The 144,179-nt window shown below is 40.5% G+C and overlaps 2 protein-coding genes and 1 gene segment (V, D, J or C); all 3 read right to left on the reverse strand.

Annotated features, from left to right (window-relative positions):
• Positions 1–14,480: 14,480 nt before the first annotated feature.
• Positions 14,481–96,564, reverse strand: LOC135227689 (uncharacterized). The gene is made up of 4 exons (XM_064268305.1): positions 92,510–96,564; positions 47,283–47,590; positions 40,576–40,649; positions 14,481–14,922 (listed from the first exon to the last, which is right to left on the reverse strand). The coding sequence occupies exons 1-4, from the start codon at positions 92,742–92,744 to the stop codon at positions 14,481–14,483; spliced, it is 1,059 nt and encodes a 352-aa protein (XP_064124375.1). The 5' UTR covers positions 92,745–96,564.
• LOC135227827 (immunoglobulin lambda-1 light chain-like) lies at positions 59,896–92,514 on the reverse strand. Its single transcript, XM_064268941.1, is given in 4 exon segments — positions 59,896–62,770; positions 87,970–88,084; positions 89,399–89,480; positions 91,793–92,514. Coding segments are annotated over 4 exon segments (1,077 nt in total). The 5' UTR covers positions 92,294–92,514; the 3' UTR covers positions 59,896–62,391.
• Positions 96,565–96,604: 40 nt separating the features above from the next.
• Positions 96,605–97,018, reverse strand: LOC104847247 (immunoglobulin kappa variable 4-1-like). The segment is given in 1 exon segment: positions 96,605–97,018. A coding segment is annotated over 1 exon segment (414 nt).
• Between the last annotated feature and the right edge of the window lie 47,161 nt (positions 97,019–144,179).

The raw sequence follows: 144,179 nt of genomic DNA on the forward strand, positions 1-144,179 counted from the left end.
ATTTGATTTCTTTTCCTTAGTTTTTCTGTCATTGATTACTACTGTTATTGTCTTGTGGTCTGAGAAGATGCTTTGTAATATTTCGATGTTGTGGATTCTGCAAAGGTTTGTTTTATGACCTAATATGTGGTCTATTCTAGAGAATGTTCCATGTGCGCTAGAAAAAAAAGTATACTTTGCAGCAGTTGGGTGGAGAGTTCTGTGTAAGTCAATGAGGTCAAGTTGGTTGATTGTTGTAAGTAGGTCTTCCGTGTCTCTATTGAGCTGCTTACTGGATGTCCTGTCCTTCTCCGAAAGTGGTGTGTTGAAGTCTCCTACTATAATTGTGGAAGTGTCTATCTCACTTTTCAGTTCTGTTAAAATTTGATTTATGTATCTTGAAGCCCTGTCATTGGGAGCATAAATATTTAATATGGTTATGTCTTCCTGATCAATTGTCCCTTTTATCATTATATAGTGTCCTTCTTTATCCTTTGCGGTGGATTTAACTTTAAAGTCTATTTTGTCAGAAATTAATATTGCTACTCCTCTTCTTTTTTGCTTATTGTTTGCTTGATATATTTTTTTCCATCCTTTGAGTTTTAGTTTGTTTGTGTCTCTAAGTCTAAGGTGTGTCTCTTGTAGGCAGCATATAGACGGATCGTGTTTCTTTATCCAGTCCGAGACTCTCTGTCTCTTTATTGGTGCATTTAGTCCATTTACATTCAGCGTTATTATAGATAAATAAGTGTTTAGTGTTGTCTTTTTATGTGTGTTGTTGACAATTTCATTTTTCCACATACTTTTTTGTGCTGAGACGTTTTCTTAGTAAATTGTGAGGTCCTCATTTTCATAGTGTTTGACTTTATGTTTGTTGAGTTGTTACATTTTTCTTGGCTTTTATCTTGAGTTATGGAGTTGTTATACCTCTTTGTGGTTAGCTTAATATTTACCCCTATTTTTCTAAGTAAAAACCTAACTTGTATTGTTCTATATCGCCTTGTGTCACTCTCCATATGGCCGTTCTATGCCTCCTGTATTTAGTCCCTCTTTTTGATTATTGTGATCTTTTACATATTGACTTCAATGATTCCCTGTTATGAGCATTTTTTTTTAATTAATCTTAATTTGTTTTTGTGATTTCCCTATTTGAGTTGATATCAGGATGTTCTGTTTTGTGACCTCGTGTTGTGCTGGTATCTGATATTATTGGTTTTCTGACCAAACAATATCCTTTAGTATTTCTTGTAGCTTTGGTTTGGTTTTTGCAAATTCTCTAAACTTGTGTTTATCTGTAAATATCTTAATCTCCCCTTCATATTTCAGAGAGAGTTTTGCTGGGTATATGATCCTTGGCTGGCAGTTTTTCTCCTTCAGTGCTCTGTATATGTCATCCCATTCCCTTCTTGCCTGCATGGTTTCTGCTGAGTAGTCTGAACTTATTCTTATTGATTCTCCCTTGAAGTAGACCTTTCTTTTTTCCCTGGCTGCTTTTAAAATTTTCTCTTTATCTTTGGTTTTGGCAAGTTTGATGATAATATGTCTTGGTGTTTTTCTTTTTGGCTCAATCTTAAATGGGGTTCGATGAGCATCTTGGATAGATATCCTTTGGTCTTTTATGATGTCAGGGAAGTTTTCTGTCAGCAGATCTTCAACTATTCTCTCTGTGTTTTCTGTCCTCCCTCCCTGTTCTGGGACTCCAATCACACGCAAGTTATCCTTCTTGATAGAGTCCCACATGATTCTTAGGGTTTCTTCATTTTTTTTAATTCTTTTATCTGATTTTTTTTCAGCTATGTTGGTGTTAATTCCCTGGTCCTCCAGATTTCCCAGTCTGCACTCTAATTGCTCGAGTCCGCTCCTCTGATTTCCTATTGCGTTGTCTAATTCTGTAATTTTATTGTTAATCTTTTGGATTTCTACATGCTGTCTCTCTATGGATTCTTGCAACTTCTTAATTTTTCCACTATGTTCTTGAATAATCTTTTTGAGTTCTTCAACTGTTTTATCAGTGTGTTCCTTGGCTTTTTCTGCAGTTTGCCTTATTTCATTTCTGAGGTCATCCCTGATGTCTTGAAGCATTCTGTAAATTAGTTTTTTATATTCTGTATCTGATAATTCCAGGATTGTATCTTCATTTGGGAAACATTTTGATTCTTTTGTTTGGGGGGTTATAGAAGCTGTCATGGTCTGCTTCTTTATGTGGTTTGATATCAACTGCTGTCTCTGAGCCATCACTAAGATATAAAAAAAAAAAAAGTAGTGGTTTATTCTATAATTGCTCACTGAGTCTTATCTTGTTTTGTTTTCTTTCAACATATGTGCATGGGCTACTAGATTGTGCTGTCTTGTTTGTTGTAGCCCTTGACTTATTTATGACCTATTACCAGCTGGTTTGGGCTGTTGCCGGATATATATGCCTGAGTCCATTCACTATTCTTGAGTAGAATCTGATTATGGATCATCAAGTGTGTGCTGCACCCTAACACCTATCCACCTCGAGAAGTAGTGGTGATAGTTGTGTGCATCAGATTCTATTAGCATCTGGGCTTCACCCTCCAGGGGGGGCAGGATGCTGACTGGCTTCCCCCAAGTGTCAGTGAGGTAGGTGTGTCTCTATTCCTATAGCACTTTGGTGGGAGGGCACTGAGCTGTACCTTAGGGCCCCAATGCAAGTACCTCTACTGACTGGTAGTTGTCACCCTCCTTAGACCCCTAAGGCAAGAGGCTAGGTGGTCTGGGGGGAGCTTCAGCCCTCAGTTCCCTGTTGTCGGTCAGTTAGGGCTCTGTTGAATAAGCAGAGATATCAGACCTAGGAAACATGTTTTTCCAGTAAATCCGCTAAAAAAAAAATGCAGTCAGATCCCTATCAGAACTGCCTTTGGATTATAACCGCCACTTTGTTCCCTGTAAGGATGAAAGTCCGAGATTTGGATCATATATGCTTGGCTGTAGGTGGTTCTGTGTTTTTAGTCCAATTAGGGATGGATTTTTGGTCCCTGGGTTTTCTGTGGTTCCTTCTCTCAGGCTGGAAGAATGGGTTAGGAAAAGACCAAAAATAAATAAATAAATAAATAAGGGGAAAAGCAAAGCCGCCACGGAGCCGGAGCCGTTCTCCCTCTGGCTCAGGAAATTCCAATGTTAATGAAGCCGCCTGGGAAGGGTGGGGGAGGGTTCAGAGAGATAGGAGAGTAGCACCTCAGAATACAGCCAAAGTTGCTTGTCTTGCTTGGAATTACTATTTTATCTGAGATTCCCGAGGGGCGTGTCACCTATGTGTGCTGGCTGTGTGGAGATTGCCCCCAGGGATCTGGCCCGCTGAAGCCCGGTCAGATCCTCCCCTGCCAATCCAAAGCCCAGCGTCAAGGTTCCCCTGCTGGGACGCTGCACTCCCGACTCCAAAATCAGACGCTGCCTCCCGGGGACTTCTCATCCTGCCAGCCACGTCGCCGCGCCAACCCCGCCGACCGGCTGGGTCCCCTCCCGGGTTAGTTCAGGGGAGTAGGGTTGTGCCCCGTGCTTGCACCATGACAGCACCCAGTCAAAATCCCAGCGCCAAGGTTCCCCGGCTGGGACACTGCACTCCTGGCTCCAAAACCAGTCACTGCCTCCCGGGGACTTCTCCCACCATCCGCGTCTCCACGCCGCCTGCGCGGACTGACTGGGCCCCCTCCCGGGTTCAGTTCATGGGGGTAGGGCTGCGCCCCTTGTTTGCGCCGTCTCAAGATTTTTGAGTTCAGCTCCCCTGGGCCCAGAAGCCCGACGTCAAGGTTACCTGACTGGGACGCTGGCACCAGGCTCCGAAAACAGTCGCTGCTTCCCCGTATTTTTTCGTTTTCCGACTCTAAATCTGTGTTTGTTGTTCAGGGTTAGTAGATTGTTATATACGTGATCAATTCACTTGTTTTTCCGAGTCTTTGTTGCAAGAGGGATCCGAGGTAGCGTCTAACTATTCCGCCATCTTGGCCCCGCCTCCTTGGTGAGATTTTGAAATTACTATTTTCCCACTCTCCCAGCCTCTTGCTTCTCATTTTACCCCTTACCAGTCCTCCTGAATTAAGATAGTTGAAATATCATTCTGTATTAGCTGTTCTTAGGGGGTGTGTGGCTGAGAATAAGTTGTGAAGATGTTGCTTTTTGAGCCTCCAAATAGACTTTTGTAAATTTATATCAAACACAAGACCCGAAATCCACAAGTCTTTGAATTTAAAAAAAACAAACAAAAATAAACTGAAAGATGCAGAAAACAGAATTTATTCCATCAACTACTAGAAGGATCCAGAATGACAGAAATGTTTTTCTTTCTAAAGATAAGAATTTTAAGACTATGCCCATATTTAACCCTATTTCCATGAAAGGTAATCCAACTGAATGTGGAAATCATTGAACAATATTCATTCAAAAGTGGATACAGCAGTGTATTGGCAGGGAACTGCCAGAAATGCAAGCCAGATTCAGACAACAACATGGAAGAAGGGATATCATTGCTAATGTCAGATGGTCCTGGCTAAAAGCAGATAATACCAGAAAGATATTTACCTGTGTTTTATTGACTATGCAAAAGCATTCAACTGTGTGGTTTGTAACATATTATGGATAACAATTGGGAAGAATGGGAATTCCAGAACACCTAAATGTGAGCATGAGGACCTGTACATGGATCAACAGGCAGTCATTCAAAGAGAATAAGGAGATGCTGCATGGTTTAAAGTAAAAAAAAATGTGTGTGTCACAGTTTTATCCTTTCACCATACTTTTTCAGTCTCTATGCTGAGCAAATAACTTGACAAGATGGATTATATGAAGAAGAATGAGGAATTGAGATTGGAGGAAGACTCTTTAGTAATGTCATGATGCAGATGACACAAACTTGTTTGCTGAATGAAGAGGCCTTGAAGCATTTACTGATGAAGATCAAGGACCACCGCCTTCAGTATGGATTACACTTCAAGCTAAAGAAAACAAAAATCTTCACAACTAGGCCAGTAAGTAACATCATGATAAATGGACAAAACACTGAAATTGTCATGGATTTTACTGTCCTTGGATCCTTAATCAATGCCCATGGAAGCAACATTCAAGAAATCAAAGGATGCATGGCCCCGGGCAAATTGGCTGCAAAAGACCTCTCTAAAGTGTTAAAAAGCACAGATGTCACTTTAAAGACTAAGGTGCATCTGAACCAAGCCATGATGTTTTCAATCGCCTCCTATGCATGTGAAAGTTGGGCAATGCCTAAGGAAGACCAAAGAAGAATTGATGCCTTTGAATTATTGTGTTGGCAAAGAATATTGAAGATACCATGGACTTCCAGAAGGAACAAATTTGTATTGGAAGAAGTACAGCCAGAGTCATCTTTAGGAGGGAGGGTGTCGAAACTTCGTCTCACATATTTTGGATATGTTCTCAGGAGCGATGAGTCCCTGCAGAAGGACGTTATGCTTGGTAACGTAGAGGGTCAAAAAAACAGAGGAAGACCCTCAACAAGATGGATTGACTCAGTGGCTGCAACAATGGGCTCAAGCACAACAAGAATTATGAGGATGGCCTAGGAATGGACAGTGTTTCATTGTGTTGTTCATACTGTCACTAAGAGATGCAACTGACTGGACAGCACATAACAACAACAAAAATGAGCAATATACTAATGAGAGTTTTTTCAACTCCAAAAATCAGAAATGTAAAATGGTTAGTATAAACATTAATATTCAGGGTGAAAAACATTGATGAAGATCTACTACTGTCAAATATTGAAATATATTCTTATCAGTCAGGGCTTTTGATTGCAAACAAGAGAAACCAGCCAAGTCTAAACTAAGCAGAAAATGAAATGATTACTGGGTGACATCCAGATATGACTGAAAGTCTACAGAACATGGTGTAGAAAATGCACATGAAACGAGCTGGCAAAAGCACAGTTCACGATAAATCAGAGAAGGAAGTTGTATATGATCCCATCACCACCATCATAGATGAAATGGCTCCACCACCACAGACACTAGTGATGGAACGTTGGATATTGGAAGCCTCTGCTACCACTCTGTTTGCAAACATTTTTTAAAAATAGTTTTTATTTTCATTTAAGCGAAAGTTTACAAATCAAGTCAGTCTCTCACATATAATCTTATATACACCTTACTACATACTCCCACTTACTCACCCCCTAATGATTCAGCCTGCTCCCTCCTTCCAGACTCTCCTTTTGTGACCGTTTTGCCAGTTTCTAAGCCCCTCTACCCTCCTATCTCCCCTCCAGACAGGAGATGCCAACAGTCTCAAGTGTCCACCTGATGCAAAAAGCTCACTCCTTATTGGTATCTCCCTCCAACCCATTGTCCAGTCCAATCCATATCTCATGAGTTCGCTTTGGGAATGGTTCCTGTCCTGGGCCAACAGAAGGTTTGGGGACCATGACCGCTGGGATTCTTCTAGTCTTAGGCCATTAAGTCTGGTCTTTTTTTGAGAATTTGGGGTCTGCATCCCACTGTTCTCTTGCTCCCTCAGGGATTCTCTGTTGTGCTCCCTGTCAGGGTAGTCATCGGCTGTGGCCAGGCACCATGTAGTTCTTCTGGTCTCAGGATGATGTAGTCTCTGGTTCATGGAGGCATTTCTGTCTCTTGGGCTCATAATTACCTTGAGACTTTGGTGTTCTTCATTCTCCTTTGATCCAGGTGAGTTGAGACTCATTGATGCATATTAGATGGCCACTTGCTAGCTTTTAAGACCCCAGATGCCACACTTCAAAGTGGGATGCAGAATATTTCCTTAATAGAATTTTTTTAATTAACTTTTATTGAGCTTCAAGTGAACGTTTACAAATCAAGTCAGACTGTCACATATAAGTTTATATACACCTTACTCCGTACTCCCACTTGCTCTCCCCCTAATGAGTCAGCCCTTCCAGTCTCTCCTTTCGTGGCAATTTTGCCAGCTTCCAACTCTCTCTATCCTCCTATTCCCCCTCCAGACAGGAGATGCCAACACAGTCTCAAGTGACCACTTGATATAATTAGCTCACTCTTCATCAGCATCTCTCACCTACCCATTGTCCAGTCCCTTTCATGTTCCTTAATAGAATTATTTTGGCAATGACTTAGACGTCCCCTGAAGCCATAGTCCCCAAACCCATACCCCATGCTACGCTGACCTTCGAAGCATTCAGTTTATTCAGGAAGCTGCTTTTGGTCCAGTCCAGTTGTGCTGACCTCCCCTGTATTGAGTGTTCTCCTTCCCTTCACCTAAAGTAGTTCTTATCTACTATCTAATCAGTAAATAATCCTCTCCCACCCTCCCTCCCTCCTCCCTCTCGTAACCACAAAAGAATGGGTTCTTCTCAGTTTAAACTATTTCTCAAGATCTTATAAGAGTGGTCTTATACCAAATTTGTCCTTTTGCATCTGACTAATTTCACTCAGCATAACGCCTTCCAGGTTCCTCCATGTTATGAAATGTTTCACAGATTCATCACTGTTCTTTATCGATGCGTAGTATTCCATTGTGTGAATATACCACAATTTGTTTATCCATTTGTCCATTGAGGGACACCTTGGATGCTTCCATCTTTTTGCTATTGTAAACAGTGCTGCAATAAACATGGGTGTGCATAGATCTGTTTGTGTAAAGGCTCTTATTTCTCTAGGATATATTCTGAGGAGTGGGATTTCTGGGTTGTATGGTAGTTCTATTTCTAGGTTTTTAAGGAAACGCCAGATCACCTTCCAGAGTGGTTGTACCATTTGACATTCCCACCAACAGTGTATAAGTGTTCCAATCTTTCCACAGCCTCTCCAACATTTATTATTTTGTGTTTTTTGGTTTAATGCCAGCCTTGTTGGAGAGAGATGGAATTTCATTGTAGTTTTAATTTGCATTTCTCTAATGGCTAATGATCAAGAGTATTTCCTCATGTATCTGTTAAAATCTGTTAGCCCCCTGAAAATCTTCTTTAGTGAAATGCATGTTCATATTTTTTGCCCAATTTTTAATTGGGTAGTTTGTGTTTTTGTGGTTGAGTTTTAGCAGAATCATATAGATTTTAGAGATCAGGCGCTGGTCGGAGATGTCATAGCTGAAAATTTTTTCCCAGTCTGTAGGTGGTCTTTTGACTCTTTTGGTGAAGTCTTTAGATGAGTATAGGTGTTTGGTTTTTACAAGCTCCCAGTTATCTGGTTTCTCTTCGTCATTTTAAGTAATGTATTCTTTTATTATTATTATTGTATTCTGCTTATGCCTTGTATTAGGTCTCCTAACGTTGTCCCTATTTTTTGTTCCATGACCTTTATCATTTTAGACTTTAGGTCTTTGATCCATTTGGAGTTAGTTTTTGTGCATGGTGTGAGGTAGGGGTCCTGTTTCATTTTTTTGCAGATGGGTATCCAGTTATGCCAGCACCATTTTTTGAAAAGACTATCTTTTCCCCAATTAACTGACACTGGACCTTAGTCAAATATCAGCTGCTCCTATGTGGATGGATTTATATCTGGGTTCTCAATTCTATTCCACTGGTCTATGTGTCTGTTGTACAAATACCAGGCTGTTTTGACTACTGTGGCTGTATAATATGTTCTAAAATCAGGCAGAGTGAGACCTCCCACTTTGTTCTTCTTTTTCAGTAATGCTTTGCTTATCTGGGGCTTCTTTCCCTTACATATGAAGTTGGTGATTTGTTTCTCCATGACGTTAAAAAATGTCGTTGGATTTTGCCTAGGAAATTCATTGTATATATAGATGGCTTTTGGTAGAATATACATTTTTACTATGTTAAGTCTACCTATCCATGAGCAAGGTATGCTTTTCCACTTGTGTAGGTCCCTTTTCGTTTTTTGCAGTAGTACTTTGTAGTTTTCTTCATATAGGTCTTTTACATCTTTGGTAAGATTTATTCCTAAGTATTTTATCTTCTTGGGGACTACTGTGAATGCTATTGATTTGGTGGTTTCCTCTTTGGTGTTCTTTTTGTTGATGTAGAGGAATCCACCCCCAAGTGTCTCTCAGTTTGTCATACTGTGGGGGCTTATGTGTTGCTGTGATGCTGGAAGCTATGCCACCAGTATTCAGATACCAGCAGGGTCACCCATGGAGGACAGGTTTCAGCTGAGCTTCCAGACTAAGACAGACTAGGAAGAAGGACCCGGCAGTCTACTTCTGAAAAACATTAGCAAGTGAAAATGTTATGAATAGTAGTGGAAAATTGTCTGATATAGTGCTGGAAGATGAGCCCCCAAGTTGGAAGGCACTCAAAAGATGACTGGGGAAGAGATGCCTCCTCAAATTAGAGTTGATCTTAATGAAGTGGATGGAGCAAAGCTTTTGGGACCTTCATTTGCTAATGTGACATGACTCAAAATGAGAAGAAACAGCTGCAAACATCCATTAATAATCAGAACCTGGAATGTACAAAGTATGAATCTAGGAAAACTGGAAATCGTCAAAAATGAAATGAAACACACAAACATAGATATCCTAGGCATTAGTGAGCTGAAATGGACTGGTATTGGCCATTTTGAATGGGACAAACATATAGTCTACTATGCTGGCTATGACAACTCAGAGAGGAATGGTGTTGCATTCATAGTCAAAAAGAGCCTTTCAAGATCTATCCTGAAGTACAACGCTGTCAGTGATAGGATAATATCCATATGCCTACAAGGAAGATCAGTTAATACGACTGTTATTCAAATTTACGCACCAACCACTAGGGCCAAAGATGAAGAAATAGAAGATTTTTATCAGCTGCTACAGTCTGAAATTGATCAAACATGCAATCAAGATGCATTGATAATTACTGGCGATTGGAATGCAAAAGTTAGAAAGAAAGAAGATGGATCAGTAGTTGGAAAATATGGCCTTGGTGATAGAAACAATGCCGGAGATCAAATGATAGAATTTTGTAAGACCAATGACTTCTTCATTGCAAGTACCTTCTTTCACCAACATAAACAGCGACTATGCAGATGGACCTCGCCAGATGGAACACACAGAAATCAAATTGACTACATCTGTGGAAAGAGATGATGGAAAAGCTCAATTTCATCAGTCAGAACAAGGCCAGGGGCCGACTGTGGAACAGACCATCAATTGCTCATATGCAATTTCAATCTGAAACTGAAGAAAATCCGAGCAAGTCCACGAGAGCCAAAATATGACCTTGAGTATATTCCACCTGAATTTAGAGACCATCTCAAGAATAGATTTGACGCACTGAACACTAGTGACCGAAGACCAGAGGAGTTGTGGAATGACACCAAGGAGATCATACAGGAGGAAAGCAAGAGGTCACTGAAAAGACAGGAAAGAAAGAAAAGACCAAGATGGATGTCAGAGGAGACTCTGAAACTTGCTCTTGAGTGTGGAGCAGCTAAAGCAAAAAGAAAAATGGATGGAGTAAAAGACTGAACAGAAGATTTCAAAGGGCCTCTCGAGAAGACAAAGTAAAGTATTATAATGACATGTGCAAAGAGCTGGAGATGGGAAACCAAAAGGGAAGAACACATTCTGCGTTTCTCAAGCTGAAAGAACTGAAGAAAAAATTCAGGCCTCAAGTTGCAATAGTGAAGGATTCCATGGGGAAAGTATTAAACGATGCAGGAAGCATCAAAAGAAGATGGAAGGAATACACAGAGTCATTATACCAAAAAGAATTAGTCGATATTCAACCATTTCAAGAGATGGCATATGATCAGGAACTGATGGTCCTGAAGGAAGAAGTCCAAGCTGCTCTGAAGGCACTGGCAAAAAACAAGGTTCCAGGAATTGATGGAATATCAATTGAGACGTTTCAACAAACAGATTCAATGCTGGAGGTGCTCACTCGTCTATGCCAAGAAATCTGGAAGACAGCTTCCTGGCCAACTGACTGGAAGAGATCCACATTTATGCCTATTCCCAAGAAACGTGATCCAACTGAATGTGGAAAGTAGAGAACAACATCATTAATATCACACACAAGCAAAATTTTCTGGAAGATCATTCAAAAGCGACTGCAGCAATATGTTGACAGGGAACTGCCAGAAATTCAGGCTGGTTTCAGAAGAGGATGGGGAACCAGGGATATCATTGCTGATGTCAGATGGATCCTGGCTGAAAGCAGAGAATACCAGAAGGATGTTTACCTGTGTTTTATTGACTAGGCAAAGGCATTCGACTGTGTGGATCATAACAAACTATGGGTAACACTGCGAAGAATGGGAATTCCAGAACACTTAATTCTGCTCATGAGGAACCTTTACAAGGATCAAGAGGCAGTTATTCGGACAGAACAAGGGGATACTGATTGGTTCAAAGTCAGGAATGGTGTGAGTCAGGGTTGTATTCTTTCACCATACCTATTTAATCTGTATGCTGAACAAATAATCCGAGAAGATTGACTAAAAGAAGAACAGGACATCAGGATTGGAGGAAGACTCATTAACAACCTGCGTTATGCAGATGACGCAACCTTGCTTGTTGAAAGTGAAGAGGACTTGAAGCACTTACTAATGAAGATCAAAGACCACAGACTTCAGTATGGATCATGCCTCAACATAAAGGAAACAAAAATCCTCACAACTGGACCAATGAGCAACATCATGATAAACGGAGAAAAAATTGAAGTTGTCAAGGATTTCATTTTACTTGGATCCACAACTGACAACCACGGAAGCAGTAGTCAAGAAATCAAAAGACGCATTGCATCGGGCAAATCTGCTGGAAAGGACCTCTTCAAAGTGTTGATGAGCAAATATGTCACCCTGAAGACTAAGGAGCGCCACACCCAAGCCATGGTATTTTCAATCGCATCATATGCATGTGAAAGCTGGACAATGAATAAGGAAGACGGAAGAAGAGTTGATGCCTTTGAATTGTGGTGTTGGTGAAGAATATTGAATATACCACGGACTGCCAAAAGAACGAACAAATCTGTCTTGGAAGAAGTGCGGCCTGAATACTCCTTAGAGGTAAGCATGGCAAGATGGCACCTTACATATGTTGGACATGTTGTCAGGAGGAGAAGGACATCATGCTTGGCAGAGTACAGGGTCAGCAGAAAAGAGGAAGACCCTCAACGAGGTGGATTGACACAGTGGCTGCAGCAAAGAGCTCAAGCATAACAATGATTGTAAGGATGGCGCAGGACCGGGCACTGTTTCGTTCTGTTGTGCATAGGGTTGCTATGAGTCGGAACTGACCCGACCACACGTAAAAACAACAACAACAGAGGAATCCAACTGATTTTTGTATGTTTACCTTGTAGCCTGAAACTCTACAGAACTCTTCTATTAGTTGCAGTAGTTTTCTGGAGGATTCCTTACGGTTTTCTATATATAGGATCATGTCGTCTTTGCAAACATTTTTGACTCTGTGAATTGAGCATTATTACCATTTCCTCATGAACAGTTTCAATAAGTTCTCTTCAAGAATATATTTCCGTCCCCAGAAACTGTAATCAACCAAAATCAAACCCATTACCATTGGCTTGATTCTAATTCCCAGCAAGCACATGAGTTAGAGAGCAGCCCTGAGCTCCATAGACTTTTCTGTGCTGTAACCTTCATGGAAGGAGACCACTAAGCCTTTCTTCTGCGGCTCTACTGGGTGGGTCCTAACTGCCAAGCTTTAGGTTAGTAGCTGAGCACAAACTATTTGCACCACTCAGACACCCTCAGGAATGATGGCAGGAAAACTAAAATATAACTATGGTCATCAGAGAATCCAAAAAAACCATATTTGGCATATTCAAATAGTACTGCCCTATTCAAAAAGTAAGAAACATGAAGTTTAGAAGTTTTTGAACCACAATCCTTTGATCTAAGAATCTCACCATTACACTCCATGGTTCTTTGCATAAATGTTTGCTTGGCACACACCAACCTGAGCTCACACCTTCTGACCTGAGCCTCATAAAAAGCTACGAAGGATAGAAACTGTGGAATCAGTGTATGCTTTTTTGTGTATGTTGTTAACAGCAACAACAAAAAAACGCAACCCTTTCCCATCGAATAGATTCCAATACATACGAAAATATAGGACACACTAAAACTGCCCCAAGGTATAGCCAATAGATTCCAACTACTAACCTTTTCTTTAGCAGCCATAGGTCTTAACCACTGTACAACCAGGGTTCCCAAAACCAAATTGAAAAAAGAAAGAAAGAAAGAAAGAAAGCTATGAAATAGAGTTTCCTGGGGGATGAAATCTGAGCAACATCCTGCAAAGAGAAGCTGCAGGAGGGGCACCACACAGATGCTAGGCTCCTGCTCTACTATGTTTCAGGTGAGAGAAAACCTAGACATGGAGTTTTCTCTCCAGAGTGATCCTCCTATTCAAATAGATCTACAATTTGAAAAGAGATATGAAATAAATGTTACAAGCCACACAGGCCTGTCCACTTTTCCCAGTTAGAGACCATTTTGGTTCGATTTTCCTTCTATCTCGGATTACATAGTATCTCTGGATCATCCTCGGGTGCTTGTCATTTTAGGTCCCAGCGGGCAGATCCTGCTCACTAGGTGCCAGAATCTCTGCTGTCTCCCAGGAGAGAAAGTCTCCATTAGCTGCATGGCCAGTCGGAGTCTCCTCTACACTGACTAGAAACACTACTTAGGCTGGCAACTGCATAAACCTGAGGAGGGACCTACAGGCCTCCTTTACCTCACTTCCTCTATGCATGTTGTTGTGATGCTGAACAGGTTTCAGCAGCACTTTCAGACTAATACAGACTAGAGAGAAAGGCCTGGTGATCAACTTCTGAAAAATCAGCCAGTGAAAATCCTATGGATGACAACAGCCAGATCTTATTTTTCATTGGGTTGTCATGACTCAGGGGCTGACAAGATGGCAACTAACAACAGGAAAAAAACATGATTTCCTTCAGTCACATAATTTATCTTGGGTGCCAAAGGGATTAATTTAAAGAGGAAGTAATGAAAAAAGGACATGGAAAAGCTGGCCCCTGTTTCTAGAGTGATACAGGTAATGAGTGACAGACTGGCCTTTGAAAGAATGAGCGCCACTGAAAGACGTGGAGAGAGGAGAAAAGGACAGTAAAATGGGAGGTTAGAGCAGGAAAACACCTTCATTGATATTGCCCAGGAAGGCTTGGCTGGAAAACAGAATCCATGGAAGGAAAAAGTAAGAGTGGAAGATCACCTTTTGTGAGGGAAGATTTAAACACGAAGGGCTGAGATTTAATACTGGATTAGGTCCAGAGCTGTGAGGGGAATTGCAGAGAAAGGAAAGAGTCCACGAAAATAAGGAATTAAAATGAGAGTGTTCTAGAGTAAAGAAGGCACAACGAAGACAACTAACCTTAAAGGGTATAAAACTCACTGGGCCCTTCCCCAAATCAGTCATGTGATATATCCTTGTGAAACTAGCAGGTTCCTGTGATATGAAAGCTCCTGACAAAGCCTACAAGAGATTTTTAGGCATTCTTTTTTCTATGATTTACCACAAAAGGGGATCCAGAGGAATCCACATGACTTAACTTTCTCCTGGAACCTGCAAATACTCCAGGAAATTCGTCAAGAGATGTGGTCTTTGGGGTAGAGAGAGGAAGCGTGCAAGTTCAGGGCTAAGCAGAAAGGAACCTGCTGGTGAGGTGAAGACTCACTGGCCTGTAACCCTTGGGAGGAGGTTTGTGTTTGAGCCTGAAGCACTGTGGGAGGTGGGTTATTATGCTGCTGACAATAATAAACTGCTGCATCATCAGCCTGGAAGTTGCTGATGGTGAGAGTGAAGTCTGTCCCAGACCCACTGCCACTGAACCGGTCAGGGACCCCAGATCCCTGTTTTGATGCATAGTAGATGAGCAGCTTAGGAGCCTGTCCTGGTTTCTGCTGGTACCAGGCTAAGTTCTTGCTCACACTCTGGCTGGCCTTGTAGTTGATGGTGACTGTTTCTAATTGAGACTTAGCCAGAGAGGCTGGAGACTGGGTCAGCACAATGTCCCCACCGGCACGTGCACTCAGAGGAGACAATTACCATGCATACAGATATACACACACCTTTTCACACATACATCAAAATGTACCATTTATACCACAATATCTAGTGATATTACATATCAGCAAATAATTTGTTCCATTTTGCAAATAGCTGTCATTTCCTAATGTATGTTAAAACCATTTTTCAACTCTAGAAAGATACTACTCTAGAGAGATTGAAACACTTTCAATTTCTTGCCAGAGGCCCAGAGCAACAGGAACATGATGGCGAGAGTGTGTGGCACCATCTTGCTGCCCCTGCCTGCCTATGCAGATCAACTCCCATAGCAAAGGCCCTGTTTATAGTATCTGAGCAGCCAGCCTGGAGTTGGAGGGGCCTATGCAAAGCAGTCAGTGAATTGAAAGCAAATTACATGGGTGATAGGCTGTGAAACTAGCCAATGTACTTCAAGAGCCGAATACATCACATAAAGTATAATTTTATGACTCGAAAAGAAAAAGCAAGGTCATAGAAGCTCTAATATCTCTCCCAAAAAAAATAAAAATAAAAAAATTGCAGTCCAGCGGAATCCAAGTCATGACAACCCCAGGTGTTACACAGTAGAGCTGCTCCATAGGGTTTTCTTTCCTGTATTGTTTATAGAAGCAGACTGACAGGTTTTTCTTCCAGGGTACCACTGGGTGTGATCAAACTGCCAACCTTTAGGTTAGCAGCCCATCACAAGTGCTTGAAAGAACTATGATATACTCAATAGCTTCAATTTTAATTTAAAAACAATTTTAAATGGGTTCAGGTTCCATAAATTTTGGACTAGTTTCCTCAAACCAATGGTTTTGTGAAACAATAAAATGCAGGAGAAAAAGAAGAAGGAAAGGGACGAATCTGGGAACTTTTTGCCTCAATGCTTGATGAAAATTTATAACTAGAAAATGTCTGAGCTCTGAAGATACTCGTACCCTGGAGGATACCTAAAAGACATTGCAAGCACTTGAGATTGGATTCCAGGGCTATGGAAGCGCCAGAGAAATGGAAAACAGGCCCCGAATTTACTTGTGTTGAAAGTCATCAGGGAGCCTACATTGAGCTAGGGTCCAGGAGGGCTCAGATCACAAAGAAAATGTGAACCAAAGAGAAAGTGGAACCTCTCATGCCCACAGTGGGTAGGAGCTGATAAGAGGGCTCTAGAATCATTTGTGGAAATGGAGAGGAAAAAACAAGCACGATTTCCTTGTAAAGTTGTGATTGAATGCCAACTCTTCAAGGAGTTTCAGTCCAGTTATGGATGGCCTCGGTGTGCCTGGAACTCTTCAGCCTTGAAGTTGAGACTTCATCTCTCTTACTTTGGGTATATTATCAGGAGGGACCAGTCCCTGCAGGAGATCATGCGTCGTAAGGTAGATGGCCAGTGAAAAAGAGAAAGAGCCTCAAGGAAATGGAATGACACAGTGGCTGCAACATTGGGCTCAAACATAGCAAAGGCTGTGAGGACGGCTCAGGACCAGGGGGTGTTTCGGTTTGTTGTACACACAGAGGGTCACTATCAGTTGGACCCAATGTGATGATGCAGAACAACAACATGATATGAATACGAATGTGATGCAACAGAAATACCAGAGAACAGAAGGAGCTCTGTTCATACTTCACATTTGGGCATTCTACGAGTTTATTCAAAGAAACAAGTAAAAAACTTAACATTGTATGCAAGGTACAGAAAACCAAAATGACACTTTGGATCTGAAGAAGAATGAGTTAACTTTCTATAATTTAGAAATAGAGTTACCAAAATTTTAAAACTCAGTGGAAGACAGATTTCCACTTGTAGGCTAGATGAAATAACAAGGGCAAGATTTACCACCACACATGAAACAGTCAAAAAAATAATTAACTAATTAAAAATTATATTTAACTGTTAATGTACTCAGCTCCTAGTCCAAAAACAGTAGCCTCAAAACCAAATAACATAAAATAAAAAAAAAAAAAATATGTGGCTATCTACTTTTGAGAAATGTATCATTGAAAATCATATCATTGACACATGTGGGGTCACCATGAGTCAGAATCAAGTCAACAGCAAATGGCTTTTCATCTTACAGAAATGCGTCACTAGGCCTTTCTTCCAAGGCCCCACAGGTGGGTTCGAACAGCTAACCTTTCAGTAGTAGTCTAGCACAAATATTAGCTCCACATCACTAGTTAAGTATTCATCTGGGGAAGATAATCCAAGATCATAGGTGCCCCTCACTGCCATATTCAAAGAGTAAGTCAGAAAAGAGCAGCTACAAGATTTTCTCCCACAACCCTGTGCTCTGAGACTTTCACCATCAAACTCCCAGGCTCTTGCTGTAAATGTCCCTCCCCTCACCACCACCCCGCCCTGGGCTCAGCCCTGCTGACCTGAGCCTCATAAATGGAGCCTTTTCTGGAGGGCGGAACCTGAACATCACAGAAGAGAGAAGCTGCAGGATGGTGACACCATCCAGAACCTCAGGCTCCTGCTCTGCTCTGTTCCAGGGGAGAGGATATTTGCAAACCTAGAGATGGAGTTTTCTCTTCAGAGTAATCCTTCCACTCAGAGCTACAATTTTAAAATGAGACATGAAAAAATGCTACCAGCAACACAGGCCTGTCTGCCTATCGCAGATAGAGATTAGTTTGGTTTGGTTGTTTCTTGTATCCCTGATTGCACAGCATCTCTGCGTCATCCCATGTGCCTGTCATTGCAGGTTCCTGCCAGCAGATGGTGAAGACACAGTCTCCAGAACCCCGGCTATCTCCTTGGGAGAGAGCCTCCATCTGCTGAAAGGCCACAATTCACATGATTTGAACTCGTTGAATTTTATGGAGAGATGTTATAGGCCATAACATGGTCTATCTTAGCAAGTGTTTTAAAAGAAAAGTGTTTCCTGCTGTTGTTTGGAGAGTGTCCTTTAAGTGTCAGTTATGTCAGGATGGTTGATAGCCTTGTTCAGTCTCCTATATCCTATCTGGCCGCAGTGCATGCTGGACCTTCTACAGAGCCTTTACTACTCTGAGGCCCTCTCAATACTGGCCGAGCCCATGTACCTGGTGTCTGGGCCACACCAGTATACCTGGGGGTGGAATGAAGGTCCAGAACTCAAAGAGGCCTACTAGGTGCTTCCTTCCTTTAAGAAAAAAGGCACACAGTAAAGATGCTGAGGTGGAATGTATATTCCCCCTTACACCATGTCTATGGGGCACACAACATTTATCTTATAGTAGGGACAATAGTTCACACGAATTTGTGCCAGCTATAGAGAACACTTCTAAGAAATAAAAGCTTAACATCCCCTTCAACTAGGGGACATCAGCCACCAGACCTTGGCCAACATGTTGCTGGCAACCCAGGAAGAGCCTCCAGGTCATTCTCAGACCCCCTAGCTCATCTTGACATGATCCCTGTGTTTGTGCTCTACTTAACCAGTTAAAATGCTGTCAGCTGAGACTCATGGTGACCCCATGTTTCTAAGAGTAGACCTGTGCTACACAGGGTTTTCAGTGGCTGACTTTTCTGAAGCAGACCAACTTGCCTTTCTCCTGATAAGCCTCTTATAGACTCAAACTTCCAGCCTTTTGCTTAGCAGCCAAGTGTTTGAACTGCTTGCACCACCCAGGGCCTCCTGAGCTCTAGTTTAATAACCTGCAGCTGTTGAGTCAATTCCGAGTCATAGGAACCTTTTTGGACAGAGTAGAGCTGCCCCATAGGGTTTCTTTATGGAAGCAGGTGCTCTAGTTAACCCACTGCCCTTGAGTTGATTCTGACTCATAGCGGCCCTCTAGGACAGAGTTGAAGTGCTCTATAGAGTTTCCAAGGGTGTAAATCTTTAACGGAAAAGGACTGCCCCATCTTTCTCCTGCAGAGCAGATGGTGGGTTCAAACCACAGACCTTTGGTTACCATCCAAGCACTTTAACCATTGAAAACCAGGGCTCCTTGTTAGGAGGGCCCAAAATTGGTGAGTGTAGATTCTGTACTTCTTTTGTATTTAGGAAACCCTGGTGGCATATTGGTTAAATGTTCGTCTGCTAACCAAAAATTTGGCAGTTAGAATCCACCAGGCACTCCTTGGAAACCTTGTGGGGTGATTCGACTCTGTCCTGTAAGGTCACTATGAGCCCCACTCCACTCCACCACAAGTTTGGTTTTGGGTCCTAAGTCAAGAGCACACTAGAGGCACTCAGGTCAAATTCTTGACATGGTTCTCCTGTTTCAGTTTGCAGTCCAAAATGTTCTCTGTGTTTGCCTGACTCATTAAGGTATTACTGTTATAAAACCATAAAAAAAAAAAACCAAACTCATTGCCATTGAGTAAAATTCTTTCTATCTCTCTATCTCTCTTTTCCTCTCCCCCCCTCTCTGTTTGCAAGCAAATGTTAATCTCGGGCAACTTTCCTAAGAGGTTTTCCACTATCTTTTTCTGTACAAATTCTGAGGGTAGAAGAGCTACTGTTACTACCGATAGTAATTGTATAGTTTGAATCCAAGGTACATCAGCTTTAGTGAATCTTGTAACTTTAGTATCAAGCCAGAAACAAAAGTTATTGCTCTTTTGCTACTCAGAAATATTATTGACAAGCAAACATTTGCTATACTTTTTTTCATATAATCAACAAGTTTTCCCTTTTTAAAAACAATAATAATAATAATAAAAAAATACCAAACCCATTGTCTTCATGGTCCTTCCAAATAATGGTTACCCCATGTGTGTCACAGCAGAAGTGAGCTCCACAGGGTTTCCTTCCCTGTGATCTTTATGAAAACGGATTTCTTGGCCTTTCTTTGGTGGCACCGCTGGGGATGGGGTGGGGTTGAGTCATCAATGTTTGGATTAGTGGGTGAGTGCAAACTGTGCCACCCAGGGACTACTTGAATCTTTACTGTGCCTTAAATTAATACTGCTGGTGCATTCTGGGATGGACGATGAAGATTAATACTGATGATCAGTTTCAAATTTCACCCAGGGCTGCCAAGATATTCACCTATGAGAGAACCAAAGGAAGAGGTTCCTAATTTCCATGAAAAAAAATATGAAAGAAGAGCGAGATCTGCCCAAGCAAGTTTCTATCTAGTTCTTACAGCCTCTAAATTTTTGTTCAATTTTATGGTTTTATCCCCTGACTATTCTAGGGAGCTCAAATTTGTTTGATTTAGTTTCATTTTTATCTTAATGTCTTATTTCCTTCTATCCTATTTAATTCAATTTGATTTCATTGAAATTGATTTGATTATATTCGATTTATTACTGACCCTCCATTCTCCCCTTTGCAAGAGCTGTTGTAGAGGGGTCAACATACAAATTTCTAGAAGTGCTCTGAGTCATCTAGTGCTGCTATAACAGAAATACCACCAGTAGATGACTTTAACAAAGAGAAATTTATTCTCTCACAGTCTAGTAGGTTTCAAGTCCAAACTCAGGGTGTCGGCTCCAGGAGAAGGCTTTTTCTCTTTATTGGCTCTGAAGGAATAGTCCTTGTCATCAATCTTCCCCTGGTGTAGGAGTTTCTCAGGCTGACACACCCAAGGTCCAAAGGAAGCAGTCTTGCTCCTGGTGCTGCTTCCTTGGTGGTCTGAAGTCCCCAACTCTCTGCTTCCTACCCTTTCTTTTTCTTTCTTGAGAGATAAAAGGTGGTTCATGCCACACCCCAGGGAAACTCCCTTTACCTTAGATCAGGGGAGTGACCACAGTAACGGTGGTGTTACAAACCCATCTAATCCTCTCAACATAAAGTTACAATCAGAAAATGGAAGACAACCACACAAGACTGGGAATCATGGCCTAATCAACTTGATACACACATTTTTGGGGGACATAATTCAATCCATGGCATACTGAAGGATGACTAGTTTATGTTTCAAAGAGCAGTAGCTTTGGGTTATCCTTGGTTCCTGACAAGAAGTCCAACACAGGGCTGAAGTTTACTGCTGAGAGAATGCTTCTTTCTTAAAGCTGAAAGTCACTGTTGCCACTTGCTAATGAAGAGATTGTATCATTATTATAAGAGAAAGAATGGCTACTAAATAGTTCATTGAGCCCTTGACTCTTGCTTTCAGTTTTCAATGTTTGCTAATAGGCCATGAGACAAAGTGGTTAAGGCAGAATCAACTGACTTCAGAAATCATTTTAAGTAATTTAATTGGTTTTTTATTTTCCTAGATGGTCTTAAAATCTCCTTTTTATAATTCATATAAGCAGTTTTTGAAATGCTTGAAACTGTTTAATATGAAAGAAGAATCATGGAATTGGAGAACTCTCAGTTTATATTCTCCATTTTTCTGTAGGTAAACCATACTATCCAAGATAAAACTATTACAAAAATAACATTTTCTTTGTCATCTTGGTATATCCATACAAATCCTCATGCCAAAGGTAGTTTCAGCAACAATTTAAAAAGACTGGAATTCCCTTTTGGCACCCAAAGTTTTCTTGGGTTCTCCACTCTCCATCTCTAAGGTGAACCAGGCTTTCTTACAACGTCAGACAAACAGACAGACATCACCATCAAACTTCCAGGCAAGTTATGACTTCTAAGGAGGCCATGTTCTGAAGACAGAGGCCCCTTTCCTCAGGGGTGAGTCCTGAGAGGAGATGTCAGATGAGGTCACTTCCAAGGCAGAGAATGCCAAGATAGTCAATGGAATTAATGTCCCCTTTAAAATTTTTTTTTTTTTTTTGCAGTGAGGTGAAGATAGTCAATGGAATTAATGTCCCCTTTAAAAAAAAAAAATTTTTTTTTTTTTTTTTTTTTTGCAGTGAGGTGGGGATCAACTGAAGGAGTCAGCAAATGTTTCCCCCACCTATCTTAACACTCAGTTGTGTGTCACTACCGGATCTTTCCATGTATTCTAGGAAAAAAAGAAAGAAAAATAATTCAGACATTCGGAAACAGACTCAGATTAGGAAGATGGAGAATAGGGTCTTGAGCCTCCAGAAAAGTCAGGCATGTTAACATCCTTGTTTTTCACAGAGGTTAGAGAGAACATCTAAACTCAGAAGATAAACATATTCACACAGCTGTCCTGAGCTCCCTGCAATCAGAATATTTATCCATGAATGTATTCCCTAGTGGGTGACAATTTGCTGTTTGTAAATAGCAGCAAATTGTTATTTGTAATGCTTCACAGAGGAAAGGAATCCATTCAAGCCCACCTGCAGGTGGAAAGCTCCCTCTGCTGGGGGCTTAATCTCAATTCCTAGCAAAGGAAAAAAATCTCACCTTTTATCAGAAAGAACCTCCATTTGGGTCCAGGTGGGAAATGGACTTCTTGTATAAATCTGTGTGCTTTTGGGCTATTTGGGTAACAAAGTCTACAGAACAAAGTCTACAGAATCTGTGAGAATATCACACTCTCTGCCCCATAAATACTGACACAAGGGTAACAGACTCAAAGCTTTCCACCTCCACAGCTGTTTCCCAAGTCCTACAAATCACACTCTAGCTTCCATTTCAATGTACACCAAACTACAGTGGAGATAATCTACTACGTGACCAACTTCTATAAGTTTCAGCGTTCCTTTGAGTGTGATCAAGATGAGAGAATTAGTGAGATCTGCTGTTCCCCATAGGAACGAATGGAGGTTAATTGTTAACATTCTTTTACCAGCTCTTGTTATTTGTGTCTATTAGGGGGTGACCATCTTTGACTCTTAGTCAGTTTTGTTGTCCAAGCCAGAGTACGGTTTCATAAGATGCAGGACACAGTGATTCTTATAGAATGAGGAATATTATACTGCCTGTGTATAGGGAACATAAGAACATTTCGAAGCCATTTTCTAAGCAAGAATTATTTTTGACAAGATTTTTCATTTTCTGGATATTTTAGTTCAATATGTTAAGAAATCAAACAATCCTTCATAATGGAATTTCAGAACACTTAATTGTGCACATGAGAAAATTGTACATAGACCAAGAGGCAGTCATTGAAACAGAGCAAGGAGATACCGCATGGTTTAAAATCGGAAAGGGTATACATCAGGGTAGTATCTTTTCACCATACTTATTCAATCTGTATGCTGAGCAAATAGTTTGAAAAGCTGGACTATGTGAAGAAGAATACAGACTCAGGATTGGAGGAAGACTCATTAACAACCTACAATGTGCAGATGACACAACCATGCTTGTAGAAAGAAAAGACTTGAAGCCACTTACGGATGAAGATCAAAGACCATAGCCTTCAGTTTTGATTGCACTTCATCATAAAAAAGTTTTTTAAAAGGACAACAAAAATCCTCACAAATGGATCAATCATCATCATCATGATAAATGGAGAAAAGATTGACATTGTCAAGGATTTCATTTTACTTGAGTCCTCCAACAACGCTCATGGAAGGAGCAGTTAGGAAATCAAACAACTTATTTTATTGGGCAAATCTCCTGCAAAAGAGCTCTTTGAAGTTTTAAAAAACAAAGATGTCACTTTGAGAACTATAGTGCACCTCACCCAAACCATGGCATTTTCAATTGCCTCATTTTCATGCGAAATCTGGACAATCAATAAGGAAGACTGAAGAAAAAATTGATGCCTTTGAATTATGCTGTGGAAAAAGATATTCACTATGTCATGAGCTTCCAGAAGAACAAATAAATCTGTCTTGGAAGAATTAGAGCCAGAATGCTCCTTAGAAGCCAGAATGACAAGAATTCATCTCATGTACTTTGGATATATTATCAGGAAGGACCAGTCCCTGGAGAAGGACTTCATGCTTAGTAAAGTGAGGACCAGTGAAAAAGAGGAACAAGATGGCTTGACACAGTGGCTACAACAATGGGCTCAAACATAACAATGGTTCTAAGGCTGCTGCAGGACTGGGCACTGTCTTCTTGTGGTATACACAGGTTTGCCATAAGTCAGGACCGACTTCCAGCACCTAACAACAACAACTTTATATATAAATATACAGAAAGAGAAATAAGACAAAATATTCATCAAGTTGAACAAGTGGTTGCCAGCCATATCGTATTCACAACCTGAAACACAAACATTCTTGCCTCTTTGCCCCTTGCCTTAAACTGAGCTATGAGCTGTCTATGTATCAGAAGCAATTTTTTTTCTTCCCTATGAAGCTCTTTTCATTTGAAGTTAAATCGAAGTTAAATTTAAGTTGGCAGTTAAAATCCGCCAGGTGCTCCTTCAAAACTATCGGGCAGTTCTACTGTGTCCTATAGGGTCGCTATGAGTCAAAATCGCCTCGATGGCATTGGGGATGGTTTTTTTTTATTTGAAGCGAACTCATTACTGAGCTGAAAGCATGTTGGGGGCCATACTCTCTGGATTTCTCCAGTCTCTGTCAGGCCAGCAAGTCTAGTCTTTCTTTCTGAGCTAGAATTTTTTCTACATTTTTCTCCAGCTCTTTCTGGGACCCTCTATTGTGATCTCTGTCACAGCAGTCAGTGGTGGTAGCAGGACACTATCTCTTTGTACTGGACTCAGTCTGGTGGAATCTGTGGTAGATGTGGTCCATTAGTCCTTTGGACCAATCTTTCCCTTGTATCTTCAGTTTTCTTCTTTATTCCTTACTCCCAAAAGGGTGAGACAAGTGGAGTACCCTAGAAGACAGCTCACAGGCTTTTAAGACCCTAGACATGACCCACCAAATTACAATGTAGAACATAATCTTTATAAACTATGTTATGGCAATTGAGCTAGATATTCCCCTAGAAAACAGTCCCCTCAGCCCTCAGCCCAGCAATTCGGTCCCTTAGGGAGTCTGGATGCGTCTATGGAGCTACCATGACCTTGTCTTATACAGGTTGTGCTAGCTTCCACACTGTTGTGTACTGCCTTACCCTTCACCAAAGTTTCCACTTATCTATTGTATACCAGACAATCTTAAATGATCTCAAGTCCAACTCAGCATTTGCAGACACTCTGTGGATCAGCATGGTGGGTGTGGGAATAATTCCTTTTTTAGATTAGCTGAGAGAGAACCATGCAGGATGGCCCTAGACACCCATCTGTCCATCTTCAGGGTCTCTGATGTTTTCTTACAGTGTCAGAGCCATGTGCATTGTGCCCTGGACATGAATACAGCCTTTTACAATCCAAAGTGACCACTACTGCAGGCAGTACCAACTTTCTGTCTGTTGGTTTTCCTCCAAACACAGAAGACACTTTGTTATTTGCTCACAGGAGAGGTCCAATCTCCTCTTGGTTCTCTCCACACTGCTGCACCCACCAAGGGATTCGCATATTGTTCCCCAGGGAGGACCTTCCCTGGCCAAGTCTGAGATAAATGGTCAGCTCTAATCTGCCTTTCCTTATCAGGATTTATTCGTTCAACTTCTCAGAATGAGATTTCCTGCTCAGCTCCTGGGGCTGTTAATGCTCTGGATCCCTGGTGAGGACAGAGTGGGGAGGGGAAAGGAGAAGGAGGTGGGGAGAGTCAGCTCTGGGGGCACCATAGGTTCCTGTGTGTATTCTGTTCTCAAGTTAGATGCCTATGTCACAGCCACTAGCAGAGGAATGTGGTGTTTAGATTTGTGAAACAGAAGAGAACACAAGAGTAAGAGGACCTGCTCTCTGGTGAAGATTTTCACGAAGAAATAAGTTCTTTTATGCCTCGCATTCTCAGGGTATTTTTTTTTTTTTAATTGCCTCATTTGGGGTATGAATAAAAATTTCAAACACACGCACACACACTCACACACACACAATTAATTAGCCTGAAATAAAAAGCGAAAGGGAATCTTGAAAATCCTTCTTAATATTGGTATGTAACTTTTCACTTCTCTCTTATAATTTTAACTTCCAATGGGGATACTGTGGTGACTCACACTCCAGTCTCTCTGCCAGTCATGCTTAGAGAGCCAGCCACCATCTCCTACAAGTAGAGTCAGAGCCTCCTACACAGTGATGGTTACACCTATTTGAACTAGGACCAGAGAAATCTGGTCCATCTTCCACAGCTTCTAATCTATATGGCATCAAGCCTGTTCTCTCAGGTCCCAGAGGGTCAGGAACAGATTTCACTCTGAAAATCAGCAGGGTGGAGGCTGAGGATGTTCCAGTTTATTACTGCCAGCAAAGTATACAACTTCCTCCCTCAGTGGTCCAGCCCTGCACGCAAACCTCTCTGCTTGGGGTGGCCCAGCTGCCCAAATGTGTGGCCTGTGTGGGGAGCAGTCCCAGCAGATTCTCTGAGGCTGCTAAGAGGAAGACGTCGGAGACCGCAGGGGAATAGGTTGAAGCTGAGGACTCTGGACCATGAGTGCCTCTGCTACACCTCAGACACTGCCTGTTCGTGGCCGGTCAGCTGCATCAGACTTGACATGGCAGAGTCAGCAGGGATAACGGAGGAGGTCCAAATGCGTCTGAGCAACTAGACAAGATGTCAGGAGAGCTGACTGAGAGCTCATCCTAATCTTCCTATTGGTGTACATTTGTTAGTTAAATTTAGTCAGCATGGCAGGCAGACATTTGACAAAGACAGTGGCAACACAAGTTGAATACATGTGGAGGTTAAGTAGGCTTTTTGTATATTTCATCAGGATAATATTTGGTGATATTTAGCCATTAGTATTTTCTACTTTCCCAGCACTCTGCTTCTCATTTTACCACTTATGGTCCACCTTGAATTAAGATAGTTGAAATATCATTCTCTATTAGATGTCCTCAGGGGGAGTGTGGCTGAGAAGAATTTGTGAAGATGCTGGTTTTTGAGCCTGCAAAGACCATTTAGTAAATGTATAGCAGACACAAGATGCTAATTCTGTAACCGCTGAATTTCCCCAATTACTTTGTGTTGAGAAAAATGATTTCAAGGAATTTTATAAGTTGGGTTTTAAAAATAAAAAGCAAACAGAAAGATGTAGAACAATATTTACTCCATAAACTACTAGAAGTATACAGAATGACAGAAATGTTTTTCTTTCTAAAGGTAAGAATTTTAAGACTGTGCCCATATTTATGCCTATTCCCACGAAAGCTAATCCAACTGAATGTGGAAATCATTGAACAATATTCATTCAAAAGTGGCTACAGCAGTATATTGGCAAGGAACTGCTAGAAATGCAAGCCAGATTCAGACAGCAACCTGGAACAAGGGCTATCATTGCTAATGTCAGACAGATCTTGCTAAAAGCAGATAATACCAGAAATTTATTAACCTATGTTTTATTGACTATGCAAAGGCATTCAACTGTGTGGTTTGTAACACATTATGGATAACATTGCGAAGAATGGGAATTCCAGAACACCTAAAAGTGAGCATGAGGACCTGTACGTAGATCAACAGGCAGTCATTCAAAGAGAATAAGGAGATGCTGCATGGTTTAAAGTCATAAAATGTGTGTCTCACAGTTGTATCCTTTCACCATACTTATTCAGTCTATATGCTGAGCAAATAGTTTGAGAAGATGGATTATATGAAGAAGAATGAGGAATCAGGATTGGAGAAAGACTCTTTAGCAACCTTCATGATGCAGATGACACAAACTTGTTTGCTGAAAATGAAGAGGCCTTGAAGCATTTACTGATTAAGATCAAGGACCACTGCCTTCAGTGTGGATTACACTTCAAGATAAAGAAAACAAAAATGTTCACAACTGGGCCAAGAAGTAACATCCTGATAAATGGACAAAACACTGAAATTGTCATGGATTTCACTGTCCTTGGATCCATAATCAATGCCCATGGAAGCAACATTCAAGAAATCAAAGGATGCATTGCTCTGGCCAAAATGGCTGTAAAAATCCTCTCTAAAGTGTTAAAAAGCAAAGAGGTCACTTTACAGACTAAGATGAACCTGAACCAAGCCATGACGTCTTCAATCGCCTCTTATGCATGTGAAAGGTGGGCAAGGAATAAGGAAGACCAAAGAAGAATTGATGCCTTTGAATTATTGTGTTGGCAAAGAATATTGAAGATACCATGGACTTCCAGAAGGAACAAGTTTGTCTTGGAAGAAGTACAGCCAGAGTGATCTTTAGGAGAGAGGGTGGCAAAATTTCCGCTCACATACTTTGGATATGTTCTCAGGAGGGATCAGTCCCTGAAGAAGGACATTATCCTTGGTAAAGTAGAGGGTCAACAAAACAGAGGAAAACCCTCAACAAGATGGATTGACTCAGTGGCTGCAACAATGAGCTCAAGCATAACAAGAAGTATGAAGATGGCCTAGGACTGGGCAGTGTTTCATTGTGTTGTTCATACGGTCGCTTAGAGTTGGAACAGACTGGACTGCACCTCACAACACAACAACAAAAATGAGCAACAGACTGATGAGATTTTATTTTTTTGCAACTCCAAAAATCAGAAATGAAAAATGGTTAATATAAACATTAATATTCAAGGTGAAAAAACTGTGACGAAGATCTAATACTGTCAAATATTGAAATACATTCTTATCAGTCAGGGACTTTGATTCCAAACAAAAGAAACAAACTAAGTGTAAACTAAGCAGAAAATGAAATGATTACTGGGTGACATGGAGATTTGACTGAAAGTCTACAGAACATAGTGTAGAGAATGTACATGAAACCCACTGGCAAAAGCACAGTTCACGATAAATCATTGAGAGAAGTTGTTTTTATGTGATCCCACCACCACCACAGATGGACTGGCTCCACCACCACTGGACACCAGCAATGGAACATTGGGTATTGGAGGTCTCTGCTACCATTCTGTTTGCAAACATTGTTGACTCTGTGAATTGAGCATTAGTACCATTTCCTCAGGAACAGTTTCAATAAGTGCTCTTCAAGTATGTATTTATATTTCCAGAAAGTGTAACCAACCAAAATCAAACCCATTACCGTTGACTTGATTCCAATTCCTAGCAACCACATGAGTTACAGAGCAGCCCTGAGCTCCATAGACTTTTCTGTGCTGTAATCTTCATGGATGCAGACCACTAAGCCTTTCTTCTGCAGCTCTGCTGGGTGGGTCCCAAATGGAAGCAGACCACTAAGCCTTTCTTCTGCAGCTCTGCTGGGTGGGTCCCAACTGCCAAGCTTTAGGTTAGTAGCTGAGCACGAACTGTCTGCACTACTCAGGCACCTTCAGCAATTATGGTAGGAAAACTGAAATATAACTGTTGTCATCAGAGAATCCAAAAAAACTATATTTGCCATATTCAAATAGTACTGCCCTATTCAAAAAGTAAGAAACATGAAGTTTAGAAGTTTTTGAACCACAATCGTTTGATGTAAGAATTTCACCATTACACTCTGTGGTTCTTTGCATAAATGTTCGCTTGGCACACCCCAACCTGAGCTCACACCTGCTGACCTGAACCTCATAAAAAGCTACGAAGTATAGCAAGTGTTGAATCAGTGCGTGCTTTCTTGTGTACTTTCTCAACAGCAACAACAACAAGATGCAACCCTTTCCCATTGAGTTGATTCCAACACATAGTGACATATAGGACAGACTAAAACTGCTCCATAAAGTTTCCAAGGTGAGGCCCGTAGATTCGAACTGCTAACGTTTTCATTAGCAACCATAGCTCCTAAGCACTGTGCAACCGGAGTTACCACAGCCAGACTGAAAAGGAAAAAAAAGCTATGAAATAGATTTTCTTGGGGGATGGAATCGGAGCAACACCACACAAAGAGAAGCTGCACGACGGGCACCACCCAAATGCTAGGCTCCTGCTCTGCTGTGTTCCAGGTGAGACAAAACCTAGACATGGAGTTTTCTCTCCAGAGTGATCCTCCTCTTCAGATAGGTCTACGATTTGAAAAGAGATGTGAAATAAATGTTACAAGCTACACAGGCCTGTCCACTTTTCCCAGTTAGAGACCATTTTTGGTTTGATTTTCCTTCTATCCCTGATTGCGCAGTATCTCTGGATCATCCTCGGGTGTCTGTCTTTTTAGGTTCCAGCGGGCAGATCCTGCTCACTAGGGGCCAGAATCTCTGCTGTCTCCCAGGAGAGAAAGTCTCCATTAGCTGCAGGGCCAGTCAGAGTCTCCTCTACACTGACTGGAAACACTACTCAGGCTGGCAACTGCATAAACCTGAGGAGGGACCTACAGGCCTCATTCACCTCACTTCCTCTATGCGTGTTGTTGTGATGCTGAGCAGGTTTCAGCAGCACTTTCAGACTAATAGCGACTAGAGAGAAAGGCCTGGTGTTCTGAAAAATCAGCCAGTGAACACCCTACGGATGACAGTAGTCAGGGCTTATTTTCCGTTGGGTTGTCATGACTCAGGGGCTGACAAGATGACAACTAACAAGAAGAAAGAAACATGATTTCCTTCAGTCACAAAATTAATCTTGGGGGCCCAAGGGGTTAATTTAAAGAGGAAGTCATGAAAAAGAACATGTAAGAGCTGGCCCCTGTTTCTAGAGTGATAGGGTTAATGAGTTAGAGACTGGCCTTTGAGAGACTGTGTGCCACTGAGAGAAACGGAGAGAGGAGAAAAGGGCAGTAAAATGGGAGCTCAGAGCAGGAAAACAACTTCGTTTGTATTGCCCAGGAAGGCTTGGCTGGAAAACAGAATCCATGGAAGGAAAAAGAAAGAGAGGAAGATTACCTTCTGTGAGGGAAGCTTTAAACATGAAGGGCCCAGATTGAATACTGGGTTAGGTCCAGAGCTGTGAGGGGTAGTTGCACAGAAAGGAAAGAGTCCAGCAAAATCAGGAATTAAAATGAGAATGTTTTAGAGTAAAGAAAGCACAAGGAAGACAGAACTAATCTTTCAGGGTATAAAACTCACTGGGCCCTTCCCCAGATCAGTCATGTGATGTATCCTTGTGAAACTAGCAGGTTCCTGTGATATGAAAACTCCTGAGAAAGCCTACAAGAGGTTTTTAGAGCATTCTTTTCTCTATAATTTACCACAAAAGGGGATCCAGAGGAAGCCACATGCCTTAACTTTCTCCTGGAACCTGCAAATATTCCAGGAAATTCGTCAATAGATGTGGCCTTTTGGGCAGACAGAGGAAGCATGGATTTTCAAGGCTAAGCAGAAAGGAAGCAGCTGGTGCAGTGAAGACTCACTGGCCTGTAGCCCTCCAAGGGAGGTTTTTGTGGAAGGCTGAAGCCCTGTGAGAGGTACGTTATTATGCTGCTGACAATAATAAACTGCTGCATCAGCAGCCTGGAAGTTGCTGATGGTGAGAGTGAAGTCTGTCCCAGACCCACTGCCACTGAACCGGTCAGGAACCCCAGGTGCCTGGTTCGATGCATCGTAGATGAGCAGCTTAGGAACCTGTCCTGGTTTCTGCTGGTACCAGGAGAAGTCGTTGCTCACACTCTGGCTGGCCTAGCAGTTGATGGTGACCGTTTTCCTTGAGACTTAGCCAGAGAGGCTGGAGACTGGGTCAGCACAATATCCCCACTGGCACCTGCAATCAGAGTAGACAATTACCATGCATACATACATACACACACTTTTTCACACGTACCTTAAAATATGCCATTTATAGCACAACATCGAGTGATATTACATATCAGCAAATAATTGGTTCCATTTTGCAAATAACTGTCCTTTCCCACTCTAGGTTAAAATCATTTTTCAACTCTAGAAAGATACTACTCTAGAGAGATTGAAACAATTTTCATTTCTCACCAGAGGCCCAGAGCAACAGGGACATGAGGATCAGAGTGTGTGGCACCATCTTCCTGCCCCTGCCTGCCTGATGCAGATCAGCTCCCATAGCAAAGGCCCTGTTTATAGTATCTGAGCAGCCAGCCTGGTGTTGGAGGGGCCTATGCAAAGCAGTCAGTGAATTGAAAGCAAATTACATGGGTGATAAGTTGTAAAACTAGCCAACATACTTCAAGAGACAAATATATCACATAAAGTATAATTTTATGACTAGAAAAGACAAAGCAGGGTCATAGAAGCTCTAAAATCTCTCAAAGAATAAAAAGAAAGAAAGCTTGTAGTCCGGTGGATTCCAACTCATGACAACCACATGTGTTACACAGTAGAGCTGCTCCATGGGGTTTTCCTGACTGTATTCTTTACAGAAGCAGACTGACAGGATTTTCTTCCAGGATACCACTGGGTGTGTCCAAACTGCCAACCTTTAGGTTAGTAGCCCATCACAACTGCTTGAAACACCTAAAATCTAATGAAGAGCTTCAATTTTAATATAAAAACAATTTTAAATCAGTTCAGGTTACATAAATGTTGGACTAGTTTTCGTAAAACAATAAAAAAGATGGAAAAAACAGAAGGAAAGGGAAGAATACGGGAAATATTTGCCTCATTGTTTCATAAAAATGTATAGCTAGAAAATATCTGAGCTCTGAAGATACTTGTATCCTGAAGAATACCTAAAAGACACTGCAAGCACTTGAGATTGGATTCCGGGGCTATGGAGGGGTCAGAGAAATTGAAGACAGGCCCCGAATTTACTCGTGTTGAAAGTCTTCAGGGAGCGTATATTGAGCTAGCATCCAGGAGGGCTTACATCACAAAGGAAACATGAACCAAAGAGAAAGTGGAACCTTTCATGCCCACAGTAGATAGGACATAATAAGAGGGCTCTAGAATCATTTGTGGAAATGGAGAGGAAAAAACAAGCAGGATTTTCTTGTAAAGTTGTGATTGAATACCAAATATTCAGAGAGTTTCTTTCCAGGTATGGATGGCCTTGGTGTGCCTGGAACTCTTCAGCCTTGAAGGTGAGACTTCACCTCTCTTACTTTGTATATGTTATCAGGAGGGACCAGTCCCTGCCGGAGATCATGGGTCATAAGGTAGATGGTCAGTGAAAAAGAGAAAGATCCTCAAAGAAATGGGTTGACACAGTGGCTGCAACATTGGGCTCAAACATAGCAAAGGTTGTGAGGACGGCTCAGGACCAGGGGGTGTTTCGGTTTGTTGTACACAGAGGGTCACTATCAGTTGGACCCAATGTGATGATGCAGAACAACAACATGATATGAATACCAACGTGATGCAACAGAAATAACAGAGAACAAAAGGAGCTCTGTTCATGCTTCACATTTGGGCATTATACGAGTTTATTCAAAGAAACAAATGACAAACTTAACATTGTATGCAAGGTACAGAAAACAAAAATGGGGACACTTCACATCTGAAGAAGAACATGTTGAATTTCTGCAAATTAGAAATAGAGTTACCAAAATTTTAAAACTCAGCAGCAGACAGACTTCCACTTGTTGGCTAGATGGAATAAAAAGAGAAGATTTACCATCACGCATGAAACAGTCAAAAAATAATTAACTAATTAAAAATTATATTTACCAGTTAACGTACTCAGCTCCTAGTCCAAAAACAGTAACCTCAAAACAATAAAATAAAAAATAAAGCAAACAATAAACCAGGCAATCTACTTCTGAGAAATGAATCATTGAAAATGATACCATTGACGCACGTGGGGTCACCATGAGTTAGAATCAAGTCAACAGCAAATGCCTTTTCATCTTACAGAAGTGCATCACTAGGTCTTTCTTCCAAGGCCCCACAGGAGGATTCCAACTGCTAACCTTTCAGTAGTAGTCAGGCACAAAACATTAGCTCCACATCACTAGCTAAATTTTCAGTTGGGGAAGATAATCCAAGATCAAAGGTGCTCATCACTACCGTATTCCAAAAGTAAGTCAGAAAAGAGCACCTACAAGATTTTCAAAGGCATTGGGTTCTTTTTTTTTTTTTTTTTTTAGATATTTTACCACAACCCTGTGTCCTAAGACTTTCACCATCAAAGTACCTGGTGCTTGGCATAAATGTCCCCCCACCACCACCCCACCCTGGGCTCAGCCCTGCTGACCTGACCCTCATAAATGGAGCCTTTTCTGGAGGGTGGAACCTGAACAACATCACACGAGAGAGAAGCTGCAGGATGGTGACACCATCCAGAACCTCAGGCTCCTGCTCTGGTCTTTTCCAGGGGAAAAGATACTTGCAAACCTAGAGACGGAGATTTCTCCCCAGAGTAATCGTTCCATTCAGAGCTCAAATATTAAAATGAGGCATGAAATAAATTCTACAGCAACACAGGCCTGTCCACCTATGGTAGACAGAGTTCATTTTGGCTTCATTATTTGTTCTATCTCTTATTGCACAGAATCTCTTCATCATCCCGTGTGCACGTCATTGCAGGTTCCTGCCAGGAGATGTTGGTGACACAGGCCTCACAGATCTCTCTGGAAGAGCTTCCATCACCTGAAGGGCCAGTCAGAGTCTTCTCTAAACTGACCTGAGAGGCCACTTAACCTAGACAGACTCCTAAGGCCCTGATTGACTTCACTTCCACCCACGTTGATGGGGTGCCCACCCGCTTCAGTGGCAGTGGGTCTGAGGCTGACTTCGCTCTCACCATCCTCACTGTCAGATGAAAGATAGTATAACAAACAGCTGTGTTCCAAAATCAAGATATCCTCTCAAAATAATGTGACCCCAGATATAATCCTCTTACCAGGGCAGAGGTGGGGGAAGGGTCCCACTTACTAGACACTGTCACAGAGATTGCTGTGGCTTATTTGTTTTGATCATGAAAAAAAATTGGCACGAAGTAGTCAGAAAATCAACAGCTGGGCCTTCTCTGGCTCCAAAAGAGAGCAGGCCTCCTGCCCTTCCTGCTCACTTCCTTCAAATTTGCTTTCAGCCCTCACCCTGGGAGTCACTACATGGTCATTTGCAGTCCCATCCGACCCTCTCTAACCCGCATCAACCCTGACTCCCAAATGGCTTTACTGCTGCCCCAGAACAGCACCTCCTCTCTAGGGCAAAGGCTAGGGCCACTATCCCCTGGGCATTCCTGTCCTTGGGTCCCTGATCAAGTTTATGTCAGAGAGCACATCTCAGGGTTGAGAAAGTACTAGACCCCTGCTTAGTCTTGTGTAAAAGCAATGCAGGTTATGTTTCCCAAATACATTTTCACAACAACAAGAAATCCAAATATGAAACTGAGGAAGAAAAAATAAGTTCCTTCCATCAAAAAAAAAAAAAAAAGTTCTGTCTGCTCTTTCTTGTATTTTATGAGTCAGAATTTTACCTTCTTTTGAAAAGAGGTTTTTAAAAAATCTATTCTGGCTGTGTCTGCACCCCTCACATTCCCATTTCCCTACTTCTTGTTGTTAGCTGCTGTCCAGTCGATTTTATATTTAAAATTCCAAGCTTTTTCTTTGTAATAATGCCCTCAGCCAAACCAAGAGTGTCATGGCCCCTCTCTGATTTCATCACATTCATCTCGAAAAACCTAAACCCTGGACACTCCACCCTCCACATACCTGCCTCCATGGCCCTAATGTGGCTGGAGAAAAACACATGATTATTCTGATTCTCTCACCACAAATTTACGCACACTACCTGAGGACAGCCCTTAATCCTGCCTCACACTGGTACTTCATTTACCTGGTTGGTTCAGTCTCCAGCCTTTCTCTTTTCTTTTCTCTTCAAGTTGTCACACCTACTTCTCATCCTACCTTTCAGCAAATGACCTCATTTCCTGTGTCTTGGAAGAGCTTCCACTAGCTCCTCTCATGCTTCTTCTGATCCACAGTCGTCTACACACCCATGTGTTTCCTTCCTTCCTTAATTCCTTCCTTCCTTCCTTAATTCCTTCCTTCCTTCCTTCCTTAATTCCTTCCTTCTTTCCCTCCTTCCTCCCTCCCTCCCTCCCTCCCTCCCTCCCTCCCTCCCTCCCTCCCTCCCTCCCTCCCTCCCTCCCTCCCTCCTTCCTTCCTTCCTTCCTTCCTTCCTTCCTTCCTTCCTTCCTTCCTTCCTTCCTTCCTTCCTTCCTTCCTATTACTGTAGATGAGCAGACAGCCCTCCTTCCTGAGACCAGGCACTCTGCTCCTAAACCCCTGTCCCTTCCAAGGGTATCTCTTGGCACTCCTCACCTCTCTTTTCTAAACTATACATGTTCCCCTCACTTTAGCATCATTCCTATCAGCATGAAACAGTATTTTTTCAAAAAATTTTTTGATTTCACATCTCCCTCCAGTTATGTCCTCTTTCACTCTTCTCCTTTACCTTAAAGCTAATTGAAACACTTGTATGTAGTCACCAGACACAAACTGTCTCTTTCCATACTCCCTTGCGCTCCCTCCCCTGAAGTTGTTAGCCCCACCTTCTCATAGAAACTGCACTACTCAAAGCCACTGAAGACTTCAACACTGACCAATCCAGTGGCCACTTTTGATTCCTCTTACCAAATACCTCAGTGACTTTAAACACGTTGATGACGCCTTCCTCCTTCATACAACCTCCTCACTGAGCTCCCAGCCATCACACTTTTTGTTTTCCGTCCACATTGCTCCTCCTCAGACTCCTTTGCTGGTTCCTCCTTGTCTCCCTTGCCTGAAAGCTCAGACCCTGGGCATCTTTTGCCCTTCATCTATGCAACACTCATTTCATTACTTATCAGATTTAATTCTTCAGTCCATATCTCTCTGCTGAACTCCAAATTGAAGTCCAATTTTCTACCTGACAGTCACATGTGGAGGTCTAGTACACAATTCAAACCTAAAATTCCTGATTTTCCTAGCCAAATCCGCTCCTCCCAAGGTCTTTCCTATCTGAATAATTGTCAACTCTGTCCTTCTACTTACTCAGAGCAAAACCTTGAAGTGACCTCTTGACTTCTCATGCTCTTTGACAAAATCTTCAGGATACTGTAACTGACAGGGTTAAACTGTTCTCCCTGCTCCCATCATACCCGGGTCTGTGAGCTCCTGAGGAAGCATTCTGTATAACAGCCCAACGTCCTTCTTACTGGTCCTTTTCTCAAGGCCACTTCACCACCCACTGCCTCAAACCCTCCATTCAAACATGGACAATTAGCCACAAAGTTGTCCTCCCTGCTGCCATATTGCTCCCCAAATGCACTCTGATATATGGTGTCTAGTTCCTGAAATTGACAGCATATTCTCAGCAATTTCATGAGCTCTGCATAACCTTACAACTGTCCCAGAATCCCCAAGTTTAGGGTGTTTGATTTGAGATTTGGTCTCTGAACTCCTTGCTTGGCTGGCTTGCAGTAAAGTCTGGTTTATCTTTGTCAAAGACCTGGTGTCTCTCAACTGAATTGAAGAGTCACAGGGAGCAGGACTCACCCTCATGAGATTACAATATTGTATATTTATTTTCAAAATATGCCACTCCTCATCCCCTCCACTGCTACAACCATCACCAAAGCAATTGTCCTCTCTACCTGGATGATGGTAATGGCCAGCTAACTGGTACTTCTCCTGCCCTTGTCCTCCAAAGAGTTCCTGATAAGCTACAAATCAAATCATGTCCTCTTTTGAGAACTATTCCAGTCATTATCACATCCTTTAAAATGAAAAGAAAATCCTTAAAGTAGCGTACAAATCCTACAAAATGTGCCCCTTCATTATTTTTTTGTCCTTATTACCCACACTACCCTTCACAATGCTGCTTCACCAACACTGGCTTCCTTCCCTCTTTCCCAACAAGCTGGTTACATTTTTACCTCAGAAGTGTGTAATTTCGTCTAACTACAACACTTTTGCCTGGAGATATTCCTATGACTCATTTTCTCACCAACATTGAGACTTTGATCAGTTCATTCCTTCTTAGTGCAGCCTTCCATCACCATCTATTGTAGAGCAATTGTACAAACACCCCAATTCTTTATCCCTCTCTGTATCCATACTACTGGTGACATGAAATTGTAGCTGCTCCTAAATGTTATTTGCCCTCTCCTTCAATATGAATTGGCAGTGTGAATTGTGTTGATAGATAACATGCAGCAAAAGAGACACTGTGCCAATATTGAACCAAGACTTGAACAGTACTTATGTGCTTTTACTTACTCTCTTGGAATTCTGCCAATTGCTATCACAACAAACTAGTTTCAGTCTGGCAAGTGTTTAAAGAAATGTGGCCAAGTCACCTCAATAGCCGCATCTGATGGCCAGGCAACTACAGACATGTGAAAGTTACCTGAGTCTTTCTAGATGAGCTAGCACCCAGGTGACACACCAGAGAACTGTAAATGCATCAACTTTCCAGAAAAGATGACTCAAGACTGGTCCATATCAACAGAACTCTTTATTGGTCCAACTCACCAATAAACATGAAAGCAGTAAAAATGCTTATTGCTTTTAGCCACTGGGTTTTGTGGATGATTTATGTGGAGGGCAAGAGCTAACTGATGCATCACCCTTATTCAAATTGCTACTCCTCTGTTGTGGATTGAATTGTGTCCCACAAAAATGTATGTCAAATTGGCTAGGCCATAATTTCCAGTTCTGTCTAGTTGACCAAGGTTTTTTGATCTGATGTGGTTATCCTATGTGTTATCAATCCTACATCTATGATGTTAATGAGGCAGGATTAGAGGCAGTTACATTAAGGAGGCAGGGCTCAAACTACAGGGTTAGGATTATCTTGACTTGATCTCTTTTGAAATATAAAAGAGAGACTCAAGCAGAGAGTAGAGACTTCTACCACCAAGAGTGAAGAGCCCGGAGGGGAGCTCATTCTTTGGACTGGGTGTCCCTGTGCTGAGAAGCTCCTAGACCAGGGGAAGATTGATAACAAAGACCTTTCTCCAGAGCTGACAGAGAGAGAAAGCCTTCTACTAGAGATGGCATTCTTAATTGGGTCTTCTATCCTCCTAGACTGTGAGAGAATAAACTTCACTTCAGTAAACCCATCCCCTTGTGTTATTTCAGTTTTAGCGGCACTAGATAACTAAGACAACATTTTACACCAGCAAGCTCTTATTCCTTCCCCCTCTTTATTTTTCTTTGTTCCAGTTATAAAATTACTTTGAAAATTTTAACTTATCCATGGGTTTAATTTCCATCTTCCCCAACTAGGATGAAAGCAGTGTATCTGAGTATGACACATAGTAAGCTCTCGATTAATATACCTTGAGGGAATAAATGACATGGAAATTTCAACACCCATTCTTTGAAAATATTTCTAATTGTTAGAGAAAAGGTGCTGTTATGTACATCAGAATGTTCACAGCATACTGATCAAGTTTTTTTCAGATCACTCTGATTCCAAATTTTATCAATACATGTATTTCAGAAGGAGATACAGAAGTAACACTAGAATAGCTGGAGTTTTTGTATTATTACACTGAGATGAGAATGTTAATTAAATGTTGTCAGAAGGATTCAACTACAGTCGAACAAAGAAACTTGGGTGGCAGCAGTGGTTCAGTGGTAGAATTCTCGCCTCCATGCAGGAGTCCTGGGTTTGATGCCCAGCCAGTGCTCCTCAAACACAGGCACTACTCCTCTGTCAGTGGAGGCTTCCATATTGCTATGATGTTGAACAGATTTTAGGGAAACTTCCAGACTAAGACCAACTAGGAAGAAAGGCCTGGAGAACAACACAGAAAAATCAGCCAGTGACAACCCTATGAATCACCATGACCTGATCCCATTCTGCATGAAATCACTGTTGTTCTAGGAACCACAGCAGCTAACAACAAAAAAGAACCATGATTTCCTTCAATTAGCAAGTTAGACTGGGGTGCCCAGGGGGTAAACTTAAAGTTCTCAGCTAATGAAAAGAGATGTGGGAATAATATCACATTTTTATAGAGTGAGAGGTTTAATGAACTAGACACTTGCTTTTGAAAGAATGAAAACCACTGATAGAAATGGAGAGAAGAGAAAGGTCAATAAAAAAGGAGGTAGAACATAAAAAAAACCATCTGTGGCATTGACTAGAAAGGTCTGGCCAAAAAGGGGACCTGTTGAAGGAAAAAGCAAGAGAGGAATACTACCTTCTACGGGGGAGGTTCAGAATATGAAGGGTTAAAGATTTAATCTTGGTAAAGTCGAGAGTTAAGGAGTAATTACAGAGAAAGAAAAAAGCCAGGGAGACAAGGAATTAAATTGGGAATATTCCAGAGTCAAGATGGCACAAGGAAGAGAAAATTCATCTTTCAGAATGTAAAATTCACTGAATATTTCTCCAGATGAGTCTTGCGATCTAGCCATGTGAAGCATGCAGGTTTCTGTGCTATGAAAATTCCTGACATGACAAAGGCTATAATAAAGGTTTACAGCATTTTTCTACAGTAATGTCTCAGAAAAAGGAGTTTAGAAAAGTCTGTGGCTCTTACTTTCCTGAAGAGCCCAAGGAATTAGTCAGGAGATGAGGCTTCTGGGGCAGATAGAGGAAGTGCGCATGTTCAGGACTGTGCGGGAAGGAAGCAGCAGGTGCACTGAAGAGTCAAAGGCCTGCAGCCCTGGTGAGGAGGCTTGTGTTCTAGGCTGAAGCCCTGTGAGAGGGTAGCCATAATGTCGCTAACAGTAATAGTCTGCCACATCTTCAGCTTGGAGGATGCTGATGGTGAGAGTGAAATCTGTCCTAGATCTAATGCCACTAAACCCGTCAGGGATCTCAGATGCCCAGTTGGATGCCAAGGAGATGAGAAGCTTAGGAGGCTCTCCTGGTTTCTGCTGGTATGAGGCTAAGGCGGTGCTAACAATCTGGCTGGACTTGTTCTGTTGGTGACCGTTTCTCCGGGAGACACAGTCAGGAAGACAGGAGGCTGGGTTATCATAGTCTCCACTGACACCTGCAATCAGAGAAGACAATTACCATACGTACATGTATACACACACTTTTTCATAGGTACATTAAAATATACCATTTTAGACGTGCATTTTAGTGGGATACATTTCACACATAATTGAGTCAATTTTGGAAATGGCCATCATTTCCCACTATGCCTTAATATCATTGTTCAGCTCTACGAAGATACTTCTCTCAAGGGATTGAGGCACTTTTTACTTCTCGCCAGAGACCCAGAGCAACAGCGACATGAGTGCAGGAGTCTGTAACACCATCTTGCTGCCTCCACCTGCCTGATAAAAATCAGCACACCTTGCAAAGCCCCCATTTACATAATCTGAGCAGCCAGGCTGGGCCTGGAGGGTCTATACAAAGCCATCATTGAACGTGGAAGCAAACTACATGGACAGAAAAAATAAGCAGGATTTCCTTGGAAAGTTGCATCTGAAAGTCCATGTTCCAAGGAATTTAACTCCAAGTGTGTATGGTCTATGTGTGTCTGGATGTCTCCAACCTTGAAATTAGTTTAAGATAGCACAAGTGATAGAACCAAAAAATGAAAGCTGCTCTGTAAGAGGGCACACCCATTATAAATACACAGAACACTTCACAAATAATTTTTTAAAGACTGATACCACCAAGAATTCAGACATTCTTGATATCCAGGAAAATAAGATAACTAGGATATGAATATGAACATGATGAATGTGAAATAACAGAGAACAAAAGAAGTCCTCCTTACACTTTAGATTTGGGAGTTTTTATAAAGAAGTAAATGACAACCTTTACATTCCATGCAAGGAACAGAAAACTATAAGCAGGGGTAGTAGAGATATTAAAATTTTTTTTCTAGAAATTAGATATACAATACACTTCTGTCAGTTTGTCATACGGTAGTGACTTGCATGTTGCTCTGATGCTGGAAACTATGCTGCCAATATAATAGCACCAGCAGGGTCACCACAGTGGGCAGGTTTCAGCTGAGATTCCAGACTAAGACAGGCTAGAAAAAGGACCTGGTGGTCTGCTTCTTAAAGAATTAGCCAGTGAAATCTTATTAATAGCAACAGAACAATATCTGTTAAGTAGTGCCAGAAGATGAGTCCCTTAGGTTGAAAGACACTCAAAGGAGGGCTGGGGAAGAGCTGCTTCCTTGCAGTAGAGTTGACCTTAATGAAATAAATGGAGTCAAGTTCTTAGGACATTCATGTGCTGATGTGGCATGACTCAAAATGAGAAGAAACAGCTCAATACATCCATTAATAATCTAAATGTAGAATGTACAAAATATGAGTCTAGGAAAATGAACAGTGTCAAAAATGAAATAGGATGCATAAACATCAATATTTTCGTCATTGGTCCACTGAAATGGGCGGGCACTGGTCATTTTGAATCAGAAAGCCATATGGTCTAGTATGCAGGAAATGATAACTTGAAGAGGAATGGCATTGCATTCATCATCAAAAAAAACAAAACAAAACAAAGTACAATGCTGTCAATGATAGACTAACATCCAGTCATATAAAGGAAGACCAGTTAATACGACTATTACTCAAAGTTACCAACAAACTACTAAGGTCAAAAATGAAGAAATACAAGATTTTTACCAACTTCTGCAGTCTGAAATTGATCGAATATGCAATCAGGATGCACTGATAATTACTGGTGATTGGAATGCAAAAGTTGAAAAAAAAAAAAAAAGAAGGATCAGTGTTTGGAAAATACGGCCTTGGTGATAGAAATGTTGCCAGAGACTGCAGGATTGAATATTGCAAGACTAAAGACTTCTTCATTGCAAATACCTTTTTCCACCAATATAAATGGGGACTATACACATGGACCCCACAAGATAGAATACACAGAAATCAAATCAACTACATCTGTGAAAAGAGATGATGGAAAAGCTCAATATCATAAGTCAGAACAAGGTCAGGGGCTGAGTGTAAATCCGACCATCAGTTACTCATATGCAAGTTCAAGTAGAAACTGAAGAATATTAGAACAAGTACTTGAAAGCCAAAGTACGACCTTGAGTATATCCCACCTGAATTTAGAGACCATCTCGGGAACAGAGTTGACATGTTGAACACTAATGACCAAAAGCCAGCCGAGTTGTTGAATAACATCAAGGACATCATACATGAAGGAAACGAGAGGTCATGAAGAAGACAGGAGGGGAAGGAAAGACCTAAATGGATGTCAGAAGAGACTCTGAGAATTGCTCTTGAATGTCAAGGAGCTAAACCAAAAGGAAAAAATGATGAAGTAAAAGAGCTAAACAGAAGTTTTTGAAGGGCAGCTCGAGAAGACAAAGTAAAGTATTATGATGACGTGCAAAGATCTGGAGATAGAAAATCAAGAGGGAAGGACATGCTCAGCATTTCTCAGGCTGAAAGAAGTGAAGAAAAAACTCAAGTCTCAAGTTGCAATATTGAGGGATTCTATTTTTTTTTTTAATGAGGACAATACTAAAGAACACATGAAGCATCAAAGAAGATGGAAGGAATACACAGAGTAACTATACCAAAAAGAATAGGTCAACGTTCAAACATTTGAGGTGGTAACATATGATCAGGAACTGATAGCAATGAAGGAAGAAGTCCAAGCTGCACTGAAAGCATTGGGGAAAAAGAAGGCCTTCGGAATTGATCCAATACCAATTGAGGTGTTTCAACAAACAGGTGCAATGCTGGAAGTTCTCAGTCATCTATGCCATGGAACTTGGAAAACAGGTCCTTGGCCAACAGACCAGAAAATTTCCGTATTTATGCCTATTCCCATGAAAGGTAATCCAACCAGGTGTAGAAATTATTGAACAATATTCATTCAAAAGTGGCTACAGCAGTATATTGACAAGGAACTGTCAGAAATGCAAGCCAGATTCAGAAAACAATGTGGAAAAAGGGATATCATTGCTAATGTCAGATGGATCTTGGCTGAAAGCAGATAATATCAGACTATGCAAAGGCATTCAACTGTGTGGTTTGTAACAAATTATGGATAACAATTGGGAAGAATGGGAATTCTAGAACACCTAAATGTTGTTGGACCTGTGCATAGATCAAGAGGCAGTCATTCAAACAGAATAAAGAGATACTGCATGGTTTACAGAAAATGTGGTAGCTTAGTGGTTAAGTGCTACGGCTGCTAACCAAAGGATTGGCAGTTCGAATCCACCAGGCATTCCTTGGAAACTCTATGGGGCAGTTCTACCCTGTCGTATAGGGTCGCTATGAGGCAGAATCGACTGGAGGGTACTGGCTTTTTTTTTTTTTTTTTTTTTGGCATGATTTGCAGACAAAAAAATGTCTGTGTCATGGTTGTATCCTTTCACCATGCTTATTCAGTCTATATGCTGAGCAAATAATTTGAGAAGATGGATTATATGAAGAAGAATTAGGAATCAGGATTGGAGGAAGACTCATTAGCAACCTGCATGATGCAGATGAAAATGAAGGGGACTTGAAGCATTTACTGGTGAAGATCAAGGACCACAGCCTTCAGTACAGGTTTACATACACTTCAACATAAAGAAAACAAAAACCGTCACTACTGGGCCAATAAGTAACATCATGATAAATGGAGAAAATACTGAAATTGTCATGGATTTCTTTTTCCTTGGATCCACAGTCAATGCCCACAGAAACAGCATTCAAGAAATCAAAGGATGCATTGCACTGGGCAATTTGGCTGCAAAAGGCCTCTTTAAAGTGTTAAAAACTAAAGATGTCACTTTAAAGACTGATACGCATCGAACCAAGCCTTGATGTTTTCAGTCACTTCTTTTACATGTGAACGTTGGGCAAAGAATAAGGAAGACTCAAGAAGAATTGACATCTTTGAACTATTGTGTTGGCAAAGAATATTGAACCCACCGTGGACATCCAGAAGAAGGAACAAATTTGTCTTGGAAGAAGTACAGCCAGAGTGATCCTTAGGAGGCAGGATGGTGAAACTTCGTCTCACATACGTTGGATAAGTTATCAGGAGGGATCAGTCCCTGCAGAAGGACATTATGCTTAGTAAAGAAGAGGGTCAACAAAAAAAGAGAAAGACCCTCAACGAGATGGATTGACTCAGTGCTTGCAATGATGGGCTCAAATAACAAAAGTTGTGAGGATGGCCCGGGCCTGGGCAGTGTTTCATCATATTGTTCATAGGGTCACTAAGGGTCAGAAGTGACTGGACAGCACCTAACAATAACAGCAACAAAAATGAACAAGACACTATTGAAATTTCTTTTTTTGCAACTCCAAAAATTGGAAAGGTAAAATGATTAGTATAAAAATTAATATTCAAGGGGAAAAATTTCGATGAAGATCTAACACTGTCAAATATTCAAATATGTTCTTATCAGTCAGGGATTTTGATTGCAAACAAGAGAAACCAACCACGTCTAAACTAAGCAGAAAATGAATTGATTACTGGGTGACATGCAGATTTGACTGAAACTCTACAGAACATGGTGTACAAAATGTACTTGAAACCAGCTGGCAAAAACACAGTTAACGATAAAGTAGAGAAAGAAGTTGTATATGATCCCACCACCACCACATGTGGACTGGATCCACCACCACTGGACACCAGTGATGGTATACTGGATACTGGAAGCCTCTGCTACCATTCTGTTTGCAAACGTTTTTGACTCTGAATTGAGCATTAGTACCATTTCCTCATGAACAGTTTCAATAAGTGCTCTTCAAGAATATATTTCCATTCGCAGAAAGTGTAATCAACCAAAACCAAACCCATTACCACTGACTTGATTCCAATTCATAGCAACCACATGTGTTACAGAGCAGCCCTGAGCTGCAAAGGGTTTTCTGTGCTGTAACCTTCATGGAAACAGACCACTAAGCCTTTCTTCTGGGGCTCCACTGGGTGCGTTCCAAGTGTTTAGGTTAGTAGCTGAGCGCAAACTATTTGCACCACTCAGGGACCTACAGCAAGCGTAACAGGAAAACTAAAATATAACTATTTTCATCAGAGAATCCACAAAAAGAGTATATGTCATATTCAAGTAGTACTGCCCTATTCAAAAAGTAAGAAACATGCAGTACAAGTTTATTAATCACAATCCTGTGATCTAAGAAGTTCACGATTACACTCCAAGGGTCTTTGCGTAAATGTCCCCTTGCCACACCCCAACCTGACCTCACACCTGTTGACCTGAACCTCATAAAAAGCTATAAAGGATAGAAACTGTTGAACCAGTGTGTGTTTTCTTGGGCGTATTCTCAACAACAACAACAAAATGAAACCCTTTCCCACTGAGTCAATTCCAACTCATAGTGGCCTATAGGACAGGGTAGAACTGCCCCATAGAGTTTCCAAGGTGCAGCCAGTAGATTCGAACTGCTGACCTTTTGGTTAGCAAACATAGCTCTTAGCCATTGTGCAACCAGGGCTCCTACAACCAAATAAAAAATTGAAAAAAAATAAAGCTATGAAAGAGAATTTCTTGGGGGATGGAATCTGAGCAACATCATACAAAGAGAAGCTGCAGGACAGGCGCCACCCAGATGCTAGGCTCCTGCTCTACTATGTTCCAGGTGAGACAAAACCTAGACGTGGAGTTTTCTCTCCACAGTGATCCTCCTATTCAGATAGGTCTACGATTTGAAAAGAGTTATGAAATAAGTGTTACAAGCCACACAGTCCTGTCCAATTGTCTCAGTTAGAGACTATTTTGGTTTGATTTCCCTTCTATCCCTGGTTGCAGAGTATCTCTGGATCATCCTCGGGTGCCTGTCCTTTTAGGTCCCAGGGGGCAGATCCTGCTCACTAGGTGCCAGAATCTCTGCTGTCTCCCAGGAGAGAAAGTCTCCATTAGCTGCAGGGCCAGTCGGAGTCTCCTCTACACTGACTGGGAACACTACTTAGGCTGGCATCTGCATAAACCTGAGGAGGGACCTACAGGCCTCATTCACCTCACTTCCCTTATGCATGTTGTTGTGATGCTGAAGAGGTTCAGCAGCACTTTCAGACTAATAGAGACTAGAGAGAAAGGCCTGGTTATCTATTTCTGAAAAATCAGCCAGTGTTGACAGAAGTCAGACCTTATTTTTCCTTGGGCTGTCATGACTCGGGGGCTGATAAGATGGCAACTAACAACATGAAAGAACCATGATTTCCTTCAGTCACTAAATTAATCTTGGGCGCCCAAGGGATTAATTTAAAGAGGAACTGAGAACTAATGAAAATAGAACATGGGAAAGCTGTCACATGTTTCTAGGGTGATAGGGTTAATGAGTTAGAGACTAGCCCTTGAAAGAATGAGTGCCACTGAAAGACATGGAGAGGGGAGAAAAGGGCGGTGAAATAGGAGCTTAGAGCAGGAAAACACTTTCATTGACATTGGCCAGGATGGCTTGGCTGGAAAACAGGATCCACAGAAGGAAAAAAGTAAGAGAGGAAGATTACCTTCTGTGAGGGACATTTTAAATATGAAGGATCCAGGTATAATATTGGGTTAGAGTTGTGAGGGTTGATTGCAGAAAAAGTAAAAAGTCCCGAAAATAAGGAATTAAAATGAGAACTTTCTAGAGTCAAGAAGGCACAATGAAGAGAGAACTGATCTTTCAGGGTAGAAAACTCACTAGACCCTTTCCCAAATCAGTCATGTGACCTATCCATGTGAAACAAGGAGGTTCCTGTGATATGAAAACTGAAAAAGCCTAGAAGGGATTTTTACAGCATTCTTTTTGTATATTTTACCACAACAGGGGATCCAGAAGAAGCCACATCCCTTAATTTTCCCCTGTAAACCTGCAAATACTATGAGGAATTAGTTAGGAGATGCGGCCTTTGGGGCAGACAGAGTAAGCATGCATGTTCAGGGCTGAGCAGAAAGGAAGCAGCTGGTGCAGTGAAGACTCACTGGCCTGTAGCCCTCGGGAGGAGGTTTGTATTCGAGGCTGAAGCACTGTGGGAGCTTGATAATTATAACCTTGCTGACAGTAATAAACTGCGGCGTCTTCAGGCTGGAAGTTGCTGATGGTGAAAGTGAAGTCTGTCCCTGACCCACTGCCACTGAACCGGTCAGGGACCCCAGATGCCCGGCTGGATGCCCAGTAGATGAGCAGCTTAGGAGCCTGTCCTGGCTTCTGCTGGTACCAGTTTAAGTAGCTGCTGCTCACACTCTGGCTGGCCTTGCAGTTGATGGTGACCATTTCTCCTTGAGACTTAGCCAGAGAGGCTGGAGACTGGGTCAGCACAATGTCCCCACTGGCATCTACAATCAGAGCAGACAATTACCATGCACACATATGTACACACAAATTTTTTGGAAATACATTAAAATATACCATTTATACCACAACATCTAGTGATATTACGTATCAGCAAATAATTGGTTCCATTTTGCAAATAACTGTCATTTCCCACTCTAGGTTAAAATCATTTTTCAACTCTAGAAAGATACTACTCTAGAGAGATTGAAACACTTTTCATTTCTCACCAGAGGCCCAGAGCAACAGGGACATGAGGACCAGAGTGTGTGGCACCATCTTGCTGCCCCTGCCTGCCTGATGCAGATCAGCTCCCATAGCAAAGGCCCTGTTTATAGTATCTGAGCAGCCAGCCTGGAGTTGGAGGGGCCTATGCAAAGCAGTCAGGGAGTTGAAAGCAAATTACATGGGCCATAGGTTGTGAAACTAGCCAATGTACTTCAAGAGCCAAATATATCACATAAAGTATAATTTTATGACTAGAAAAGACAAAGCAGGGTCATAGAAGCTCTAATATCTAAGACAAAACAAAAGAAAACTTGCAGTCCAGCGGATTCCAACTCATGACAACCACATGTTTTACACAGTAGAGCTGCTCCATAGGGTTTTCTTGCCTGTGTTCTTTATAGAAGCAGACTGACAGGTTTTTTTTCCAGGGTACCACTCGGTGTGTTCAAACTGCCAACCTTCAGGTTAGCAGCCCATCACAACTGCTTGAAGCACCCAAGATCTAATGAAGAGCTTTAATTTTAACTTAAAAACAATTTTAAATGGGTTCAGGTTCCATAAATTTTGGACTAGTTTCCCCAAATCAACAGTTTCGTGAAACAATAAAAAATGCTGGGGGGGAAAAAAAAACAAGGAAAGGGAAGAATATGGGAAATTTTTGCCTCAATGTTTCATAAAACTTATAGGTAGAAAATGTCTGAGCTCCGATGATACTTGTATCCTGAAGGATACCTAAAAGACATTGCAAGCACTTGAGATTGGATTCCAGGGCAAGAGAAATGGAAGGCAGGCCTTGAATTACTCCTATTGAAAGTCCTCAGGGAGCCTATATCCAGCGAGGGCCCAGGACGGCTAGATCACAAAGGAAGTGTGAACCAAAGAGAAAGTGGGACCTATCATGCCCACAGGGGGTAGCGCCTGATAAGAGGGCTCTGGAATCATTTGTGGAAATGGAGAGATAAAAAACAAGCAGGATTTCCTTGTAAAGTTGTGATTGAATGCCAACTCTTCAAAGAGTTTCTTTCCAGTTATGGATGGCCTCGGTGGGCCAGGAACTCTTCAGCCTTGAAGGTGAGACTTCCTCTCTCTTACTTTGGATATATTATCAGCAGGGACCAGTCCCTGCAGGAGATCATGTGTCATAAAGCAGAGGGTCAGCAAAAAAGAGAAAGAGCCTAGAAAAAATGGATTGACATGAAATAAATGCTACAGCAACACAGGCCTGTCCACCTATCACAGTTAGACTATTTTGGCTTCATTGTTTCTTGTGTCCCTGATTGCACAGAATCTCTGCGTCCTCCTGTGTGACTGTCCTTGCAGGTTCCTGCCAGCACATGGCGGTGACACAGGCTTCTCAAGTTTCTCTGGAAGAGCTTCCATCAGCTGAAGGGCCAGTCAGAGTCTTCTCTACACTGACCTGAGAGGCCACTTAACCTGGACAGACCCCAAAGGCCCTCACTGACTTCACTTCCACCCACGTTGATGGGGTGCCTGCCCGCTTCAGTGGCAGTGGTCTGAGGCCAACTGCACTCTCACCTTCCTCACCATCAGATCAAAGATAGTACAACAAACTGCTGTTTTCCAAAATCAAGATAATCCTCTCATAATAATGTGACCCCAGATATAAACCCCTTACCAGGGCAGAGGTGGGGGAAGGTCCCACTTACTAGACACTGTCACAGAGACTACTGTCATTTATTTGTTTTGATCATGCAAAAAAGTTGGCATAAAATAGTCCAAAAATACACAGCTGGGCCTCCTCTGGCTCAGTAGACAGCAGGCCTCCTGCCCTTCCTGCTCACTTTCTTTACATCTGCTCTCAGCCCTCAATCTAGGCGTCACTATGTGGCCATTTGCAGTCCCATCTGACTCTCTCTAACCGAACCTCAACCCTGACTCCCAAATGCCTTTATTGCTGCCCCGGAACAGCAGCTCCTCTTTAGGCCAAAGGCTAGAGCCGCTATCCCCTGAGCATTCCTGTCCCTGTTTCTCTGCTGAAGTTTATGCCAGAGACAACATCTCAGGAATGAGAAAGTACTAGATCCTTGCTTGCCCTTACATAAAAACAATGCAGGTTATGTCTTCCCAAATACATTTTAACAACAACTAAAAAAATCCAAATATGAAACTGAGGAAGAGGAAATAAGTTCCTTCCATCGAGAAAAAAAAATGTAGTGTCTTCTCTTTCTTGTATTTTATGAGTCAGAATTTTACCTTTTTCTGAAAAGAAGTTTTTAAGACATCTATTTTGGCTGTCTCTGCACCCCTCACATTCCCATTTCCCTACTTCTTGTTGTTAGCTGCCATCCAGGTGATTTGAAATTCTAAGCTTCTCCTTAATAATTATGTCCTCACCCAAACCAAGAATGCCATGGCCCCTCCCTTATTTCATCACACTCATCTTGCAAAACCTAAACCCTAGGAAAAACTCCACCACCCACATAACAGCCTCCATGATCCTAATATGGCAGGAGAAAGACATAATTATTCTGATTCATCTCACCATAAATTTATGCACACTACTTCAGGACAGCCATTAATCCTGCCTCACAGTCCTACTTCATTGACCTGGTTCATTCAGTCTCCACTCTTTGTCTTTTCTTTTCTCTTCAAGTTTTAACACCTACTTCTCATCCTGCCTTTCATCAATTGACCTCATTTCCTGTTTCTTGGACGAGCTTCCACTAGCTCCTCTCAAGCATCTTCTGACCCACAGGCGTCTACACCCCCATGCGCTGCCTTCCTTCCTTCTTTCCTTCCTATTACTGTAGACCAGCAGGCAGCCCTCCTACCTGAGGCCAGGCCCTCTGCTCCTATACCCCTGTCCCTCCAAGGGCATCTTGGCATTTCTCACCTCTCTTTTCTGAGTTATCCATGTTCCCCTCACTTTGGCATCATTTCTGTCAGCATGAAACGTCATTTTTAAAAACTTGCTTTGTTTTGCGCCCCCCTCCAGTTATGTCCTGTTTCTCTCTTCTCCTTTACCTTAAAGCTCATTGAAAGACTTCTATGTAATCACCAACCCAAACCCTTTCTTTTCATACTCCCTAAATCATGTGCTCTCCTGCATCCTTTCTATCACCAAGGCCGTATTTTCCAAATACCGATCCTTCTTTTTTTCCCAAATTTCACATTCCAATCACCAGTAATAATCAGTGCATCTGATTGCCTGTTAGATCAACTTCATACTTCAGATTTAGGTTAAAATCTTGTATTTCTTCATCTTTGGCCTTAGCAGTTGGTGCGTAAATTTGAGTAATACTCGTGTGAACTCATCTTACTTGTAGGCCTGTAGAAGTTATTTATGTCACTGTCAGTGTTGTAGTTCAGGATAGATTTTGAAATACTCTTTTGGATGATAAATGCAACGCCATTCTTCTTCAAGTTATCATTCCCGGCATAGTAGACCGTATCATTTTCCAACTCAAAATGACCAATACCAGTCCATTTCAGCTGACTAATGCCTAGGATATTGATCTTTATGCATTCTATTTCATTTTTCACAATTTCTCATTTTCCTAGACTCATACTTTGGACATTCTACATTTCAGTTATTAATGGATGTTTTCAGCTGTTTCTTCTCATTTTGAATCATGCCACATCACCACATCCGTGTCCCAAAAGCTTGACTCCATGCATATCATTAAGGTCAACTCTAAGGAGGCAGCTCTTCCCCAGTCGTCTTTTGAGTGCCTTCCAGCCTGAGGGCCTCATCTTCTGGCACTGTAACAGACATTGTTCTGCTGCTATTAATAAGGTTTTCACTGGCTAATTCTTTCAGAAGCAGACCACCAAGTCCTTCTTCCTAGTCTGTCTTAGTCTGGAAGCTCAGCTGAAATCTGTCCACTGTGGTGACCCTGCTTGTATTTGTATATCGGCAGCATAGCTACCAGCATCACATCAATACGCAAGCCCCCACAGTATGACAAACTGACAGACGTGAATTCTGTATCTAATTTCTGGAAAATTTTTTTTTTTTTCGGATCTGTAGTACCCTGCTTTTAGTTTTCTGTGCCTTGTATGCAGTGTAAAGTTTATCATTTATTTCTTTAAATAAACTGACATAGCTCCCTAATCTAAAGGGTGAGAATGCCTTTTGTTCTCTGTTATTTCAGTCGCTTCAGATTTATATTCGTATCCTAGTTATCTTATTTTCTTGGATGTCAAGGATCTCTGACTTCTCAGTGGTATCAGTCTTTGAAAAATTATTTGTGAGGCGTCCTGAGGATTTATGATGGGTGTGCCCTCTTCCAGAGCAGCTTCAGCATGTTGGTTCCATCAGATGAGCGATCTTAAACTAATTTCATGTTTGGAGAGCTCCAGACACACCTAGGTCATAGACACCTGGAGTGAAACTCCTTGGAAGGTTGACTTTCAGACTCAACTTCCCAAGGAAATCTTGCTTATTTTTTCCTGTCCATTTCCACAATGCCCCTAGAGCCCTTTGATCGTTTTCTAGGAGCTGTGGGAAGGATAGGTTTGCTTTCTTTCCTTCACACTGACTTTGGGATTATAGTCCTTCTCCCTTGGCTCTAGCACAACATACGGTCCCTCAGGACTCCCCAGATGGGTAATTTCGGGGCCTGTCTTCTATTTCTCTGTATCTTACATACCCTAGAATTAAATTTTTAGTGTATGCAGTGACCTTAAACTGTCCTTCAGGATACAATGTGACTTTAGAGCTCAGACATTTTCTGGCCATAAATTTTTTTTTTTTTTTATAATAACTTTTATTAAGCTTCAAGTGAACGTTTACAAATCCAATCAGTCTGTCACATATAAGTTTACATACATCTCACTCCCTACTCCCACTTACTCTCCCCGTCTTGAGTCAGCCCTTTCAGTCTCTCCTTTCTTGACAATTTTGCCGGCTTCCCACTCTCTCTATCCTCCCATCCCCCCTCCAGACAAGAGTTGCCAACACAATCTCAAGTGTCCACCTGATATAATTAGCTCACTCTTCATCAGCATCTCTCTCCCACCCGCTGACCAGTCTCTTTCATTTCTGATGAGTTGTCTTCGGGGATGGTTCCTGTCCTGTGTCAACTGAAGGTCTGGGGAGCATGGCCGCCGGGATTCCTCCAGTCTCAGTCAGACCATTAAGTTTGGTCTTCTTATGAGAATTTGGGGTCTGCATCCCACTGATCTCCTGCTCCCTCAGGGGTCCTCTGCTGAGCTCCCTGTCAGGGCAGTCATCAATTGTGGCCGGGCACCAACTAGTTCTTCTGGTCTCAGGATGATGTAGGTCTCTGGTTCATGCGGCCCTTTCTGTCTCTTGGGCTCTTAGTTGTCATGTGGGCTTGGTGTTCTTCATTTTTCTTTGCTCCAGGTGGGTTGAGACCAATTGCTGCATCTTAGATGGCTGCTTGTTAGCATTTAAGACCCCAGACGCCACATTTCAAAGTGGGATGCAGAATGATTTCATAATAGAATTATTTTGCCAATTGACTTAGAAGTCCCCGCAAACCATGCTCCCCAGACCCCCGCGCTTGCTCCGCTGACCTTTGAAGCATTCAGTTTATCCCGGAAACTTCTTTGCTTTTGGTCCAGTCCAATTGAGCTGACCTTCCATGTATTGAGTGTTGTCTTTCCCTTCACCTAAAGCAGTTCTTATCTACTGATTAATCAATAAAAAAACCCTCTCTCACCCTCCCTCCCTCCCCCCCTCGTAACCACAAAAGTATGTGTTCTTCTCAGGTTTACTGTTTCTCAAGATCTTATAATAGTGGTCTTATACAATATTTGTCCTTTTGCCTCCGACTAATTTCGCTCAGCATAATGCCTTCCAGGCTCCTCCATGTTATGAAAAGTTTCAGAGACTCGTCACTGTTCTTTATCGATGCGTAGTATTCCATTGTGTGAATATACCACAATTTATTTAACCATTCATCCGTTGATGGACACCTTGGTTGCTTCCAACTTTTTGCTATTGTAAACAGAGCTGCAATAAACATGGGTGTGCATATATCTGTTTGTATGAAGGCTCTTGTATCTCTAGGGTATATTCCTAGGAGTGGGATTTCTGGCTTGTATGGTAGTTCTATTTCTAACTGTTTAAGATAACGCCAGATAGATTTCCAAAGTGGTTGTACCATTTTACATTCCCACCAGCAGTGTATGAGAGTTCCAATCTCTCCGCAGCCTCTCCAACATTTATTATTTTGTGTTTTTTGGATTAATGCCAGCCTTGCTGGTGTGAGATGGAATCTCATCGTAGTTTTAATTTGCATTTCTCTAATGGCTAATGATCGAGAGCATTTTCTCATGTATCTGTTGGCTGCCTGAATATCTTCTTTAGTGAAGTGTGTGTTCATATCCTTTGCCCACTTCTTGATTGGGTTGTTTGTCTTTTTGTGGTTGAGTTTTGACAGAATCATGTAGATTTTAGAGATCAGGCGCTGGTCGGAGATGTCATAGCTGAAAATTCTTTCCCAATCTGTAGGTGGTCTTTTTACTCTTTTGGTGAAGTCTTTAGATGAGCATAGGTGTTTGATTTTTAGGAGCTCCCAGTTATCGGGTTTCTCTTCATCATTTTTGGTAATGTTTTGTATTCTGTTTATACCTTGTATTAGGGCTCCTAGGGTTGTCCCAATTTTTTCTTCCATGATCTTTATCGTTTTAGTCTTTATGTTTAGGTCTTTGATCCACTTGGAGTTAGTTTTTGTGCATGGTGTGAGGTATGGGTCCTGTTTCATTTTTTTGCAAATGGATATCCAGTTATGCCAGCACCATTTGTTAAAAAGGCTGTCTTTTCCCCAGTTAATTGACACTGGTCCTTTGTCAAATATCAGCTGCTCATACGTGGATGGATCTATGTCTGGGTTCTCAATTCTGTTCCATTGGTCTATGTGTCTGTTGTTGTACCAATACCAGGCTGTTTTGACTACTGTGGCTGTATAGTAGGTTCTGAAGTCAGGTAAGGTGAGGCCTCCCACTTTCTTCTTCTTTTTCAGTAGTGCTTTGCTTATCCGGGGCTTCTTTCCCTTCCATATGAAATTGGTGATTTGTTTCTCTATCCCCTTAAAATATGACATTGGAATTTGGATCGGAAGTGCGTTAAATGTATAGATGGCTTTTGGTAGAATAGACATTTTTACTATGTTAAGTCTTCCTATCCATGAGCAAGGTATGTTTTTCCACTTAAGTATGTCCTTTTGAATTTCTTGTAGTAGAGCTTTGTAGTTTTCTTTGTATAGGTCTTTTACATCCTTGGTAAGATTTATTCCTAAGTATCTTATCTTCTTGGGGGCTACTGTGAATGGTATTGATTTGGTTATTTCCTCTTCGGTGTTCTTTTTGTTGATGTAGAGGAATCCAAGTGATTTTTGTATGTTTATTTTATAACCTGAGACTCTGCCAAACTCTTCTATTAGTTTCAGTAGTTTTCTGGAGGATTCCTTAGGGTTTTCTGTGTATATAATCATGTCATCTGCAAATAGTGATAACTTTACTTCTTCCTTGCCAATCTGGATACCTTTTATTTCTTTGTCTAGCCTGATTGCCCTGGCTAAGACTTCCAACACGATGTTGAATAAGAGCGGTGATAAAGGGCATCCTTGTCTGGTTCCCGCTCTCAAGGGAAATGCTTTCAGGTTCTCTCCATTTAGAGTGATATTGGCTGTTGGCTTTGCATAGATGCCCTTTATTATGTTGAGGAATTTTCCTTCAATTCCTATTTTGGTAAGAGTTTTTATCATAAATGGGTGTTGGACTTTGTCAAATGCCTTTTCTGCATCAATTGATAAGATCATGTGGTTTTTGTCTTTTTTTTTATTTATGTGATGGATTACATTAATGGTTTTTCTGATATTAAACCAGCCTTGCATACCTGGTATAAATCCCACTTGATCAGGGTGAATTATTTTTTTGATGTGTCGTTGGATTCTATTGGCTAGAATTTTGTTGAGGATTTTTGCATCAATGTTCATGAGGGATATAGGTCTATAATTTTCTTTTTTTGTAATGTCTTTACCTGGTTTTGGTATCAGGGAGATGGTGGCTTCATAGAATGAGTTGGGTAGTATTCCATCATTTTCTATGCTTTGGAATACCTTTAGTAGTAGTGGTGTTAACTCTTCTCTGAAAATTTGGTAGAACTCTGCAGTGAAGCTGTCCGGGCCAGGACTTTTTTTTGTTGGGAGTTTTTTGATTACCGTTTCAATCTCTTTTTTTGTTATGGGTCTATTTAGTTGTTCTACTTCTGAATGTGTTAGTTTAGGTAGGTAGTGTTTTTCCAGGAATTCATCCATTTCTTCTAGGTTTTCAAATTTGTTAGAGTACAATTTTTCATAATAAACTGATATGATTCTTTTAATTTCATTTGGTTCTGTTGTGATGAGGTCCTTCTCATTTCTTATTCGGGTTATTTGTTTCCTTTCCTGTATTTCTTTAGTCAGTCTAGCCAATGGTTTATCGATTTTGTTAATTTTTTCAAAGAACCAGCTTTTGGCTTTGTTAATTCTTTCGATTGTTTTTCTGTTCTCTAATTCATTTAGTTCAGCTCTAATTTTTATTATTTGTTTTCTTCTGGAGCCTGATGGATTCTTTTGTTGCTCACTTTCTATTTGTTCAAGTTGTAGGGACAGTTCTCTGATTTTGGCTCTTTCTTCTTTTTGTATGTGTGCATTTATTGATATAAATTGGCCTCTGAGCACTGCTTTTGCTGTGTCCCAGAGGTTTTGATAGGAAGTATTTTCATTCTCGTTGCTTTCTATGAATTTCCTTATTCCCTCCTTGATGTCTTCTATAACCCAGTCTTTTTTCAGGAGGGTATTGTTCATTTTCCAAGTATTTGATTTCTTTTCCCTCGTTTTTCTGTTATTGATCTCTAGTTTTATTGCCTTGTGGTCTGAGAAGATGCTTTGTAATATTTCGATGTTTTGGACTCTGCAAAGGTTTGTTTTATGACCTAATATGTGGTCTATTCTAGAGAATGTTCCATGTGCGCTGGAAAAAAAAGTGTACTTTGCAGCAGTTGGGTGGAGAGTTCTGTATAAGTCAATGAGGTCAAGTTGGTTGATTGTTGTAATTAGATCTTCCGTGTCTCTGTTTAGCTTCTTACTGGATGTCCTGTCCTTCTCCGAAAGTGGTGTGTTGAAGTCTCCTACTATAATTGTGGAGGTATCTATCTCGCTTTTCAGTTCTGTTAAAATTTGATTTATGTATCTTGCAGCCCTGTCATTGGGTGCGTAAATATTTAATATGGTTATGTCTTCCTGATCAATTGTCCCTTTTATCATTATATAGTGTCCTTCTTTATCCTTTGTGGTGGATTTAAGTCTAAAGTCTATTTTGTCAGAAATTAATATTGCTACTCCTCTTCTCTTTTGCTTATTGTTTGCTTGATATACTTTTTTCCATCCTTTGAGTTTTAGTTTGTTTGTGTCTCTAAGTCTAAGGTGTGTCTCTTGTAGGCAGCATATAGATGGATCTTGTTTCTTTATCCAGTCTGTGACTCTCTGTCTCTTTATTGGTGCATTTAGTCCATTTACATTCAGCGTAATTATAGATAAATAAGTTTTTAGTGCTGTCATTTTGATGCCTTTTTATGTGTGTTGTTGACAATTTCATTTTTCCACACACTTTTTTGTGCTGAGGCGTTTTTCTTAGTAAATTGTGAGATCCTCATTTTCATAGTGTTTGACTTTATGTTAGTTGAGTCGTTACGTTTTTCTTGGTTTTTGTCTTGAGTTATAGAGTTGTTATGCCTTTTTGTGGTTACCTCATTATATACCCCTATTTTTCTAAGTAAAAACCTAACTTGTATTGTTCTATATCGCCTTGTATCACTCTCCATATGGCAGTTCAATGCCTCCTGTATTTAGTCCCTCTTTTTGATTATTGTGATCTTTTACCTATTGACTTCCATAATTCCCTGTTATGTGTATTTTTTTTTTTTAATTAATCTTAATTTGTTTGTTTTTGTGATTTCCCTATTTGAGTTGATATCAGGACGTTCTGTTTTGTGACCTTGTGTTGTGCTGATATCCGATATTATTGGTTCTGTGACCAAACAATATCCTTTAGTATTTCTTGTAGCTTTGGTTTGGTTTTTGCAAATTCTCTAAACTTGTGTTTGTCTGTAAATATCTTAATTTCGCCTTCATATTTCAGAGAGAGTTTTGCTGGATATATGATCCTTGGTTGGCAGTTTTTCTCCTTCAGTGTTCTGTATATGTCGTCCCATTCCCTTCTTGCCTGCATGGTTTCTGCTGAGTAGTCAGAACATATTCTTATTGATTCTCCCTTGAAGGAAACCTTTCTTTTCTCCCTGGCTGCTTTTAAAATTTTCTGTTTATCTTTGGTTTTGGTGAGTTTGATGATAATATGTCTTGGTGTTTTTCTTTTTGTATCAATCTTAAATGGGGTTCGATGAGCATCTTGGATAGATATCCTTTCGTCTTTCATGATGTCAGGGAAGTTTTCTGTCAGAAGTTCTTCAACTATTTTCTCTGTGTTTTCTGTCCCCCCTCCCTGTTCTGGGACTCCAATCACCCGCAGGTTATCCTTCTTGATAGAGTCCCACATAATTCTTAGGGTTTCTTCATTTTTTTTAATTCTTTTATCTGATTTTTTTTCAGCTATGTTGAAGTTGATTCCCTGGTCCTCCAGATGTCCCAGTCTGCATTCTAATTGCTCGAGTCTGCTTCTCTGACTTCCTAGTGTGTTGTCTAATTCTGTTATTTTATTGTTAATCTTTTGGATTTCTACATGTTGTCTCTCTATGGATTCTTGCAACTTATTAATTTTTCCAGTATGTTCTTGAATAATCTTTTTGAGTTCTTCAACAGTTTTATCAGTGTGTTCCTTGGCTTTTTCTGCAGATATCCTAATTTCATTTGTGATATCATTAAGCATTCTGTAAATTAGTTTTTTATATTCTGTATCTGATAATTCCAAAATTGTATCTTCATTTGGGAAAGATTTTGAATCTTTTGTTTGGGGGGTTGGAGAAGCTGTCACGGTCTGCTTCTTTAAGTGGTTTGATATGGATTGTTGTCTCCGAGCCATCACTGGGAAACTAGTTTTTCCAGAAAATCCGCTAAAAAAAAACTGCAGTCAGATCCCTATCAGAGTTCTCCCTCTGGCTCAGGCTATTCAGATGTTAATGAAGCCGCCTGGGGAGGGTGGGGGAGGGAACAGAGAGATAGGAGAGTAGCACCTCAGAATATAGCCAGAGTTGCTTATCTTGCTTGGAATGACTGTTATATCTGAGATTCCCACGGGCGCGTCACCTATGTGTGCTGGCTGTGTGGAGATTGCCCCCAGGGGGTCTGGCCCGCTGGAGTCACGGTCAGATCCTCCGCTTCCAGCCCCACTCCCAGCGTCAAGGCTCCCCTACTGGGACGGTGCACTCTCAACTCCAAAATCAGTCGCTGCCTCCCGGGGACTTCTCGTCCCTCCAGCCGCGTGGCCGTGCCGCCCCCGTGAACCAGGTGGGCCCCCTCCCGGGGTTAGTTCAGATGGGTGGAGTAGCTCCCCGTGCTTGTGCCGCGACCAAGTGTCCCGGCTGGAACGCTGTTCTCCCCACTCCAATACCAGTCGCTGCCTCCCGGGGACTTCTCCTACCGGCTGGGTCCCACGCCGCCCGCGCGACCCGGCTGGTCCCCTTCCCGGGGTTAGTTCAGGGGGTGGAGCAACTCTCCGTGTTTATGGCGTACCTGCGTCCAGTCCAAATCCCTGCGGGACGGTTCCCCGGCTCGGATGCTGCTCTTTCTGCTCCAAGATCAGTCACTGCCTCCCGGGGACTTCTCCTACCGGCTGCGTCCCACGCCGCCCGTGGAACCGGCTGGTCCCCCTCCCGGGGTTAGTTCAGGGGGGTGGAGCAGGTCTCTGTGCTTGTGCCGTACCTGACTGGTACGCTGGCTCCAGGCTCTGGAAACTATCGCTGCTTCCCCGTATTAGTTCGTTCTCCGTCTCTAAATCCGTGTTTGTTGTTCAGGGTTCGTAGATTGTTATGTATGTGATCGATTCACTTGTTTTTCCGTGTCTTTGTTGTAAGAGGGATCCGAGGTAACGTCTGCCTAGTCCGCCATCTTGGCTCCGCCCCAGCCCGGCCATAAATTTTTATCAAAAAGTGAACCAAAAGTTCTCCATTGTCATCTCTTCTTTACTCTTCTTTCATATATTTCCATCATTTTGTATTATTTCACCAGGATTGTAGAAATCAGGGAACTAGCCCATCATTTATGGACCCTGAACCCATTTCATTTTTTTTTCCCTTATTTTAAATAGACGCTCTTCTGAAGAGAAGCTAATGTTTGTAGCTTTAGAGCTTCTTAGTTGATATTAGGGCTTCTAAGTTGACTACTTTGTCTTTTCTAGTCATTGGCTCTTGATTTACTTTGGTTACTTTCACAACCCACTACTGACGTACTTTGCCTCCACATTCAATGATGGCTTTGCATAGACCCTCCAGGCCCGGTCTGGCTGCTTAGATTTTATAAATGGGGACTTTGCAATGTGAGCTGATCTTTATCAGGCAGGTGGGCGCAGCAAGATGATGTTACAGGCTCCTGTCCTCATGTCCCTGTTGCTCTGGGTCTCTGGTGAGAAATAAAAAGTGGTTTAATCCCTTTAGAGAAGTATCTCGTAGAGCTGAAAAATGATTTTAGGATGCAGTGGTAAATAATGGGTCAATTATGTGTGACATCTATTCCACTAAAATGCACATTTAAAAAGATATGTTTTAATGTGCCTATGAAAAAGTGTGTGTATACATGTATGTATGGTAATTGTCTTTTCTGATTGCAGGTGTCAGTGGGGAAATCTTGATAACAGTCTTCTGTCTCCTTGACTGTGTGTCCATGAGGAAAGGTCACCATCAGTACAAGTCCAGCCAGACTGTGAGCAGTGGTACCGGCAGGAAGCAGTACAGGCTCCTAAGCTGCTTATCTCCTTTGCATCCCACTAGGCATCCGAGATCCCTGACCTGCATCGTGGCAGTGGGTCTGGGACAGACTTCACTCTCACCATCAGCAGCCTCTAGGCTGAGGATAAGGCAGATATTGCTGTTAGCAACATTATGGCTGCCCTCTCACAGTGCTTCAGCCTGGAACACAAGCCTCCTCCCAGGGCTGGAGGCCTGTGAGTCTTCACTGCACCAGCTGCTTCCTTCCTCCACAGTCCTGAACATGCATACTTCCTCTATCTGCCCCAGAAGTCTCATCTCCTAGGCATGGAGCTTTCTCTCCAGAGTGTTCCTCCTATTCAAATAGGTCTACATTTTGAAATGAAATATCAAATAAATGTTACAAGCCAACCAGGCCTGTTCACTTGTCCCAGTTAGAGACCACTGGTATGATTTCCCTTCTATCCCTGATGGCACATATTTCTGGATCATCCTCATGTGTCTGTCATTTTAGGTTCCAGTGGGCAGATCCTGCTGAGTAGGTGCCAGAATCTCTGCTGTCCCCCAGAAGAGAAAGTCTCCATTAGCTGCAGGGCCAGGGAGAGTCTCGTCTACACAGACTGGAAACACTACTTGAGATGTCATCAGCATAAACCTGAGGAGGGACCTACAGGCCTCATTTACCACATTTCATCTATGCATGTTCTTTGGATGCTAAACAGGTTTCAGTAGCACTTGCAGACTAATACAGACTAGAAAGAAAGGCCTGGTGATCTAGTTCTGAAAAATCAGCCAATGAAAACCCTATGAATCACAAGAGTCAGATCGTATTGTGATTTTGGGATGTCATGAGTCAGGGGCCCATAAGATGGCAATTAATAACAAGAAAGAACCATGATTTCCTTCAGTCACTCAATGAAACTTGAGTGCCCAAGGGATTAACGTAAAGAGGAATTGACAACTAATGAAAAAAGAACATGGGAAAGCTGTCACATATTTCTAGAGTAGTGGAGTTAATGAATTAGAGACTGGCCTTTGAAAGAATGAGTACCACTGAAAGACATGGAGAGAGGAGAAAAGGGCAGTAAATTTAGAGCTTAGCACCTGAAAACACCTTCACTGACATTGACCAGGAAGGCTTGGCTGGAAAACAGGATCCACGGAAGAAAAATGTAAGAGAGGAATACTACCTTCTGTGAGGGAAGTTTTAAACATGAAGGGACCAAGCTTAATATTGGGTTAGGTCCAGAGTTGTGAGTGGTGATGGCAGAGAAAGGAAAAAGTCCAGTAAAACAAGGAAATAAATTGGGAATATACCAGAGTCAAGAAGGCACAGGGAAGAGAGAACTGATCTTTCAGGGTGTAAAGCACTCTGGGCCCTTCCCCAAATCAGTCACGTGACCTCTTCATGTGAAACATACAGTTTCATGTGATACGAAAATTCCTGACAAAGTCTACAAGAGCTTTTTAGAGCATTATTTTTTCCCATAATTTACATCAAAAGGGAATCCAGAAGAAGCCACAACCCTTAAGTTTTTCCTGGAACCTACAAATACTCCAAGTAATTCGTCAGAAGATGTGTTCCGTGGAGTAGACAGAGCAAGCATGCATGTTCAGGGCTGAGCAGAAAGGAAGCAGCTGGTGCAGTGAAGACTCACTGGCCTGTAGCCGTCGGGAGGAGGTTTGTGCTCCAGGCTGAAGCACTGTGGGAGGGCAGCCATAATGTTGCTAACAGCAATAATCTGCCTTATTGCTGTTATCATACTGCTTATAGTAATAAACTGCGGCATCTTCAGCCTGGAAGTTGCTGATGGTGAGAGTGAACTCTGTCCCAAATCCACTGCCACTGAACCGGTCAGGGACCCCAGATGCCCAGTTAGATGCCAAGTAGATGAGCAGCTTAGGAACCTGTCCTGGTTTCTGCTGATACCAGGCTAAGTAGTCCTTCTGCTCCAGACCATAAAAAAGCCTCTTGTTGGACTTGCTGTTGATGATGACCGTTCCTCCTGGAGATGCAGCCAGGTTGGCTGGAGATTGGGTCATTACGATGTCCCTTTGGCACCTGTAATCAGAGTGCACAATTACCATGCATACATATATGAAGACACTTTTTCATAGGCATGTTAAAATATGCCACTGATATAAGAACATCTAGTGATATGACATATCACCACTTAGTTGGTTCCATTTTGCAAATAACCATCATTTCCCACTATATCTTAAAATTATTTCTCAGCTCTACAAAGATTCTACTCTACAGGGATCAAAGCACTTTTAATTTCTCACCAGAGGCCCAGGGCAACAGGGACATGAGGAACAGGGTCTGTGGCACCATCTTGCTGCCCCCGCCTGCTTGATGCAGATCAGCTCCCATGCCACAGGCCCCGTTTATAATATCTGAGCAGCCAGCCTGGGTGTGGAGGGGCCTATGCAAAGCAATCAGAGAATTGAAAGCAAATTACATGGACCATGGGTTGTAAAACTATCCAGTGTACATCAAGAGCCAAAAATATCACACAAAGTATAATTCTATGACTAGAAAAGACACAGCAATGTATTTAGAAGCTCTAGTATCAACTTAAAACCTCTCGCAGCCCAGTGGATTCCCACTCAGGGCAACCCCATGTGTTATACAGTAGAGATGCTCCATAGTGTTTTCTTGCCTGTTTTCTTATAGTAACAGACTAACAGGCTTTTATTCCAGGGTACCACTGGGTGTGCTCAAACTGCCAACCTTTAGGTTAACAGCCCATCACAACTGCTTGAAGCACCCTTGACTTAATAAATAGCTTCAGTTTTAACTTAAAAACAGTTAAATGTGTTCAGGTTCCATAAATGATGAACTAGTTTCCTCAAATCAACAGTTTTGGGAAGTAATAAAAAAAAATGCTGGAAAAAAATAACAAAGGAAAGGGGAGAATATGGGAAATTTTTGCCTCAATGTTTGATAAAAATTTATAGCTACAAAATGTCTGAGCTGTAAAGACACATGCACGCTGAAGGATACCTAAACGACACTGCAAGCACTTGAGATTAGGTTCCAGGATTATGCAAGGCCAGAGAAATGGAAGACAGGCCCACAATTCAGCCATGTGGAAAGTCCTCAGGGACCCTATATTGAAATAGGGCTCAGGAGGGCTCAGATCCCAAAGGAAGTGTGAACCAAAGAGAAAGTGGAACCTATCATGTCCACAAAGGCTAGGACCTGAGAAGAGGGCTCTAGATTCATTGTGAAAATAAACAGGAAAAAACAAACAGGATTTCCTTGTAAAGTTGTGATTGAATACCAACTCTTCAAGCAGGTTCATTCCAGGTATACATGACCTCGGTGTGCCCGGAGCAGCTCAGTCTTGAAGGAGAGACTCCATCTCTCTTACTTCGGATATGTTATCAGGAGGGACCAGTCCCTGGAGAAGGACATCATGCTTCACAAAGTACAGGATCAACAGAACAGGGAAAGAGCCTCAAAGAAATGGATTGACACAGTGGCTGCAACATTGGGCTCAAATATAGCAAAGGTTGTGAGGATGGCTCAGGACCACGGAGTGTTTCGTTCTATTGTATACAAGGCAGCTATCAGTTGGAACTGATTTGACGGCACATGATAACAACAATATGATATGAATACAAATATGATGCAACAGAAATAACAGAGAACAAAAGGAGTTCTGTTCATACTTCACATTTGGGCATTATTTATTTAAAGAAATAAATGACAGACTTGACATTGTATACAAGGTACAGAAAACTAAAATGGAGACATTTCAGATCTGAAGAAGAGCCAAGTGAATTTCTCAAAATTAGAAATTGAATTATCAAAATTTTAAAACTCAGTAGAAGAGAGACTTCCACTTGTAGGCTAGATGGACTAACAAAGACAAGATTTACACTCATGCATGAAAGAGCCTCAAACAAAACAAAACAAAACAAAAAAACCCTGGCAATCTACTTCTGAAAAAACAGTCATTGAAAACCATATTGATCACAGTTCTACTCATCGCAGACAGGGTCACCATAAGTCAGAATCAACTCAACAGTGAGCAGTTTTTAATCTTACAGAAGTAGATTGCCAGGCCTTTCTTCCAAGGCCCCACTAGTGGATTCTGACTAGTAACCTTTTGGTTAGTAGTCGAGCATAAAACATTTGCTCCACATCACTAGCTAAATCTTTGTTTTGGGCAGAAAATCCAAGATAATATGTGGCCAGTACTGCCATATTCAAAAAGTAAGTCAGAAAAGAGCACCCTACAAGATTTTCTGCCACAACACTGTGCTCTAAGACTTCAGCATCATACTCCCTGGCTCTTGGCATAAATGCCCCCTTGCCAAACCCCACCCTGGGCTTGGCCCTTCTTATCTGAGCCTCATAAATGGAGCCTTTTCTGGGGAGTGGAATCTGAGCAACATCACATGAGAGAGGAGCTGCAGGCAGGTGACACCATCCAAATCCTCAGGCTCCTGCTCTGCTCTGTTCCAGGTGAGAAGGTATTTGCAAACCTAGAGACAGAGTTCTCTCTGCAGAGTAATCCTTCCGTGCACAGCTACAATTCTAAAATGAGATGACATAAATGCTACAGCGACACAGGCCTGTCCACCTATCACAGGTAGACTATTTTGGCTTGATTGCTTCTTCTATCCCTGACTGCACAGCATCTCAGCCTCATCCCCATGTGCGCACAGTGCCGTGTTGAGTGGTCCATGGTAAGGTAGCCATCAGGATGGGCCACACTGCAGTCATCAAGGAAGAATGTGTTCTAAGTATGTGGATGGGACAGAGAACCAACAAGTGTCCTCGTACTCACACTACTGATAAACTAAGCAGTCAGGACAGCCTTTCCCCTGCAATGGCCCTCCTTTTATTGGCTGGAGAATTGTTGAGGATTTTTGCAACTATGTTCATGAGTGATATTGGTTTGTAATTTTTTTTTTTTTTGTGTGTGGTTTTTATGCCTGGCTTTGGTATCAGGGTATGCTGGCTTCGTGTAATGAGTTCGGGAGTATTCCTTCCTTTTATATGCTCTGAAATACCTTTAGTAGCGCTGGTGTAAACTCTTCTCTGAATGTTTGGTAAAATTCTCCCTGGAAGCCTTCTGGGTCAGGGTTTTTTTTTGTTTGTTTGATTTTTGTTACCTTTCTAATCTCTTTTTATGGGTTTATTTAGTTTTTCTACCAAAGTTTAGTGTTAGTTTAGGTAAGCAACATGTTTCTAAAAATTTGTTCATTTCCTCTAGGTTTTCAAATTTGTTGGAGTAGAATTTTTCATAGTATTCTGTTATGATCCTTTTTGTTTCAGTTGGGTCTGTTATGATATCACCCATCTCTTTCAGGTTATTTACTTCCCCACCTGTTTTTTGTTTGTTAGTTTGGTCAATGATTTGTTGCTTTTGTGGATCATTTCAAAGAACCGGGTTTTGCTTTTGTTGAATCTTTCATTTGTTTTTCTATTTCATTTATTTCTGCTCTAATCTTTATTATTTTCTTTCTTCTGGTGCCCGAGGGATCCTTTTGCTGCTCTCTATTTCTTCAAGTTGTAGGGTTAATGTTTTGATTTTGGCCCGTTCTTCTTTTTGGATGTGTGCATTTATTGCTATAAATTGACCTCTAAGCACTGCTTTTGCTATGTCCCAAAAGTTCTGGTAAGTTGTCTTTTCATTCTATGAATTTCCTTATTTGTCCTTGATTTCTTATATAAGCCAGTAGTTTGTTTCTTTGTTTTTTGATTTTTTAAAATAATACTTCAGATGAAGGTTTACAGAACAAACTAGTTTCTCATTAAACAGTACACATATTGTTTTATGATGTTGGTTAATAACCTCATGATGTCAACACTCTCCCTTCTCAAACTTGGGTTCCCTATTACCAGCTTTCCTGTTCTCTTTTGCCTTCTAGTCCTTGTTTCTGGGCTGGTGTGCCACTTTACTCTTGTTTTGTTTTATGGACCTGTCCAACTTTTGGCCGAAGTGTAAATCTCAGGAAAGACTTCATTATTGAGCTGAAGTGTATCTCGGGGCCATTCTTTCAGGGTTTCTCTAGCCTCTGTAAGGCCAGCAAGTCTAGTATGTCTTTTTGAGTTAGAATTTTGTTCTATATTTTTCTCCAGCTCCGTCCAGGACCCTCTATTGTGATCCCCGTCAGAGCAGTCATTGATGGTAGCTGGGTACCATCTAGTTGCATTGGACTCAGTCTGGTGGAGGCCGTGGTAGATGTGGTCCATTAGTCCTTTTGACTAATCTTTCCCATGTATCTTTCATTTTCTTCATTATTCCTTGTTCCCAAAAGGGTATGATCAGTGGAGTATCTTAGAGGGCCACTCACAGTCTTTTAAGACGCCAGACGCTATCCACCAAAGTAGAATGTACAACATTTTCTTTATAAATTGTGTTATGCCATTTGCACTAGATCTTTCCTGAGACCATGGTCCCCGCAACCCTCAGGCCACCAATTTGGTCCCTCAGGGAGTTTGGATGTGTCTTTGGAGCTTCTATGACCTTGCTTGTACAAGTTGTGCAGGCTTCCCCAGTATCGTGTACTGTCTAACCCATCACCAAAATTTCCACTAATCCATTGTCTATTTAGTGTTTTTCAATCCCTATCCCTCCCCTCCCTCATAGCCACCAAATATTGCTTCTTTTTGTGTGTAAACCTTTTCATGAGTTTTTACGGTAGTGGTCTCATATAATATTTGTCCTTTTGTGATTGACATATTTCACTCAGCATAATGCCCTACAGATTAATCCATGTTATGAGATGCTCCACAGATACATCGTTGTTCTTTATCATTGTGTAATACTCCATTGTGTGTATGTACCACAGTTTGCTTATCCATTCATCTGTTGATGGTCATCTAGGTCGTTTCCATCCTTTTGCTATTGTGAACAATACTGCAATGAACACGGGTGTGCATATGTCTATTCGTGTGACGACTCTTATTTCTCTAAGATATATCCCTAGGAGTGGGACTCGTGGATCATATGGTATTTCTATTTCTAGCTTTCTAAGGGAGCACCATATCAGCTTCCGAATTGATTTTGCATTCCCACCAGCAGTTCATGAGAGTTCCGATCTCCTTGCAGCCTCTCCAATATTTTTTTATTTCCTGATTTTTTATTGGTGCTAGTAATGCCTGGGTGAGATGATATCTCATTGTGGTTTTATTCACATGTCTCTAATGGCTAGTGATCGGGAGCATTTCCTCATATGTCTGTTAGCCACTTGAATGTCTTCTTTGGTGAAGTGTCTGTTCATTTCCTTTGCCCATTTTTTAATTGGATTATTTACCTTTTTGTTGTAGAGGTGTTGGATTTTCTTGTAGATTTTAGACATTAGACCTTTGTCTGATTTGTAATAGTCAATTTTTTTTTTCCCAGTCTGAAGGTCCCCTGTTTACTCTTTTGGTGAAGTCTTTGGATGAGCATAAGTGTTTAATTTTTAGAAGAACCCAGCTATCTAGCTTATCTTCTGGAGTTTGTGTGCTGTTGTTTGCGGTTTGTATCCTATTAATGCTGTGTATGACAGCTTCTAGTATTGACAGTATTTTTTCTTCTATGACCTTTATAATTTTGGCTTTGTATTTAGGTCTTTAATCCATTTTGAATTTGTTTTTGTATACAGCGTGAGATATGGGTCCTGTTTCCTTATTTTACAGATTGATGTCAGGTTTTTCTTGCACCATTTGTTAAAAAGAGTGCCTTCTCCCCATTTGATGGACTTTGGGCCCTTGTTGAAGATAAAGTGTCCATAGGTGGATGGACTTATATCTGGGTTCTCATTTCTGTTCCATTGGTCAATGTACCTGTCATTGTACCAGTAAAAGTATGTTCTAATTATTGTAATGTAGCTGTATAGTAGATACTGAGGCCGGGTAGTGTGAGTCCTGCTACTTTATTATTCTACTTCAATAGTGCTTTACTTTTCCAGGGCTTCTTCCTTTCTGTATGAAGTTAATGATAAGTTTTTCCATCTCTTTAAAGAATATTGCTGGTATTTGGATTGGGATTGCTTTTATTTGTAAATCACTTTGGGCAGAATTGTTTTTTTTCGCAGTGTGGAGCCTACCTATCCATGAGCATGTATGTTTTCCCATTTATGTAGATCTCTTTTGGTTTCTTTCAGTAGCGTTTTGTAGTTTCTTTTTATAGGTCCTTTACATCTCTGGTTAGACTTATTCCTAAGTATTTTATTTCTTTTAGGGGCTCTTATAAATGGTATTGTTTTCCTGATTTCCTTTTCATTGTTGTCTTTTTTGGTGTATAGAAATCCCACTGAGTTTTGTATTTTTATCTCATATCCTGGGAATGTGCTGAATCTTTCTAATAGTTGCAGTAGTTTTCTTGTGAAGTCTTTTGGGTTTTCTATGGAGACTATCATATCACCCACAAATAGGGAGAATTTAACTTCTTCATTACCAATATAGATACACTTTATTTCTTTTTCTTTTCTTATTGCTTTAGCTAGAACTTCCATTATAATGTTAAATAGGAGTCTTGTTCGTATTCTCAAAGGGCATGTCTTCAGCCTTTCTACATTAAAGATGATTTTGTCTTTTGGTATTGCGTAGATGCCCTTTACTATGTTGAGAAATTGCCCTTTTTATATTCATTTTATTGAGCGTTCTTATTAGTAATGGGTTTTGGACTTTGTCGAACGCCTTTTCTGCATCTATTCAGATGATCATGTGATTCTTTTCTTTCCTTTTATTAATGTGATGGATTACGTTGATTGATTTTCTAATGCTAAACCACCCTTGCATAGCTGGTATGAATCCTACTTGGTTGTGGTGTATTATTATTATTATTATTTGATATGATGCTGAATGCAATTGGCTAGAATTTTGTTGAGAATTTTTGCATCTTAATTCATGAGAGATATTGTTCTGTAATTTTTTTTTGTTTTTTTTTGTCTTTTCTTTTTTGTGTGTGTGTGGAGTCTTTGCCTGGTTTTGGTATCTTTGGTATCAGGGTTATGCTGGCTTCAAGGGATGAATTTGGAAGGAGCCCTTCCTTTTCTATGTTCTGAAATATGTTGAATAGTAATGGCATAGGCTCTTCTCTGAACGTTTGGTAGGATTCTCCAGAGAAGCCATCTGGGCCAGGGCTTTTATCTGTTGGAGGTTTTTCTTCTTTACCTTTTCTATCTTTTCCCTTGTTATGGGTTTGTTCAAAATTTCAACATTATTTTGTGTTAATTTGAATAGGTAGTGTGTCTCTAGGAATTTGTCCATTTCTCTAGTTTTTCAAATTTATTGAAGTATACTTTTTCATAATACTCTGTTATGACCCTTTTTATTTCAGTTGGGTCTGTTTTAATGACCCCCATTTCATTTCTTATTTGAGTTATTTGTATCCTGTCATGTTTTTCTTTTTGTCAGTTTAGCCAGTGGTTTGTCAATTTTGTTGACCTTTTCAAAGAACCAACTTTTGGTTTTGTTGATTCTTTCTCTTGTTTTTCTATCCTCTATTTCATTTATTTCTGCTCTGATCTTTATTGTTTCCTTTTTTCCGGTGGCTGTGGGCTTCTTTTGCTGTTTTCTTTCTATTCATTCAAGTTGTGTAGCTAATGTTCTAATTTTGTCATTTTCTTCTTTTTTGATGTGTACATAAATTGACCTCCTAAGACTGTCTTTGCTGTGTCCCAAAGGTTTTGGTATGATGTGTTTTCATTCTCTTCTAATTCTAGGAATGTTTTTTTCCATCTCTGATTTCTTCTATTACCCAGACGTTTTTAAGCAGGTTGTTGTTCAGTTTCCATGTAATTGGTTTTTTTCCCTTGGTCTTCCTGTTGTTAATTTCTACTTTTATGACATTGTGGTCAGAGAAGATACATTGTATTATCTCAACATTTTGGGTTTTTTTGAGGGTTGCTCTGTGGCCTAACATGTGCTTTTTCCTCGGGAAATTTCCATGAGCATTGGAAAAGAATATGCACGTTGCAACTGTTGGGTGGAGTGTTCTATATATGTCTATTAGGTCAAGTTGGCTGATTGTGCCCATTAACTCTTCTATTCTTTGTTGAGTTCCTTACTGGGTGTTCTGTTCTTTACTGCGAGTGGTGTGCTGACATCTTCTACTATTATTGTGGAACTGTCAATTTCTCTTTTCATTGCTGTTAGAGTTTGTTTTATGTATTTTGGAGCCCTGTCATTGAGTGCATAGAAGTTTTTTATGGTTAAGTCTCTATGATGGATCATCCCTTTAGTCATTATATACTGTCCTTCTTTATCTTTTATGGTGGATTTTGTTTTAAATCCATCTTATCCGAGTTGGTTATTTGTTTGATATATTTTTTCCATCCTTTGATTTTTAATAAGTTTACATCTTTATTTCTAAGATGTGTGTCTTGTAGACAGCACATTAATGGTTCCTGTTTTGTTTTGTTTTAATCCTTTCTGTCACTCTGTGTCTCTATGAGGCCATTTACATTCAGTTTAATTACTAACAGCTTTGAGTTTATTGTTGTCATTTTGCAGTGCTTTTTTTTTTCTTTTTTGGTGCTAACAATTTCTTTGTTCCTCTTAGTCTCCTGTGCTGAGTTCTTTTGTTTGTGGATCTCTATTTCGTTTCTTTTGTTTTTGTAGATTTTATTGAGACTTTATGTTTTTCTTCTTTATTCTGATGAATGGGTTTTTAGCTTTCTTTGGGTTATGTTGAAATTTACCCTTATCTTCCTAGTTTGAACCAGTCTAATATTATGTGGTATCACCTTGCATTCCTCTCCATTAAAAAGTTCCATACATACAATGTTTATTCCCTCTTTTATTGTTCTGACGTTGTTGTTATTTACAGATTAACCTCTCTGGATCCCTGTTGTAATTCTTTTGGTTATGGATAGTCCTTGAGAGTTCATTTCCTATGTTGGGATGTGGCTGGTAAAATCTTGCATCCTAGATTCAGGCTGTGGTCTGTTGTGTTTTGTTCTCAGACCAAAGGACTCCTTTTATTATTCTTGTAAGTTTGGTTTGGTCTTCACATATTGCCTTAATTTCTGTTAATCTGGAAATGTCCTAATTTCACCATCATATTTGAATGAGAGTTCTCAAGGATATATTTCCTTGGTTGGCAATTTTTTTTTCAAGGTTTTATATATGTCATCCGATTGACTTCTTGCCTGGGTGGTTTCTGCCAAATAATTAGAGGTTAGTCTCATGGTTTCTCCTCTGTATGTGGCTTTTTGTTTTCCTCGAGATGTGCTCAGGATTTTTTCTTTGTCTTTGGTTTTAGTGAGCGTGATTGTGATATGCAGGGTAGCTTTCTTTTGGGTTCTATCCCACATGGTGTTCATTGGGCTTCTTGGATGGTCAGGTTTTCATCTTTCGTGATATTAGGGAAGTTTTCGGTCAGCAATTCTTCAATGATCCTCTCTGTGTTTTCCATTTCTCTGCCTGTTCTGGAACTCTGATCACTTGTGAATTTTTGCTTTTGATTTTATCCCACATAATTCTCAGGGTTTCTTCATTTTTCTTCATTCTTTTTCTGATTTTTCCTCAAACAGAGTTGTAGCCAAGTTTTTTATTTTAATTTTGCTGATCCTATCTTCAGTCATTTCAAACCTGGTCCTCAGCCCTTCTATGGCACTGTCCATTTCTGAAATCTTGTTATTTACCTTTTGGATTTCTAATTGTTGTTTTCGTATGATTTCTAGTTGTGAACATATTTTGGCATTTTGTTCCTGTATTATTTTCCTGAATTCTTCCATTTTTATCTCTATTTTCCATGATTTTGTCTGGCTTTTCCATATATTTGTCTATTTTTTCTCCTCACTTTTGTCTTTTTGTTTCTACTCTTGGATAGCTCTGAATATTAGAAATTTGAATTCCCTGTCAAGTAGTTCTACTGCCTTTTCTTCTACTGCAAAGTGATCTGTTGCTTTATGTTGGAAGCCTACTGGAACCATCCTGTCCTTTTTTTTTTTTTAAATATATTTTGATATTTTCTACTATCTTCATGACATTCAGTAGTTATTTTCCTCCTTTGTTGATTGTAGCCCTTTTTAAAAAAATTTTTATTTGGTTATGTCTGGGTAGGTGGTTTGTGCATTCTGTGTTGTATGCTTCTCCATGGTCATGATACTTTTCACCTCCATATCCAATGGGTAAGGGCAGTCACTCAGCTATGGGGCAGCAGGGCAGTTCCAGCTGAAAGTGAGGGCCTGGGATGGGCTGTGTGTGGCACGTACTAGGACCAACAGCATGGGATATGAATAAAGGCTGGTCAGGTTCTGGTACTCTGTGCCTGTGCTGGTCAGTCACAGTGCATGTAGGCAGGACGGAGGGGGGAGTTTGTGACTTATGGAGCTAATATGGGTATGGGAAAGAGGAGAGAGAGGACAGAGAAAAAGGAGCCAGAAAAAAAAAAAAAAAAAAAAAACAGAAAAAGAGTGCTAAGGTAGCTTGCTGTTGGAGTGAAGAGATGGAAAGTGAGAAATGAAAAAAAAGAGAAAAAGAAACAAATTAACTGGATAAAAATTAAAAACGAATGAAAGAAAGAAAAGCCCCCAGGGTTTCCACTGGCATGGCTGCAAAGACTGGGGAAGTGGCTCCAAGGTTGCATAGTAGATCTGGCTAGAGGGGGTTAGATGTCACACAGCACCAGGTATTCAGAAGACAGGAAAAGGAAGTAAGTGTACAGAGACAGGAACTGAGAAATGAAGAAAGGCAGTGTCTTAGTCACGTCATTCTGCCATAACAGAAATACCACAAGTGGATGGCTTTAACAAAGTTAAATTTATTTCCTCACAGTCTAGTAAGTTACATGTCCAAATTCAGGGCGTCAACCCCAGGGAAAGGCTTTGTCTCTCTGTGGGCTCTGGATGAAGGCTTCCCCTGGTCGAGGAGCTTCTCAGGCACAGGGACCTAGTGTCCAAAGGAAGCACTCTGCTCTGTTGCTGCTTTCTTGGTAGTATGAGGCCCCCAACTCTCTGCTTGCTTCCCTTTCCTTTTTTCTCTTGAGAGATAAAAGGTGGTCCAGGCCACACCCCAGGGAAACTCCCTTTACCTTGGACCAGGGAGGTGACCTGGGTAAGGGTGGTATTATAATGCCATCTGCATACTCTTTAACAAAAAATTACAATCATAAAATGGAGGACTACCACAGAATACTGGGAATCATGGCCTAACCAAGTTGACACATATTTTTTTGGGGGGACACAATTCAATCCATGACAGACAGAAAGGAAAAAAAAAAAAAGAGAGAGAGAGAAAACAGAAAGAAAGAAAAGAGAAATACCCCCAGGGGCTGCAAAGACTGGGGACGTGTTTCCTAAGCCATGTAATGCATCCTGGCTAGAAGGGGATCCCATGCCTCAAAAAGTAATAGAAAACAAACAAAATGGAACAGAACAATGCAAAACAAAACAAAGCAAAAAAAAAAAAAAAAAAAAGCCCAGGGATCCCACAGCATGGTGTCGTGGGTCAGAGGAGCGGTTCCCCAGTTGAGCAGCTCTTCACAGCATTTCAAGAAGAAGCAAAGATTGCACACAGAGCTAGGTGTTCAAAAGAAAGGATAGGAAGGTGATAGGAGGCATGGGTGAAACCAAAAGAAACGGAAAAAAACAACATCCGCAACAGGCAAATATCACTCAGGGAGCTGATCTGTGTGGGTGGGGTGAATCCAAGGGGCCCGGGGCCAAAGCAGTTGCGTCCCTGCCAAGAGGCTGCCGATGGAAGAAAGCAGAGGAGGCAAAAGCGGGAGTGAAAGAAGGGTGAGGGTTAGGAAAACGTATATCGCTGGCTACCGGGTGCTCTGTCTTCTGTTGTGTACTTCCTGAAGCTGCTTTCCCATACTTCCTGTCCACTGATCTCCCACGTGGGTTGGGTGAATCCACATGCACGAATGCTGCATTTCCCGGCTGGCTGAGCCACTGCAACCTGCCAGGAAGGGCGGAAGTAGAGCAGTCAAGAGATGACAAAATGGGGTGGGAAAGCTGTGTATCACTGCTTATTGGGTGTTCTGTCTCCTGCTGGGGCTCTGAGAAGCTGCTTTCCTGTGCTGCCTGTCCGAGTATCTCTGACAGGAGTCCATGATGGTGCATCTGTACTGCACTAGGTGATAGGGGACCTCCACACATGTCTCTCCTCACTCTCTATTCTCTATCAGTTTCTTGTTGCATATGATGTTTGGATGAGTTCTTTATCTCTTCATTTCATATTTTGGGTTCCAGGAATGATGTTTGTGTCTGTTTCACTTAGTTTTTCGGGTCTTTGCTGAGGAAGGATGGCATAGTGCTTCTGTCTATGTTGCCATGTTGGCTGGAAGTCTAGTTCAATCTTAGTTTGGAGCACATAATACAAGATCATAGGTGCCCATCACTGCCATATTCAAAGAGTAAGTCAGAGAAGAGCACCTACAAGATTTTTTACCACAACCCTGTTCTCTAACACTTTTACCATCAAACTCCCCAGCTCTTGCCGTAAATGTCTCTCACCACCAGTCCACCTGGGCTCAGCCCTGCTGACCTGAGCCTAATAAATGGAGCCTTTTCTGGAGAGTGGAAACTGAGCAACATCACACAAGAGAGAAGTTTCAGGATGGTGACAGCACCCAGAACCTCAGGCTCCTGCTCTTCTCTGTTCCAGGGGAGAGGATATTTGCAAAATTAGAGAGTTTTCTATGCAGAATAATCTTTCCATTCAGAGTTACAATTTTAAAATGAGATGCAATAAATGGTACAAAGAACAAAAAACATATCCACCTATTCCCAAATAGCGGTTATTTTGGTTTGGTCGTTTCTTCTATCCCTGATTTCACAGCATCTCTGCATCATCCCATGTGCCTGTCATTGCAGGCTCCTGCCAGCAGATGGCGATGACACAGTCTCCAGGACCCTGGCTGTCTCCCTGGGAGAGACTTCCCAGCAGCTGAAGGGGAGTAATTCAAACGATTTGAGCTCATTGTATTTTATTGAGAGATGTTATAGGCCATAACATGACCTATCTTAGCAAGTGTTTTAAAAGAAAAGTGTTTCCTGCTGTTGTTTGGAGAGTGTTGTCCAAGTGTCAGTTATGTCAGGATGGTTGATGGCCTTGTTCAGTCTCCTACATCCTAACTGGCCGCACTGCATGCTGGACGTGCTACAGAGCCTTTACTACTCTAAGGATTTCTCAGTGCTGGCCGACTCCATGTACCCGGTGTATGGGCCACACCAGTATACCTGGCGCTGGAATGAAGGTCCAGAACTCAAAGGCCTACCAGGTGCTTCCTTCCTTTAAGGAAAAACGTGCATAGTAAAGATGCTGAGGTAGAATGTATATCCCCCTTACACCTTGTCTATGGGGCACACAACAGCTGTCTTATCAGTGAAGGACAATATTTCACGCCATTTTGGGTCAGCTATAGATTGCAGTTCCCAGAAATACAAGCTTCACATCACCTTCAGCTAGGGGACATCAGCCACCAGACCTCAGCCAACATGTTGCCTGGCAACCCAGAAAGAGCTCCCGGGTCATTTTCAGATCCCCTGGCTCATCTTGACACAGTCCCTGGATTTGTGCTCTACTTTGCCAGTTGCTGTTGTGTCAGCTGAGACTCCTGGTGACCCCATGTTTGTAAGAGTAGAACTGGGCTCCGTAGGGTTTTCAATGGCTGACTTTTCTGAAACAGGTCACCATGCCTTTCTCCTGACAAGCCTCTTGTAGACTTGAACTTCCAGCCTTTTGCTTAGCAGCCAAGTGTATTAACTGCTTGCACCTCCCAGGGACTCCTGTGCTCTAGTTTAATAACCTGCTGCTGTTGAGTCAAGTCCGTGTCGTAGAAACCTTATTGGACAGAGTAGAACTGCCCCCAAAGGTTTCTAAGGTGTGATCTTAATGGAAGCAGGTGCTCTAGTTAACGCACTTCCATTGAGTTGATTCCCACTCATAGCGACCGTATAGGACAGAGTTGAACTGCTCCACAGGCTTTCCAGGGGTGTAAATCTTTACTGGAAGCAGCGTGCCACATCTTTCTTCTGCGGAGAGTCTGGTGGATTGAAACCACAAGCCTTTGGTTAGCAGACAAGTGTTTTAGCCACTGCAAAACCAGGGCTCCTTGTTAGGAGGGCCAAAAATTTGAGAGAGTAGATTTTGTACTTCTTTTGTATTTAGAAAACCCTGGTGGTGCAGTGGTTCAGAGTTCGGCTGTAACGGAAGAGTCAGCAGTTTAAATTCACCAGGAGCTCCTTGAAAAACTTACGAGGTGTTTCTACTCTGTCCTATAGGGGCGCTATGAGTTGGATTCTACTCGACCACAGGTTTGGGTTTTTGGTTTTTGGTCCTAAGCCAACTGCATGCTAGGAGGCACTCAAGTCAAATTCTTGATGTATTTATCCTATATCAACTTGCAGTTCAAAACGTTTTCTGTATATGCCTGACTCTTTGAAGTGTTACTGTTATAAAACCAAAAAAACTAAACTGAATTCACTGCCATCGAGTTGAATCCTTTCCCTCTCTCTTTCTCTTCCTCTTTCTGTTTGCCTGAAAATATTAGTCTCAGGCAACTTTCATAAGAAGTTTTCCATTACATTTCTCTACGAGTTTGGAGGGTAGAAGAGCTACTTTTATGAACAATAATATTTGTAGAGTTTGAATCCCAGGTAAATCAGTTTTAGTGAATCTTGTAACTTTAGTAATAAGCCAGAAACAAAAGATACTGCTCTTTCGTTATTCAGAAATATTATTGACGAGCAAATATTTGCTATGTATTTTTTCATATAATCAACAAGTTTTGTCCTTTTAAAGTCAATAATACTTAAAAAATACCAAACCCATTGTCTTCACGGTCCTTCCAACTAATGGTTACCCCATGTGTGTCACAGCAGAAGTGAGCTCCGCATGGTTTTCCTGGCAGTAATCTTTCTAGAAACTGATTTCCAGGCCTTCCTTTGGTGGCACCACTGGGGGGGTTGAGTCACCAATCTTTTGAATAGTGGGTGAGTGCAAATTGTTTGTGCCATCCAGGGACTATTAGAATCTTTACATTGTCTTAAATAAATATGCATTCTGGGATGGAAGATTAATATTCATTCTCATAATCAGTTTTAAAAGTCACCTAGGGCTGCTAGGTTATCCGCATATGAGAAAATCAGCTGAGGACATTACTAATTTCCAAGGAAAAGAATTTAAAAGAGGAGTGAGACCTGCCCAAGTAAGTTTCTACCAAGTTCTGATAGCCTCTGACTTTTTGTTAAAATTTAAGGTTTTATTCCCTGACTATTCTAGGGAGCTCAAATTTATTTGTTTTGGTTTCTTTTTATCTTATCTTACTGTATTATTTTGTTTTATCCTATTCCATTTGATTTGACTCAATTCTATTTGATTACATTCAATTTATTACTGATGCTACATTTCTCTTTGGGCTTAAAGATGTTGTAGAGGAGGCAACATGCAAATTTATAGAAGTTCTGAAAGGTGAGTAGTTTATGCTTCAAAGAGCAGTAACTTTGGGTTATCCTTGGCTCCTGATCAAGAAGATCAGGATAGAGCTGAAGTTTACTACTGAGAGAATGCTGCTTTCTTAGAGCAGAAAGTCTCTGTTTCCACCTGATGAGGAAGAAATGGCATTATTATTATAAGACAACGAATGGCCACTAAATAATCCACTGAGCCCTTGATTATTGCTCTCAGTTTTCAATTTTGGCTAAGAGTCGGTGAGACAAAGTGGTTAATGCAGAATCAGCTGACTTCAGAGATCATTTTAAGTGATTTAATTCGGTGTTTGATTTTTCCAGAGGGTCTTAAACTCGTATTAAAATTCATATAAGTAGTATTTAAAATTCTTGAAACAATTTAATATGGAAGAAAAATCATGGAATTTGAGAACTCACAGACTATTCTTTCCATTTTTCTGCAAGAAAACCATAATATCAAAATAAAACTATTTAAAAAATAACATTGTTATTTGTCATCTTGCCATATCCATACAATTCCTTACGGCAAATAGAGCCTCAGCAACAATTCAAAAAGACTAGGATTCCCTTTTAGCCCCCCAAGTTTTCTTGGGTACTCCAGTCTCCATCTCTAAGGTGAACCAGGCTTTCTTACAAGGTCAAACAGACGGACCTCACCATCAAACATCCTGGCAAGTTGTGACTTTTAAGGATGCCATCTTTTGAAGACAGAGATCCCTTTCCTCAAGGGTGAGTCCTGAGAGGTGATCTCAGAAGAGGTAAATAACTTACAAGGCAGAGAATGCCCAGATAGTCAATGGAATTAGGGATCAGCAGAAAGAGCCAGCACACTTCCCCCACCTATCCTTAGACTCAATTGTGTGTCTCTGTGGGGTCTTTCCATTTATTTGAAGAAAAAAGAAAGAAGAATAATTCAGACATTTGGAAACAGACTCAGATTAGGAAGATGGAGAATAGGATCTTCAGCCTCCAGAAAAATCAGGCATGTAAACAGCCCTGTTTTTCACAGAGATTAGAGAGGACATCTAAACTCAGAAGATAAACACAGTCACAGAGCTGTCCTGAGCTCCCTGCAGTCAGAATATTTCTCCATGAATGTATCCCCTAAAAAAGTGGGTGACAATTTGCAGTTATTTATAAAAGGCGATCAGCTTTAATCACAGGTGCCTCAGAGCCTAGGAATTCACTCAAGCCCACCTGCAGGTGGAAAGCTCCCTCTCCTGGGGCTTGATCTCCATTCCTACCCAAGGAAAAACTCTCATCTTTTATCAGAAAGAACCTCCGTTTGGGTCCAGGTGAAAATTGGGCCTCTTGTATAAATTTGTGTGGGTTTGGGCTATCTTGGTAACAAAGTCTACAGAACAAAGTCTACAGAGTGTGTGAGAGTATGACATTCTCCGCCCCATAAACACCGAATCTAGGGCAACCGACTCAAACAGTTCCACCTCCATGACTGTCTTCCCAGTTCCTACAAATCACACCCTAGCATCCAATTCAATGCACACCAAACTGCCAGCATCTGGTAACAGAGGTAATCTATTATATGACCCACCTGTATAAGCTTCCTCATTCCTTAGAGTATGATCAAGATGAGAGAATTAGAGAGGTAGGCATCTCCCCACTGTGACCAAATGGAGGTTATTTTTAACATGCCTTTATCAACTCTTGTTATTTGTGTCCAGTGTGGAGTGACCATTTTTTTCTGCTGGTCAGATTTGTTGTCTAAGCCACAGTATGCTTTCATAACACACAGGAGACAGTGACTCTTTTTTTAAGTAAAAGTCTTGTGATATTTCTGTATAGGTAAAAACCAAAAAAAAAAAAAAAATTTTTTTTTTTTTGGGTAACATAAGAAAATTTCAAAGCCATTTTCTAAGCAAAAAATATATATATTTTAAATTTTTATAGTGCTTTAAGTGAAAGTTTACAAATCAAGTCAGTCTCTCACACAAAAACTTACATACACTTTGCTACATACTCCCAAATGCTCTCCCCCTAATGAGACAGCCCACTGGCTCCCTCTACCTCTCTCTTGTCATGTCCATTTCACCAGCTTCTACACCCCTCTACTCTCTCATCTTCCCTCCAGACAGGAGATGACAACATAATTTCAGACGTCCACCTGATCCAAGAAGCTCTCGCATCACATGCATACCTCTCGATCCCATTGTCCAGTCCAAACCCTGTCTGAAGAGTTGGCTTTGGGAGGAATTTCTGTCCTGAGCCAACAGAAAGTCTGGAGGCCATGGCCACCGGGGTCCTTCTAGTCTCAGTCAGACCATTAAGTCTGGTCTTTTTACAAGAATTTTGGGTCTGCATCCCTCTGTTCTCCTGCTCCCTCAGGGGTTCTCTGTTTTGTTCCCTGTCAGGGCAGTCATCGGTTGTAGCCAGGCACCATCTAGTTCTTCTGGTCTCAGGCTGATGTAGCCTCTGGTTTAGGTGATCTTTTCTGTCTCCTGGGCTCATAATTATCTTGTGTCCTTGGTGTTCTTCATTCTCCTTTGATCCAGGTGGGTTGAGACCAATCGATGCACCTTAGATAACTGCTTGCTAGCATTTAAGACCCTGGACGCCACTCTCCAAAGTGGGATGTAGAAAGTTTTCTTAATAGATTTTATAATGCCAATTGACTTAGATGTCCCCTGAAACCATGGTCCCCAAACCCCGCTCCTGGTACTCTGGTCTTTGAAGCATTCAGATTATTCAGGAAACTTCTTTGCTTTTGGTTTAGTCCAGTTGTGCTGACCTTGCCTGTATTGTGTGTTGTCTTCCCCATCACCTAAAGTAGTTATCATCTTCTATTTCATTAGTGAATATCCCTCTCCCATCCTCCCTCCCTCCCTCCCTCATAACCATCAAAGAATATTTTCTTCTCTGTTTAAACTATTTCTCAAGTTCTTGTAACAGTGGTCTTACACAATATTTGCCCTTTTGCAACTGACTAATTTCACTCAGCGCAATGCTTTCCAGATTCCTCCATATTATGAAATGTTTCACAGATTCATCACTGTTCTTTATTGATGCACAGTATTCCATTGTGTGAATATACCATAATTTATTTATTCATTTACCTGTTGATGGGCACCTTGGTTCCTTCCATCTTTTTGCTATTGTAAACAGTGCTGCAATGAACATGGGTGTGCATATATCTGTTTGTGTAAAGGCTCTTATTTCTTTAGGATATATTCCAAGAAGTGGGATTGCTGAGTTGCGTGGTAGCTCTATTTCTAGCTTTTTAAGGAAGTGCCAAATCGATTTCCAAAGTGTTTGTACCAATTTACATTCCCACCAGCAGTGTGTAAGTGTTCCAGTCTCTCCACAGCCTCTCCAACATTTACTGTTTTGTGTTTTTTGGATTAATGCCAGCCTTGTTGGAGTGAGATGGAATCTCATTTTAGTTTTGATTTAAATTTCTCTAATGGCTAATGATCGTGAGCATTTCCTCATGTATCTGTTAGCTACCTGATTGTTTTCTTTAGTGAAGTGTGTGTTAATATTTTTTGGCCATTTTTTAATTGGGTTGTCTTATTGTATTTTATTGTAGTTGGGTTTTTGCAGTATCATGTAGATTTTAGAGATCAGGCACTAATCAGAAATGCCATAGCTAAAAACTTTTTCCCAGTCTGTAGGTAATCTTATTACTCTTTTGGCGAAGTCTTTGGATGAGCACAGGCGTTTGATTTTTAGGAGCTCCCAGTTATCTACTTTTTCTTCTGCATTGTTAGTAATGTTTTGTATATTGTTTATGTCATGTATTAAGGTTCCTAACATTGTCCTTATTTTTTCTTCCATGATCTTTATAGTTTTAGATTTTATATTTAGGTCTTGGATCTATTTTGAGCTCTTTTTTGCGCATGGTGTGAGGTATGGGTCTTGTTTCATGTTTTTGCAGTTGGATATTCAGTTATGCCAGCACCATTTGTTAAAAAGACAGTCTTTTCCCCATTTAACTTCATTGGAGCCTTTGTCAAATATCAACTGCTCATATGTGGATGGATTTATGTCTGGATTCCCAATTCTGTTCCATGGGTCTATGTATCTGTTGTTGTACTAGTACCAGGCTGTTTTGACTACTGTGGCGGTATAATAGGTTCTAAAATCAGGTAGAGTAATGCCTCCTACTTTGTTCTTCTTTTTCAGTAATGCTTTACTTATCCAGGGCCTCTTTCCCTTCCATGTGAAGTTGATGATTTGTTTCTCTATCTCATTACAAAATTTCATTGGAATTTGGATCGGAATTGCATTAAATCTATAGATTGCTTTTGGTAGAATAGATGTTTTTATAACGTTAAGTCTTCTTATCCATGAGCAAGGTATCTTTTTCACTTATGTAGGTCTCTTTTGGTTTGCAAAAAAATATTTTTTACAAGATTATTCATTTTCTGGGTATCTTAGATCAATATATTAAGACATCAAATGATCATTCAGAATGGAATTCCAGAACACCTAATTGTGCTCATGAGAAAACTATACACAGACGAAGAGGCAGTCATTCAAACAAAGCAAGGAGATACTGCATGGTTTAAAACGAGAAATGGATAGTATCTTTTCACCACGTGTATTCAATCTGTATGCTGAGCAAACACTTTGAAAAGCTGGGCTATGCGAAGAAGAATGCAGCACCAGGATTGTAGGAAGACTTATAAACAACCTGCAATATTCCGATGACACAGCCATGCTTGTTGAAAGAGAAGTCTTGAAGCATTTACTGATGAAGATCAAAGACTACAGAATTCAGTTCTGATTACACTTCAACATAAAGACAACAAAAATCCTCACGAATGGACCAATATGTGTTCTCTTGATAAACAGGGAAGAGTAACATTTTCAAATATTTCATTTTACTTGAGTCCACAAACAATGCTTATAGAAGGAGCAGTCAGGAAATCAAACAACTTACTGCAGTGGGCAAATATCCTGTAAGAGAACTCTTCAATGTGTTAAAAAGCAAAGATGTGACTTTGAGGACTACAGTGCACCTGACCCAAGCTACGGCGTTTTTAATTGGCTCATATTCATGTGAAACTGGACAATGAATGAGGAAGACTGAAGAAAAGTTGATGCCTTTAAATTATGCTGTGGCAAAAGATATTGAGTATGTCATGAACTTCCACAAGAACAAACAAATCTGTCTTGGAAAAAGTAGAGCCATAATGCTCCTTAGAAGCCAAATTGGCAAGACTTCATCTTAAGTACTTTGGACATCAGTAGGGACCAGTCCCTGGAGAAGGAACAAGATGGATTGACATAGTGGCTGCAATAATGGGCTCAAACATAACAATGATTCTAAGGCTGCTGCAGGACTGGACAGTGTCTCCTTGTCATGTACACAGGGTTGCCATGAGGCAGAACCAACTCACCAGCACCTAAGAAAAACAACTTTATATTTACATATAAAGAAAGAAAGAGAAATATGATGGGATACTCATCAACTTTAACAAGTAGTTACCAGGAATATCATATTCACTACCTGAGGCATAAATATTCTTTCCTATTTTCCCCTTGCCTTAAACTGGGCTATTAGCTGTCTATGTAAGAGACAATTTTTTTTTCTTCCCTATAAAGCTCTTTTGGCTTGAGGACTCTTTAGTGATTTAATTCACTGGATCCTAGGGAAAGAGAGTTTGTAGCACTTGATTCTAACATTCTTCAATAATTAACCTGATATCTGCAGATACCAGACCATCTTGAATGATCTCAAGTCCATCTCATTATTTGCAGACGACCTGTGGATCAGCATAGTGGGTGCAGGAGGTGCTTCCTTTTTTAGATTAGCTGAGAGGGATACATGCTGGATGTCCCTAGATACCCATCTGTCCATCTCCAGTGTCTCTGATTGTTTCCTACAGTGTCAGTGTCATGTGCATTGTGCCCTTGACATGAGTTTTGCCTTTTACAATCCACAGTGACCACTACTGCAGGCAGTACCACCTTTATCTCTTTTGGTTTTCCTCCAGGCACAGAAGACACTTTGTTATTTGCTCACAGGAGAGGTTCACCCTCCTCTTGGTTCTCTCCACACTGCTGCACCCACCAAGAGATTTGCATATTGTTCTCCAGGGAAGACCTTCCCTGGCAAAGTCTGAGATAAAAGGTCAGCTCTAATCTGCCTTTAGTGATCCGGACTCATATAGTTCACCTTCTAAAATGAGATTTCTTGTTCAGCTCTTGAGTCTGTTAAGGCTCTGGATCCCTAGTGAGGACAGAGTTGGGATAAGAAAGGAGAAGGAGGTGGGGAGGGTCAGCTCTGGGAACACCACTGGTTCTCTTATGTATTCTATTCTCCAGTTAAATGAGTATATCACACCCACTCTGAGAGGCACGTGGTGTTCGGATCTGTGAAAATGAGGAGGACACAAGAGTCAGAGGGACCTGCTCTCTGGTGAAGGTTTTGACAAAGGAAGAGGTTCTTTTATGCTTGGCAGATCTCAGGTTTTTTTGGGTTTTTTTTTTTTAATTGTCTCTTTTGGGGTATAAATAGAAATTTCATACACACACGCACACACACACACACACACACGCACGCACATACATCCTAATCCTCTTATCTGTGTACATTTGTCAGTTAAATTTAGTCAGCGTGACTTGCAGACAATTGACACAGACTGTGGCAACCCAAGTTGAATATATGTGGACGTTTAGCAGGATTCTTTGTACATTTCATCAGGAAAATATTAGGTGATATTTAGAAAATAGTATTGTCCCACTGTCCCAACTCCCTGCTTCTCATTTTACCACTTACAATTCCACTTAAGTTAAGATAGTTGAAATATCAATCTATATTAGCTGCCGTCGGGGAGAGTGTGGCGGGGATGTTGGTTTTTGAGCCTCCAAATAGCCTGTTTTAAATTTATCTCAGGCACAAGATCCTAATTCCACAAGTCTTTGAATTTCCTCAATTACTTCTTTTGTAAAAAATAAAGCTTTCTTGGAATTTTAAAAGTTGGGTTTTAAAAATAAAAACCAAAAACTGAGATGTAGAACACAGAGTTTATCAACTACTAGAAGGATACAGAATGATGGAAATGTTTTCCTTTTAAAAGTCAGAATTTTAAGACTATGGGTAGACTGCAGAAAATGTAATCATGTCAGGCACATAACAGAGGTCAGCTGTTTGGTCTACAGAATTCTTTCCCAGTTGTGTTTCTCTGTCTGGGCAAGGTCAGAATTCTGTCCACATATATTTTTGGCAAATACTGCAAGCGAACAAAAAATCATGTGATTATCTTTACAGCTATGAATGGTTTTTTGTCTTTGAAATTTTAGATGATCAAGTTCTCATTTTTCTTATAGCTTCTGGTATCACTAAAGTAAAATATTTGCATTTTATTCTTTTGTTTTTGTAGCTTTTCCAATAGTTGTGTTGGTTTTCCAGCTCCTGCAATTTTTTTACTTAGAAATAGTAATTTTTTTTTTTTAAACTAAACAATGTTTTGAAGGTGATGACTTTGGTACTTTATTGTCATAAAAAGAGAGAAAGGAGGAGCCAACATGGCACTACAGACAGAAGCATCACAATGTCCCTCCACAGCAAAGGCCCAAAAAACTAAGTGAAACAGAGACATATGTCAATCCTGGAACCCTAAACATCAAATGAAGAGAGAAAGAACTCTTCCAAGCACCAAATGGAATAAGAAACTGACAGAGAAGAGACAGTGAGGAAAAATTCGCGCTGAGGTCTCCTATCAGCTAAGGCAGTACAGATCTGCCATCTTGGACTCCTGTTGGAGGTCAGCAGACAGAAAGTACAGGAAAGCAGCGTCATGGAGCCCCCAGCAGGAGACAGAGCACCCAGTAACTACCAATATACACTTTCCCACTCCCTATTCAAACAGGAAATCTAAGATGAGTAAAATTAAGTCAGGAGAACCACCATTTTATCTAAATGAAAACTGCTTCAGACGTTGTTGGGCCCAGTGCTCTGAAAATAAACAACTTGCATTTGAAATGGATGTTAATATTCTTTGATTAAGCAGTACTTGGGTGATTGACGCAAATGGTTAAGTTCTAGACTACTAAAAGGTAGGCATTTCAAACTCACTAAGAGACACCTTAGGGGTAAGGCCTAGAGATCTGCTTCTGAAAGGTCACAGCCTGTCAAACCCTATGGAGTGCAGTTCTATTCTGCACACATGGTGCAACCATGAGTCAGAGTCAACCTAACAGCAACTAAAAACAACAGGATGCTTTAACAAATTTGTGTCTTCTGGGCTTCATGCGGTCAATTTCATGGTGTATGGTGAATATCCATGAACATTTTCTGTAATTTACATATTCATTACCTTCAGTTTGAAAAACAAAAATTCAATAGTTAATGTTGTGTCAAGCATGCACTTTTAATTTTTATCTCATTGCTGCCCAAAAGGTTTACAGTGGGGGGGGGGCTGTTATCAAGCACTAAAAGACTCACAAGTTCACATCATACATTAAGTAACATAACCACTATAGTGAGAGACTACAGGCTGTTCTCCATGACTTTCACAGCAGGACTGCAGAGTCTCCACTGCCCCCGCATATTTCCCTTATAACTAGCCTATCGTTTCTAACATGTTCCACTCCCTCCACTGAGTGACAGGCTGGCAGCTTTGGACATTCTGCAGGCCATGGCACAACTGGCTAGTAAATCAAATGACTGGTGAGAACATTAGCAAGCAATATTTCACCCATCACCACCTGTGACTAAGAGGAGTTCATTAAAACTTATAATATTGGTTTCTAAGTGATCAAGGTCCCAAGATCAAAAGGAAAAGTGAGATGGATTATTTCTAGTCTAACCTTTAACCTCATGTTAAAGTAAGAGTTTTTGTCAACACACATGGGGTCTCATCAGCTAAGACCATGGCAGGAGCCAAAGTGGGTGGGAGGGAGAGGTCTTAAGACCATCTTAGTCAATTTAATACCTCCCAAGATCCAAAACCATTTCAGCCCAGTGATACTGGGCCAATGCTAATTGCATGAGTTCTTACAAGCACAGATTCCTTCTAGACTGTGTTCAGAGTGAGATGTGAAAACTAGACAAGAATCAGAGAGATGCAAAGTTACTGACTTTGAACATGGACACAGGAGGCAATGAACCAAGAAATACAAGGGGCTACTAAGATCATAGAAAAGCAAGGAATTAGATTTTCCCGTAGTTTCACCAAAAAGAATGCAACCCTACCAACACCTCAATTTTAGACCAATGAGACCTATTCAGGACTTCTGTAAAATGACAATTTTTGTCTGTTTGTTTTAGTCCACTAAATCTGTGATTATTTGTTACAACAACAATAGAAAACTGTTACAGAGGGTTAGAATACATATTCCTGTAGGGACTTTCCAGCATGGGGAACTAAAATCAAACCAAAAACCAAACCTGTTGCAGTCAATTCTAACTTATAGTTATGCCAGGACAGAGTAGAGCTGCCCCATATGATTTCCAAGGCTGTAATCTTTACGGAAGCTGATAGCCACATCTTTGTCCAGCTGATTAGCAGGCGGGTTCAAACCACTAACATTTTGGTTAGCAACTGAGCACTTTAACCCCTATGCCACCAGGGCTCCTATAGGGAACCAAAGAGACACCAAACTCCTGAATTGTCCCCTGAGCTCTGCAAGCCTTCTGGCACATAAGTCAGGAGACACAGGCTCTCAGTAGATGGAGGAAGTGTGTGAGCCCAGGGCCTGTGGGAGGAAGATGCTGCTCCTGCAGAGACTTGCTGACACACGGCCTGGTTGAGGAGGTTTGTGTTCACACTAAAGCACTGTGAGAAGAAAGCCATAGTGTTGCTGACAGTAATAATGTGCCACATCTTCAGACTGGAGGCTGTTGATGGTGACATTGAAATCTGTCCCAGGCCCACAGCCCCTAAACCAGATGGGGTTCCTGATCCCAAGATGGATGGTGAGTAGGTGAGCAGCTTAGGAGCCTGTCCTGATTTTGGCTGGTACCAGGCTAAGGAGCTCTTCATACTCTGACTGGACTTGCAGTTGATGGTGACCATTTCTCCTGGAGCTACAGCCAGGGAGACAGGAGATTGGGTCATCACAATGTCCCCACTGGTACCTGCAATCAGAGTGGACAATTACCATACACACATACATTAGACCAACACTTTTAAAATCATATTGTCCATCTTGTGTTTTTCTATTGTATTACATGTATAGCAGAGTCCATTCCACTACTTGTACAACAGAGTCTGCATCTAAAATCATTTTTCCTGATCTACAAAGATATTAATATGGATCCATAGGAGTGCTTTTCAATTTCTTATCTGTGACCCAGAGCAGCAGCACCGTGGGGACCTTGGTCTGTGCCATCACTGATGTGCCATCGCCCTGTCTGTTGCAGCTCATTCCCACTGAGGGGACAGAGCCCTTCTGTAAAGCTCAGAGAAGGCAGCCTGGTGGTGCAGGAGTTTAGAGCTATGGCTGCTTACCAAATATTGGCAGTTTGAATCCACTAGGTTCACTTTGGAAATCCTATGGGGAAAGTCTACTTTGTCCTGTATGGTCACTATGAGTTGAAATCAACTCCACAGGAACAAGTTTTTTAGCAGGTGGCCAGGGCCCAGAGGGGCCTATGCAAATCAGATGGGGGATGTGGAAGCAAATAACGTGAGCAGTGAGTCGTGGAGGTATAAAAAAAAAAAAAAAAAGACTTCAATATATCATCACAAGAAGTAGCTGACAACGAAGGATACAGAAATCAGGTTAGAAAGTTTAACTGTAAATAACGTCTTCAGAAGCAAGTTGAAATACAAAACGCATTTTGAAATTAATACCATTCACTTAGATAAGGAACACCCAACAAGACAATCTAAATACCCCGTTTTTAAAATAGAAATACGTATACATATTTTTCCTTATATGTATATAAAGATGGCTGGGTGAAGCAAACAGTTAAGTGCGCAGTTACTAGCAGGAAGGTTGGCAGTTTGTACCTACAGAGATGTCCCTCAGAAGACAGGTCTGGATATCCTCTAAAACCTCATAGCCTTGAAATCTGGATGGTGCAGTCCTACTTTGCACACAGTGGCTCACCACGAGTTGCACTCGACTCAGTAGCAACTAATAACAACATATGTAAGTACATATACATATATGTACATGCACATATACATATATGTATATGTGCATATACATACACACACAGACATGGATATTCATCCATAAACATTTTTGAGAAATGTTAAGATAAATCATGAGGTGGTTTGGTTTTCTGATAACTAAGACATGTGTTAGTATTAAAGCTGTTTTTTTCTGAAGGCAACTAAAAATGGGCTTGAGTTCTAGGGCCATTCAAATGCCAGTGAAGCAGAAGTGGTGACCCAGAGTCCATCCAAGTGGGAAGTTCAGAGTGAGATCATCCTGCATTAACCTGAGGTCCCATGTGGGCTCCAGTTCAGGTAGGAATGAGCCAGATTTAGACTGAATCCTCTGCTTTTCTCATTTTCAGGGAACTGCAAAAAAGGATGCTTTGGTTTATTACAGAAAAAGGGAGGAAAAGGGAAAGGAAGAGAGGAAAAAAGAAACCTCCCCTAGGAAGTTCTGACTACAGGCCAATCCCTGCAGGGATGTGTACCCCACATACGCATGGCCTGATTGGGTGTGACCCTTTGCAAGCTTAAGCTTGTTTAGCTGGACCTACTAATGTTAGTGCCCCCTAGAATCTAGCGGAAACATAGGTAAAACTCCTCTTGAGGAAGGTGTATTCATTCTAAGTATCAGAAATCCCAGAAATAATTTTTGAAGAGCCAATATCAGCAAGATGTTAGAGATTTCTCCATATCCAAGAAAACAAGACTTCCTGAACATGAACACCTTTCATAAAGAGCATCACAGATAGCAGTAAAGCCCCCCTTAGATATCAGATTTTAAAATTATCACAAACAAAATTTATTTAAAGAAGTGAATAATAAACACGAATGTGTGTATAGGGAAAAGAAAACTATAAAAGATGACATAATGCTTTAAAAAGTATAATCTTAAACTTCATTTCTTGAAATTAGAACTGCAAAACCAAAACCACAAGGTAATTGGCAGCAGTAAAAGGTTCACTGAGCTAGAAGATAAAGCAGAGGATCCAAAATACAATATGGAGAAAAAAAATATGGAAAAAACAGACAAAGCGGGTAAAGAGAAAAACAGTACGACTAACATGGATTTGAAAGTCAAGAGAGAGAGTCAATAGCCCTTTACAATCTTTGAACAGATAATGCTCAAGCACTAACCACAATTAGTAAGAGACGTTATTCCACAGACTCGAGGGCTAGCATATTCCAAGCTAAATAAATAAAAATGATCTCACACCTAGACACATTTCAGTGAACTGCAGAAAACCAAAAGAAAGAGAAAAGCTTAGAAACAGACAGAGAAAAGAGACAGATCACCTTCACAGGGGCAGAGTTATACACAGATCTGATTCTCTCAGTAGCAGCAATGAAAACAAAAGGTGAGTAGAACGATATCTTCAAAGAATTGGAAACAATAACTACACATCTAGCATTCTATACACAAAAATATCATTCTAGAATGAAGGCTATATTAGGACAGTTTTAGACACACAAAAAATGAAATTTTTTATTACCATTAGACCATCTGTAAAGATGGGTATTAGTTCATCTTTATGCACAACGACACTAAAAAATAGGTAGAATTACTCTATGCATTTTCTTGTTCTTGTCGTTAGGTGCCATAGAGTTGGTTCTGACTCACAGAGACCCTATGTACAACAGAAGGAAACACTGCCCCATCCTGGATATCCTCAAGATCATTGAAACACTTGAGCCCATTGTTGCAGCCAAGGTGTCAATCCATTTAATTGAAGAGCCTCCTCTTTTCACTGACCCTCCACTTCACCAGGCATGATGTCCTTTTCCAGGAACTGATCCCTCCTGATAACATGTTCAAAGTAGTGAGATGAAGCTTCACCGTGCTTGCTTCTAAGAAGCATTCTGGCTACACATCTTCCAAGACAGATTTGTTCCTTCTTCTGGAAGACAATAGCATATTCAATATTCTTCCCCAGAACCATAATAAGTCGGCATTTCCTCTCTGGTCTTCTTTATTCATTGTCCAGCTTTCACATGCACATAAGGAGTATGAAAATACCCTGGCCTGGATCAGGCCCATCTTAGTCCTCAAAGGGACGTCTTTGCTTTTTAACACTTGTAAGAGGTCTTTTACGACAGATTTGCCCAATGCAGCATGATGTTTGATTTCTTGACTGCTGCTTCCATAAGCATTGATTGTGGATTCAAGTAAAATTAAATCCTGGCCAACTTCGATATTTTCTCTGTTTATTCGTCCATTTGTGAGGATTTTTGGTTTCTTTATGCTGAGGTGTAATCCATACGGAAGGCTATAGTCTTTGAACTTCATCAGTAAGTGCTTCAAGTCCTCTTTGCTTTCAGCAAGCAATGATGTGTCATCTACATATGGCAGGTTGTTAATGAGTCTTCCTCCAATCCGGATGCCTAGTTCTTCTACTTCTAGGAGGTAGAAAAGCCAAGTGAACTGATGCTTCCTTAGACGTTCCAGAGGTACCACAACCCTGCCAACACCTTGACTTTATCCCAGTGATATCTGTGACAAAATTCTAACCTACATTAAAAAATGTGTATTGTTTAAGCCAAAAGGTTTAAACCAAGGTTTTGGGGAATTTTTATAGCAGCTACAGGACACTAATACACAGAATTAGTGTACGTTTCCCTATAGGGACTTTCCATAGCAGGAGATCAAATAGAGTCCTACTCCTAAATCATTTCCGGACCCCTGTAATCCTTCCCACACATAAATCAGGAGACACAAATTTACATAGATAGAGGAAGTATGTGAGCCCAGGACCTGTGGGGAGGAAGCAGCTGCTGATACTACAGAGGCTTACTGACACACAGCCTGGGAAGGAAGATTTTGTTTGAGGATGAAGCACTGTGGTGGGAGAGCTATAATCTTGCTGAAAGTAGTAAACTGCTACATCTTCAGGCTGGAAGTTGCTGATGGTGAGAGTGAAATATGTCCTAGATCGAGTGCCACTGAACCAGTCTGGGATCTCAGATGCCTGGGTGGATCGCCAGGAGATGAGCAGCTTTGGAGCCTGTCCTTGTTTTTGCTGGTACCAGGCCAACTAGTCCTTCTTGTTGGAGCTGTAAAAAAGACTCTGGCTGGACTTGCAGTTGATGGTGACCATTTCTGCTGGAGACACAGCCAGGGAGGATGGAGGCTGGGTCATTATGATGTCCCCACTGGCAGCTGCAGAGTGGACAATTACCATACATATATTTATTATGTCGTGTGTATATTATGTCAACACATTTAATAACATACTATTTCCCACAAATTTTCTTATGGAGTTACATGTTACACAGGCTTATTTTGTGTAACCGGTCTGTTTAGGAAATAATTGTTAATTCATTCTGCATCTAAAATCAATTTCCTAAACTACAAAGATATTAATCTGGATCCAGGGAAGTGCTTTTCAGTCTCTCACCTGAGACCCAGAGTAGCAACACCATGAGGAGTTGGGTGTGGGCCATCATCACTGTGCTGTTGCCATGCCTGATGAAGCTCAGTTCACACTGAGGGGACAGAGCCAATTTGTAAAGCTCTGAGTATCCTGCAGGGCACAGAGGGGCATGTGCAAAGCAGACAAGAATTATGCAAGCAACTTGCAAAGACAGTGGGTTGTGGAAGTACATAAGTAAAGAAAGAGCCAAAAATGTCATTCTGGAAATGTGACTGATAAACTATGAAAGATGCAAAATCAATTTAGAAATTGTAATTTCTAAAAAGAGTATAATGAAGATAGAATATAAACTGCTTTCTCTTAGATAAGCAACAACCAATAATATATCTAAACAAGATCCTTTCATTAAAAAGTTTTTTTTTTTTTAAGTTACATACATATATTCAGAAAACTAAACCAGTTACCATTGAGTTGGGTTACCACTCATTGCAACCCCATATATGTTAGAAAGAACTGTGCTTCATAAGGCTTTTAATGGCTAATTCTTTAGAAGTAGATCATAAGGCCTTTTTTCCAGGCACTTCTAGAGGACTCGAACCATCAACCTTTGGTTAAGAGCGAGTGTGTTAATTTTTTGCACTCTACAGGGACTCCTTTATATGTATATTTATATATATTCTTTAGATTTCCATTCCTTATGTCTATATTGGTTATATCTATAGATACAGATACATCCTTAAAAACATTCAAGGTCTGAAAAGAAAGATAGAGTGGAGTTATGAATTTCCTCCAACCAAGAAATATTTGAGTAATAATACTCATTATCCTGAATGCATTTAAGACACTACAAAGAAGTGAGTTTGGGTTCCAGAACCATGTAAGGCCAGAGTAGCACAAGTGGGGCCCCAGAGACCACCCAGATGGGATTTCTGAAGGAAATCAATCCCACATGAACCCAAGAACCCTGGGGTCTACAATCTCAGGGGAAGAACAAATCAGATCTTTTCTGACCACCACTCCCTTCAGTATCTTGGAACTACAAGAAAAACTGCTTAAGTTTGTTACAAAACACTAGAGGAAAGGGGAAAGGAAGAGGGTGAAAATGAAAACTTCCCTAAGAAGTTGTGATTGCAGATCAGTTCCTGCATGGATTCATACCCCACCTATACATGGCCTAAGTGGGCCTGCAACTTGGCAACATTGAACTTTGTTTAGCTGTTCCACCTACTGGAAGAGTCCCCAAGCACCTGGCAGAAACTGTAAAACTCTTGAGGGGGTGTAGTGGATTGAATTATGCCCTTCAAAAAATGTGTGTATCAACTTGGTTAGGCCTTGATTCCACATATTCTGTGGTGACCCTCCATTTTGTGATTGTAATTTTATGTTAAAGAAGATTAGGGTGGGATTGTGACACTCTTAGCAGATCACATCCCTGATCCAGTGTAAAGGGTGTTTCCCTAGGGTGTGGCCTGCACCACCTTTTTATCTTACAAGTGGTAAAAGGAAAGGGAAGCCAGCAGAGATGGAGGAGCTCATACCACCAAGAAAGCAGCACCTGATATAGTGCTAAAAGATAAGCCCCTCAGGTCGGAAGGCACTCAAAATACCACCAAGGAAGAGCTGTTCCCTTTAAGTAGAATCAAACTTAATGGTGTGGATGAAGGAAAGTTTTCAGGACCTTCATTTGCTGATGTGGCACCACTCAAAAAGAGAAGAAAGCCGCAAACATTCATTAATAATAAGAACATGAAAAGTAGAAAGTATGAATCTAGAAAAATTGGAAGGCAACATAATTTAAATGGAGCAAATAAGCATCGACATCCTAGGCATTAGTGAGCTGAAATCGACTGGTATTGGCCATTGTGAATAAGACAATCAAATATGGCCTCTAATGCCAGGAATGACAAATTGAAGAAGGATGGCATCATATTCATCACTAAAAAGACCATTTTGAGAGGCGAAGCCAAGATGGTGGAGTAATCAGGCACTTCCGGTGGTCCCCCTTACAACAAAGACCCCCCCAAAACCAGTGAAATGATTATATTTATGATAAGCTAGGAACCATGAACATCAAAGGCAAAGTTAGAAATTGGACTGAGTGACAGAGGGAGAAAGAGATGGTTCAGAAGCAGAGAGAAGTTACCAGACCTTGATCACCAGAAACCCTCTGGCACCATTCCTGGGAGTGACTGCAGCAAACTGGCGGTAGCATTCCAGGCCCGGTTTCCTCAGGGAGAGACAGGCAGCTGCAGGGCCTACTTATACCTCCAGAACCAGAGAAGAAAGGTGCTCTTCGGCAAAAGCTGACTACTTGCATGTATTTTACTGCATCCCCAGCCCCCAAGCCAGCTTCAGTGGCTATTGATTTCCCTGGGTCTGAGATAGGCTCTGCTGAATGTCCTGAGCCATTCTCCTGGCCTTGGAGGAGGAATAAATTCACAATTGGGGGAAAGGATTATCTGCCAGTTCCACTAACCTGGGGAGCTCAGGACAGAAGTAGCTCCTGTCCAGGCATAAGCAGTCCATGGACTTTGAATACCTTCCTCCCATGTCTGGGCCTGTGTGGGCCTATTTCAGGAGAATACACCCTTGTTGGCAGACTGCAACTGTTTCATCTGTGTGGTGGAAAGGTGGGCATATGATGTTACACACTGCATTGCCTATTAAACAAAATTGAAAAAAAAAGTTCTGAAGGAGTCTTTCCTGGGGAATGAAGTCTGAGCAACATCATACAAAGAGAAGCTACAGCCCAGGTGCACCATCTGGATTTTCAGTCCCCTGCTCTGCTGTGCTCCGGGTGAGATGAAACCTAGAGACGGAGTGTTCTCTCCAGAGTGATCCTCCTGTTCAGATAGGTCTACATTTTGAAATGAGATATGAAAAAAATGCTACAAGCCACACAGGCCTGTTCACTTTTCCCAGTTAGAGACCATTTTGGTTGGATTTTCCTTCTCTCCCTGATTCCATAGCATATATGGGTCATCCTCATGTGCCTGTCATTTGAGGTCTCAGTGGCAAAATCCTGTTCACTAGGTACCAGAATCTCTGACTGTCTCAGCAGGAGAGACAGTCTCCATTAGCTGCAGGGCCAGTCAGAGTCTCAGTTACACTGACTGGAAACACTGCTCAGGCCGGCATCAGCATTAGCATCAACCTGAGGAGGGACCTACAGGCCTCATTTACCTCACTTCCTCTACACATGTTTTTGTGATGCTCAACAGGTTTCAGCAGCACTTTCAGACTAATAGAGACTAGAGAGAAAGGCCTGGTGATCTACTGAAAAATCAGCCAGTGAAATCCCTATGGATCACAACACTCAGAGCCCATCGTGCATGGGGTCATCATAAGTCAGGGGCCCATAAGATGGTAACTAACAAGAAGAAAGAACCATGATTTCCTTCAGTCACTCAATTAAACTTGGTTGCCCAAGGGATTAATTTAATTTAAAGAGGAATTGACAACTAATGAAAAAAGAACATGGAAAGGCTTTCATATATTTCTAAAGTGATAGGGTTAATGAGTTAGAGAGTGGCCTTTGAAAGAATGAGTGCCACTGAAAGACATGGAGAGAGGAGAAAAGGGCAGTAAAATAGAAGCTTAGAACAGGAAAACACCTTCATTGACATTGCCCAGGAAGGCTTGGCAGGAAAACAGGATCCATGGAAGGAAAAAGTAAGAGAGGAATAATACCTTCTGTGAGGGAGATTTTAAACATGAAGGGCCCAAGTTTAATATTGGGTTAGGCCCAGATTTGTGAGGGGTAATGGCAAAGAAAGGGAAAAGCTCAAGAAAACAAGGAAATAAAATGGGAATGTCCCAGAGTCAAGAAGGCACAGGGAACAGAGAACTGATCTTTCAGGGTGGAAAACACTCTGGGCCCTTCCCCAAATCAGTCATGTGATCTATCCATGTGAAATACGCATGTTCCTGCGATATGAAAACTCCTGACAAAGCCTACAAGAGATTTTTAGAGCATTCTTTTTTCTGTAATTTAGCACAAAAGGGGATCCAGAAGAAGCCACGACCCTTAATTTTCTACTGGAACCTGCAAATACTCCAAGGAATTAGTCAGGAGATGCAGTCTTTGGGGCAGAGAGAGGAAGCATGCATGTTCAGGGCTCAGCAGAAAGGAAGCAGCTGGTACAGTGAAGACTCACTGGCCTGTAGCTCTAGGGAGGAGGTTTGTGTTCGAGGTTGAAGCACTGTGGGTGGTGCATAATAATTTTGGAAACAATAATAAACTGCGGCATCTTCAGCCTGGAAGTTGCTGATGGTGAAAGTGAAGTCTGTCCCAGACCCACTGCCACTGAACCGGTCAGGGACCCCAGATGCCCGGTTCGATGCTTCGTAGATGAGCAGCTTAGGAGCCTGTCCGGGTTTCTGCTGGTACCAGGCTAAGTGGTCCTTCTTGTTGGAGCTGTAAAAAAGACTGTGGCTGGATTTGCAGTTGATGGTGACCGTTCCTCCTGGAGACATAGCCAGGGAGGCTGGAGACTGGGTCAGCACAGTGTCCCCACTGGCACCTATAATCATAGTGGACAATTACCATGCATACATATATACACTTGCTTTTTCATACGAACATTGAAAGATGCTACTGATACAACAACATCTAGTGATATTACATAAAACCTACAGCACATAATCGCTCCATTTTGGAAATTACCATCATTTTCCTTTATATCTTAAAATAATTTTGTAGCTCTATAAAGATACTAATCTACAGGGATGGAAGGACTTTTAATTTCTCACCAGAGACCCAGAGCAACAGGGACATGAGGACCAGAGTGTGTGGCACCATCTTGCTGCCCCTGCCTGCCTGATGTGGGTCAGCTCACATTGCAAAAGCCCTGTTTATAAGATCTGAGCAGCCAGCCTGGGTGTGAAGGGGCCTATGCAAAGCAGTCAGTGAATTGAAAGCAAATTACATGGATGATGGGTTGTGAAAATATCCAATGCACGTGAAGGGCCAAAAATACCACAGAAAGTATAATTTTATGGCTAGAAAAGACACAGAAGTGTACTTAGAAGCTCTAAATCAATTTTAAAAATAAAACCTCTTGCAGTTAAGTGGATTCCAACTCATGGCAACCCATGTGTTACACGGTAGAGCTGCTCCATAGGGTTTTCTTGCCTGTATTCTTTATTCTTTATAGAAGCAGACTGACGGGCTTTTCTTCCAGGGTACCACTGGGTGTGCTCAAACTGCCAACCTTTAGGTTAGTAGCCCATCACAACTGCTTGAAGCACCCATGATCTAATGAATAGCTTCAGTTTTAACTTAAAAACAGTTTTAAATGGTCTCAGATTCCATAAGTGATGGAGTAGTTTCCTCAAATTAACAGTTTTGGGCAATGATAAAAAATGCTCGGAAAAAAATAACAAAGGAAAGGGAAGAATACGGGAAATTTTTGCCTCAGTGTTGGATAAAAATTTATAGCTAGAAAATGTCTGACCTCTAAAGACACTTGTATCCTAAAGGATACCTAAAAGTCACTGCAAGCACTTGAGATTGGATTCCAGGGCTGTGCAAGGGCCAGAGAAATGGAAGACAGGCTCAGATTTTACCCTTGTGGAAAGTCCTCAGGGACCCTATATTGAGCTAGGGCTCAGAAGGGCTCAGATCACAAATGAAGTGTGAACCAAAGAGAAAGTGGAACCTATCATGCCCACAGTGGGTAGGACCTGAGAAGAGGGCTCTAGCTTCATTGTGGAAATGGGGAGGAAAAAACAAACAGGATTTCCTTGAAAAGTTGTGATTGAATATCAACTCTTCAAGGAGTTTCATTCCAGGTATGCTTGGCCTTGGTGTGCTTGGAGCAGCTCAATCTTGAAGGTGAGGCTCCGTATCTTTTACTTTGGATATGTTTTCAGGAGGGACCAAGCCTTGGATGAAGGACATCGTGTGTCATAAAGTAGACGGTCAGTGAAAAATAGAGTCTCAAAGAAATGGATTGACATAGTGGGTGCAACATTGGGCTCAAACATAGCAAAGATTGTGAGGATGGCACAGGACCAGGGAGTGTTTCATTCTGTTGTACACAGGGTTGCTATCAGTTGGAGCCAATTTGATGGCACCTAACAACAACAACAACAACATGATATGAATACAAATGCGATGCAATAGAAATAACAGAGAACAAAAGGAGTTCGTTCTTACTTCAGATTTGGTCATTATTTATTTAAAGAAATAAATGGCAATCTTGACATTGTATGCAAGGTACAGAAAACTAAAATGGAGACATTTCAGGTCTGGAAAAGAACCAGCTAAACTTCTCAAAATTAGAATTACCAAAATTTTAAAACTCAGTAGAAAAGAGACTTCTACTTGTAGGCTAGATGTGGAATCACAAGGACAAGATTTACCCTCACACATGAACCAACCAAAAAAATAATTAATTAAAAATTATGTTTAACAGTTAACTCACTCGACTCCTAGCCCACCAACAGTGGCCTCAAAAAAAAAAAAAGAAAAAAGAAAAACTTGGCGCTCTACTTCTGAAAATCAGTCCTTGAAAACCATATAGATCACAGTTCTACTCAGACACACATGGGATCACCATAAGTCAGAATCAACTCAACAGTGAACAGTTTTTAATCTTACAGAAGTAGATTGCCAGGCCTTTCTTCCAAGGCCCTATTAGTGGATTCAAACTGCTAACCTTTCGTTTAGTAGTCGAGTACAAATCACTTGCTCCACATCACTAGCTAAATCTTAGCTTTGAGCAGAGAATCCAAGATAATATGTGGCCACTTTTGCCATATTCAAAAAGTCAGAAGAGAGCACCCTACAAGATTTTTTACCACAAACCTGGGCTCTAAGGCTTCACCATCCTACTCCCTGGTTCTTGGCATAAATGCCCCCTTGCAATACCCCAGAAACGCTGGTGGTGTAGTGGTTAAGTGCTACAGTTGCTAACCAAAGGGTCGGCAGTTCAAATCCGCCACGTGCTCCTTGGAAACTCTATGGGGCAGTTCTACTCTGTCCTACTGGGTCGCTATGAGTCGGAATCGCCTTGATGCCATGCCCCACCATGGGCTCAGCCCTACTCATCTGAGTCTCATAAATGGAGCATTTTCTGGGGAGTGGAACCTGAGCAACATCACTCAAGAGAGAAGCTGCAAGATGGTGGCTGCTCTACTCTGTTCCAGGTGAGAAGATATTTGCAAACCTAGAGAAGGAGTTTTCTCTGCAGAGTAATCCTTCCATTCAGAGCTACAATTTTAAAATGAGATTTGAAATAACTGCTACAGCAAAACACGCCTATCCACCTATCACAGTTAGACTATTTTCACTTGTTTGTTTCTTCTATCCCCGCTTCCACAACATCTCAGCGTCATCCCGGTGTGTACACCGTGCCCTGTAAAGTGGTCTGTGGTAAGGTAGTCATCAGGCTGGGCCACAGTGCAAAGTCATCAAGGAACCATGTGGCTGGGAAAGAGAACCCACAGGTATCCTCGCACTCACACTACCGACCAGGATAGCCCTTCTCCTGCAGTGTCCCTCCAATACCTTTTATTGGCTGGAATTTTGTTGAGGATTTTTGCAACTATGTTCATGAGTCATATTGGTCTGTCATTTTCTTTTTTGTGATTTCTATGCCTGGCTTTGGTATCAGGGCATGCTGGCTTCCTATAATGAGTTTGGGAGTATTCCTTCCTTTTATATGCTCTGAAATACCTTTAGTAGTACTGGTGTTAACTCTTCTCTGAATGTTGGGTAAAATTCTCCAGAGAAGCTACCTGGGCCAAGGTTTTTTTTGGGCAGGGGGTGGTGGTGGTGGTGTTTTTTTATTACCTCTTTAATATCTTTTTCTGTTTGAGTTTATTTAGTATTTCTACCTCAGTTTGTGTTAGTTTAGGTATGCAGCGTGTTTCTAGAAATTTGTTCATTTCCTCTAGGTTTTCAAATTTGTTGGAGAACAATTTTTCATAGTATTCTGTTATGATCCTTTTTATTTCATTTGGGTCTGTTGAGATATCATCCATCTCATTTCTTATTTAGGGTATTTGCTTCCGCTCCTGTTTTTACTTTTGTTAGTTTGGCCAACGATTTGTTGATTTTGTTGATCTTCTCAAGAAGCCAGCTTTTGATCTTGTTGAATCTTTCCATTGTTTTTCTATGTCCATTTCATTTGTTTCTTCTCTAATCTTTATTATTTCATTTCTTCTGGTGCCCAAGGGCTCCTTTTGCTGCCCTCTCTCTGTTTCTTCAAGTTGTAGGGTTAATGTTTTGTTTTTGGCCCTTCCTTCTTTTTGGATGTTTGCATTTACTGCTATAGATTGACCTTTAAGCACTGCTTTTTCTGTTTCCCAAAAGTCCTGGTAAGATTTCTTGTCATTCTCATTTGATTCTATGAATTTATTTATTTTGTCCTTGATTTCTTCTATAACCCAGTATTGTTTTTCTTCTTCTTCTCCTTTTTAATAGCACTTTAGATAAAGATTTACACAACAAACTAGTTTTTCATTAAACAGTTAATATATCTGTTGTTTTATGACATTGGTTAACAACCCCACGACATGTCAACACTCTCCCTTCTCAAACTTGGATTCCCTATTATCAGCTTTTGTTCCCTTCTGCCTTCTAGTCCTTGCCCCTGGGCTGGTGTGCCCCTTTACTCTTGTTTCATTTTGTGGGCCTGTCCAATCTTTGGCTGAAGTGTGAACCTTAGGACTGACTTCATTACTGAGCTGGAAGTGTATCTGGGGTATACTCTGAGGGTTTCTCCAGTCTCTGTAAGGCCAGCAAGTCTGGTTATTGCTTTGTGAGTTACAATTTTGTTCTACATTTTTCTCTAGCTCTGTCCGGGACCCGTTGTTGTGATCCCTGTCAGAGCAGTCATTGGAGGTAGCCAGGTACCGTCTACTTGCACTGGACTCAGTCTGGTGGAGGCTGTGGTAGATGTGGTCCATTAGTCCTTTGGACTAATCTTTCCCTTGTATCTTTAATTTTCTTCATTCTTCCTTGCTCCTGAAGGGATGAGACAAGTGGAGTATCCTAGATGGCTGCTCACAGGCTTTTAAGACCCTAGATGCTACTCACCAAAGTAGTATGTAGAACCTTTTCTTTATAAATTATGTTATGCCAATTGAGCTAGATGTTCCCCAAGACAATGGTCCCCACAGCCCTCAGCCCAGCATTTGGTCCCTCAAGGAGTTTGGATGCATCTATGGAGCTTCCATGACCCTGCCTTGTACGAGATGTACTGGCTTCCCCAGTATTGTGTACTGTCTCACCCTTCACCAAAATTACCACTTACCTATTGTCTATTTAGTGTTTTTCCATCCCTATCCATTCCCTCCCTCGTGACCACCAAAGATTTCTTCTTTTTGTGTGTAAACGTTTTCATGAGTTTCTATAGTAGTGGCGTTATACAATATTTGTCCTTTTGTGATTGACTTATCTCACTCAGCGTATTGCCCTCCAGATTCCTCCATGTTGTGAGATACTTCACAGATTCATCATGTTCTTTATCGTTACGTGATACTCCACTGTGGGTATGTACCACAGTTTGTTTATCCATTCATCCGTTGATGGTCATCTAGGTTGTTTCCATCTTTTGGCTTTTGTGAACAATGCTGCAATGAACATGGGTGTGCATATGTCTATTCGTGTGACAACTCTTATTTCTCTAGGATATATTCCTACGAGTGGGATTGCTGATGGTATTGTATTTCTATTTCTAGCTTTCTAAGGAAGGACCATATCGTTTTCCAAAATGGTTGTATTATTTTGCAATCCCACCAGCAGTGCTTAAGTGTTCCCAGTCTCCCTGCAGCCTCTCCAACATTTGTTATTTCATGTTTTTCTGATTGGTGCCAGTGATGCCACGGTGGGATGGTATCTCTTTGTGGTTTTGATTTGCATTTCTCTAATGGCTAGTAATCAGGCACATTTCCTCTTACATCTGCTAGGTGCTTCAATGTCTTCTTTGGTGAAGCATCTGTTCGTGTCCTTTGCCCATTTTTTAATTGGATTATTTGTCTTTTTGTTGTAGAGGTATTGGATTTTCTTGTAGATTTTAGACATTAGATCGTTGATTTGTAACACCCAAAAAGTTCTTTTCCTAGTCTGAAGGTTTTCTGTTTACTCCTTTGGTGAAGTCTTTTGATGAGCATAAGTGTTTAATTTTTAGAAGATCCCAGTTATCTAGCTTATCTTCTGGAGTTTGTGTGTTATTGGTTGTGCTTTGTATCCTATTAATGCCTGCATTAGGGCCTCTAGCATTGAACCTATATTTTCTTCTATGACCTTCATACTTTTTGGCTTTACATTTAGGTCTTTGATCCATTTTGCATTATTTTATAAATGGTTTGAGATAGGGGCCCTGTTTTATTATTTTGTAGATGGACATCCAGTTTTGCCAGCACTATTTCTTTCTTTCTTTTTTTTTTTAATAATTTTTATTGTGGTTTAAGTGAAAGTTTACAAATCAAGTCAGTCTCTCACACAAAAACCCATATATACCTTGTTATCACACTCCCAATTACTCTCCCCCTAATGAGAGACCGTGCTCTCTCCTTCCACTCTCTCTTTTCATGTCCTTTTCGCTAGCTTCTAACCCCCTCCACACTCTCATCTGCCCTCCAGGCAAGAGATGCCAACATAGTCTCAAGTGTCCGCCTGATCCAAGAAGCTCACTCCTCACCAGCATCCCCCTCCAACCCATTGTCCAGTCCAATCCATGTCTGAAGAGTTGGCTTCGGGAATGGTTCCTGTCCTGGGGCAACAGAAGGTCTGGGGGCCATGACCACAGGGGTCCTTCCAGTGTCAGTCAGACCATTAAGCCTAGTCTTATGAGAATTTGGGGTCTGCATCTCACTGCTCTCCTGCTCCCTCAGGGGTTCTTTGTTGACCAGCACTATTTCTTAAAAAGTGTCTTTTCCCTATTTGATGGACTTTGGACCCTTGTCGAAGATCAGGTGACCATAGGTGGGTGGACTTAATCTGGGTTCTCAATTCTGTTCCATTGGTCAATGTATCTGTTGTTGTACCAGTAGCAGGAAGTTTTGTTTACCGTACTGTAGCCGTGTGTAGCCTAATATGTGGTCTATGCTGGTCAACATTCCATGCGCACTGGAAAAGAATGTATACTTTGCAACTGTCGGGTAGAGTGTGCTATGTATGTCTATAAGGTCAAGTTGGCTGATTGTGCCCATTAGCTATTCTGTATCTTTGTTGAGTTTCTTTCTAGAAGTTCTGTCCTTTACCAAGAGTGGTGTGTTGAAATCTCCTACTATTACTGTGGAACTGTCAATTTCTCTTTTCGTTGCTGTTAGAGTTTGTTTTATGTATTTTGGAGCCCTGTCGTTAGGTGCATAGATGTTTATTACAGTTAAGCCTTCATGATGGATAGTCCCTTTAGCCATTGTATAGTGCCCTTCTTTGTCTTTTATGGTGAATTTTGTTTTAAAGTCTATCTTATCTGAGATTAGTATTGCCACTCCTGCTCTTTTTTGGTAGTTATTTGTTTGATATATATATATATTTTTTCCATCCTTTCATTTTTAATAAATTTACATCTTTGTTTCTAAGGTGTGTCTCTTGTAGACAGTATATCGATGGGGCCTTTTCTTTTTTTAGTCCATTCCGTCACTCTGTGTCTCTTTATGGATGCATTTAGGCCATTTACATTCAGTGTAATTACTGATATGTGTGAGTTTACTGTTGCCATTTTGTAGTGGGTTTTTTTGTTATGCTAACATTTTCTTTGTTCTTCTTACTCTCCTTTGCTGAATTCCTTTTGTTCATGGATTTCTTTTGTTCCTGTAGATTTCCTTTTTTTTTTTTAATTGAGACTTTATATTTTTCTTCTTTATTTTGGTGAGTAGATTCTTTAAATTTCCTTGGGTTTACCTTGAAATTTATCCTTATCTTCCTCGTTTGAACCAGTCTGTTATTACTTAGTACTGCCTTGCCTTCCTCTTCATTAGAATGTCCTGTACCTGCACTGCTTATTCCCTTTTATTGTTCTGACATTGTTGTCATTTACAGATTAACCTTTCTGGTTCCCTATTGTAATTATTTTGGTTTTGGATAGTCCTTGAGAGTTTGTTTTCTACGTTGGTATCTGGAGGGTAAAATCTTGCATCCTAGATTCATGCTGTGGTCTGATGTTGTTTGTTCTCAGACCAAAGGACTCCCTTTAATAATTATTTGTAAGTTTGGTTTGGTTTTCACATATTCCCTTAATTTCTGTTAATCTGGAAATATCCTAATTTTTCCATCATATTTGAATGAGACTTCTCAAGGATATATTATTCTTGGTTGGCTATTTTTTCTTTTAAGGTTTCATATATGTCATCCGATTGCCTTCTTGCCTGTGTGGTTTCTGCCAAATAATCAGAGGTTAGTATCATTGTTTTTCCTCTGTATGTGACTTTTTGTTTTTCTCGAGCTGCTCTCAGGACTTTTTCTTTGTCTTTGGTTTTAGTGCATGTGATTGTGACATGCCTCGGTAATTTTCTTTTGGGGTCTATCCCATACGGGGTTCATTGACCTTTTTGGATGGTCACCTTTTCATCTTTCATGATATTAGGGAAGATTTCTGTCAGCAATTCTTCACTGGTCCTCTCTGTGTTTTCCATTTTCTGTCCCTGTTCTGGAACTCTGATAACTTGCAAATTTTTGCTTTTGATTGTATCCCACATAATTCTCAGGGTTTCTTCATTTTTCTTCATTCTTTTTCTGATTTTTCCTCAAAGAAAGTTGTATCCAAGTCTTTGATTTCAATTTTGCTGGTCCTATCTCCCATCATTTCAAACCTGATCCTCAGCCCTTCTATGATACTGTCTTTTTCTGAAATCTTGTTATTTATCTTTTGGATTTCTGATTGTTGTTTTCGTATGATTTCTAGTTGTGAATGTATTTTGGCACTTTGGTCCTGTATTATTTTCCTGAATTCTTCCATTTTTTTCTGAATTTTTCATGAATTTCAGTGCCTTTTTCATAAACTTGTTTATTTTTTCTTCATTTTTGTCTTTTTGTTTTTACTCTTGGATAGCTCCAAATATTAGAGATTTGAATTTTCTTTCAGGTAATTCTAGTGCCTTTTCTTCTACTGGGAATTCATCTGGTGTTTTATTATTGATGCCTATCTGAGCCATCCTATCCTTTTTTATGTTTTGATATTGTCTGCTATCTTCAGGACATTCAGTAGTTATTTTTTTCATTTATTGATTGTAGATCTGTTTGTTTTGTCCTGCTTTTTTCTTTTCTTTGGTTATGTCTGAGCAGGAGGGCTGGGCATTCTTTGTTGTTTGCTGGTCCATGGTCATGATATTTTTCATCTCTTGTCCAATAGGCAAGGCCAGTCACTCACCTATGGTGCAGCAGGGGAGGTCCAGCTGAAAGGGAGGGGATGGGATGGTTTGTTTGTGGCACATACTAGGGCTGACACCATCGGATGGTAATAAAGTCTGGGCAGGTTAGCCAGTTGCTGAGTTGTCCAGTGAGACTCATCATGACCATATATGTGTAAGAGAAGAACTGCGCTCTATAGGGTTTTCAGTGGCTGGCTTTTCTGAAGCAGGTCACCTTACCTTTCTTCTGATAAGACTCTTGTAGACTTGAAGCTCCAACCTTTTGCTTAGCAGCCAAGTGTGTTAAGTGTTTGCACCACCTAGGGACTCCTGTGCTCTAGTTTAATAACCTCCTGCTGAGTCAATTCTGAGTCATAGAAATCTCTTCAGACAGAGCAGAATTACCCCAAAGGTATCCAAAGTGTAATCTTTGTGGAAGCAGGTGCTCAAGTTAACCCACTGCCCTAGTAGATCTTGAGTTTATTCTGATTCATAACAGCCCTATAGGACAGAGTTAAACTGCTCCATAGAGTATCCAAGGCTTTAACTCTCAACTGGAAGCAGAATGCCACATCATTCTGCAGAGCAACTGGTAGATTTGAACCACAGACCTTTTATAGTTAGCATCCAAGTACTTTAACCACTGTAAAACCAGTGCTCCTTGTTAGGAGGACCAAAAATTTGAGACTGTAAATTCTGCACTTCTTTGGCATTTAGGAAACCCTGGTGGGGTAGTGGTTAAGTATTTGGCTGTGAACCAAAAGGTTGGCAGTTCGAAGCTACCAGGTGCTCCTTGGAAACCTTATGGGGTGATACTACTCTGTCCTATATGATCGTTATGAGTCAGATTCCACTCCACCACCATTCGGTTTTTGATTTTTAGTCCTAAGTCAACAGCACACTAGGGGGCACTGAACTTAAATTCTTGACGTGTTCATCCTGTTTCAACTTGCAGTCCAAAATGTTTTCTGCATTTGCCTGACTCATTAAAGTGTTACTGCTGTAAAAGGAAAAAAAAAAAAAAGCTAAATTCACTGCCATTAAGTCAAATTCTTCTGCTCTCTCTCTAGCTTTCTTTTCCTCTTCCCCTCTCTCTGTTTGTCTGCAAATGTTAATCTCAGGCAACTTTCCTAACAGGTTTTCCACTGTCTTTTTTTCTCTACAAGTTCTGAGGGTAGAAGAGCTACTTTTATGACCAATATTAATAGTGTAGTTTGAATCCAAGGTAAATCACTTTTACGGAATCTTCTACCTTTAGTATTAAGCCAGAAACAGAAGATGTTGCTCCTTTGCTACTCAAAAATATTATTTACAAATATTTGCTTTTTTTCCATATAATGAACAAGTTTTGCCTTTTTAAAAACAAAAATAATTTAAAAAAATCAAACCCATTGTCTTCATGGTACTTCCAACTAATGTTGACCCCAGGTGTGTCACAGTAGAAGTGAGCTCTGCAGGATTTCCTTGGCTGTAATTTTCATAGAAACTTTTTTCCAGGCTTTCCTTTTGTGGAGGAGGGGTTGAGTCACCTATCTTTCTATTAGTGGATGAGAGCAGACTGTGCCACCCAGAAACTATTTGAATCTTTGCTTTGCCTTAAATAAATAATGTTTGTGCATTCTGGAATGGAAGATTAATATTAATTCTCATAATCTGTTTCAAATTTCATCTAAGGCTGCTAGGATATTTGTCTATGAGAGAACCAAATAAGGAGGTTCCTAATTTCCAAGGAAAAGAATATGAAAGAGGAGTGAGATCTGCCCAAGTAAATTCCTATGAAGTTCTTATAGCCTCTAACTTTTTGGTAAACTTTATGGTTTTATCCCCTGACTATTCTAGGGAGCTCATATTTATTTGATTTTGTTTTGTATCATGTTATCTTTTTGTATTATCTCATTCTATCCTATTTGATTCAATTCAATTTGATTCAATTCGATTCAATTATATTGGATTTATTACCAATCCTCCATTCAGTCCTTGGCCTAAGAGGTGTTGTAGAGGAGTCAACATACAAATTTCTAGAAATACTGGAAGATGAGTAATTTATGCTTCAAAGTGCAGTAACTTTGGGTTACCCTTGGCTCCTGATCAAGAAGATGAAGATAGGGGTGAATTTTACTGCTGATAGAATGCTGCTTTCTTAAAGCAGAAACTCGCTGTTTCCACTTGCTAATGAAGAGATGCCATTATTATCATAAGAAAAAGAATGGCTACTAAATAATACATTGAGCCCTTGACTCTTGCTCTCAGTTTTCAATGTCAGCTAACAGTTGATGAGACAAAGTAGTTAAAGCAGAATCAGCTGACTACAGAGATCATTTTAAGTGTTTTAATTTAGTGTTTGATTTTTCCAGAGGGTCTTAAACTCTTCTTATTAAAATTCACATAAGCAGTTTTTAAAATCCTTGAAATCCTTTAATATGGAAGAAGAATCATGGAATTTGAGAACTCACAGTCTATCCTCTCCATTTTTCTGCAGGTACACTATAATATTCAAATAAAAATATTTCAAAAATAACATTTTTCTTTGTCATCTTGGCATATCCATACAAATCTTCGTGGCAAAAAGAGCCTCAACAACAATTTAAAAAGACTAGAGTTCCCTTTTGGCCCCCAAAGTTTTCTTGAGTCCTCCAGTCTCCAACTCTAAGGTGAAACAGACCTTTTGACAAGGTCAAACAAGCAGACAGACCTCACCATCAAACATCCTGGCAAGTTGTGACTCCTAAGGAGGCCTCCTTTTGAATACAGAGGACCCTTTTCTCAAAGATGAGTCTTGAGAGGGGATCTCAGAAGGGGTAAATAACTTTCAAGGCAGGGGAGACCCAGATAAAGAAAAAAAAAGGAATTAAGGTCCCCTTTGTAGTAAAAAAAAAAAAAAAAAAAAAATTTTTTTTTTTTTTTGTAGTGGGCTGGGGATCAGCAGAAAGAGCCAGCACATGTTTCCCCCACCTATCCTAAGACTCAGTTATGTGTCTCTATGGGGTTTTTCCAATTATCCTAAGAAAAATAATTCAGACATTTGGAAAACAACTGAGATTCGGAAGATGGAAAATAGGGTCTTGAGTCTCCAGAAAAAAATCATACATGTTAACATCCCTGTTTTTCACAGAGGTTAGAGAGAACATCTAAACTCAGAAGATAAACATATTCACAGAGCTGTTCTGAACTCCCTACAGTCAGAATATTTATCCTTGAATGTATCCCCTAGTGGGTGACAATTTGTAGTTATTTATAGAAGGCAAATTTTAATCAACTTTAATCACAGGTATATCGGAGCCCTTTTTTTGTTTTGTTTTTTATATCGGAGCCTAGGGATCCACTCAAGCCTACCTGCAGGCGGAAAGATCTCTCTGCTGAGGTTTGATCTCAATTCCTACCCAAGGAAAAACTCTCACTTTTTATTAGAAAGAACCTCCGCTAGGGTCCAGGTGGGAAATAGACCGGTTGTATAATTCTGGGTGCGTTTGGGTTATTTGGGTAACAAAGTCTACAGAACAAAGTCTACAGAATGTGTGAGAGTATCACTCTCTCTTCCCCCTAAATACTGACTCTAGAGTAACTAACACAAACAGTTCCACCTCCACAATTGTCTTCCTAGGTCTTACAAATCACACCCCAGCTCCCAGTTCAGTGCACACCAAACTACCAGCATCTGGCAACAGAGATAGTCAACTCTACAACCTACCTATTACATAGGTAGGGTCCTTTGAGTGTGATCAAGATGAGAGAATTAGAGAGATCTGCTGCTCCCCACCTGGACAAAACGGAGGTTATTTTTAACATTCCTTTTACCAACTCTTGTTATTTGTGCCCAGTGTGGAGTGACCATCTTTGACTGCTGGTCAGTTTTGTTGTCCAAGCCAGAGTATGGGTTCATAACACGTAGGAGACAGTGATTCTTTAGAATTAGGGATATTGTGATGGCTCTGGATAGGCAACACAAGAAAATCTCAAGGCCATTTTCTGAGCAAGAAATATTTTTTACAAGATTTTTCATTTTCTGAATATCTTAGTTCAATATATTAAGAAATCATACAACCATTCAGAATGGAATTGTGGAACACTTATTTTGCTCATGAGAAAACTACACACAGACCAAGAGGCAGTCAATCGAACACAGCAAGGAGATAATGCGTGGTTTAAAATCAGAAAAGGTACAGATCAGGGTAGTATCTTTTTACCATACTTATTCAGTCTGCACGCTGAGCAAATAATTTGAAATGCTGGACTATGGGAAGAAGAATGCAGCATCAGGATTGGAGGAAGACTCATTAACAACCTGCAATATGCAGATGACACAGCCATGCTTGTTGAAAGAGAAGGCTTGAAGTACTTACTGATGAAGATCAAAGACTACAGTCTTTGGTTTTTTATTTTATTAAATTTTTATTCTGCTTTAAGTGAACATTTACAAATCAAGTCAATGTCTCATACAAAAATTTATACCCCTCGCTATATACTCCTAGTTGCTCTCCCCCTAATGAGACATCACACTCCTTCCCTCCCACTCTCTATTTTCATGTCCATTCGGCCAGATTCCGTCCCCCTCTGCCCTTTCATCTCCCCTCTAGAAAGGAGCTGCCCATATAGTCTCATGCGTCTATTTGATCCAAGAAACTCACTGCTTACCAGTATCAATTTTCTATCCCATAATCCAGTCCAATCCCTATCTAAAGAATTGGCTTTGGTAATGGTTTCTGTCTTGGGCTAACAGAAGGCCTGGGGACAATGACCTCCATGGCCCTTATAGTCTCAGGGAAACCATTAAGTCTGTTTTTTGTTTTTTTTTAACAAGAATTTGAGGTCTGGACCCCACTGCTCTCCTCTCCCTCAGGGATTCTATTTTGTGTTCCCTGTCAGGGCAGTCATCAGTTGTAGCCAGGCACCATCCAGTTCTTCTGGTCTCAGGTTGATGTAGTCTCTGGTTTATGTGGCCCTTTCTGTCTTTTGGGCTCATAATTACCTTGTGTCCTTGGTGTTCTTCATTCTCCTTTGGTCCAGGTGGGTTGAGACCAATTGATGCATCTTATGACTGCTTGCTAGTGTTTAAGACCCCAGACGTCACTCTCCAAAGTGGGATGCAGAATTTTTCCTTAATAAATTTTATTATGGCAGTTGACCTAGATGTCCCCTGAAACCATGGCCCCCAAAACCCCAGCCCTGCTACACTGGCCTTCGAAGCATTCAGTTTATTCATGAAACTTCTTTGCTTTTGGTCTAGTCTAGTTGTGCTGGCCTCTCCTATATGGTCTGTTGTCTTTCCATTCACTTAAAATAGTTCTTGTCTACTATCTAATTAGTGGAAAGCCCTCTCCCTCCCTTCCTCCCCACACTCTAGTAACCATCAAAGAATATTTTCTTCTCTGTTTATAATATTTCTCGAGTTCACATAACAGTGGACTCATAGAATATTTGTCCTTTTGCAGCTGACTAATTTCACTCAACTTAAGCCTTCCAGATTACTCCTTGTTATGAAATGTTTCACAGATTCATCATTGTTCTTTATCAATGCTTAGTATTCCATTGTGTGAATATATCATAATATATTTATCCATTCGTCTGTTGATGGGCACCTTGGTAGCTTCCATCTTTTTGTTATTGTAAACAGTGCTGCAATAAACATGGGTGTGCATATATCTGTTTGTGTAAAGGCTCTTGTTTCTCTAGGATATGTTCTGAGGAGTGGGATTGCTGGATCCTATGGTAGTTCTATTTCTAGTTTTTTAAGGAAGGCCAAATCAATTTTCAAAGTGGTTGTGCCATTTAACATTCCCATCAGCAGTGTATAAGTGTTGCAGTCTCTTCACAACCTCTCCAACATTTATATTCTCTTTTTTAGATTAATACCAGCCTTGTTGGAGTGAGATGGAATCTTATTGTACTTTTAATTTGCATTTTTCTAATGGCTAATGATGGTGAGCATTTCCTCATATATCTGTTAGCTACCTGAATGTCTTCTTTCCTGAAGTGTCTGTTCATACCCTTTTCCCAGTTTTTAATTGAGTTATTTGTCTTTTTGTAGTTGAGATTTTGCAGTATCATGTAGATTTTAGGGATCAGACAGTGTTCAGAAATGTCATAGCTAAAAGCTATTTCCCAGTCCATACGTAATCTTTTTTACTCTTTTTGGTGAAGTCTTTGGATGAGCATAGGTGTTTGATTTTTAGGAGCTCCCAGTTATCTAGTTTCTCTTCTGTAGTGTTAGTAATGTTTGTGTACTGTGGGTTTTTGGGTTTATGCCATGTATTAGGACTCCTAGTGTTGCCCCTAATTTTTTCTTCCATGATTTTTGCCGTTTTAGGTTTTATATTTAGGTCTTTGATCCATTTTGAGTTAGTTTTTCTGCATGGTGTGAAGCACGGGTCTTGTTTCACTTTTTTGTTGGCAGATATCCAGTTATGCCAGCAACATTTCTTGAAGAGACTGTCTTTGCCCCATTTAACTGACTTTGGGCCTTTGTCAAATATGAGCTGCTCATATGTGGCTAGATATATGTGTGGATTCTGAATTCTGTTCTATTGGTCTATGTGTGTGTTGTTGTACCAGTACCAGGCTGTTTTGACTGCCGTGGCAGTGTAATCGGTTCTAAAATCAGGTAGAGTGAGGCCTTCCACTTCGTTCTTCTTTTTCAGTAATGCTTTACTTCTCTGGGGCCTCTTTCCCTTCCATATGAAATTCGTGATTTGTTTCTCCATCTTATTAAAAAACGTCTTTGGAATTTGGATGGGAATTGCGTTGTATGCATAGATCACTTTTGGTAGAATAGACATTTTTACAATGTTAAGTCTTTCTATCCATAAGCAAGGTATGTTTTTCTACTTATGTAGGTCTCTTTTGGTTTTTCACAGTAGTGTCTTGTAGTTTTCTTTGTATAGTTCTTTTACGTATCTGGTAAGATTTATTCCTAAGTATTTTATCTTCTTGGGGGCTACTGTAAATGGTATTGATTTGGTGATTTCCTCTTCAATATTGTTTTTGTCAGTGTAGAGGAATCCAACTAATTTTTGTATGTTTGTCTTGTACCCTGATACTCTGCTGATTTTCTATTAGTTTCAGTAGTTTTTTTGAGGATTCTTTAGGGTTTTCTGGGCATAAGATCATGTCATCTGCAAATAGAGATAGTTTTCCTTCTTCCTTACCAATCTTGTTGCCCTTTATATGTTTATCTAGCCTAACTGCTGTGGCTAGGACCTCCAGCAAAATGTTGAAAAAGAGTGGTGATGAAGGTCATCCTTGTCTCATTCCCAGTCTCAAGGGGAAGGCTTTCAGACTGTCTCCATTTAGGAAGATGTTGGCTGTTGGGCTTTGTATAAATGCCTTTTATTATGTTGAGGAATTTTCCTTCTGTTCCTACTTTGCTGAGAGTTTTTATCATGAATGTGTGCTGAACTTTGTGAAATCCTGTGGTTCTTGTCTTTTGTTTCAGTTTTATGATGTATTACATTAACTGTTTTTCTAATGTTGAACCGTCCCTACATACCTGCTATGAATCCCACTTGGTCATGGTGAACTTTTTTTTTTTTTTTTGCTATGTTGTTGAATTCTATTGACTAGAATTTTACTGAGGGTTTTTGCATCTGAGTTCACGAGGTCCATAATATTCTTTTTTTGTGGTGTCTTTACCTGGTTTTGGTATCAGGGATATGCTGGCTTCTTAGAATGAGATTGGGAGTATTCTGTCCTTTTCTGTGCTCTGAAATACCTTCAGTAATAGTGGTGTTAACTCTTCTCTGAAAGTTTGGTAGAACTCTGCAGTGAATCCGTCTAGGCCAGGGCTTTTGGGGGTGGGGGAGGGGAGTTTTTAATTACCTTTTCAATCTCTTATTTTGTTATGAGTTTATTTAGTTGTTCTACCTCTGTTTTTGTCAGTTTAGGTACGTGGCGTGTTTCTAGAAATTCATCCATTTCTTGTAGGTTTTCAAATTTGTTAGAGTACAATTTTTTGTCATAATCTGATATGATTCTTTTAATTTCAGTTGGGTATGTTATGATATCACCCATCTCATTTCTTATTCGGGCTATTTGCTTCCTGTCCTGTATTTCTTTTGTCAATTTGGCCAAAGGTTTATAAATTTTGTTACTTTTTTTCAAAGTACCAGCTTTTGGTCCTGTTAACTATTTCAATTGTTTTTCTGTTCTCTATTACACTTAGTTCTGTTCTAATTTTTTTTTTTTTTTTTTGCTTTCTCTTGGTGCCTGAGAGTTTCTTTTGCTGCTCTCTTTTTATTTTTCAAGTTGTAGGGATAAATCTTTGATTTTGGCCCTTTCTTCTTTATGCATGTGTGCATTTGCTGATATAAATTGACCTGTGAGCACTGCTTTCACTTTGTCCCAGAGGTTCTGATATGAAGTGTTTTCATTCTCATTGGATTCTGTGGATTTCTTTGTTCCATCCTTAATATCTTCTATAATCCAGTCTTTTTTGAGCAGGGTATTTTCCAAGCATTTGATTTCTTTTCCCTGCTTTTCCTGTTATTGATTTCTACTTTCATGGCCTTATGGTCAGAGAAGATGCTTTGCAATATTTCCATGTTTTGGATTCTGCTAGGGCTTGCTGCATGACCTAATATGTGGTCTATTTAGAGAATGTTCCATGTGCATTAGAAAAGAAAGTATGCTTGGCTGCTCTTGGGTGGAGTGTTCTGTATATGTCTATGAGGTCAAGTTGATTGATTGTGATATTTAGATCTTCCATGTCTTTATTGAGCTCCTTTCTGAATGTTCTGTCCTTCACCAAAAGTGGTGAGTTGAGCTCTCCTACTATAATTGTGGAGCTGTCTATCTCACTTTTCAATGCTGTTAGACTTTGTTTTATGTATCCTGCAGCCTTGTCATTGGGGGCATAAATATTTAATTTGGTTATATCCTCCTGGTATATTGTCCCTTTAATCATTATATAGTGTCCTTCCTTATCCTTTGTGGTGGATTTAACTTCAAAATCTATTTTGTCAAAAATTAATATTGCAACTCCTGCTCTTTTTTGATTGTTGTTTGCTTGATATATATTTTTTCCATCCTTTGGGTCTTAGTTTGTCTGTGTCTCCAAGTCTAAGGTGTGTCTATTGTAGGCAGCACATAGACAGATTGTGTGTTTTAATCCATTCTGCCACTCCCTGTCTCTTTATTGGTGCATTTACTCTATTTACATTCAGTGTAATTATGGACAAGTATGAGTTTATTGCTGTCATTTTGATGTCTTTTTTTGGGTGTTGTTGACAGTTTCTTTTTCCCACTTAATTTTTTGTGCTGAGTAGTTTATCATTATATATTGTCTTTTCCTCTTATTCATTCTTGTTGATTTTCTTTCTATTGAGCCTGTATTTTTTTTGTCCTGTATTTTATTTTGATGAGTAGGATAGTTAGTCTCCTTTGTGGTTACCTTAATATTTACCCCTATATTTCAAAGTTTAAGCCTAACTTTTATTTCTTTATATCACCTTGTCTTCTTTTCCATATGAAAGATCTATCACTACATTTCTTAGTCCCTCTTTACTATTTTAATATTGTCTTCTTTTACATAATGTTATTGTTGTTTCCCTGTTTTGAGCATTTTTTAATCCTGATTTGTTTTTGTGGTTTCCCTGTCTGGGTTGACATGATTGCTCCATCCAGTGTTCTAGTCTTGGGTTCATACCTGGTTTTACTGATTTTCTAACCAAAGAACTCCCTTTAGTATTTCTTGCAGTTTTGGTTAGTTTTTTTTATGAATTCCCTTGAATTCTGTGGATCTGGAAATGTTCTAATTTCACCTTCATTTTTGAAAGACAGTTTTGCTTGATATATGATTCTTGGCTGGCAATTTTTTTTCCTTCAGGCTTTATATAAGTTATCCCACTGCCTTCTTTCCTGCGTAGTTTCTGCCGAGTAGTCTGAGCCTATTCTTATTGACTCTCCTTTGTAGGTGACTTTTCATTTATCCCTCGCTGCTCTTAAAATTCTCTCTTCATCTTTGGTTTTGGCAAGTTTGGTTATAATATGGCTTGATGACTTTTTTTTAAGATCTACCTTATGTGAAGTTCAATGAGCATCTTGGGTAGATATCTTCTCATCTTTCACAATATCAGGGAAGTTTCCTGCCAACAAATCTTCAACAATCTCTCTGTATTTTCTGCTTTCCCTCCCTTTTCTGGTACTCTAATCACTTATAGGTTATTTGTCTTGATAGATTCCCACATGATTCTTGGTGTTTCTTCAATTTTTTAAATTTTTTTGTCTGATTTTTCTTCAAATATATTGGTGCCAAGTGTTTTATCTTCCATCTCTCCAATTCTGCCTTCCACCTGCTCAATTCTGCTCCTCTGACTTTCTATTGAGATGTCTAAATCTTTAATATTACTGTTAATATTCTGAATTTCTGATTGCTGTTTCTCTATGGTATCTTGCACCTTATTAAATTTTTCATTATGTTCCTGAATAACCTTTTTAATTTCTTTGACTGCTTTATCTGTGTGTTCCTTGGCTTCTTCTGCATATTGCCTGATCTCCTTGCTGATATCTTGAAGAGTTCTGTATATTAATCTTCTGTATTTTGCATCTGGTAATTCCAGCAAGTCACCTTCATCCAGAAGATCCCTTGATTCTTTGTTTTGAGAGCTTGTTGAAGCAATCATGGCCTGCTTCTTTATGTGATTTGATATTGCCCATTTTCTCCAAGCCATCTATATGATATTGTATTAGTTTATTTTATGTTTGTTTACTGTATCTTAGCTTCTTGCTTTGTTTTGTTTTGATTTGCCCACATAGGTTGCTTGAGTGAGCTAGCTCGGTTTTGTTTTTTTTTTTTTTTTTTTGCCTTTGAAGCTGTAATGTCCTTTCCTCAGATGGCTAGAGCTCTTATCAATTATATTAGCCTAGAAGTCCATTCACTTTTCTTGCATGTATTCAGCTCAGGTGTCCAGGTAGTTGTTCATCAAGTGTGTGGTACAGGCTCTGTCCTACAGTCTTAGAGAGGCAGTGGTGATTGTTTTAGGTACCTTTATCTAGTTGCAGCAGGGGTTCAAGCTCTGAATAAGTAGGGGGCTGATAACTGTCCCCAGGCTGTCTGTAAGGAAAGCACATCTCTGTTCCCTAGATCTCACAGGTGGGGGGGTTCTGCAGACAGATCATGGGCACACAATACTTTGGTCGTAAGAACTGGGAAGTACCAGTTATCCTCAGACCCTTGTCGTGGGTGACTGCGTGACCTGAGTGGAGCCACCAGTCCTTAGGCCCCTGATGTGGATAGTGAGAACCCTGTTTAATGGGCAAAGTGGTGTCAAACATCAAATACCCACCTCTCCACAACACAGCTGAAAGAGTTGCAGTCTGCCAACACGGGCATATTTTCCTGAAATCGGCCCACACAAGTCCATGCAGGAGGGAGAGGTATTCAAAGTCCACAGATAATTTATGCCTGGACAGGAGCCACTTCTGTCCTGAGCTCTCCAGGTTAGTGGAGCTGATAGAATATCTTTCCCCCCAATTGTGAATTTATTCCTTCTCCAAGGCTGGGAGAATGGCTCGGGATGTGCAGTAGGACCTATCTCAGGCCCAGGGAAATCAACAGCCCCTGAAGCCTTCTTAGGGGCTGGGTGTGAAGTATAACATATGCAAGTACTTAGCTTTTGCCTAGAGCACCGTTCCTCTTGGTCTCTGGAGGTGTGAGTAGCCTGTGCAGCTGGCTGTTTCTCCCTGAGGAAACAGCCTTCAAACACTACCACCAGCATGTGGCTGTCACTTCTGGGAATGGTGCCTGAGGGTTCCCAGTTGTTCAGATCCGACAACTCCTCTCTGCTTCTGAACCATTTCTCCCTCCCCCTACTGCTTAGACCATTTTCTAACTTTGCCTTTGATGTTCAGGCTCCTAGCTTGCCATAAATATAATCATTTCACTTGTTTTTTTGGGTGTTGATTGTAAGAGGGTTCATTGGAAGCATCTGACTACTCCACCATCTTGGCCCCGCCTCTTTGGATATTCGTCAATTTTAACAAGTGGTCACCAGGGATATATTCACTACCTGAGTGACAAAAATTCTTTCTTTTTCCCCCCTTTCCTTCTACTGGGCAATAGCTGTCTGTGTGTAAGAGACAATTTTTTTTCTTCCCTAACAAGTATTTTGACTTGACGGCTCGTTAGGAGTTTAATTTACTGGGTCCCAGGGCAACAGAGTTTGTAGCACATGATTCTAACATTCTTAAACAATTAACCTGGTATCAGCAGATACCAGACGATCTTGAATGATCTCAAGGTCATCTTATTATTTGCAGGCACTCTGTGGATTTAAACAGTGGATGTGGGTGGTGCTTCCTTCATAGATTAGCTAGTGTCCCAGAGATGGAACCTAGACAATCATCTGCATGTCATCAGGGTCTCTGATGGATTCTTATAGAGTCAGGGCCATGTGCATTGTGTCCTTGACATGAATACAGCTTTTCCAATCCAAAGTGACCACTATTGCAGGCAGTACCAACTTTATCTCTGTTGGTTTTCCTCCAAACACAGAAGTCACTTTGTTATTTTCTCACAGGAGAGGCCTACCCTCCCCTTGGCTCTCTCCACAGCCCTGCACCCACCAAGGGATTTGCATAGTGTTCCCCAGGGAGGACTTTCTCTGGCAAAGTCTGAGAAAAAAGGTCAGCTCTAATCTGCCTTTATTCATCAGGACTCATCAGTTTGACTTCTCAAAATGAGGATTTCTGGTCTGTTCCTGGGGCTGTTAATGTTCTGGATCAGTGGTGAGGACAGAGAGGGGATAGGAAAGGAGAAGGATATAGAAGCATGAGCTCAGGAGGCACCACTGGTTCCCCTGTGTATTCTGTTCTCAAGTTAGATGCATATGTCACATTCACTTTGAGAGGTATGTGGTGTTCAGATCTGTGAAAAAGAGGAGAACACAAGAGTAAGAGGGACCTGCTCTTAGGTGAAGACTTTAACAATGAAAGACGTTCTTTTATGTCTGACATTCTCAGGGTTTTTTTGTTTGTTTGTTTTTAATTGTCTATTTTGGGACATGAATAAAAATTTCACACACAATTAGCCTGAAATAAATAGCAGAAGGGAATCTTGAAAATTGTTCTGAATATTGGTACATAAACTTGCACTTCTCTCTCATTATTTTTGCACCCAGAGGGGATATTGTGATGACCCAGATGCCAGTCACTCTTCCTGTCACTCTTTGAGAGCCAGCCACCAACTTCTGCAAGTCGATTCAAAGCCTTCTGCATAGTGATGGAAACACTTTTTGAACTGGTACCAGCTGAAGCCAGGCCAGGCTCCATGGCTCTGGATCTATACGGTTTCTAACCAGCTCTCGCGTCCCAGACAGGTGCAGTGGCAGTGGGTCAGGGACAGATTTCACTCTGAAAATCATCATGGTGGAGGCCGAGTATGTTTCAGTTTATTACTGCCAACAAGCTATCTAAGATCCACCCACAGTGGTACAGCCCTGCACAGAAACCTCTCTGCTTAGGGTGGTCCACCTGCCCAAATGTGTGAATTATGTGGGGAGCAGGCCCAGCAGATTCTCTGAGTCTGCTAATAGGAAGATGTTGGAGACCTCAGGGGAATGGGTTGTGGCTGAGGACTCTGGACCATGAGTGCCTCTGCTACACCTCAGACACTGCCTGTTTGTGGCCAGTCAGCTGGGCTATTCTTGATATGGCAGAGCCAGTAGAGAGGGTGGAGGAGGTCCAAGGGCCTCTCAGCTGCTAGACCTGATGCCGGGACAGCTGACTGAGAGCTCCTCCTAATCCTCCTGCCTGTATACATTTGTCAGTTAAATTTAGTCAGCATGACAGGCAGGAGATTGACAGACTGTGGCAATACAAGTTGAATACATGTGGAGGTTTAGTAGGTTTCTTTGTATATTTCATCAGGATAATATTTGCTGATATTTAGAAACTAGTATTGTCCCATTCTCCCAGCCCACTGCTTCTCATTTTACCACTTACACTTCCCGTTGAATTAAGGTAATTGTAATATCATTCTATATTAGCTGTCCTCAGGGTGCATGTGGCTGAGAAAAATTTGTGAAGCTGTTGGCCTTTGAGCCTCCAAAAGGCCTTTTGTGAATATATATCAGACACAAGGTCCCAATTACAAAAGTCTTTGAATTTTCCCAATTACTTCGTGTTGAGAAAAATAAGGATTTCTCAGAATTTTAATAGTTTGGATTTAAAAATGAAAAACAAATTGAAAGATGCAGACCATAGAATTACTTCATCAACTACTAGAAGGATACAGAACCACAGAGTTTTTTTTTCTTTCCAAATGTAAGAATTTTAAGACTGTGGGTTGACAGCAGAAAATGGAACCATGAAGAGCACATAACAGATCTCAGCTATTGGTCTGCAGATTCTTTCCCAGTTGTGTTTCTCTGTCTGGACAAGGTCAGAATTCTGTCCACACAGAATTATTTTTGGCTAATAGTGCAAGAGAACATCTTCACAGCTATGAATGGTTTTTTTTTTATTTGAAATTTTAGGTGATCTTGTTCTCATTTTTTCTATACCCTTTGAAATACTAAAATAACATTTTTGTATTTTATTCTTTTTGGTTTTGTAGTTTTTACAATAGTTGTGTTGGTCTTCCACCTCCTGCAATTTTCTACTCAGAAATGGTAATTTCTTTTATTTTTTCAAACTAAATAATATTTTGAAGATGAAGACTTCGGTAATTTATTGTCATAAAAGAAAGAAAAGGAGGAGCCAACATGGCACTATAAACAGAAGTGCAACGCTGTCCCTCCACATCCAAGACCCCAAAAACTAAGTGAAACATAGAAAACTGTCAATCCTGGACCCCTAAGCATCGAATGAAGAGAGAAAGACCTCAGCCAAGCACCGAATGGAATAAGAAACTGCCAGAGATACTAGAGTGGAGGTTTCCTATCAGCTAAGGCAGCATGGATTTGCCATCTTGGACTTCAATCCTGGAACCCTATCATTAAATGAAGATATAAACAACTCAGACAAGCACCGAATGGAATAAAAAACTGACAGAGAAGAGAAAGCGAGGAGAAATTGGAGCAGAGGTCCCCTATAAGCTAAGGCAGTACAGATTCCCTGTATTGGACTCCTGTTGGAGATCAGCAGACAGGAAGTACAGGAAAGCAGCTTCATGGAATTCCCACCAGGAGACAGCGCTCCTGGTAACTAGTAATAAACTCTTTCCCACTCCCCATTCAAACAAGAAATCAAAGACGAGTAAAATTAATTTAGAAGTACCATCATTTTATCTAAATGAAATCTGCTTTAGATGTTGTTGGGACCAGTGCTGTGAAAATAAACACCTTGCATTTGAAATGGATGCTAATATTCTTTAACAAAGGAGTACTTGGTGATGGAAATGGTTAAATTCTAGAGTACTAAAAGGCTGACATTTCAAACTCACTCAGGGGTGCCTTGGAAATAAGGCCTAGAGATCTGTTTCTGAACAGTCACAGCCTTGAAAACCCTATGGAGTGCAGTTCTATTCTGCGCAAATGGTGTAACCATGAGTCAGAATCAACTTGACAGCGACTAAAAACAACAGGATCCTTTAACAAATTTGTGATTTCTGGTTTTCATGTGGTCAACCGCATGGTATATGGTAAATGTCAACAAATATTTTGCGCAATTTACGCTTTCATTATCTTCAGTTTGAAAAACAAAAATTCAATAGTTAATCTTGCATCAAGCATGCACTTTTATTTTTTATCTCATTGCTGCCCAAAACATTTAGAGTAAAAAAAAAGAACTGTTACCAAATAATAAGAGTCACAAGTTCACACCAAACATTAATGACAAAACCACTGTAGTAAGAGACAACAGACTGCTCTCTCCATGTTATCATATATGGCATTTTCAGGTATGATCTGCAGTTAAAGATCTTGAAATTTGGGGATTACCCTGGATTATCAGGCTGGACCCTAAATGCCATCGCATATATCCTACTATAAGAGGAAGATTGACCATGCACAGAAAAGAAGGCTTTCTGAAGTTGGAGCAGAGAAAGATATAAAGATGCCGGCCTTGAAGACTGCAGTGATGTGGCTAGAAGACAATGAATGTTGGCAGCCACCAGAAGCTGGATAAGGCAAGGAACAGACTCTCTGCTACAGCCTTTGGAAGAATCATGGTCTTGCAAAACACTTTGATTTCAGCCCAGTGATACTGATCTCTGCACTCTGGCCTCCAAAAATGTGAGAGAATTAATTTCACTAGTATTAAACTACCAATTTGTGCAGGTTTGTTACAGCAGCTACAGGAAACTAATGCAGTGATGCAAATGCATGAAAAGGAGAAGAAAGAGCTACTTGTGAAGGACAGTTAAAAAGTAGTAATAACGGTACAGCCCAAGTATTCCATATGTGCCAGGCTCTATTTGAAGAATTTTACATGTATTGAATCATCTTGCTTCCTAACAAACTTACAAAACAGGTAGAATTATTACATCCATTTTACATAGAAGAAAACCTTGTGGCTAAGTAATTGAATAACTTACTCAAGGTCGCATGACTAGAAACGGTCAGAGCTGTATGAAAAAAAAAAACTGACACCTGAAAGATCACAGTCATGGTGAAATCTGTGCACATTTATGGGGCATTGGGATTAGAGAACTGCCCTTAAAAACAGAAGTATAATTGAGAGATGACTTTTTTTCTTCTTCTTCTTTTTTTTTTTTTTTTAGTAACTTTTCTTTCATCCAATTTGAAAGAGAAAGCAGGGCTGAGCAAAGGAACTAATGTGTTAGTACAAAAAGCTCAACCAGATGGTATTGAGCAGAAAAGCCTGTCTGGAAAAGAAGGCCCAGGAGGGAGGGAGGGAGAGGCAAACTAGGGCCTACAGTAGATGTGTGATCTTGAAGGGCCAAGATTGCATCCTGGAAAGCTCCCAGATTTATAGCATAATAGCAGATTATGGGAAGGAGTTAAAGGAGGAGACTTCAGAGCCCAGAAGACACAGGGAAGTTGATCCATCACGTATTAAATATGAGTGGATATTATCCAACGGTGAGCAGAGCTGGAGCTTTGCTTGGATCACTTGGGTACACCTATCTGCATGGGACATGCTGACAGTTTTCTGACAACATGGCAAAGTATCCATAGGAGGGTATGTTGGGCAGAATAGTGTTCCCCAAAGATGTTCAGGCCGTAACTAATGAAATCTGTGAATATCTTCTCGTACACGGAGAAGGGACCTTAAAGTTGTGATTGAAGGTACAGATTTTGAGATGGACAGATTATCCTGGATTATCAGGGTGGGCCCAACTAATGCATGAGTCCTTAAGGGCAGAGATCTCTTCTTGGCTCCAGTCAGAGGGAGACATGAAAACTAAAGAGTCAGAGAGACGGAATGTCACTGACTTTGAAGATGGAAGTACGATACAGGAGCCAAGAAATGCAGGATGCTACTAAGAACCGGAAAAAGCAAAGAATGAGATTTTCCCCTAATTTTGCCAAAAAGAATACATCACCTCAATGTTAAACCAATGAGACCCAGTCAAGACTTCTGTAAAATGACAATTTTTGTTTCTTTGTTCTAATGCACTATATCTGTGATAATTTGTTACAGCAGCTATAGAAAACTGATACAGATGGTTAGAATGCATGTTCCTACAGGGACTTTCCACCATAGGGAACTGAAATCAAACCTAAGACCAAACCCGTTGCAAGGGAGTCAATTCCAAATCATAGTGACCTAGGACAGCGTAGAACTGCCCCAAAGAATATCCAAGGCTATAATCTCTATGGAAGGATACTGCCACATCTTCCTCCTGCTCAGCAGTTGGTGGGTTCAAAGCACCAACCTTTTGGTTAGCAACTGAGAACTTTAACCACCCTGGGAACCAAAGAGAAACTGAACTCCTGAATTGTCTCCTGAGCTCTGCAAAACTTCCTGCATATAATCCAGGAGACACAGGCTCTCAGCAGGTGGAGGAAAGTGTGCAAGCCCAGGGCCTGTGGGAGGAAGACGCTGCTCCTGCAGAGACTTGCTGACACACAGCCTGCGGAGGAGGTTTGTGTTCACTCTAAAGCACTGTGAGAAGAAAGCCATAGTGTTGCCGACAGTAATAATCTGCCACATCTTCAGACTGGAGGCTGTTGATGGTGACAGTGAAATCTGTCCCAGGCCCACTGCCACTAAACCAGATGGGGGCCCTAGATCCCCAGATGGATGATGAGTAGAAGAGGCAGCTTAGGAGCCTGTCCTGGTTTTGGCTGGCACCAGGATTAGGAGCTGTTCACGCTCAGGCTGGACTTGCAGTTGATGGTGACCATTTCTCCTGGAGCTGCAGCCAGGGAGACAGGAGACTGGATCATCACAATGTCCCCACTGGCACCTGCAATCAGAGCGGACAATTACCATAGAGACAAAGATTAGGTCAACACAATTAAAAGCATGTTGTTAATGATGTGTTTTCCATAGCATTACATATGTAACAAAGTCTGTTTAGGTAATAAACATTATTGCATTCTGCAGCTAAAATCATTTCTCCTGATCTACAAAGATATTAATCTGGATGCATGGAAGGGCTTTTCAATCTCTCATTGAGACTCAGAGCAACAACACCTAAGGAACTGGGTCTGTGCCATCATCGTTGTGTTATTGCCCCACCTGATGCAGCTCATTCAGAAGCAACAGGGCCCTTTTGTAAAGCTCAGAGCAGATGGCCTGATAGTGCGGTAGTTAAGAGCTATGGCTACCAACATAAAGATCAGCAGTTAGAATCTACTAGCTTCACGTTGGAAACCCTATGGAGAAATTCTACTCTGTACTATCAGGTTACTGTGAGTTGGACTCGACTGGAAAGAAATGGGTTTTTCAGCAGCTGGCCAGGGCCCAGAGGGGCCCATGCAAAGCAGACAGGGGTTATGGAAGCAAATAATGTGGGCAGTGAGTCGTGGAAGTATATAATGTAAACAAAGACTTCAATATATCATCACAAGAAATGGCTGACCATGAAGGATGCAGGAATCAATTCAGAAAGCTTAGCTGTAAATAAAATCTTCAGTAGCAATTTGAAATATAAAATGCATTTCAAAATCAATACCATTCACAAAAGAATCAAAATCTTTCCCAAATGAAGATACAATCCTGGAATTATCAGACACAGAATATAAAAAACTAATTTACAGAATGCTTCAAGACATCAGGGATGACCTCAGAAATGAAATAAGGCAAACTGCAGAAAAAGCCAAGGAACACACTGATAAAACAGTTGAAGAACTCAAAAAGATTATTCAAGAACACAGTGGAAAAATTAATAAGTTGGAAGAATCCATAGAGAGACAGCATGCAGAAATCCAAAAGATTAACAATAAAATTACAGAATTAGACAATGCAATAGGAAGTCAGAGGAACAGACTTGAGCAATTAGAATGCAGAGTGGGAAATCTGGAGGACCAGGGAATTAACACCAACATAGCTGAAAAAAAATCAGAAAAAAGAATTAAAAAAAAAAAATGAAGAAACCCTAAGAATCATGTGGGACTCTATCAAGAAGGATAACTTGTGGGTGATTGGAGTCCCAGAACAGGGAGGGAGGACAGAAAACACAGAGAGAATAGTTGAAGATCTGCTGACAGAAATCTTCCCTGACATCATGAAAGACGAAAGGATATCTATCCAAGATGCTCATCGAACCCCATTTAAGACTGATCCAAAAAGAAAAACACCAAGACTTATTATCATTAAACTCGCCAAAAACAAAGATAAAGAGAAAATTTTAAAAGCAGCCAGGGAGAAAAGAAAGGTCTCCTACAAGGGGGAATCAATAAGTTCAGACTACGCAGCAGAAACCATGCAGGCAAGAAGGCAATGGGATGACATATACAGAGCACTGAAGGAGAAAAACTGCCAGCGAAGGATCATATATCCAGCAAAACTCTCTCTCAAATATGAAGGCAAAATTAAGATATTTACAGATAAACACAAGCTTAGAGAATTTGCAAAAACCAAACCAAAGCTACAAGAAATACTAAAGGAAATTGTTTGGTCAGAAAAGCAATAATATCAGATAGCAGCACCACACAAGGTCACAGAACAGAACATCCTGATATCAACTCAAATAGGGAAATCACAAAAACAAATTAAGATTAATTAAAAAAAAAAGCTCAAAGCAGGGAATTATTGAAGTCAATACGTAAAAGATCACAATAATAAAAATAGGGACTAAATACAGGTGGCATAGAACTGCCATATGGAGAGGGATACAAGGCGATATAGGACAATACAAGTTAGGTTTTTACTTAGAAAAATAGGGGTAAATATTAAGGTAACCACAAAGAGGTATAACAACTCCATAACTCAAAATAAAAACCAAGAAAAACATAATGACTCAGCAAACATAAAGTCAAATACTATGAAAATGAGGAACACACGATTTGCAAAGAAAAACGTCTCAGCACAAAAAAGTAAGTGGAAAAATGAAATTGTCAGCAACACATTTAAAAAGGCATCAAAATGACAACACTAAACACTTATTTATCTATAATTACGCTGAATGTAAATGGACTAAATGCACCAATAAAGAGACAGAGAGTCTCAGACTGGTTAAAGAAACTGGATCCGTCTTTATGCTGCCTGCAAGAGACACACCTTAGACTTAGAGACACACCTTAGACTTAGAGACACAAACAAACTAAAACTCAAAGGATGGAAAAAAATATATCAAGCAAACAAGAAGCAAAAAAGAAGAGGAGTAGCAATATTAATTTCTGACAAAATAGACTTTAAACTTAAATCCACCACAAAGGATAAAGAAGGACACTACATAATGATAAAAGGGACAATTGACCAGGAAGATATAACCATATTAAATATTTATGCACCCAATGACAGGGCTGCAAGATACATAAATCAAATTTTAACAGAACTGAAAAGTGAGATAGACACCTCCACAATTATAGTAGGAGACTTCAACACACCACTTTCGGAGAAGGACAGGACATCCAGTAAGAAGCTCAATAGAGACACGGAAGGCCTACTTACAACAATCAACCAACTTGACCTCATTGACTTATACAGAACTGTCCTCCCAACTGCTGCAAAGTATACTTTTTTTTCCAGCTCACATGGAACATTGTCTAGAATAGACCACATATTAGGTCATAAAACAAACCTTTGCAGAATCCACAACATCAAAATATTACAAAACATCTTCTCAGACCACAAGGCAAAAAAAGTGGAAATCAATAACAGAAAAATTAGGGAAAAGAAATCAAATACTTGGAAAATGAACAATACCCTCCTGAAAAAAGACTGGGTTATAGAAGACATTAAGGAGGGAATAAGGAAATTCATAGAATGCAACGAGAATGAAAATACTTCCTATCAAAACCTCTGGGACACAACAAAAGCAGTGCTCAGAGGCCAATTTATATCGATAAATGCACACATACAAAAAGAAGAAAGAGCCAAAATCAGAGAACTGTCCCTACAACTAGAACAAATAGAAAGTGAGCAACAAAAGAATCCATCAGGCACCAGAAGAAAACAAATAATAAAAATTAGAGCTGAACTAAATGAATTAGAGAACAGAAAAACAATTGAAAGAATTAACAAAGCCAAAAGCTGGTTCTTCGAAAAAAATAACAAAATTGATAAACCATTGGCTAGACTGACTAAAGAAATACAGGCAAGGAAACAAATAACCCAAATAAGAAACGAGAAGGGCCGCATCACAACAGACACAACTGAAATTAAAAGAATCATATCAGATTATTACAAAAAATTGTACTCTAACAAATTTGCAAACCTAGAAGAAATGGATGAATTCCTGGAAAAACACTACCTACCTAAACTAACACAATCAGAACAACTAAATAGACCCATAACAAAAAAAGAGATTGAAACGGTAATCAAAAAACTCCCAACAAAAAAAAGCCCTGGCCCGGATGGCTTCACTGCAGAGTTCTACCAAACTTTCAGAGAAGAGTTAACACCACTACTACTAAAGGTATTTCAAAGCATAGAAAATGACGGAATACTACCTAACTCATTCTATGAAGCCACCATCTCCCTGGTACCAAAACCAGGTAAAGACACCACAAAAAAAGAAAATGACAGACCTATATCCCTCATGAACTTAGATGCAAAAATCCTCAACAAAATTCTAGCCAACAGATTTCAAAAACATATCAAAAAAATAATTCACCACGACCAAAACGGATTTATACCAGGTACGCAAGGCTGGTTTAATACTAGAAAAACCATTAATGTAATCCACCATATAAATAAAACAAAAGACAAAAACCACATGATCTTATCAATTGATGCAGAAAAGGCATTTGACAAAGTCCAACACCCATTTATCTTAAAAACTCTTACCAAAATAGGAATTGAAGGAAAATTCCTCAACATAATAAAGGGCATCTATGCAAAGCCAACAGCCAATATCACTCTAAATGGAGAGAACCTGAAAGCATTTCCCTTGAGAACGGGAACCAGACAAGGATGCCCTTCATCACCGCTCTTATTCAACATTGTGCTAGAAGTCCTAGCCAGAGAAATTAGGCTAGACAAAGAAATAAAGGGTATCCGGATTGGCAAGGAAGAAGTAAAATTATCTGTATGTGCAGATGACATGATCTTATACACAGAAAACCCTAAGGAATCCTCCAGAAAACTACTGAAACTAATAGAAGAGTTTGGCAGAGTCTCAGGTTATAAAATAAACATACAAAGATCACTTGGATTCCTCTACATCAACAAAAAGAACATCGAAGAGGAAATAACCAAATCAATACCGTTCACAGTAGCCCCCAAGAAGATAAAATACTTAGGAACAAATCTTACCAAAGATGTAAAAGACCTATACAAAGAAAAGTACAAAGCACTACCACAAGAAATTAAAAAGGACATACTTAAGTGGAAAAACATACCTTGTTCATGGATAGGAAGATTTAACATAGTAAAAATGTCTATTCTACCAAAAGCCATCTATACATATAACGCACTTCCGATCCAAATTCCAATGACATTTTTTAATGTGATAGAGAAACAAATCACCAACTTCATGTGGAAGGGAAGGAAGCCTCGGATAAGCAAAGCATTACTGAAAAAGAAGAAGAAAGTGGGAGGCCTCACTCTACCTGATTTCAGAACCTATTATACAGCCACAGTAGTCAAAACAGCCTGGTACTGGTACAACAACAGACCCATAGACCAATGGAACAGAATTGAGAACCCAGAGATAAATCCATCCACGTATGAGCAGCTGATATTTGACAAAGGCCCAGTGTCAGTTAATTGGGGAAAAGATAGTCTTTTTAACAAATGGTGCTGGCATAACTGGATATCCATTTGCAAAAAAATGAAACAGGACCCATACCTCACACCATGCACAAAAACTACCTCCAAGTGGATCAAAGACCTAAACATAAAGACTAAAACGATAAAGATCATGGAAGAAAAAATTGGGACAACGTTAGGAGCCCTAATACAAGGCATAAACAGAATACAAAACATTACCAAAAATGATGAAGAGAAACCAGATAACTGGGAGCTCCTAAAAATCAAACACCTGTGCTCATCTAAAGACTTCACCAAAGGAAGAAAAAGACCACCTACAGACTGGGAAAGAATTTTCAGCTATGACATCTCAGACCAGCGCCTGATCTCTAAAATCTATATGATTCTGTCAAAACTCAACCACAAAAAGACAAACAACCCAATCAAGAAGTGGGCAAAGGAAATGAACACGCACTTCACTAAAGAAGATATTCAGGCAGCTAACAGATACATGACAAAATGCTCTCAATCATTAGCCATTAGAGAAATGCAAATTAAACTACGATGAGATTCCATCTCACTCCAACAAGGCTGGCATTAATCCAAAAAACACAAAATAATAAATGGTGGAGAGGCTGCAGAGAGATTGGAACTCTTTTACACTGCTGGTGGGAATGTAAAATGGTACAACCACTTTGCAAATCTATCTGGCGTTATCTTAAACAGTTAGAAATAGAACTACCATACAACCCAGAAATCCAACTCCTTGGAATATACCCTAGAGAAATAAGAGCCTTCACACAAACAGATATATGCACACCCATGTTTAGTGCAGCTCTGTTTACAATAGCAAAAAGCTAGAAGCAACCAAGGTGTCCATCAACGGATGAATGGTAAATAAATTGTGGTATATTCACACAATGGAATACTACGCATCGATAAAGAACAGTGACGAATCTGTGAAACATTTCATAACATGGAGGAACCTGGAAGGCATTATGCTGACCGAAATTAGTCAGAGGCAAAAGGACAAATATTGTATAAGACCACTATTATAAGATCTTGAGAAATAGTATAAACTGAGAAGAACACATACTTTTGTGGTTACGAGGGGGGGGAGGGAGGGATGGTCGGAGAGGATTTTTCACTGATTAATTAGTAGATAAGAACTGCTTTAGGTGAAGGGAAGGACAATACTCAATACATGGAAGGTCAGCTCAATTGGACTGGACCAAAAGCAAAGAAGTTTCCGGGATAAAATGAATGCTTCAAAGGTCAGCGGAGCAAGGGCTGGGGTTTGGGGACCATGGTTTAAGGGGACTTCTAAGTCAATTGGCAAAATAATTCTATTATGAAAACATTCTGCATCCCACTTTGAAATGTGGCGTCTGGGGTCTTAAATGCTAACAAGCAGCTATCTAAGATACATCAATTGGTCTCAACCCACCTGGATCAAAGAAGAATGAAGAACACCAAGGTCACAGGATAACTAAGAGCCCAAGAGACAGAAAGGGCCACATGAACCAGACACCTACATCATCCTGAGACCAGAAAAACTAGTTGGGGCCCGGCCACAGCCAATGACTGCCCTGACAGGGAGCACAACAGAGAACCCTTGAGGGAGCAGGATATCAGTGGGATGCAGACCCCAAATTCTCACAAAAACACCATACTTAATGGTCTGACTGAGACTAGAGGAATCCCGGTGGTCATGGTCCCCAAACCTTCTGTTGGCCCAGGACAGGAACCATTTCCGAAGACAACTCATCAGACATGAAAGGGACTGGATAGTGGGTAGGAGAGAGATGCTGATGAAGAGTGAGCTATTTATATCAGGTGGACACTTGAGACTGTATTGGCATCTCCCGTCTGGAGGAGGAGTGGGAGGATAGAGAGATTTGGAAGCTGGCAAAATTGTCACGAAAGGAGAGACTGGAAGGGCTGACTCATTAGGGGGAGAGCAAGTGGGAGTACGGAGTAAGGTGTATATAAACTTATATGTGACAGTCTGACCTGATTTGTAAACTTTCACTTGAAGCTCAATAAAAGTTAATAAAAAAAATAACCAATACCATTCAGGGACAGAGTAGCAGGGGTAGAAGTCTGGGGACCATGGTTTCAGGGAGCATCTAGGTCAATTGGCATAAAAAATCATATTAAGAAAACCTTCTGCATCCCACTTTGGTGAGTGGCATCTGGGTTCTTAGAAGCTAGCAAGTGGCCGTCTAAGATGCATCGATTGTTCTTAACCCAACTAGAAAAAAGGAAGATGAAGAACACCAAAGACACAAGGTAAATAAGAGCCCAAGAGACAGAGAGGGCCACACAAACCAGAGATTCCATCAACCTGAGACTGGAAGAACTAGATGGTGCCCAGCTACCACCAATGACTGCACTGACAGGGAACAAAACAGAGAATCCCTGATGATGCACAAGAAAATTGTGATACAGAACTCAAATTCCAGTAAAAAGGCCAGACTTAATCGTGTGACTGAGACTGGAGGAACCCCCGAGGTCATTGCCCCAGACACTCTTTTGAGCCCAAAACTAAAACCATTCCAGAAGCCAACTCTTCAGAAAAAAGATTAGACTGGAGTATAAGACATAAAATGATACTGGTGAGGGGTGTGCTTCTTGGCTCAAGTAGACCCATGAGACTATGTGTGCGGGTGAGAAGAGAAGGTAGAGGGCGACAGGAGTTGGTTGAATGGACATGGAAAATACAGGGTAGAGAGGAGGAGTATGCTGTAACATTGTAGGGAGAGCAACTCGGGTCACACACCAATGAGTGTATGAAGTTTTTGTATGAGAAACTGACTTGAATTGTAAACTTTCACTTCAACCACAACAAAAAAAAGAGAAAAAAAAAATAATAGCATTCTCTTACACAAGCAACAACCAACAAGACAATCTAAACATCCTCTTTTTAAAATGGAAATATATATATATATATATATATTTTCCTTATATGTATAAAAAGGTGAAGCAAACAGTTAACAGCCCAACTACTAGCAGGAAGGTTGATGGTTTTGCCCCTTGGAAGACAGGTCTGGCTATCTTCTTCAAAATGATCATAGCCTTGAAAACCTGATGGAGCAGTCCCACTCTGCACACAGTGTGTCGCCATGAATTGGAATCAACTCAATGTTAACTAATAGCAACAAAGTGTATAAGCATATATATGTATATGTACATACACACACACACACACACAGATAGATATAGATATTCATCCATAAACATTTTTTTCTTTTTTTTTAATTAACTTTTATTAAGCTTCAAGTGAACGTTTACAAATCCAATCAGTCTGTCACGTATAAGTTTACATACATCTTACTCCTTACTCCCACCTGCTCTTCCCCTATTGAGTCACCCCTTTCAGTCTCTCTTTTCGTGACAGTTTTGCCAGCTTCCCTCTCTCTCTATCCTCCCATCCCCCCTCCAGACAAGAGTTGCCAACACAATCTCACGTGTCCACCTGATATAATTAGCTCACTCTTCATCAGCATCTCTCTCCCACCCGCTGACCAGTCCCTTTCATGTCTGATGAGTTGTCTTCGGGGATGGTTCCTGTCCTGTGCCAACAGAAGGTCTGGGGAGCATGGCCGCCGGGATTCCTCTAGTCTCAGTCAGACCATTAAGTATGGTGTTTTTGTGAGAATTTGGGGTCTGCATCCCACTGATCTCCTGTTCCCTCAGGAGTTCTCTGTTGTGCTCCCTGTCAGGGCAGTCATCGATTGTGGCCGGGCACCAACTAGTTCTTCTGGTCTCAGGATGATGTAGGTCTCTGGTTCATGTGGCCCTTTCTGTCTCTTGGGCTCCTAATTGTTGTGTGACCTTGGTGTTCTTCATTTTCCTTTGCTCCAGGTGGGTTGAGACCAATTGATGCATCTTAGATGGCCCCTTGTTAGTATTTAAGACCCCAGACGCCACAATTCAAAGTGGGATGCAGAATGTTTTCATGATAGAATTATTTTGCCAGTTGACTTAGAAGTCCCCTCAAACCATGTTCCCCACACCCCCGCCCCTGCTCCGCTGACCTTTGAAGCATTCATTTTATCCCGGAAACTTCTTTGCTTTTGGTCCAGTCCAATTGAGCTGACCTTCCATGTATTGAGTGTTGTCTTTCCCTTCACCCAAAGCAGTTCTTATCTACTGATTAATCAATAAAAAACCCCTCCCTCCCTCCCTCCCCGCTTCGTAACCACAAAAGTATGTGTTCTTCTCAGTTTTTACTATTTCTCAAGATCTTATAATAGTGGTCTTATACAATATTTGTCCTTTTGCCTCTGACTAATTTCGGTCAGCATAATGCCTTCCAGGTTCCTCCATGTTTTGAATGTTTCACAGATTCGTCACTGTTCTTTATCGATGCGTAGTATTCCATTGTGTGAATATACCACAATTTATTTACCATTCATCCGTTGATGGACACCTTGGTTGCTTCCAGCTTTTTGCTATTGCAAACAGAGCTGCAATAAACATGGGCGTGCATATATCTGTTTGTGTGAAGGGTCTTGTATCTCTAGGGTATATTCCGAGGAGTGGGATTTCTGGGTTGTATGGTAGTTCTATTTCTAACTGTTTAAGATAACGCCAGATAGATTTCCAAAGTGGTTGTACCATTACTTTCCCAACAGCAGTGTATAAGAGTTCCAATCTCTCTGCAGCCTCTCCAACATTTATTATTTTGTGTTTTTTGGATTAATGCCAGCCTTGTTGGTGTGAGATGGAATCTCATCATAATTTTAATTTGCATTTCTCTAATGGCTAATGATCGAGAGCATTTTCTCATGTATCTGTTGGCTGCCTGAATATCTCTTTAGTGAGATGTGTGTTCATTTCCTTTGCCCACTTCTTGGTTGGGTTGTTTGTCTTTTTGTGGTTGAGTTTTGACAGAATCATGTAGATTTTGGAGATCAGGCGCTGGTCTGAGATGTCATAGTTGAAAATTCTTTCCCAGTCTGTAGTTGGTCTTTTTACTCTTTTGGTGAAGTCTTTAGATGAGGATAGGTGTTTGATTTTTAGGAGCTCCCAGTTATCGGGTTTCTCTTCATCATTTTTGGTAATGTTTTGTATTCTGTTTATGCCTTGTATTAGGGCTCCTAGGGTTGTCCCTATTTTTTCTTCCATGATCTTTATCGTTTTAGTCTTTATGTTTAGGTCTTTGATCCACTTGGAGTTAGTTTTTGTGCATGGTGTGAGGTATGGGTCCTGTTTCATTTTTTTGCAAATGGATATCCAGTTATGCCAGCACCATTTGTTAAAAAGACTATCTTTTCCCCAATTAACTGACACTGGGCCTTTGTCAAATATCAGCTGCTCATACGTGGATGGATTTATCTCTGGGTTCTCAATTCTGTTCCATTGGTCTATGTGCCTGTTTTTGTACCAGTACCAGGCTGTTTTGACTACTGTGGCTGTATAATAGGTTCTGAAATCAGGTAGAGTGAGGCCTCCCACTTTCTTCTTCTTTTTCAGCAATTCTTTGCTTATCCAGGGTTTCTTTTCCTTCCATATCAAATTGGTGATTTGTTTCTCTATCCCCTTAAAATATGACATTGGAATTTGGATCGGAAGTGCGTTATATGTATAGATGGCTTTTGGTAGAATAGACATTTTTACTATGTTAAGTCTTCCTATCCATGAACAAGGTATGTTTTTCCACTTAAGTATGTCCTTTTGAATTTCTTGTAGTAGAGCTTTGTAGTTTTCTTTGTATAGGTCTTTTACATCCTTGGTAAGATTTGCTCCTAAGTATTTTATCTTCTTGGGGGCTACTGTGAATGGTATTGATTTGGTTATTTCCTCTTCGGTGTTCTTTTTGCTGATGTAGAGGAATCCAAGTGATCTTTGTATGTTTGTTTTATAACCTGAGACTCTGCCAAACTCTTCTATTAGTTTCAGTAGTTTTCTGGAGGATTCCTTAGGGTTTTCTGTGTATAAGATCATGTCATCTGCAAATAGTGATAGCTTTACTTCCTCCTTGCCAATCCAGATACCCTTTATTTCTTTGTCTAGCCTAATTGCCCTAGCTAGGACTTCCAGCACCCATGTTGAACAAGAGCGGTGATGAAGGGCATCCTTGTCTGGTTTCCGTTCTCAAGGGAAATGCTTTCAGGTTCTCTCCAGTTAGAGTGATATTGGCTGTTGGCTTTGCATAGATGCCCTTTATTATGTTGAGGAATTTTCCTTCAATTCCTATTTTGGTAAGAGTTTTTATGATAAATCGGTGTTGGACTTTGTCAAATGCCTTTTCTGCATCAATTGATAAGATCATGTGTTTTTTATCTTTTGTTTTATTTATGTGATGGATTACATTAATGGTTTTTCTGATATTAAACCAGCCTTGCATACCTGGTATAAATCCCACTTGATCAGGGTGAATTATTTTTTTGATGTGTTGTTGGATTCTATTGGCTAGAATTTTGTTGAGGATTTTTGCATCTAAGTTCATGAGGGATATAGGTCTATAATTTTCTTTTTTTGGAATGTCTTTACTTGGTTTTGGTATCAGGGAGATGATGGCTTCATAGAATGAGTTGGGTAGTATTCCGTCATTTTCTATGCTTTGAAATACCTTCAGTAGTAGTGGTGTTAACTCTTCTCTGAAAGTTTGGTAGAACTCTGCAGTGAAGCCGTCCGGGCCAGGGCTTTTTTTTGTTGGAAGTTTTTTGATTACAGTTTCAATCTTTTTTTTTGTTATGGGTCTATTTAGTTGTTCTACTTCTGATTGTGTTAGTTTAGGTAGGTAGTGTTTTTCCAAGAATTCATCCATTTCTTCTAGGTTTTCAAATTTGTTAGAGTACAATTTTTCGTAGTAATCTGAAATGATTCTTTTAATTTCATTTGGTTCTGTTGTGATGTGGTCCTTCTCGTTTCTTATTCGGGTTATTTGTTTCCTTGCCTGTATTTCTTTAGTCAGTCTAGCCAATGGTTTATCAATTTTGTTAATTTTTTCAAAGAACCAGCTTTTGGCTTTGTTAATTCTTTCAATTGTTTTTCTGTTCTCTAATTCATTTAGTTCAGCTCTAATTTTTATTATTTGTTTTCTTCTGGTGCCTGATGGGTTCTTTTGTTGCTCACTTTCTATTTGTTCAAGTTGTAGGGACAGTTCTCTACTTTTGGCTGTTTCTCTTTTTTTTGTATGTGTGCATTTATCGATATAAATTGGCCTCTGAGCACTGCTTTTGCTGTGTCCCAGAGGTTTTGATAGGAAGTATTTTTATTCCCGTTGCATTCTATGAATTTTCTTATTCCCTCCTTGATGTCTTCTATAACCCAGTCTTTTTTCAGGAGGGTATTGTTCATTTTCCAAGTATTTGATTTCTTTCCCGTAGTTTTTCTATTATTGATTTCTAGTTTTATTGCCTTGTGGTCTGAGAAGGTGCTTTGTAATATTTTGATGTTGTGGATTCTGCAAAGGTTTGTTTTATGACCTAATATGTGGTCTATTCTAGAGAATGTTCCATGTGTGCTAGAAAAAAAAGTATACTTTGCAGCAGTTGGGTGGAGAGTTCTGTATAAGTCAATGAGGTCAAGTTGGTTGATTGTTGTAAGTAGGTCTTTCGTGTCTCTATTGAGCTTCTGGCTGGATGTCCTGTCCTTCTCCGAAAGTGGTGTGTTGAAATCTCCTACTATAATTGTAGAGGTGTCTATCTTACTTTTCAATTCAGTTAAAATTTGATTTATGTATCTTGCAGCCCTGTCATTGGGTGCATAAATATTTAATATGGTTATGTCTTCCTGATCAATTGTCCCTTTTATCATTATATAGTGTCCTTCTTTATCCTTTGTGGTGGATTTAAGTCTAAAGTCTATTTTGTCAGAAATTAATATTGCTACTCCTCTTCTTTTTTGCTTCTTGTTTGCTTGATATATTTTTTTCCATCCTTTGAGTTTTAGTTTGTTTGTGTCTCTAAGTCTAAGGTGTGTCTCTTGTAGGCAGCATATAGACGGATCGTGTTTCTTTATCCAGTCCGTGACTGTCTGTCTCTTTATTGGTGCATTTAGTCCATTTACATTCAGGGTAATTATAGATAAGTAAGTTTTTAGTGTTGTCATTTTGATGCCTCTTCATGTGTGTTGTTGGCAACTTCATTTTTCCACATACTTTTTTGTGCTGAGACGTTTTTCTTAGTAAATTGTGAGATCCTCATTTTCATAGTGTTTGACTTTATGTTAGTTGAATTGTCACGTTTTTCTTGGCTTTTACCTTGAGTTATGGAGTTGTTATACCTTTTTGTGGTTACCTTATTATTTACCCCTATTTTTCTAAGTAAAAACCTAACTTGTATCGTTCTATATCGCCTTGTATCACTCTCCATTTGGCAGTTCAATGCCTCCTGTATTTAGTCCCTCTTTTTGATTATTGTGATCTTTTACCTATTGACTTCCATGATTCCCTGTTATGTGTATTATTATTTTAAATTAATCTTAATTTGTTTGTTTTTGTGATTTCCCTATTTGAGTTGATATCAGGACATTCTGTTTTGTGACCTTGTATTGTGCTGGTATCTGATATTATTGGTTTTCTCACCAAACAATATCCTTTAGTATTTCTTGTAGCTTTTGTTTGGTTTTTGCAAATTCTCTAAACTTGTGTTTATCTGTAAATATCTTAATTTTGCCTTCATATTTCAGAGAGAGTTTTGCTGGGTATATGATTCTTGGCTGGCAGTTTTTCTCCTTCAGTGTTTTGTATATGTCGTCCCATTCCCTTCTTGCCTGCATGGTTTCTGCTGAGTAGTCTGAACTTATTCTTATTGATTCTCCCTTGAAGGAAACCTTTCTTTTCTCCCTGGCTGCTTTTAAAATTTTCTGTTTATCTTTGGTTTTGGCAAGTTTGATGATGATATGTCTTGGTGTTTTTCTTTTTGGATCAATCTTAAATGGGGTTCGATGAGCATCTTGTATAGATATCCTTTCGTCTTTCATGATGTCAGGGAAGTTTTGTGTCAGGAGTTCTTCAACTATTTTCTCTGTGTTTTCTGTCCCCCCTCCCTGTTCTGGGACTCCAATCACCCGCAAGTTATCCTTCTTGATAGAGTCCCACATGATTCTTAGGGTTTCTTCATTTTTTTTTAATTCTTTTATCTGATTTTTTTTCAGCTATGTTGGTGTTGATTCCCTGGTCCTCCAGATGTCCCAGTCTGCATTCTAATTGCTCGAGTCTGCTCCTCTGACTTCCTATTGCATTGTCTAATTCTGCAATTTTATTGTTAATCTTTTGGATTTCTGCATGCTGTCTCTCTATGGATTCTTGCAACTTATTAATTTTTCCACTATGTTCTTGAATAATCTTTTTGAGTTCTTCAACAGTTTTATCGGTGTGTTCCTTGGCTTTTTCTGCAGTTTGCCTTATTTCGTTTGTGATGTCTTGAAGCATTCTGTAAATTAGTTTTTATATTCTGTATTTGATAATTCCAGGATTGTATCCTCATTTGGGAAATATTTTGATTCTTTTGTTTGGGGGGTTGGAGAAGCTGTCATGGTCTGCTTCTTTATGTGGTTTGATATGGACTGCTGTCTCCAAGCCATCACTGGGAAACTAGTTTTTCCAGAAAACCCGCTGACTGGTACGCTGGCTCCAGGCTCTGAAAACAATTGCTGCCTCCCCGTATTTGTTCGTTCTCTGACTCTAAATCTGTGTTTGTTGTTCAGGGTTCGTAGATTGTTACGTATGTGACCGATTCACTTGTTTGTCCGAGTCTTTGTTGCAAGAGGGATCCGCGTTAGTGTCCACCTAGTCCACCATCTTGGCCTCGCCTCCCATAAACATTTTTGAGAAATGTTAAGATGAATTATGAGGTGGCTTGGCTTTCCTATAACTAAGAAATGTTTTCGTACTAAGGCTGTTTTGTTCTGAAGGCGACTAAGGATATTGCAAAAAAGTGAACTTGAGTTCCAGGGCCATTCAAAGGCCAGTGAACCAGAAGTGGTGACCCAGAGTCCACCCAAGTGAGAAGTTCAGAGTGAGATCATCCTGCATCCTGAGGTCTCATGTGGGCTCCACCTCAGGTAGGAATGAACCAGATTTAGACTGAACCCTCTGCTTTTCTCATTTTCATGGAACTGCAGAAAAAGATGCTTAGGTTTTTTTCCAGAACAAGAGAGGAAAAGCGAAAGGAAGGGAGGAAAAAAGAAGCCCTCCCTAGGAAGTTCTGACTACAGATCAATCCCTGCAGGGATACGCACCCCACTCATGCATGGCCTAATTGGGTGTGACCCTTCACAAACTTAAACTTGTTTAACTGGGCCTGCTAATGTTAGTGCCCCCTAGAACCTAGCAGAAACATAGGTAAAACTTCCCAAGGAAGGTATATCTATCCTAAGTTTCAGAAATAATTTTTGAAGGGTCAATATCAGCAAGATGTTAGAGATTTCTCAATATCCAAGAAAACAAGACTTCCTGGACATGAACACCATGCATGAAGAGCAATACAGACAGACGTAAAGTCCCCCTTAGACATCAAATTTTAAAATTATCAGAAATAGAATTTATTTAAAGAAGTGAATAACAAACATGAATGTAGGTATAGGGAGAAGAAATCTATAAAAGATGAGATTATTCTTTAAAATGTATAATATTAAGCTTCATTTCTTGAAATTAGCTATGCAAAACCAAAATCACAAGGTAATTGGCAGCAGTAAAAGATTTACTGAGCTAGAAGATAAAGCAGAAGAAATGATCCAAAATTCAATATGGACAAAGAAAATTATGGGGGGAAAAAAAGACAAAGTGGATATAGTGAAAAACAGTATGACTACCTAATATGGATTTGAAAAACAAGAGAGTTCACGGGTCTTTACAACAACTGAACAGAGAACGGTCAAGTATTAACCACAATTAGAAATAGACATTAGTCCACAGACAGGAGAGCTAGCAAATTTCAAGCTAAATAAATAAAAATGGTTTCACACCTAGACACATTTCAGAGAACTGCATTAAACCAAAAACAAAGAGAAAAGCTTAGAAGCAGACAAAGAGACAGATCACCTTCAGAGGGGCAGAGTTATGCACAGATTTCATTCTCTCAGTAGCAGCAATGAAAACGAAAGGCGAGTAGAATGATATCTTCAAAGAGTTGGAAACAATATCTACATATCTAGCATTCTATACCCTAGAATATTCTAGAATGAAGACTACACAAGGACATTTTTGGACAAACACAAACTAAAATTGTTTATTACTATCAGACCATCTGTAAAGATGGCTATTGACTCATCTTTACACACAAAAACACTACAAAAAAAAAAAAGGCAGAATTACTCTTTACATTTTTTTTTTTTTTGTTGTTGTTGTTAGGTGCCATTGAGTCAGTTCTGACTCAAGCTACCCGATATACAATAGAAGGAAACACTGCCCCATACTGGACATCCTCATGATCATTGAAATGCTTGAGCCCATTGTTGCAGCCAATGTGTCAATCCATCTTGGTGAAGATCTTTCTCTTTTCACTGTCCCTCTCCCTTACCAATCCTGCTGTCCTTTTCCAGGAACTGATCCCTCCTGATAACATGTTTGAATTATGTGAAATGAAGTCTTACCATGCTTGCTTCTAAGAAGCATCCTGGATGTACATCTTTGAAGACAAATTTGTTCATTCTTCTGGAAGACCATGGTATATTCTGTATTCTTCGCCAGCACTATAATTAAGTCTTCATTTCTTATTCGGTCTTCTTTATTCATTGTCCAACTTTCCTATGCATATGAGACAATTGAAAATACCCTGGCTTGGATCAGGAGCACCTTAGTCCTCAAAATGACTTATTTGCTTTTTAAAACTTGTAAGAGGTCTTTTGCAGCAGATTTGCCCAATACAGTATGTTGTTTGATTTCTTGACTGCTACTTCCATAAACATTGACTGGGTATTCAATGAAAAGGAAACTCTTGACAACTTAAATGTTTTCTCCATTTTTCACGATGTGGCTTATCGGTCCATTTGTGAGGATTTTTGTTTTCTTTATGTTGAAGTGTAATCCATACTGGAGGCTGTAGACTTTGAACATCATTAGTAAGTGCTTCAAGTTCTCTTTGCTTTCAGCAAGCAAGGATGTGTCATCTACATATTACAGGTTGTTAATGAGACTTCCTCCAATTCTGATGCCTCATTCTTCTTGAAGGTAGAAAAGCCAAGTGAACAGATTCTTCCTTAGAGGCTCCAGAGGTGCCATAGCCCTGCCAACACCTTGACTTTACCCTAGTAAGATCTGTGTCAAAATTCTAACCTACAGAAATAAATTTGTATTGTTTAAGCCAATAGGTTTTGGGTAATTTGTTATAGCAGCTACAGGACACTACTACACAGAACTAATATATGTACTAATTAGTAGAGAGTTTAATGGTAGGCTGTATTAGTAGACTCTCCACAATTGAGGATCAAAGAGAGCCAAACCCCTTAATAATCTCTGGAGCACTGCAATCCTTCCCAAACATAAGTCAGGAGACACAGACTTCTGGGTAGATAGAGGAAGTGTGTGAGCCCAGGACCTATGGGAAGGAAGCAGCTGCTGATACTACAGAGACTCGCTGACACACAGCCTGGATAGGAAGCTGATGTTCGAGGATGAAGTACTGTGGGAGGAGAGCTATAAACTTGCTGACAGTAGTAAACTGCTACATCTTCACCCTGGAAATTGCTAATGGTGAGAGTGAAATCCATCCCAGACCCACTGCCACTGAACCAGTCAAGGATCCCAGATGCCTAGGTGGATGCCCAAGAGATGAGCATCTTTGGAGCCTGTCCTTGTTTGTGCTGGTAGCAGGCTAAGTAGTTCTTGTCAGAGCTGTAAAAAAGACTCTGGCTTGACTTGCCATTGATGGTGACTATTTCTCCTGGAGACACAGCCAGGGAGGCTAGAAACTGGGTGATTATGATGTCCCCACTGGCACCTTCAGACAGAATGGGTAATTACCATACTTGCATACAATATGTCAACACATTTAAAGACATAGTATTTACAACATCTTTTCTTATGGTGTGACATGCTCCAAGGCCTATTTTCTGTAACAGGTCTGTTTAGGAAATAATTGTTAATTAATTCTGCATCTAAAATCAACTTCCTAATCTACAAAGATATTCATCTGGATGCATGGACATACTTATCAATTTCTCACCTGAGACCCAGAGCAGTAGCACCATGAGGAGCTGGGTCTGTGCCATCATCATTGTATTGTTGCCCTGCCTGATGGGGCTCAGTTCACACTGAGGGAACAGAGCCCATTTGTAAAGCTCTGAGAATCCTGCACGGCACAGGTGGGCCTATGCAAAGACAGTGTGTTGCAGAAGTACATAAGTAAAGAAAGGGCCAAAAATATCATTACGGAAAAGTGACTGTTACTCTATGAAAGATACAATACCAATTTAGAAAGTGTTATTTCTAATAAGAGTTTAATGAAGATGGAATATAAATTACTTCCTCTTATATAACCAACAACCAACAACGTATCTGAATAAGAGCCTCTCTTAAAAAATAAAAATGTACATATATATCCAAAAAGTACACTTGTTACCATTGAGTTTGATTACCACTCATGGCAACCCCATGTATGTCAGATAGAACTGTGCTCCGTAAGATTTTCAATGTCTGTTTTTCAGAAGTAGATCATCAGACCTTTCCTCCTGGCACTTCCGGAGAACTCAAACCACTAAGCTTTGGTTAAGGGCAAGTGTGTTAACTTTTTGCACCCTACAGGGACTGCTTTATATCTGTATTTATATATAGACATAAATTCTTTATATTTACATTTTTTTATAACTGTACAGGTATAGCCTTAAAAGCATTCAAGACCTGAAAAGTAAGAGAGTGGGGAGTTATGAATTTCCTGTAACCAAGAAATATTTGAGTAATTGCACTCATTATCATGAATGCATTCAAGACACTACAAAGAAGTGAGTTTGGGTTCCAGAACCATGTAAGACCAGAGTAGTACAAGTGGGGCTGCAGAGACCACCCAGATGGAATTTCTGAGGGAAATCAATCCTACATGAACCCAAGAACCCTGGGGGCTACAATCTCAGGATAAGAACAAACCAGTTCTTTTCTGACCCTCACTTCCTACCTTGGAGATACAAAGTGAACTGGTTAAGTTTCTTACAGAACATGAGAGGAAAAGGGAAAGGAAGGGGGTGAAAATGAAAACTTCCTTAAGAAACTGTGATTGCAGATCTGTTTCTTCATGGATTCACACCCCACCTATACATGGCCTAAGTGGGTAGGGAACTTGGCAACAATGAACTTGGTTCAACTGTTCCACCTACTGGAAGATTCCCCAAGCACCTGGTAAAAACTGTAAATGTCTTCTTGAGAGGGTGTCCTGGATTGAATTATGTCCCTCAAAAAAATGTGTGTATCAACTTGGTTAGGCTGTGATTCCTGGTATTCTGTGGTTGTCTTCCATTTTGTGACTGTAATTTTATGTTAAACAGCATTAGGGAGGGATTGTAATGCCCTTACCAAGTCACATCCATGGTCCAGTTTAAACCTTTGGACCTGAGGCTCCTGTGCTGAGATGCTCCCAGACCAAGAGAAGACTGATGACATGGATCTTCCTCCAGAGCTGACAGAGAGAGAAAGCTTTCCTCTGGAGCCGACACTCTGAATACAGACTTTTAGCCTACAGGACTTTGAAAGAATAAACTTCTCTTTGTTAAAGCCATCCATTTGTGGTATTGCTGTTACAGCAGCACTAGATGACTAAGACAGAGGGGCACATCCATTCTAAGATGTCAGGAAGCCTCAAAAATAATGCTTAAGGATCAATATCATCATGCTGTCAGTGATTTTGGACTCTGAGGACACAACATGAACAAGAATGACATAAGCAGCAACATAATTACAAACATCAGAAAAGTTCCCCTTACTCTGCAGATTTTTATGTCATTACTGAGCTTATTTATAGACATGAATAACAAACATGCAAATATTTATTTTAAAAACAGGTGTAAATGGTACATTAAACACTTAAAAAGAATCAAATAGAGAGGTGGGACCTAGATGATGGAGTAGTCAGATGTTTCTGGTGATCCCTTTTATAACAAAGACCTGAAAAAACAAATGAAACAGTTATATATATGACAAACTAAGAGCTCTGAACATCAAAGGCAAAGTTAGAAAACTGCCAGCTCCACTAACCTGGGAACCTCCAGACAGAAGTAGCTCCTGTCCAGGCAAAAATGGTCCACAGAC

This window comes from Loxodonta africana, chromosome 15, assembly GCF_030014295.1.
Source record: "Loxodonta africana isolate mLoxAfr1 chromosome 15, mLoxAfr1.hap2, whole genome shotgun sequence".
In the NCBI taxonomy this organism is placed as follows: domain Eukaryota; kingdom Metazoa; phylum Chordata; class Mammalia; order Proboscidea; family Elephantidae; genus Loxodonta; species Loxodonta africana.

Excerpts from the sequence above, each read along its gene's own strand:
- LOC135227689 (XM_064268305.1), bottom strand. The coding sequence starts at position 92,744 with ATGACATTTTTGGCTCTTTCTTTACTTATGTACTTCCACAACCCACTG. Across the intron at positions 47,591-92,509 it reads GTTGCTACTCTGGGTCTCAG|ATGCCAGTGGGGACATTGTG; the intron begins GTGAGAGACTGA and ends CTCTGATTGTAG. Across the intron at positions 14,923-40,575 it reads CTCTGGGTCTCTGGCGAGAA|TGCACGTGCCGGTGGGGACA; the intron begins GTAAAAAGTGCC and ends GTCTCCTCTGAG.